At 34.0% G+C, this 144,179-nt stretch overlaps 9 protein-coding genes, 1 long non-coding RNA gene and 4 pseudogenes across 10 annotated transcripts; 6 read left to right on the forward strand and 8 right to left on the reverse strand.

Annotated features, from left to right (window-relative positions):
- Nucleotides 1–7,685: 7,685 nt before the first annotated feature.
- On the reverse strand, nt 7,686–9,581 carry LOC125826312 (uncharacterized). Its single transcript, XM_049505626.1, has 2 exons — nt 8,048–9,581; nt 7,686–7,744 (listed from the first exon to the last, which is right to left on the reverse strand). The coding sequence occupies exons 1-2, from the start codon at nt 9,579–9,581 to the stop codon at nt 7,686–7,688; spliced, it is 1,593 nt and encodes a 530-aa protein (XP_049361583.1).
- A 105-nt stretch (nt 9,582–9,686) lies between these two features.
- On the reverse strand, nt 9,687–10,355 carry LOC125826313 (uncharacterized). Its single transcript, XM_049505627.1, has one exon. It carries the CDS (start codon nt 10,353–10,355, stop codon nt 9,687–9,689), a length of 669 nt encoding a protein of 222 aa, XP_049361584.1.
- A 2,827-nt stretch (nt 10,356–13,182) lies between these two features.
- Nucleotides 13,183–14,070, forward strand: LOC125826314 (uncharacterized). Its single transcript, XM_049505628.1, has 2 exons — nt 13,183–13,381; nt 13,562–14,070. The coding sequence occupies exons 1-2, from the start codon at nt 13,183–13,185 to the stop codon at nt 14,068–14,070; spliced, it is 708 nt and encodes a 235-aa protein (XP_049361585.1).
- A 132-nt stretch (nt 14,071–14,202) lies between these two features.
- Nucleotides 14,203–14,986, forward strand: LOC125826315 (uncharacterized). The gene is made up of 3 exons (XM_049505630.1): nt 14,203–14,263; nt 14,343–14,461; nt 14,558–14,986. The coding sequence occupies exons 1-3, from the start codon at nt 14,203–14,205 to the stop codon at nt 14,984–14,986; spliced, it is 609 nt and encodes a 202-aa protein (XP_049361587.1).
- A 19,756-nt stretch (nt 14,987–34,742) lies between these two features.
- Nucleotides 34,743–35,206, forward strand: LOC125827026 (uncharacterized). Its single transcript, XR_007442960.1, has 2 exons — nt 34,743–34,837; nt 35,000–35,206. It is a non-coding gene; the product is annotated as an uncharacterized LOC125827026 (long non-coding RNA).
- Nucleotides 35,207–37,027: 1,821 nt separating this feature from the next.
- On the forward strand, nt 37,028–40,446 carry LOC125827018 (uncharacterized). The gene is made up of 8 exons (XM_049506376.1): nt 37,028–37,210; nt 38,171–38,263; nt 38,355–38,537; nt 38,701–38,754; nt 39,309–39,464; nt 39,638–39,691; nt 39,803–39,943; nt 40,069–40,446. The coding sequence occupies exons 1-8, from the start codon at nt 37,028–37,030 to the stop codon at nt 40,444–40,446; spliced, it is 1,242 nt and encodes a 413-aa protein (XP_049362333.1).
- A 17,986-nt stretch (nt 40,447–58,432) lies between these two features.
- LOC125827019 (uncharacterized) lies at nt 58,433–61,154 on the reverse strand (annotated as a pseudogene).
- A 9,402-nt stretch (nt 61,155–70,556) lies between these two features.
- On the reverse strand, nt 70,557–71,146 carry LOC125827022 (uncharacterized; annotated as a pseudogene).
- A 5,292-nt stretch (nt 71,147–76,438) lies between these two features.
- On the forward strand, nt 76,439–77,153 carry LOC125827025 (uncharacterized; annotated as a pseudogene).
- On the forward strand, nt 77,144–86,357 carry LOC125826316 (F-box/FBD/LRR-repeat protein At1g13570-like; annotated as a pseudogene).
- Nucleotides 86,358–88,369: 2,012 nt separating this feature from the next.
- LOC125827010 (aspartic proteinase CDR1-like) lies at nt 88,370–89,863 on the reverse strand. The gene is made up of 2 exons (XM_049506368.1): nt 88,735–89,863; nt 88,370–88,656 (listed from the first exon to the last, which is right to left on the reverse strand). Exons 1-2 carry the CDS (start codon nt 89,861–89,863, stop codon nt 88,370–88,372), a joined length of 1,416 nt encoding a protein of 471 aa, XP_049362325.1.
- Nucleotides 89,864–98,977: 9,114 nt separating this feature from the next.
- On the reverse strand, nt 98,978–100,506 carry LOC125827024 (aspartic proteinase CDR1-like). Its single transcript, XM_049506382.1, has 2 exons — nt 99,402–100,506; nt 98,978–99,318 (listed from the first exon to the last, which is right to left on the reverse strand). Exons 1-2 carry the CDS (start codon nt 100,504–100,506, stop codon nt 99,041–99,043), a joined length of 1,383 nt encoding a protein of 460 aa, XP_049362339.1. The 3' UTR covers nt 98,978–99,040.
- A 23,435-nt stretch (nt 100,507–123,941) lies between these two features.
- On the reverse strand, nt 123,942–125,422 carry LOC125826318 (aspartic proteinase CDR1-like). The gene is made up of 2 exons (XM_049505632.1): nt 124,306–125,422; nt 123,942–124,228 (listed from the first exon to the last, which is right to left on the reverse strand). The coding sequence occupies exons 1-2, from the start codon at nt 125,420–125,422 to the stop codon at nt 123,942–123,944; spliced, it is 1,404 nt and encodes a 467-aa protein (XP_049361589.1).
- A 5,688-nt stretch (nt 125,423–131,110) lies between these two features.
- Nucleotides 131,111–132,627, reverse strand: LOC125827009 (aspartic proteinase CDR1-like). Its single transcript, XM_049506366.1, has 2 exons — nt 131,511–132,627; nt 131,111–131,429 (listed from the first exon to the last, which is right to left on the reverse strand). Exons 1-2 carry the CDS (start codon nt 132,625–132,627, stop codon nt 131,146–131,148), a joined length of 1,401 nt encoding a protein of 466 aa, XP_049362323.1. The 3' UTR covers nt 131,111–131,145.
- Nucleotides 132,628–144,179: the final 11,552 nt, after the last annotated feature.

Here is a 144,179-nt window from a genome sequence, read left to right on the forward strand (position 1 = left end):
TTCAGCATTAATCACAATGGGCTCAAATTCAATAGACATTAGGAGTCAATATCGTTGGCTCAAATTCAATAGATATTTCTTTGGCCCAATTATCCCGGTACTGATTTCTTCACCTTTCTATTGATTGTAGTAATGTATTTTATTGAATTTGCTTCGTTCATAATGTTAAGTTATAAAATAGTTGGCATGAGCCTAGAATTTAACTTATTATACACATTAATATTACCATAATTTTATTTTATATAGGTATTGTTGTCAAATACCTTTGTATATCATAGTTGTATATTTTGCATATCTTGTGTATATTTTGTATATCATAGGTGTATATTATGTATATCATAGGTGTATATTTTGTATATCTTGTGTATATTATTTGAAAGGAAGCTCTACCATTACCGTCATAATTTACTAAGAATATATAAAAAGAACACCATATAATTAAGGACACAATATTATTGTATATTAATGATATTAGATCAACTATTACAGTATTTATTACAAAAACTAAATAAATAAAATTACTCAACCGCGATTTCACTATAATCGCGGCGACAAATGGGACATGTCATCTCCCGATCCATCCAAGTTGATATACAACTCTTGTGGTAGATGTGATTGCATGGGAGTACACATGCACCGATGCACGTTTGGTTTTCCTAAACTCCGAGAGGCAAATTTGACAGGTATTGTCGTTGAAACAAATACTGTCTAACTCGGAGTAAGGTATATATGGAAATTGGTCAACTGTTTTTTGACCTGTGGTTTGAATTGGACGAGTTTTAACTCGTCCAATAAAGAATTCGACTAGCTTATAAGTTAAAAAAAGAAGAATAATCCCACCCCAAACTTCTAAAATTAGAGATGCTTGATCTCTTCCATTGAGCTTTGTGATTGGATGTGGCATTTGCCTGGTTGACATGATAAGCAAAGTTTTGAGAAGAAGTTGATTGAAGATTGTAGTTGCTAGGGAGAAATTAAAGATGATTTGAAAGTGTTTTATAACTAAGTTAATAATTAGGTAGTGCCATTTTATAGGCAAAAGAAGATAAAAGAAAGAAGAAGAGTGAACTCTTACTACACATACAAAAATCTAACAAATTAATTAGTGAAACCTTGTCCATTAATTAACAATTATTGTTTGTTCATAAATATAATGATTTTGAAGTTTTCATATTTCAAGGGATAGGTGTTAGTTTGACCTTTGCTTAAGAATAGAACGTAGTATAATTTTTAGTGAAAATATACTAGTCATGATGTTGTGCACACAAATGAAATTTTAAATCCTTGATTTATTGAAACAATTTTATGGAAGACTTTACTCAAAGTTTTTTAACTACTTCTAGGTAGACATTAATTGTTATCTAGCTCTTTTTTCAATTGAGGATTTTTATCATTTTTTAATAATTATTATTTAATTAATAGAAGCAACCGATTTGCTATAATGGCATCGGTCCCTTCAAAATGAAACTCCAAAAGGTCAGTTAAAAAACGAATTTGTTTGGCCCAATTCTTACCTATCTATATTTTAGATCATGATTTATGTTTCTAATACTAGTGGGCAATGATAAAATGTTGTCCAGATTTAGCATACAGGAAAGTTTTATGGTCATGCAATATGATCTCTAGATCCGTACTGCAAATGTATCATTTACAAATCAACATTCACTGAATGATTTGACGGTACTTCTAAAGGTGAACAATACGACTACAATCTGTACAAATATCTTACAACATTATATGAAAATCTATGTATAACAAAGTCTGCGCTTACTGGAGTATCTCATCTTTTAAAACTATTTTATCTCACAATATGCTAATTGTAACATGTCTTCATTGTATAAGCATTCAGTCATTTTTTATTAACTCATTACTATAATGTAATTGACATAGGTGTGTCACTAACAACAAACTACAAGCATGGTACTACATTACTTTCATATGTATTCTCACTATCTTTTCCTATCAGTAAATGTTATCGATAATTAATATATGTATATTATACAGGGTCGACAAATACTTACTTCCTTCACTCTCAGAAGTACATCCACATCAGGATTTCTCATCTCCGTTCCAATGGATGAAGAAGTGGTACCTATTGCAAACATTGGCTCCAGTACAATGTTTCTCCTTCATTTCATATCCAAATCTACTAGAATAATTCTCATCCTTATCTTCCTCCAAACACAGGGCCAAACATTTACAATCGAGGCAACAATAACCCATTTAGATCACTGGTATCTGTCCTAGACTATCATAAAAAAAATTGAATTTCTTTTGGGCTTTAGGCCCAATTTCACCTGTCCTAAAACCAGCAAAACAATACTAAAAATAAATGGGCTTTTGGCCCAATTACAACATAAACAAAAAACTGGAAATTTAGTGGGCTTTTGACCCATTTCCGTGACTGTATACAGTGTATACCGTTGCTGTATATTCTGCATATACAGCCTTTTGTTTCGCTCTGAACACTTGTATTTCAGCTTCCGGGGACCTGTTCTTCGGCTGACTCGAAAGGAGGGATTTGAGCCTTTACGGCTCTCTCGAAATGTCAGGAAAAAGGAGTGTTTATGATGAACTCACATGCAAACAGGCAAAAGCAAAAGAAAAGGAATTAGCATAGTATAGGATTCAACATCTTAGCATAATATTTGAATCCACGTAGTTAATCATCAAATAACCCAATTGATTTTGGAAGGTGGGACCACTCTAATTAAGAGAAGAACAGGAACATTTTATTCATTTATTTTTAGATAAAACAAGGGCTACTGTATGAATATGCAAATGTATGGATTTAGCAAAATAGAAAGGACTACAGGCACATATATGACAAGCATTTAATGAATAGAAGATAGGCATTTTAGAGATGATCAATTAACAACTAAAACATGAATGAATAGATGAGGACAGAACTTAATACTTCTCATAATCTAATAATACAAAACATATATCAATAATAATAAATAAAACAACTAAAACATGAATGAATAGATGCATTTTCGCTTAGTTGGAAATGGTGTCATGGGTTTCAAAATGTGACCCAGGTAGCCAAGAAAATCTGAATCATTAGAAGGATCTTATATCTATAACTCAACTGCGAATTTTGGACCAAAACAGCCAGCAAAACGAAAACATAGAAACGGCTTTAACATGTCACTGAAGCAGTAAGGCAACAAAGAGATCGAGGAAGCCAAGCCATCGGAATGAAAATGCGATTACATTAACAATGACAAACTAGAAGAAGAACATCAGACATATTAGGCATGCTAATTACAACAAGACGATCATATGATTCGAAACAATATGAAAACCAAGCTTAAACAGCTATAAATCAGATTTACATTTAACTAAGACAATGAAATCAATAGCACAATGATCAGTTAGAAATTCCAACCAAACAGACTTTCGAACAAAAGCATGGAACAAGGATGAAGCCAAAGAGATCAACAACAGACTCGAAATCAAACAAGACGTGAATGAATGAGGGGAGAAGTATTACCTTTTTCTGGGCAGCAAACTGGACGAAACGAGCAAATCAGCAGCGAAATGAGACTCCAATAAACAGCAGCAAAGTGTCGAGTTCGAAAAAGAAACGGAAAGTTGAGTACTCTATATCTCACTTCTCAATTTTCGGGTCTATTTTTGCCTCCAAAATCTGTGTATTTCTATCTATCCTTTCCCTTATATCGACTGAAATTCCCCCCAAGTTCTACTTCGTTTTCCTAGCTATATTCTATAATTGCATTTTTCTCTCTAACACTAGTTCTTTTTCCCCAACCTCTCCAACCCTAAACATTGAAGAAGAAATAGAGGAGATTTAGGCTGGAAATGGGGAGGGAAGAATTGGGTGATTCCGAAATTTCTCCCGAGGATAAGGCTGACCAGCTATCAATTGTACCAATTCAAACGGCAAGAAAATCGCAGGACGGAATCGAAAGGTGGAAAATTCGAGAGGGAGAGATGACACGCGCGATGCTTGCTCACTGCGTTGGACTCGGGTTCGCTGGGCTCCTGCTCGCGATTTTCTTGCTGGAGCTACTGGGTTTCGTTTTGGAGTTGCTGGACGCGAGAGAGAAGACGCAGCAGGGGTCGTATTTGGTTGGATTTGCTAATCGTTGCTGTTGTATTGTATTGTATGTTGTAATGAGTCTCTTTGGAATTGAGAGTGAAATTGAAAAGATGGGCTGATGGGTCTGAAAACTTTGAAATAAAAGGCCCAAAAACTGATTTTACAAATAAGTTTAAAGGCAGTCAAAAAGGGTAATTAAAATTAGTAAAAATTAGGCAAATGACATAGTATAAGAAAGAAATTACTTCCTTTTCCTACTCTTTCATTAATTACCAAAAATTCCTTTTATTAGTGTTTTTCGGATACATAATATAGCAGTGTGGATACTTAATATAGCAGCGCGGATACTTTAATTAATAACGGGCGGATACTTAAATTATTAAGTTGTTAGCAACACAGATACTTAATTAACGGGCGGATGCATAATATAGCAGCGCGGATACTTTAATTAATAACGGGCGGATACTTAAATTATTAAGTTGTTAGCAGCACGGATACTTAATTAACGGGCGGATTCATAATATAGCAGCGCGGATACTTTAATTAATAACCGGCGGATACTTAAACTAATAAAGTATTCGGTTAAGTTGAATTGGGGGAAAATAAGGGATTTTTGTATTTTAATAAAAGAGTAGGGAAATATTGAGAATAGGTAAAGAAGTGTTGTGTATTTAATTAATTTTTCCTTAAAATTACAATAAAGGGCTACAGTTGAATTGAGAATTTGGCCTAATTGATTGCAATTATAGTCATTGTATTAAGGACTTAGCCAAATTGAGTTAATTAGTAAATTCGATTAATAATTAAATAGGACAAATTAATATAATTAATGAGCTTCTTAATCTTAACAAAATAAAATAATTAAATTAAATATACACTAATTAATTCAAAATTATTACTCCTATTAATTAACTAAACTAATTTAATAAAATATTTACTAAAAAAACAAAATCTTTTGAGACTAGAATTACTCGAAAATAACTAGAGAAAATATTTGATTTATTTAATAAAACTAATTATTTTAAATCGTTTAAAATTGAAAAAGCTCGACGATTAATCGTGGAGGTCCAAAATTGAGTGTCAACAACTATTTAGTTTTATTTCACCAAATTCACTTAACTATTATATGTTTTATCACAAAAATCACATATGCTGAAAAAATCAATTCTCGATGAGCAATATTTTATTGAAAATTTTCATTTATTTAAAGAGTCATAATTAAGTGTGATTTTTGTATTAGAAAACATAATTAAGTGACTTCCGTGAAAGTAAAAAAAAAATAAAAAAACTTAGTTATGTGACCATCTATGAAATTTGCCCTCAAATATTAATTTTATATTCCTTTCGTTTTAATTTGTTTGACTTGCTTTTCTTTTTTTTCTATTTAAAAAAAGAATGTCTCTTTTCCTTTTAAGTAATTCTTTAAATTCAACTTTCAACGTAACATTTTCTGACCACAACATTAAAGGGCATTTTGATACATTTGATATATCTTTAATTTATTAGGTTCACAAAATTCAAAAGTCTTCTACTTTCTTAATCTACGTGTCAAATTAAAATAGATCAAACAAATTGAAATGGATAGAGTAAAAAGTAGAAATTAAAGATTGTAGTTGCTAGGGAGAAATTAAAGATGATTTGAAAGTGTTTTATAACTAAGTTAATAATTAGGTAGTGCCATTTTATAGGTAAAAGAAGATAAAATAAAGAAGAAGAGTGAACTCTTACTACACATACAAAAAACTAACAAATTAATTAGTGAAAACTTGTCCATTAATTAAAAAATCTTGTTAGTTCATAAATATAATGATTTTGAAGTTTTCATATTTCAAGGGATAGGTGTAGTTTGACCTTTGCTTAAGAATAGAACAAAGTATAATTTTTAGTGAAAAGATACTTTAAGTCATCATGTTGTGCACGTAAATGAAATTTTAAATCCTTGATTTATTGAAACAATTTTATGGAAGACTTTACTCAAAGTTTTTTTTAACTACTTCTAGGTAGACATTAATTGTTATCTAGCTCTTTTTTCAATTGAGGATTTTTATCAATTTTAAATTATTAATATTATTATTATCATTTAATTATAATTAATTAATAATAGCAACCAATTTGCTATAATGGCATCAAGGGATCGGACCCAAATCGTCGTGAGTGACACCCACACTAAACCTCTAGTGGGAGAACCAAAACTACAACCCAAACCAAGCAACTAGAACAAAACAAAAACAATTAACTAAAAGAAAATAAAGTTCCCATAAACTTCAACAAGAGTCTAACAAAAGAACTAACAATGCGGAAGAAAATAACCTATAACCTGAAAGTCAATGTACCAAAACATCTTAACGATAACCAAGTCTAAACAAGAAGGGTCACAGCCCCAACTAACATAAAAACATCTAAAGAACTAGTTTAAGTCCGAAATGTGGACATAGACTCAAAGAGAATCCAAACCAGCCCGGAAGATGCTAGCTCACCCTTGAATTCGAAAGCAACGATTACAGATCTTCTAAGCGAGGTCTGTCAATAGCCGCCGGAAGATGCCCTGTACTCAATAAAAATAAAAGCAAGTGCAGTATCAGTACACAATCACCGTGTACTGATAGGATCACGCGGCTATCCCACTAAGTGTAACACAAACAAGTCATCACAACAATATAACCATGCAATATACAGAACATAACAACATTAGATATCACATGTTCAACAATACACAATTATCACAAGTAGTTGGTCCTCTCATGGAACCCAAACCCAAACTGTTAGTGCACTAGAACGTGGTATCCGATCCAATAATTAAGCCGGAACATGGCAACCGATCTCATAGTTATGCCGAAACGTGGCAACTGATCCCAATTAGTTATGTCGGAACATGGCAGTCGATCCATCAACACACCACAATCACACTCACAAATATATTCTCAATAATCATACAATCAAGAAGTGATTCATGGCACATAGTTATTCATCTATCTCATTTACAACCAGTGTGATCAACAATGCAACATTCGCATACATACATGCATCATAATGAAGCAATAACAAGAATACATTAAACAATAATAGAATCACAACCATCACCTACCTTGAAACAAGCTTGAAACCCTATAAAACTTGATCCTTCGCTTTCCGAATTCGTTTTGCTAGTTTGTGGTCTACAAACAATCAATATAATACGGGAATCAATAAACAATCACTAATTACCCAGATTACTAACAATTCTACAAACCCTGGATCATCCTATAATCCAATAATGGTTGTTTCCACCATGAATTCTAAGATAAAAAAACCCCTCCCCATCGGTAACAACCCAAGAAATAGGTTCTACGGATCGAAAAATGAATTCGGGGAGTTAAAATCTTACCTTTAGCCTCAAGAATGGTGAAAAACTGTCAAGAACTCGTATGGGGTCGTATCTTGGCTCTCAAAGTTGAAAAGTGCAGAATAAAGACGTTTTGAGGTTTTATTAACGACTTAAATCGCGTCAAACCCGCCACAGTCGCCACCACACCGCCACAACGGCCTGCCTTGGCGGCAGAAATCCCACCCCAGCGGCTTGCACGGAGACAAAGAGCTATTTTGAAAATCCCAAGATCCCCATTTCACAACACACCTTCTTTCAAAGACGCTCAGAAACAGTGGCGGATCCAGGATTTAAAGGTTGTGGGTGCTCACTTCCTTTAACATAAACATGTTAGCAATCACATAGTGTAAGCGTATACTAACTCAAACTCTTTAATAAAAAAAGTAAACGTATACTAACTCAAACTCTTTAATAAAAAAAAGTAAAAAAAATAAAACAACGATTAATATTATCATCATAAAAAACAACCACTAGTTATAAGTCACAATGACCTACTAGTAATATTATCATTACAAAAAGAGACTTCTAGTCTTAAAGTTATAATTGTGCTCGACGACTTTTCATATGTTGAAAATGATAAATAATAGCATCATTGCTTACATTTGCGAATAGCTTACGCTCTACATAGCAAACTAAACAACAATTCAAAAATTCATCACCAATACTATTGCGAAGTTCATTTTTAATGTACTTCATGGATGAGAAAACTCGTTCCACAGAAGCAGTAGCAACGGGAAGAATGAGAGTCAACTTGATAAGCAAATAAACAAGTGGCCAAATTTGATGCAAATCTGACTTGACCAATACTTTAGCAAGATCACTAATTCCCTTCAAGTTGAAGAACCTCTTGTCAGAACCACATACATAAACTATAAAACTATCAAGCTGAAAACTGAGATCTCGAAGCTTGTTGCTGTCAAACTCATTCATATAATATTCAGCCAACCTCATTATCTTACCCTTATCAAAACTACCAAATGAATTAACTGGATTCAAACTAGCCATACCGAGAAGTAAGTCAGTACTCACAACATCAAAACGATTATTAAGCTCTTGAAGATGCAAATCAATAACATCATAAAATATTTCAACACACAAATGATAAGAATATGTAAAATCAAGAGCTTTACGCTTTGACTTCCCAGGAAAGTAGCTAGCATCCATCTCCGGAATGACTATATCATGTTTATCACAAAAAGAAGAGACATCATTCATTAATGATTCGAATTCATTATCCCTCATATTTTGTAATCTTTGCTTTGTAAGAGCAAGAAATCCCATAGCATTGACAATATCTTGATCCATCATTTGTAATGAGAAGTTCAATTCATTTGTCATCATAAGAACTTTCCACATCAAGTGCAACATAAAGGCAAAATCAAATTTCTTAATCGTATCCACAAGAGTTTTAGCAAGAAGTCTATCAGTATAGTTTGGACACTCACATCCAGTAAATTCAAGCACATGAATAACTGATGGAAATAGAACAATAAGATTATCTAATGTTCTACAATGAGAACCCCAATGAGTATCACCTGGCCGCTGAAGCCCACGTTCTTGATTTAATCCTCGCCCAATATGCACTTCCCCTGATATGAGCAACTTCTCTAACTGTTCGGCTTGGTGTTTTCGAAGTAAATCTCTACGCTTAAAAGATGCTCCAACAATATTTAACACATTAGTAACTAAGCAAAAAAAGTCATCTACATTTGAATCCTTCTTTGCAAGAGCCATTAGTGTTAACTGCAATTGGTGGGCAAAACAATGAATGCAATATGCCGATGGAGTCTCATTTATAATCAAAGTTTTAAGACTATTTAGATGTCCTTGCATATTGCTAGCTCCATCATAACCTTGCCCACGTATTTGCGATGGACTTAATGAGTGATCTGAAAGAAAAGAGTATATTGCTTCCTTTAATGAACAAGCAGATGTATCACTAACATGAATAATACCAACAGATCGTTCTATCACTTCTCCTTGTTTGTTAACATATCTCAAAACAAGTGTCATTTGCTCCTTGTGTGATACATCCTTTGATTCATTGACTAGTATCCCAAAATAATCCCCATCTAAATCTTCAAGAATAGATTTGATTGTTTCCTTAGCACAAGAATCAACAATATCCTTTTGAATACTTGGAGAACACATCATTTCATTTTTTGGAGCTTTTTCTAAAATAATGCTTCCAACATCTTCATTAATATCTCCATACCATTGCAAAAGTTCAAGAAAAATACCTCTATTTGAAGAAGATCAACTCTCATCATGTCCATGGAATGATATTCCTAATTTCAAGAGAAATCTTGTCACATCAACTGAAGCACTCAAGCGACGCCGAGACTCACTTTTTTCTTTCTTGGACTTTTTATCAAAGGAAGTGCGTATTGACTGTGATTGATTCATCAAATCAAGCATCTTGTTGAAACACTTGTTGTGGATGCTATTTATATCTCCAACATAAGCTCTAAATCTTTCAATAGCTTTGTTCCAAGCTCTATAGCCAGTCTTTGTGAAAGCAGCATCAACCACATATCCACGACTTTCACATTCATTTTTAAACAAATAGCAACACAAACAAAATGCAACATCTTTTGTTATGCTATACTCCAACCACTTACGACCATTAAACCAATCAGGAAAAAAATGCCGCATTTCCTTCCCAAACTTAGTTTTAGGAAATTTATGATCCTTAGGTTGGCAAGGCTTTTTAAGAATATAATATCTCCTAATATCATCACGTATATTAGGATTATATTCTGCAATGGGCTTTCTAATTCCCGGATCAGCTTTAAGAGATTCTAAATCAACATCTGAAATAAATGTTTTCCTTTGAATTTTCGGAGCTATGGTTGAAGCGGTAGATGGATGAGTAGAGCTAGAACTTGGATGCCCAATTTTCGATCTTGTGACATACTTATCCATCTCAATTTACAAAGATAAATTTCTGCAAAAAAATCAATTTTATCATAAAATTAATTCACATAATTCAATTAATTTTTATTGAAATCTATAACTTTCTATCAACAACCCAAACAACAATTAATAGATCTATTTGATCTTTCAACACCACAAGCAATAATTAACAATATATGAGTCAATGAGCACAAAATTTTCAATTGCACAATTTGTTATTTGTATACATCCTAAAATTTAATTTTTGAATCAAGTAAGTTGGTAAGAAAAAAAATTATTTCAAAAGTATTCAAAAAATATATTTTTAATCACAAAACACTAAATATGTGAGACTCTAAAGTCTAAATCTATTTATCAAGTAACAAAAAAAATTATGTGGAATATATTTTAAGAATTAAGACTTAAAGAGTACTAGCCATAAGCAATGAAAATCTCAAAACCTAATTTCTCTAACCCTTTTTTTTTCATTATCTAACTTTAATCAAACATCAAATCTTATTACGTTGCTTTTGTATTTTGATTTTGAAAAGAAACAAGCTTGAAGTTTGTTGTTGGGCTGGCTGCTTTCTCTTTGAAACAAGAAGAAGAAGAAGAAGAAGAATGATTTCCTCTTTTTGTTAAAAGAAAAAATTCCATAAAAGTGGGCAGTGGAAAGGTTTTAAAACATAGAAAAAGGTTAAAAATAAAAAAGAAAGAAAAAGTTAGTCACCCTAAACTAATTAAGAATAGAAAAAGTCAAAACAAGTACAAAATTCGGAGTAAAATAAGCTCTTAATTAAAAAGGTGCAAAATTCGCTGGAAAAAGTAAAAAAAAGAATGGGGCTCACGGGATTCGAACCCTCGCCCTTTTGCTTCGCGTGCCTTATTTTTCCAAGTGTTGACCAGCGCACCCACGACTGCTAGTGTTCTATGGGTGCTTATTTTTCTTTAATAACGTATTTATTATATTTTCTATATATATATATATATATACAAAAAAATTTCCGGAGTCAATGGGTGCTCGAGCACCCAAAACTGACTACGTGGGTCCGCCCCTGCTCAGAAAACACCATCCACGCTAAGATCAATTTCGGGAGTTCTACTCGCCCGAATTCAATTCCGTAAAGTTGTACGGATTCCTTAATGTGTTATCTATCCATTCATGTACTCAAAATCATAAACAACACACCCGATTGTTACCAAATTTTCCCACACTTTAAAGACTCTGATTTCGTCCAAATCTGGACTAGGTTGGGAATTTTCAAGTTACTACCGGAAAAAAATTTTGACCCAAAATTTTCCCCGTTGGATTTTCTATAACGACGGAACCCGGTCGTTACAATAGATACGAATTAACCGTCACTCGTCCCCGAGTGACAAACTAGAAAAAATGGGATAAAGTAAGAATGAAATAGTACATGAATCGACGAACAATTGGGGATACCAGTGTTCTTAATGGCTCTTGCCATTTGCCAAAGGTGCTATGGCGAGGCGAGGCGAGCATGTCACACCATTTCTCAGTGAGGCACGACGAGATCAATTAGGTGACGTGAGGCGACGTAATGACGACCTGAATGGCGGCGCCTTTTAGTTTTAAAATATTAAAAAGGTCTTGACTTAATAATATTAGTCAAAATTAGGGGTTTTTTTTTTTCATATTTCCATACTTGGGTCAGTCCCGACTTGCGTTTCTTCTCCTCAACCTCGCAATCTCTTCTTCTCCTTCAGTCGACTCGCGCGAATTGAAAGGTATTGCCTCTTTTCTTTCTTCTTCTCTTGTTTTCTTCATTTCTTCTCTTCAGTCCTCTTCTTCTCTTACTTTCTTTTTTTCTTCTGTTCAATTTCTTGTGAAGTGAATCTGAAATTCTGATATCTGAAGTTTTGAACTGCCTTCTCAAAAAAAAAGATTTTGAGATACTACTGCTTGCTGCCTTCTCTGCTTTGTTTTTTTTCTCTGTTTTCTTCATTGCTTTGTTTTTTTCCTCTGTTTTCTTTGTTCACTGTAAAATGCTGCTGAATGCTACTGCTTTCACTATGCTGTCTTTATTTTTAAAAAATTTAATTAATTCTTCTATAGTAATTAATAGTAATTAATATAATATCTGTTGTACTGTACAATAGTGAATTCAATGGCGGATGCTAGCAAAAAGAGAGACTTTGGATGGAATTATGGTACTCAAGGATTAATGAAAGATTCGGTTAATTGTAACTTTTGTGGGAGTACTTTTAATGATGGTATTACTCGACACAAATAACATTTAGTAGGTGGTTACAAAAATGTAAAACAATATTCAGCTTGTCCGTCGGTGATTAGAGAAGAAGTAAGGGCTTATATGCAAAATAAAATCGCTAATAATCCAAAATTTCAAGTGAGGTAGCCAGAAGAATATATTGATATTGATGATATGGATGAATATGCTGAAATGATGCCTCCCTCCAAAACTTCAAGGATATCTTCTAGTGGAGGTGCATCATCCACCGCGCAGAATGTGACGAAAGGCCTTATGAATCTCTATTTTCCACAAAATTCAACACAAAAAAGAGGCTTTGAAAAAGGAGGAGGAATTGATGAAACAAAGAAAATTCTAAGAGAGCGTGCAGTAAGTGTTTTTGCAATATGAATGTATGATGCGGGACTCCCTTTTAATTGTGTCAATTACAAATCATTTGATAAGTTTATTGAGACAATAGGACAACATGACCCCGGAATGAAGCCTCCTACATTCCATGAAGTTAGAGTTACTCACCTAAAAAAAGAGGTGGAGAAAGTGGAAAAAATTGTTGATGAGCATAAAGTGCAATGTACAAAGTTTAAATGTTCCATTATGATGGACAAATGGACGACACGAAATGGTAAATGATCATCAAAATTTTGGTGAATTCTCTAATCGGTAATGTATTTCCTGGTTCTATTGATGCTAGCAATGAATCTACCAATTCCACCAAAATGTACAAGTTGTTTGAAAGCACTATTGAAATAATTGGACCGGAAAATGTTGTACAAATTGTCACCAATAATGCTAGTGAGAATGTTAAAGAGGGAAGCATGATGATGGGTGCGTACCCACACATTATTGGACTCCATGTGCCGCTCATTGCATCAACTTGATGTTTGGTGACATATTCAAGGTTAAGCCATATGCTTCCGGTAATATCACTCTCCTATCCTCTAACTTTCTTTATAGTCAATATTTAATACTCATTAGCTACTAATTACTATAATCTTACTTTAACAGTTTTTAAGAAGGCCATCAGAATCCATTTTTACATTAGTCAAAGGCCATTGTTGTTAAACTTGATGAGAAAATTCACCAAGGAAAGAAATTTGGTGAAACCGTCCAAGACAAGATTTGCAACGACCTTCTTGACTTTGAGAGCTATGTACATACAAAGAAAAAACTTGAGAACTTTAGTCCTCTCAACCGAATGGACTTCAAGTAAATTTGCAAAGGAAACTTTGGGGAAAGAAGTTGCCAATCTTATTATTTCTGCCCACTTTTGGGATGATGTTGTTCGAGCACTTACAGTTTGTGGTCCTTTAAAAGTGCTTCGTTTGGTGGATGGGGAGAAAAAACCACCAATGAGCTATATTTATGAAGCAATGGATAGAGCCAAAGAAACTATTGCACGGGGTTTTCGTGGAGTTAAGAAGAAATATGAGAAATTGTTTGAAATTATTGATGCAAGGTGGTCAGACCAACTATATCAGCCTTTGCATGCTGCAGGCCATGTTTTGAACCCATGATTGTATTATAAAGCTCAAGAAGAGGGAACTTTACTACATAGTCTGTGGATTGAGTATTATGCATGTGTTGAGAAGATGATCCCCGATACAACAATACAAGATTTACTAGTCGCTGAGCTTCCTAGGTACAAAATGGCAGATGGACTATTTGGATGTGGTTCGACTAAAAGAGCTAGAGACACAAGGTCGTCGGGTAAGTGAGTTAATTTAGCTCTTACTTAAATTATTTGACTTATTTATACTCATTAACCTTTAAATTTATTCTATTATAGTTGAATGGTGGTCTTTATTTGGTAGTGAAACACCAAACTTGCAAAAGTTTGCCATCAAAGTATTAGGCCTAACTTGTAGCTCCTCTAGATGTAAGCGAAATTGGAGTGTGTTTGAACACGTAAGTAAAAAAATTATATCTTAATGTCCATATTATATTATTATCACTATCTATTAGTTAATATTTATAACTTATACACATATTCATTCCAAAAAGAGGAATAGGCTTGCACTATCGCGTCTCAAAGTGTACATTAAGTACAATAGAACATTGAAATGTCAATATGATGCTCGTGATCTCATTGATCCAATTCGCTTGGATAACATTGATGATTCAAATGAATGGTTAGTTGGATGCCCCGAAGATCAAAAAGATGAACTAGTATATGAGGATGATGATCTTACTTGGGGTAGTGTTGCTACGTCAATTGGAGCTGATAAGAGTATCTATAATCTTAGGGGACTTTCTTCAAGATCAAGAGCACTTGACAAGGGCAAAGGAGTAGAAACTACATCTACAAGTTCAACTTCAAGAAGGACTCGGACACTAATTGATGAAGACTACGAGGAGGAAGAAGATGATGAGCAATATAATGATGTAGAGGATGTTGATCTCCAAAAGTTGGATAGTTTTGAAGAAGAATAGACTTTTAGAGTTCTAGTATTGTGTTTTGAATTATTGGGTCTTTAAAATTTTAGACTTTTAATATCTACTTTTAGTTTTTGAATTGAAATATTTGCTAATATATGTTATTGACTTATTGCTATTGAGATTTTGGATATTTATAAATGCAATTAAATATTTTTAATTTTTGGTATTAATTGGAGCCTCGATTAAAAAAAATGAGCGCCTCACCGCGTGGCAAGATGGCCCTTGTCGCCTTTTGTCACCTCTCGCCGTCCAAAACACTGGGGGATACTTGTCTCACATATCCTTCTCGGTTTCCCTAGTAGCTTCCTCAAATAGACGATGCTTCCATTGAACTTTCACGGACTTAATCTCCTTGGTCCTCAGCTTACGCACATCACGATCAACAATTGCAATCGGTTCCTCCTCATATTGGAGGTCTTTGTCTAATACAATCGAGTCCCACTTAATGATGTAATCTCCATCACCATGATATATCTTCAACATGGACACATGAAATACCAGATGAACCCCTGATAAGTTAGGAGGTAAGGCCAATCGACAAGTCACGAATCCTACACATTCAAGAACCTCCAAGGGACCAATGTATCGCGGACTTAACTTGCTCTTCTTGCCAAATCTCATCACCCCTTCCATGGGTGATACCTTAAGAAGAACATTCTCACTGGTTTGAAACGCCATGTCTCTTACCTTATGATCTGAATACTTCTTTTGCCTACTCTGGGATGCTAGAAGCTTAGCTTGAATACTCATCACCTTGTCTTGAGCATCCTTCACTAAGTCCACCCCTAAAGGTTTCACATCTCCAGCCTCAAACCATCCTATGGGTGATCTACATACTCTCCCATAGAGTGCCTCAAATAGTGTCATATCAATGCTAGAGTGATAACTATTATTATAAGAGAACTCACACAAGGTTAAGAACTTATCCCAATGTCCTCTAAAGTCAATCACATGCTCTCAACATGTCTTCTAACACTTGAATGGTCCTTTTCGATTGTCCGTCTGTCTGTGGATGGAAGGCTGTACTAAAAGTGAGTTGTGCGCCCGATTTCTCATATAACTTCCTCCAAAACTTGGAGGTAAATTGGGTACCGTGATCTGAGATGATAGAAATGGGCACTTCATGCAACCTCACTATCTCTTTCAAATACACCTTCGCCAATTGTTCAGCATTATATTCTATCCTTATAGGAAAAAAATGGGCTGACTTTGTCAATCTATCAACCACTACCCAAATAGAATCAAACTTCCCCAAAGTCTTGGGAAGACCAACCACAAAATCCATGGCTATCCTTTCTCACTTCCATTCCGGAATTGACATTCTTTGAAGCAAACCCACCGGTCTTTGGTGTTCATACTTTACTTGTTGGAAATTTTGACACTTAGCCACAAACTCTGCAATGTCTTTCTTCATGCCTGACCACCAATAAATTTGCTTCAAATCTTGATACATCTTGGTCACACCCGGATGAATGGAATATCGCGAACCATGAGCTTCCGCCAATAATTTCGGAATCAAGTTATCAACTCGAGGAACACAAATCCTTCCTTTAAAATTAAGCACACCATCCACATCAAGAGTGGTATCTTGTGCCTTGCCAATCACAATTTCTTCTTGAGTTCATCCAAATTCTCATCATCAAATTGTTTGGCCTTGATCTCCTCAATAAACGTGGCCCTAACCTCAATGCAAACTAACACCCCTAATTTCTCTGATATGCCCAATCGCATGAAGTTAGACTCCAAACGTTGAATTTCCTTAGCCAAATGTCGCTTGGATGCACTCAAGCAAGCTAGACTGCCCATACTTACCACTTTCCGACTTAATGTATCTGCCACCACATTAGCCTTGCCAGGATGGTATTGGATGGTCACATCATAGTATTTGAGTAACTCCATCCACATTCTTTGTCTCAAAATTAGATCTTTTTAAGTGAACACATGCTGCAAACTACGAGGATCAGTAAATACTTCACACTTGACACCATAAAGATAATGTCGGCAAATTTTAAAAGCAAATACTACCGCTGCCAACTCCAAATCACGTGTTGGATAATTCCTCTCATGCATCTTCAATTGACACGATGCATAGGCAATAACATTATTCTCTTGCATCAACACCATACGCAAACCATAACGCGAAGCATCACAATAAACAACAAAATCCTTTCCTTCAACCGGTAATGTAGAATAAGTGCGGTGGTCAAAAGAGTCTTGAACTTTTCGAAGCTCTCCTCACATTTTTCAGTCCATTCAAATGGTACCTCTTTTTTAGTCAAATGAGTAGAAATAGAAGCAAAATTCTTCACAAATCGACGATAATAGTTAGCAAGCCCTACAAAACTCCTAATTTCGGTCACAGAACTTGGTCGAACCCAATTCCTAACCGCCTCAATCTTTTGGGGATCTACCATTACCCCTTCTTTCGAAACCACATGCCCCAAAAATGCAACCGAGTTCAGCCAAAATTCACACTTAGAAAATTTTGCATACAACTTTTGTTTCCCAAGAACTCCCAGAATAATATGAAGATGATCGACATGCTCTTCCTTACTTCCCGAATAAACTAGAATATCATCAATGAACACTATAACAAAAGAATCAAGAAAGGGTTTGAACACCCCATTCATCAAACTCATGAAAGCTGCGGGGACATTAGTCAATGCAAAAAAAATAACTAGGAACTCATAATGCCCATAACGAGTCCAAAATATTGATTTTGGTATATCCTCAGGCCTAATCTTTAATTGATGATAACCAGACCTTAAATCAATTTTAGAGAAGATGGATGCACCTTGCAATTGGTAAAAAAAATCATCTATCTGAGGCAATGGATACTTATTTCGAATGGTCACCTTATTTAATTGCCGGTAATCTATACACATTCTCATACTACCATAATTTTTCTTAACAAACAACACTGGGCACCCCATGGGGAAGCACTATGACGAATAAATCCTTCATCAAGAAGCTCTTGGATTTGAGCCTTAAGCTCTCTTAATTCTGCCAGAGCCATACGATAAAGAGAAATAGAAATGGGATGAGTACTAGATTCTAAATCAATGCAGAAATCTATATCTCTATCCGGAGGCATACCAGGTAAATCAATAGAGAATACTTCTCTAAATTCTGACACCACAGGAATAGACTCAATAGAAGGAGACTCAACCTCCACATCCCGAATATTGTCCAAATAAGCCAAACAACCCTGCCCAGCTAGTTTGCTCGCCCAAATGAAGGATATGATCTTAGCATGCTTAGGCTTGTACACCCCTTCTCACTCTAACTTTTCCCTTCCCAGAATTTCTAGAGTCACAAACTTAGTATTACAATTCAATACATCATAATAGAGGGGCAACCAAGTCATGCCTAAGATTATATCAAAGTCAGTCATATCCAAATCACTAAATTAGCCCAAGTATGATAACCCATAAACAAAATAGGACAAGCACGATAGACATGGGTAAGTATGATAGACTCTCCGATGGGGTAAAAACATAGATGTGGGAATCAAGTATATCACAAACCATATCAAAATTCGAGGCAAAACGCAAGGCCAAATAAGAATAAGTAGAACCCTGATCAAATAACACATTAGCCATTCGGTCACAGACAAGAATAATACCTGTGATCACCGCATCAGATGCCTTTGCCTCATTCTTACCCGAAAAAGCATAACATTGAGCTCTATCATCTTGATGAGCCACTTCCCTGCCTGGTTGCACGTTACCCCTGCCTGCATTACCATTTCTACGACCCACACGACCTCGCTGATTACCTCTTCGCCCACCTTGTGGGCGCCCTCGACCATTATTACCATTCCCCGCGGGTACCACTACTCTAGACTGTGCGGCGCATCTCATATGCCTAGGTTCTCCACAATTGTGGCAAGTATGATAAAAAAATGGCTTGCTGCCCGCCAAAGACGCGACTCCCTGGCTATTGTGAATTAAATTATGTGGTGGAGTTCCCGAGTAATTACCTGTAGAAGCGGGCATGGTGGACTGAATAGGTCGGGCTGCAAGTGTTGGTCTACCAGATCCTTTCGAATAGGAGCCCTGAAAATTTCCAAAACTCTTTACTTTCTTAGCCAATGCCTTAGCCTGACCGTCTCGCCTCACCTCTTCCACTTTCTTCACAAAGTTTCTTCCAGCCGAGGTCATATGAACAAACAATACTTGTAACTCAGAATTCAACTCTCTAACAAATAGTGAATCCTATCCTCTTCATTAGTCACCAGCTGCATAGCATATCTAGACAAAACATGAAATTTGGCCTCATAAGCAGCCACAGTCATACCACCTTGCTCCAACGCCATAGAATCATCCTTCTTACGATCTCTCAAAGTCCGGGGCACATATTTCTCTAAGAACAGAGCATGAAACTGATTCCAAGTGAGTGGTGGTAAAGTCGAAGACTACATTCCACATAAGCTCTCCACCACTACTTAGCCTCACCTTGAAGTTGAAACAACACGAACTCAACCCCATGCTGATGAACAATCCCCAACTTGTGAAACCTCTCATTGCAATCAAGAATAAATTTATAAGCATCCTCACTCTCAGAACTAAGAAACACATGAGGCTTGAGCTTCAAAAACTTAGTCAACATCTCATGCTCATTACCAGTCAAAACAGAACCCATCAAAGGACGGATAAAAACATCATTACCTCCCGTTCCACTCACCTTAGGAACAGTGCTAGCAATAGGAGGATTGGCGGGAGCCTGAGTTTCTTGAACAGAGGGAAAGACTCCAAGACCAACCAAACCTTTCAAGAATGACATGATCAGCTGCACTAACACTTGATCCAAGGGAGGAACGCTGGTAGTTTCAGCTGGTACCGCTTCTTCTTGTCCAATTTTCTCAACATCATCAACCTCAACATCCTCATCTATCTCTCCGTGGTGCACAAGAAGGTTCTCATTCATAGGAGCATTATCAACCGGAGCTCCATCCTCAATAGGTGCTACTCTTTCACGACCTTTACCACTAGCTCTTCCTCTACCCCTGCCTCGACCGCGACCTCTCACTGCAAGGCCCTCAACTGGAACATTGACAGGAGCGACGGGATGAGCACCGTTGAATTTTGTATTAACCATCTGCGGACAAAAGCGTGAAAGAGGTTAGATACCAATTTGTATCACCCAAATACCAATTGGACTCATGTTATAGCACGAAAGAAGACAAGATAAAGTAGAGAGATTTCCTAAAGTCCTATAGCCCCTCGAAGAAAAGTAAAGGTGTCCCCGTACTGTTCTGCGAGACACTAGTAGACTCGTTTTGGTACATCGAGATCAACAAACATAGGCTCTGATACCAACTTTGTCACGACGCAGACCGCCGTAAGTGACACCCACACTAAATCTCCGATGGGAGAACCAAAACTACAACCCAATCCAAGCAATTAGAACATAACTAAAACAATTAACTAAAAGAAAATGAAGTTCCCCTAAACTTCAATAAGAGTCTAACAAACGAACTAACAATGCGGAAAAAAATAACCTAGAACCTGAAAGTCAATCTACCAAAACATCTAAACGATAACGAAGTCTAAAAAAGAAGGGTCACAACCACAACTAACATAAAAACATCTAAAGGACTAGTCTAAGTCCGAAATGTGGACATAGACTCAAAGAGAATCCAAAACAGCCCGAAAGATGCTAGCTTGGTCTTGAATTCTAAAGCAACGATCACAGATCTTCTAAGCGAGGCTGTCAATTGCCGCCGAAAGATGCTCTGTACTCAACAAAAATATGAGCAAGTACAATATCAGTACACAACTACCGTGTACTGGTAGGATCACACGGCATTCCCACTAAGTGTAACATAAACAAGTCATCACAACAATATAACCATGCAATATACAGAACATAGCAACATTGGATATCACATGTTCAACAAGACACAAATATCACAAGTAGTTGGTCCTCACATGGAATCCAAACCCAAACTGTTAGTGCACCGAAACGTGTTACCCGATCCAATAATTATGCCGAAACGTGGGAACCGATCCTATATTTATGCCGAAACGTGGCAACCGATCCCAATTAGTTATTTTGGAATGTGACAACCGATCCATCAACACACCACAATAACACTCACAAGTATATTCTCAATAATCATACAATCTAGAAGTGATTCATGACACATAGTTATTCATCTATCTCATTTACAACCAGTGTGATCAACAATGTAACATTCACATACATATATGCATCATAATGAAGCAATAACAAGAATAAATCACACAATCATAGAATCACAACCATCACCTACCTTGAAACAAGCTTGAAACCCTATAAAACTTGATCCTTTCCTTTTCGGATTCGTTCCGCTTGTTCATGGTCTATAAACAAATTATATAATATGGGAATCAATAAACAATCACTAGTTACCGAATTACTAACAATTCTACAAACCCTAGATCATCCCATGATCCAACAAGGTTGTTTCCATCATGAATTCTAAGATAAAAACCCTTCCCTATTGATAACAACCCATAGGTTCTACGGACCAAAAAATGGATTTGGGGAGTTAAAATCTTACCTTTAGCCTCAATGATGGTGTAAAATTGTCAAGAACTCGTATGGGGTCGTATCTTGGCTTTCAAAGTCAAAAAGTGCAGAATAAATATGTTTTGCAGTTTTATTAACGACTTAAATAGCGTCGAATCCACCACAACGGCCACCACCCCGCCACAACGTCCCCGCCCTGGCGGCAGAAAATCCTGCCCCAGCGGCTTGCATGGAGACAGGGAGCTATTTCAAAAATCTCAAGATCCTTATTTCACAACACACCTTCGTTAACAATGCTAAAAAAACCATCTATGCTAAGATCAATTCCAGGAGTTCTACTCGTCTGAATTCAATTTCGTAAAGTCATACGGATTCCTTAACGTGTTATCTATCCATTCATGTACTCAAAATCATAAACAACACACTTGATTTCTACCATATTTCTGCACACCTTAAAAACTCCAATTTCGTCCATATCTGGACTAGGGAAGAGCTTCTTGTTTCGCATTCTCCCTCTCATTTCTTATAGTATGAGCTCTTCACAAGTCATATCTTGAAGAACATAGAATAAGGATTAGGAAAGAGACCTTACAGAGTTAAACTCTATCGCATGACTTAAGAACGATGAAAGAAATAGAGTTTCCTTATCATTTTGTAGCCTCTCATTCATAAATGTGGCGCGCTTCACACTCATGAACATGACTCTACTAAACGTGGCTTATGAGATATCCTAGGACCATTCTAAACCTTGTGCTCTAATTACCAAGTTTGTTACGACCCAGGGGTACCTCGTAGATGTAACATGGCGTATAGAACCCCGAAGCACTCCAATAAGAGTAAAACCATAGTTCAAGTCCAAAACATTTTATAAACGAAAGCGAAAGTCTAAAACACTTGTTTCATCATAGCTATTTAATACACTAGAATGACGTTGGACCTAGACCTTACATCATGTTCAAAAGAGAATATACATGAAAGAAAAGTGAAACAGTAAAACCCCGTCCTTAAACATGAGGACTCACTAAATCTCGGAAATACCTCAAAGCAACCTCTAGCCACTAAACTGAGTTAGAAATATCTCAAAGCAACCTCTACCCATGAAACTGAGTACCCTGACGACTGGACCCTACATTTGGGGAAAATATAGGAAAAAGTATACATTAGTACAAAACAATGTACCAAGTATGATAGCCATGTATAAAACATTTAATTTAAATCATGCTAAAAGGGACTTTTCATTTCATGACATGCAATTGACTTGCTAAACATGATACAAAAGAGTTATAAAACATAAGTCATAAAATCATGATCAATGAAATCTAACTTCATTTTTAAAACCTTTGAGCTCATATGCGATACTTCCTAAAGTAAGCATAGTTCATTATTACTTGTGGGGAATTAGCCTTAACCGATACAAAGACCATGTGAGCTATAACATGATCCCCGGTGCCTCCCACACCGAAAAGGGTTGCCCTACTCGCCAAGGTAAGTGCCATGAACTTCTAGCTTAAGTGGATCCACTAGCTAATCAACCTATGGGGACACATAGTTATGGAATAATGAGATTGCTATTAGAAAATTAACATCTACTAGCATGGGAGCTTCTATCTCATGAGATTGCTTCTAGAAACCCGACCTCTACTAATGAGAGATCTTTCATCCCATCATAAATATCCACTCGATGATAAGCATAAATCCCACGAAATAATCATTTCTTACTTGAATTCGTTAATCATGGAAAGGTGTCGTTGGACAACCAAACCAAGCTAGTTCTCACAAGAATAATCACAATAAGGAGCGGAAATCGAAAAGACAAGAAAGTAAAGGATAAATAATTAGACACACAAAGAGGAAATCAAAGGCAACCTAAGGGTATATCAAACCCAAAGACCTCAATTGATAAATCCTACAATAGCACCTAACTCTTACGACGATCTCAAGGGAATCAATATCCCCAACAACCGACGTTTCTGAACAAAAGGCAACAAAATCTCAACCAAGTTCTCAACACTCAAACATGAGTTTTGAGTTTTCAACATTCAAAACAATCTACCCTAAAATGAACATAAACTAGCTATTTATAGTTTTAGGTGAAATGGCCCAAAAGTGACAAAGGGCGAGCCAAGTCGAGCTCGTCTAGTAGCTTGGGCGGTGCGCTGATTGGTCGGCAAGAATTCTTGTGTGGCCTTCAATTCTAGCCACATTGTGAAAAATTAGGCGAGTTGGGGTCATCGCCTAAGCCATTGGGTGATACGCCAAATAGCTCATTCTCGCCAAAAGTATCCCCTCATGCAATCTTCAAGGCATGGAAACCCTTGTTTGTCATCAACACCATCTCGAGGACCTCCATCTTCATAAATAAACCTTCCATCCTTTGAAGGTCTTGTGCTTGGCTTCGTGTGAATGCTCTTGATGTAATTCGGATTGCATCAAATTAGGTAAGAAAGCCTTTCAACCTAATAATACTTTCTATGTGAGAAAACCTTTCACATTATGCTATTATGTGTTTATGAGAATATGCTTTCACAACACAATATCATCATTGGTACTTTACTCTCAAAGCACCCTTAAAACATTTGCATAGATTTCATAAAACAATGCAAAAGTCCATAATTTACCTCTTGAGGCTCAAAACTCACTTTCAATCATCAACTCATAGAAAACATGAGTTAAATATGGATTTCATCATAAATACATATAAAGCTTGCAATACATGCTTAATTTCATAAAACTTTTCCTTGAACTTCAAAATCCCACATCATATGATTCATTACTTGAAACCATCAGAGATTACATGGGTTCATGGGCAAATCATCATAAAATCATCATATTTCATCAATTCATGCATAAGAGATTATAATTCAATCATTTAAATCAATAATAAAGAGAAGCTATGATAATTGAACAAAACCCTAACTCAATTGGAGAATTCTACCATTTGAAATAGGGGAATTTGGGAACTCAATGAATGGAGGAATCCATGGATGAAAACTATCATACCTTGAATCCAAAAGCTAGCCTTAAATGGAGGAGTTGAGACCTTGACTTGAAACCCTAGGGTGAATCTTCTTCTTCAAGTTTCTAGAGAGAGAAATATATTTGGAGAGGAGATTTGGATTTTCTCTTGTGAATTTGGAAGAATGAAGAGAATGGGCTAATTTGGGGGTTGAAAAATCTTATATAGAGGTCATAGTAAAGGTTAAAACGACGTAGTATATGAGCTAATTAATTAGGAAAAGACCCAACTACTCCTGAAACTCAATTGCCAACAGTGACCCACGAGACCCCATGTTGCGCCTCGTTTTTCTCAAAAATGGGTTTCGATGAACGACCTTACAACTCTTTTGGGATTTTAGGTGTTTGAAGAGTCGTCACCTAACGAATTAGGGCGTGTTGGGGCACCTATCTAATCTAACTAATTCTACTAAGGTCAACAAACCAGAGATCAGGATAAGGGTTGAAATTACCTCGAGGGGAAGTGTTAAGCATCCCTCGAGGTCCACAAATGTGTGTCCCAGTCGTATCACATGCAATTTATGTGAGAGTTACAAGTAGCAAGTATGGTCACTTCATTTATTTAATATTTAATTAGACATGCTAGCTAGGTGATAACAGTAAATAAACATTTAAGATAAATTCAGTTAATTGTTATTTAATTAAGCATGCTTACTAGGGGATATAATAAATAACGAAAACAAATACTAAGCAATTAATAAAGGAATAAGAGAGGAGACAAAAATTACACAAATAGATAGGCGAAAATTATTATTATTTTTAATTTTATTTGCTACCCCAAACAAATGTAATTATAAAAACAAATAAAGGGAAAAAGGAAAAGGAGACTCTGACAGACTTTACGGATCAACGCTCAACTTTTATTTATTTATTTCGGTCAGCTTCTATATAGGGACAGACAAAACCAATGTTTGTCGTTTGAAGCTCGAGCCAATGTCATCATCTCTGTAGGTCCTAACTACCCCTACCCCACCTTCCATATGCATTTAGTCCTAAAAGGTGCCTAGCACCCCCACTTAATGTCCAAGAGGCATTGGATTACTATTTAGAGTGTTTTTAGACTGAAAGAAAACATATGCTCCAAATTAGTCCCTCTAGACACATGTGTAATTTCGGATTGAATCTATCATATATTAAGGGTATAAATGATTCTAAGTGTTTGGGGAAAGAACCCTTGAAGTTTAGAAGGTTTAGAAATGAAAAACGAGCAAGAAAAGTCGTCAAACACCTGGGGAAAAGGGTGGGGCATCGGGCCAACCAGCGCACCTCAAAGCAGTCTCTAAATGTGGGGCTCTGGGGTGATGCGCCAGCCAGAGCACCCCAACATGTTCTCTGAATTCTGAGGGCTGGCGCCCCGCGCCTCTCAGAGCACCAGGGATGCTAGTTCTCCCCATTCGTCCACTATCTTCTCATACTAGTTCCTTAACAATGTACCTATGTTTTCTAGTTGATTCCAACACTCTTAGGTCATCTAAACATCATGAAATCATCCATAAACATGAGATCATGAACCTTGAATCCATACTTCAATTCAAGGAAAGTTAAAAGTCAAGCCTAGAAGTTAAGAGACAAGTCAAGAGAAGTATTTAAAGTTTTCAAGAGTCTTTCACTAATGTTTTAACTTTGTTTTAAAGACTTAAAGTTCAAGTTAAGTAAAAAGTAAAGTTGAAGTTCATTTCTTCAAAGAAGTATATGGGGACTATGTATTTCCAAAGAGTAAAATGTTTTCACATATAAACAAGAAAGGAAACCTTGATTTCCAAAGAGCCTTTGAGCTAGTTTTCAGAAAAGAGTAATCGCTTTCTAAATGAAGTAAGAGAGGAAACTGTGATTTTCAAAATAGCCTTTGAGCTAAGTTTTTGAGAAATTATCTCAAATCACAGAAAGAAGTATGTTTTTAAACATAAGACCTAGTATCATATTTTGGGAGTAGTATTGAGCACCGATATGGGGGAGAGTTCAGACAACTGACACCCCCTATAAACCATGTAGCCATTATGGGTAGAAAAGGGTCATACTTTTTAGATGATTCCTTTAGTGTTTTTTAGCATAGACTAGTAGATCTACTTAGTATATCAGGTTCTATACCCTCAGCAAGGTATAGGATGGCCCTGGCAGCGTGAGGCAAAATGATGTATCATTACAATAACTCTTACGTGATGATTGTCGGTTAGAGAAACTCCCACAGAAGTAATTGTATTCTTATATACATAGTTTATTGTATTTTTACATACATTTCAGAGTTATAGTGTATCTTTACATACACATAAAGTTGACATCATGTTTTAACCAGTTTTCTTTATATTGCACTTGTTTTAAACTGCCTTATAATGAAATGAGTTCAGTTATGTTGAGTGAGTTGAGCCAGACAAGTTCTTCAGACTCTTTTCAAGGCTATGTTGTGTTTAGCATTCCAACTCGCATACTCGTACATTCAATGTACTGATGCCAGTATGCCTGCATCGTCCTATGATGCAGACGCAAGTAACCAGGATCAACATGCAATGCCTCGTTGATCTAGTTAAGCACTCAGAGTCAGTTGGTGGGTCTCATTGCATTTCGGAGGACCCCTTTTATTTTGCTTTCAGTATTTCATTATTAGGATGATCGGGGGTCTTGTCCCGACATCCCTCTTTTATTTAGAGGCTTCATAGACAATTAGTAGTTCAGTTGTCTTTACATTATCTTTTCCTATGTTAAGACTTGGGTTGCCATTTTGGCCAAGTTTAATGTTGACTTTGAGTTAAGTGCATTTGATCTTTGTAATAATGCTTAGAGTTTTCCGTTGAGTGAGTAAGCCAGGCCAAGGGTTCGCTTGGGGCCAGCAATGATTCTCGAGTGCCAGCCATGTTCGGGGTGTAGACTCGAGGTGTGACACCCGCGATGGTGTTTCTTCATCAGAGAAGAAAAGAGAGGGAGAAGAGAGAGGAGAAGAAAACTCACCGGAGGAGCTCTCGTTGGCGCTGATCGCTGTTCTTGCTGGTGATTACTGTTGTTGACCGGTGTTGGAGTTTAAGGATGCTTCGTCGGAGCTGTTGGCGTTGCTCGTTGGTCACCTGGCCTTCGCCGGAGTTGCTGATTCTCGCCGATCGCTGTTGGAGTTCGCCGGTGGCTGCTACTTCGCTCGTTGTACTGCCTCGCCGATCGTTGTTGGAAAAGGCGAAAGTCAGAGAAGAGAGAGGGAGCGAGGGGGCGACTGGTGGCTACTCTCGTCGGAGCAAAAAAAATGGAGAGATGAGATGGGTGATGCGGCAGATTTTTGAGAGAGGAAGAGAATTAAAATTTTTAGGGTTTTGGCCTTTTGGTAGTTTAAAAGGAAAGTAATGAGGGATTCGATCTCATCCATTGATTTATGTTGAGATGAGAGGCTGAGATTTAAAGGATGAGATTGACGGTCACAATTTAAAATTAGAGTTCTTATATTTGGAATGGGTCCGAATTGGCTAAGATTGAAACGAAATTGTATTGAAAAGGGCTAGAATTGAAATGCATAGGTGGCTATAATTGAAATAGAATTTGAACTGAAGTGGCTAGAATTGAAAGAAATTAGAATAGAATAGGCTAGAATTTAAATGATTTTGAGAAAATTCAAGAAATGATATTCAATTAAAATACTACAAATATTATAATAATATTATATAACTAAAATCACTTAAATTTTAAAATATTTGAGCAAAATAAATATTTCGAGTTTAAATATCGGTGAAAATAATTTACGAGAATAATTTAATAATATTTATAATAGCATGCATACTAAAATCATAATATTTTATACAAAATCAATTTCAATTCTAAATTCGGAATGAGTTTTAAAAAGACGTATTTAATCGAATAACATTTCTGAAATAGTTAAAGGTCGGTCAAAATTGGGTGTCAACACCCCATTGACGGACCGTGGATTGACCAAGAGTCCGTCTTGCACACTCGTTAGTGGTGGTCAGAGGCTTTTGCTTGGACCTACGGCCCCTGGACCACGAGGCGTGGCCGTGGCTCATGGCCTAGGCAGATTTATTGGTGAACTTTCCACGGGCTTACCTACGGTCCGTGGTTCAACCCACGGGCCATGGCTGGCCTGCGTGGATGACACCTGTAAGTCTTGTAATGTTGCTAGGCTTCCCTCTTTTGAATCTGGGATGTTACATAGGGGTATTGTTGTCTGTATCTTTTTAGTGTTGAAGGGTAAAACGAGTTTTAAGGTCAAAAATTAAATATCATGTCAAAATAGGGATATTCTTGTGAGCGACTCATTTCTGAACTATTATGAAAATCAAACCACTCATTAAAATTCTAATCAATTTGAGATAAATTGGCTATCCAATCTTTTTTTAACAAACTAAATAATTATTTGCAAAAATTGGACTAATTACACCGTCTCTGTCTCAATTTATATGATTTACTTTCTTTTTTAGTCAGTCCCAAAAAAAATGATCCATTTCTATATTAAGTAACAATTTAACTTTAAAATGTCAATTTTACCCTTAATAAAGTGATTTACAGCCAAACAATTGTATATCATTCATTTTAGACCACAAATGTTAAAAGTCTTCTTTTCTTTCTTAAATTTCGTGCCGAATCAAACTACCTCACATAAAATTGGACGTAGGAGTAATATTTAAGTCGTGAATGATTTCAAAATGACAATAAAATGTGTACTTGATTTGAATACTTTTTTTTTTTTTAAAATTAAAAGTTAGATCCCAGGGATCTTTTTATTAAAATGGATAAAAGAGGTGGCTCAAAGCCCAATCCGAAAAATTAAAAAATAAAGGACACTAGGAATTAAAAAATGAAAAAAATAAAAAACAAGAAGACAAAGAAAACATTAGGAAAGTGCATCCACTTAGAACTCGTTCTTCTTCCCTGACTTCCTTCAGTCGCCAGAAAGCCTCCTTACTCGAGCTAATCTTGTAAAGCTACCAGGTGTGGGTTGCAATCATTTGGAGGTCTACAGATCTCACAGACTTCATGATTCAACACCAGTGAAGACTTCTTCAACTTGGAAGTTGCAACAATTAGCTGGATCTAGAGGTAAAGGTGAATTCGTTCATCATTTGTGCAATATTGTCCTTCATCTTATAGTACATCAGTTTATATTTGATTTACTTCCTCCAATTATTCATCTCAACAGGTTGAATTCCTGAGGAATTGATACCACTGTTCAAGACTTATAATTTTCGGAGTACTTCATTTATAGCACTGAGTAAGATCCTTTTCTTTGACTGTATTACTATGTTTCTCCTTTGATATCAATGTTGTGATGTATTGAGATGGCTTGTGATGACTACTCTCTGTTGTTGTGGCCCTTGTAATCCTTGTTTTGAATCTTCTGTACGCGAATATTAGGAGTGTGTGATTATTGCTTTGGCTCGCACTCCTTGTGTCCTTGTGAGCTCCAGTCTCCATTCCCAGATCGATTGGACAAAGGCAACAGCTGCGACCTTGGGTGAATTTCAGTCAGCATTTACCAAGTCTCACCAATGCTATGATGAAGACTTCTTTAGCTCCCAGCTTGTCCTCAATCTCAACAAATCCAGGTATGACCCTTCACGTACCACCTACTTCATGAAAAACTCATTCTGAGGTTTGTGCTGATTTTTCCATGACTTGTGCAGATTGAGCTCCATAGAGCTAATACCACTGCCTCAATTCATGTTAAAGATCAGTACCCACCCCTATGTCAAGGTAACCATCAAACTTTGAGAAATGATATTATCTCTGTACAGCTGAACTGTGATTGAATCTTCTGTCTTGAACTCGCTTTATCATAATGATCTACACAACTTGTTTTTACCCTTCTTGATTCTTATATTTGGGGTTCCCTGCTTATCCAACTGTAGAATCGATTTTGCTTGTGTTGGTAGTTCATTATTGTGGTTAAAATGAATGGAATTTGTACCTGCAAAATTAACAACCATGTTAGTTAAATAATCTGCAAGCTTATTCCCTTCTCTGAATGTATGCAATACAGTCACATCCTTGTTCTCCATTGCCTCTCTAATGTCTACCGAGATAGCCCAGGGCACTTCCCAAATTCCATCCAAAATCTTCTTAATGATTAACGAATCTGTTTCCATTATCAGAGGGATGAGATTATGACTCAAGCAGTACAACAGACCCCTTTTAAAGCCTTTCACTTCAGCCTCCAATGCAGAATAATAATCAATTTTCCATGCTTCAGCATATACCAAATCTCCATGCCCATCTCTAATGCAAAATGCCTTTGACTCAAGTCCACCATCTGAATTGCATTTGTAACTATCCCTTTTAGGACACTTCCACCTTACCACTGTGGTATGAATTAATGGCATGTAACTCTCCAGAAATTGTACAATGGCTGGCCAACTGCTAGGCATTTCTGCTAACCAAGGATATATTGTTTTTGCCATTAGATGAATATTTCTATTAATCTCCAAAACCATGGCATGTATAGTCATATTTCCCCTATGTAAAATCATATTTCTTCTTTTCCACACTTGCCAAATGATGAAGCTTGGTATTGCCCTGCACAAAGGTCTCAACTTAGGTGCACAATCTTCATCCCACCACTTATATATGGTTTGTTTCATCTGATTAAATGGACCCTGCATACCAATAGCTCCAGCAAATAACTTCCATAGATAATTGACATCAGGACATAGGACAAATAAATGGTTAAAAGATTCTGAAATGTTATTTTCACAACAACAACATTCCATTTGATCAGTTATCCTGTTTTTAACTAGGACCTCTCCGATCGGAATCCTCTTAAACCATATTCTCCACATCAGAAATGAGATTTTGAAGGGTAATCCCTTTTCCCAAATAAACATAATATCCTTTTGAAGGTCTTTTCTGCTTCTGATAATCTCCCACGCACTCCCTACAGTGAACAATCCTTTACTACTAGGCATCCACCACTGCTTGTCCCTATCTTCTGTCTGTTGAATGTGACCCATGACATGTATTACATGATCACAAATATTTTTACCTATTAGCTCTGTCATCAGGTCATTATTCCACTTTCCATCCATTCTAAGTTGATTAACTTCTTCAAAATTCCCATCCAGAACATGACCAACAGGCATGATATACTGTAAGGCTCCAAGTTGTGTCCAATTGTCATGCCATAGGCTGGCATGTCCACATCTAGGTTCCCACCATATTTCTTGATCAAAACTATCTCTAGCCATTAACATCATCTTCCAAACTTGAGATCCCCCATTCCATTCCACCACTTGAGGTCTAAACCTCTTGCAGTACTTGTTCCACATATAAAAAGTCCATAGAGAAGCTTTAGTTCTAAAGTTCCACCAAAGCTTTGCAAATACAGCCTTGGACACATCAAACAGGGATCTAAAGCCAATCCCCCCTTCTTCTTTAGGCAGGCAAGTGTCATCCCAAGCTATCCAGTGCTTTGCCCTACCATTTTCTTTGAAATTCCATAGGAATCTAGCAAAAATCCTCTGAAGGTCCTTAATAACACATATTGGTGGCACAAGAACTGACAACAAGTATATAGGCATACTTTGTAACACATGTTTGATCAATACCACCTTACCACCAAAAGACAAAAGCTTACCTTTCCAGACTTGCAACTTGTTCTGAACTTTCTTAATCAGATCATTAAAGTGCACTTTCTTCATCCTGGCATGACTGATAGGGCACCCTAAGTAGGTTATTGGAAAATGGCCTCTCACAAAACCTGTAGCTTCCTCCACTTCCCTTATAAGAGCATTGCTAGCTTTACTGAACATGTAGAAGTAACTTTTATCCTTATTAATCTTCTGTCCAGACTGATTTTCATACTCCTTCAAGACATTCATTATCAGTGCAATAGTTTTCTTTTCTGCAGAAGCAAATATGATAGTATCATCTGCATAAGCAAGATGATTTAGTTTCTCACTCCACTTTGGCATCCCATAGCCTATAAACTCAGTGTTCTGGAATAGTTGATTTAGTGCTCTTGACAGTATCTCTGCTGTAATGATAAATAAAACAGGGGATAGAGGATCCCCTTGCTTCACCCCTCTAGTTGAGTGAAAGAACCCATGTGTTTGCCCATTAATTAGTACAGAGTACCAGTTGTTAGCAATCAATCTCCAAATTTTATCAACCACCCCTGAGTTAAATCCCATATGTCCCAAAATTTTCACTAAGAAGCTCCAATTCACTCTATCATACGCCTTAGCCATGTCCAGCTTTATCACAACATTGGCTGGTTTTCCCCTTTTCCTTATATCTGTGATAATTTCCTGAGCCAATAAAATATTTTCAGAGATACTTCTACCCTTCACAAAACCAGATTGATTCACAGAAATTAATCTTGGTAGCAAGCCCTCCAGTCTATCATGCATGAGCCTAGAAATCACTTTGTTTATGAAATTACTGAGACTAATAGGTCTTAAGTCTGAGAAAGTCTGAATATTCTCCTTCTTAGGCAATAGAACCAAATTAGTATGCATAATTGACTTGGGAAGAGTATTCCCCAAAAAGAAAGCTTGAACAATACTCAGAATATCAGCCCCAACAATCTCCCAACATACTTGAAAGAAATGACCTGTAAAACCATCCGGGCCACAAGCACTTTCCTCATTTAGCTCAAAGACCACCTTTTTTACCTCAGTTTCATTAGGAGTCATATTCAGCAATTCATTATCCTCTGTAGTCACCAGCGGCTGAATATTTTGTAGTAGAGAATAATCTATGTTCAAGTCATTTCCAGAGAACTGATTCTGGAAAAATCTTATAGCTTCAGCAGCAACTGCATCTTTCCCTTCTGCCCATTGTCCATCTGCCTTTAAAATTTTCTGTAAATTCAATCTCCTCCTCCTACCTCTTACCAAGCCATGAAAAAATTTGGTATTCTTATCCCCCTCTGAATACCACTGAATGCTTGCCTTTTGCCTCCAAAACTCTTCCTCATAATGTAGGTAAAGTTTATATTCAGCATGAGCTTGGTTTAACACAACTCTATTATCTATAGTAGGACTATGCTCAAATAGTTCTTCCTTCAACCTAACAATTTCTTCTCTTATTAGTAGCTGCTTGAAAATGTCCCCAAACTGCTCTCTACTCCATTTAGTCAGAGCTAGTTTTGTCTTCTTTAGTTTCAACTTCCATTGTAAAAACACATCATCAGAATAGTCTCCACACCAACTAGCCTTTACCGCATCCTTAAAATCTTCCCTGTCAGTCCAAAATTTTAAAAACCTAAATGGTTTTTTAAAACTTTGAGACAAACCTCCACATGTTAGTAACAAAGGTGTATGGTCAGACCCAGTCCTTGCTAAATACTGAAGTTCCACTGTGCCAAAGAGTTCTTGTAGCTCAGAATTAATCATCACCCTGTCTAGCCTTTTAAAAATACAAGTTTCATCAACTCTCCCATTCCACCAAGTAAAAGGACTACCCGAGAAATTTATATCAAACAGCTCACAAGAATTAACACAGAAAGCAAAATCTTCATATTCTTGAATGTATACAGGAAGACCCCCAATTTTTTCATCTTCTCCCAATATTACATTGAAATCTCCCCCAATTAACCATGGTCCTGCATAATTATCACTGATGAAATATAAATCATTCCAAAGTTCTATCCTCTCCTCTGCAGAGCATTTGGCATAAACCATAGAGGTAATAATTTGTTTTCCATTCTCCAAGGTGAGTTGGAGAGTGATCTGTTGAGCAGTATCTGAAATCACCCCAACATGAATATGGTCCTTCACAAATATCCATATCTACCCATTTAAATTATAATTCACATACTGCATCCCCAATCTCCTTTTGAACTTTTGTATATGCCTAGTGTCTTGAAATGGTTCCAGTAGAGCAATTAAGGAAAATTTGTGATGTCTGTGTAACATCTGAACTCTGTGGAATGCATTTTGAGATCTCACCGACCTTATGTTCCAAAAAAGTGCTTTCATTATTATTTGCTTGACGACTTCACCACCCTCTTGGCTTGTATTCTTATTGGTTGAACATTAACCTCCTTTTTAGCTTTACCTTTTTTGCTTTTAGATATGGCTAAAGGAGATAGTCCAGCCTCTTTGTATACCTCAATTGCATTTTGGACACTGTTTCCCTCATCTTTATCTTCTATGAATTCAACACTGGTATCATTACTCTCCACCACCTTATCTCCTTGACTTTGGTGTGATATTAATGAATGTAATGTCTCCATAGGGGCAGATTTGGCACTGCATATAGCTATTGCTGACTTCTTATTTATTGTTGTATCAGGGAACACATATTCAGCTGAATATCTTTCTTCACATGTGGAATCTGCAATTTGAAGAGGTGTTTGAAACTCAGCCTCTGTTAACTCCTTCATGAGTAATCTTTCTTTCTCATCTGCCTGTGTTATCCCCACCAGTGCCAACTTAGTTGGCTCATTTTCTTCCTCATCTGCCTGTGTTATCTCCACCAGAGCCAAATTACTTGGCTCATTGTGATTATGTTGATTGAGGTTGCTAACTTGTGGGCTCTTTTGTGCAGGTGTCTCACCCCCTCTTTTCTCTCCATCATCTATCCACTGTTGATGATCTCCCTGATGATCTTCATCCCTTATTTCTCCATTGTGAAGTGTTATTATTTTATTACCATTGTCAGTTTCCGAAGTGCTATTGATACTATTTGCTTTCTCACCCCTTTTTTCTTGATAATTAGCAAATGCATTAGTAATCCATTCCTTTGTAGAAGAAAGATGGAGTCCCTTATCAACCTGGCCCTTGACTTCACTGGCTTGATCATTTAAATTGTCATTCCTTCCAGTAGATTCCTCAGGCTGCTCTTTTTCATTACCTTCAGTTAGTGCGTCAAAAGCATTTTTGATATTAATACCAGCTATTACTATGCCTTTATCCCCTTTTACTTGATTAGAACTATGCTTGTGAGGTTCTTTAATATTGACTGGCTTCCAGTATCTTCGAATTATTCTTCTTCTTTTTGATGCAACTTCATTGCCCTGCTCTTCATTGCTACTGCCTTTTTGCTCCTGATCAGTCTCTTTTTCATTAGTCACATTGATATTCCTTAGTTCTGGATGTAGGTTTCTGCATGCTTCATCCTCATGTCCTTGCACTTTGCATTGTTTACAATATTTTGGCAGCATATCATATTGTATTTTGACATTTTCGAGCCTAGACTCCTTTGTTGCCTCATTAATAATCTCCATTTCAACAAACTTTGGAAATTCACCCAGAATGTCTACTTGCACCTTAACCCTTGCACAACTAGGTCTAGTCTTGTTGATTGTAGCCATGTCTAACTGTAAAGGTTTTCCAACAGCAGTTGCTAGTGAGAACAACGCTTCCTTCACAAAATACGTAGGTTTCAGATCCGGGAAGGATATCCAAGCCATAGCTTGTGTTGTCTCTTCATCAACTTTGAACTTAGCATCATATATCAGTGGCCTCATAGAATATGAATATCCGTCCTTAGCCAGAATATAATAAATACTTTTTGACATTAGATTGATGAAATCTGCCTTCTGATCCAATCTAATGAGTATATGTCGATTTCTCAAAAGACCAATTTTACACTCCCCCTTGATATTACACTGATGTGTAAGATGGTGCGGAGTTCTTCCAACTCTGGCCAGCCATAGGAAAATTTTTCAATCACAGCGTATTGAAGATCTTCCAATATATTCATTCTATCCACTTCCTCTTCTGTCCACACTAATCTTGGGATTCCATTATTATATGATAATTGCTTCATTGGAATAGGTTCAATTCCAGCCTTTCGACCCTGAGTTGTGTTATGATTTGTGAGAGCGTTTGCATAATTAGCAATTATGGAACGACTAACATTAGGCAGTGGAGCAGGCTCGATAGGAAAATTTTGTTTGTCACCTAAGTTATACTGAATCAATGGTGGAAAGCTACTGTCTTGTAACAGATTCGACTGGCCAGCCCCAAGAGTAGGCTGACCAGTGGCCGGAGCGACCATGAACGGTGAGGGATTAGGTTAACTACGAGGTGGCGGCAACTAGGTTCAACTACTACATACGGTAGTTCACAATTTGAGTCAATTTACAACCAATTAGTAAATTTATTAGATAAAAAAAAAAAACTGAATACTTAATAAATTGACAATTTTTATTTTTTGAAAAATGAAATGATAAAATGGTACTAAAATGATTTTAGAAAATAATTGTGATTTTGTAAAACTATTTTTTATAATTAAAATTATTTGGTCAACTAATTCAACATGTTAGGTGTCAAAAATATATGTCAACCAGTCACATGGTCAACAATCATTAACTTTTATTGACTGAAAATCAATGTTAATTCAATTGAAATCTATGTTTTGACTGTTATTTTGGAGTTAAGCTTGAATCGTTTGAAATTTTGTTAATTATATTAAATTCAATATCTTGTCTAATAGTCAACTTAGTCTCTTCTACATCTTTATATAAGTCTTCCTCATAGTAGCAAAGGTATCATCATAGCATATCAGGTTCAGTATCTAAAGATATATTGGATCCAATAGTTTGATCTTTTTCAAAAACACTTTATATTCATGCTTATAAAAAGAAATAAATTTAGGATGCATCAAAAAGCTGTTCAACAAATTTTGTTGGTATTATATTTCCTTTTGAGTTATAACCGAGTACAAGGAGAGAAAATTATGTCCAAATCAGAAGATGTGGAGTTAGAAAAACAACTAAAATTCTTGAACAAACCAGCAGTCAAAACTGTTAAGGTATTTTTTTTTTTAGTTAATTGTACTCATAAATCTCTTATGGCATTATTATTTTTATTTGATAATATCGATTTTGCCAGAGAAAAAATTCCTCTATCACATAGTAGTTTTTACCCCCACATATATACATTTATTTCGACTTTTCAAGATAAAATATCATAAGTGAATTTCATATATGATCACAGAACTATTGAGTTTTATTTCACCAAATTCACCTCACTATTATATGTTTTATATCACAAAAATCGCATATACTGGAAAACTCAATTCAATGTGCAATATTATTTTGAATTTTTTTATTTATTTAATGAATACAAGTTCAATTAAAAAATGACCCGACCAAAAAAAAATCTTTTAGTGAAATAAATACAAATTCTATCAAAAAGTTCCAATCCAATCCGACACGAAAAATTCATAAGCACAAATTAAAATAATACAAGCAAGAATGAATTTGAAAAACATTATGATAAAACTACTACTTTTGATGCAAGAAGTTGTAACTTTAGTTCGTAAAATTTAATTTGTTATTATCCAACAAGATGTAACACTTTTCTGTATAGAAAAAGTGGAAACATCTTGATTTAAAAGTTAATTTATCAGTTTTACTCACTAAAATTATTTTTTGTACCTCATTAATCTTAAATGTTGACTTTGGTCAAATCTTAATATCAAACAATCCTCATTCATTCACCTCGAAAAATGTTCCATTCATTCGCAAATCATGACCAACATAATGAAGCTAGAAAAGGTTCAAACTGGGAAAATGGTCCAAAAGAACAAAGCAACCATATGGATTAATGTTACATTAGACGTGTGATTTTCTGACATTTTGTGATTTTTTGTGTTTGTAAGATCAAACTAAAGTTTTGTAATTTTTGTGTTTAAAAGTTACATATTCAATAACGAGATGTCTAATAACTATAATTTAATTACCTGATTCATGAATATATTTTTTTGCAGACCAAGTATGGGGATGTATATGATTGTATTGATTTCTACAAACAACCTGCATTTGATCATCCATTGTTGAAGGATCATAATTTTCATCCAAAGGCATATATCTTTAATCTCTTTCCATTTTACCTTTCATTTTTTTACAAGAACATAATATTGTTAGCATGCAACTAAACATTTGGTGGAACAGATGAAACCTACTTTATCTAGGATAAAGAAAAATTCAAGTGACTCAACAACAACCTGGTCATCGATGATATGGTCGAAAGATGAACGTTGTCCTTTTGGAACTGTTCCTATAAAGAGAATTACGAAAGATGACCTTTTAAGACAAAAATATATGCCGCCGCCTGAAGATGCCATATTTGATGTGGTAAGATAATTTATGAACAATTTACTACTTTTGCTTGAATAGTTCATTACTTAAGACTCCATTTATATTTATAGATAAGATAAACAGTTGATGCACAAACATAAAAAGGTTAATTTACAGTCACCGTGGCAAAAACGCTTATATTGCAATACATCTAATGCAGAGCAACAATAGTAGTGAGCCAAAAGGAGGATACATATCTTCACAAGGATATCAGGTACAATACATGATTATGAATATTTAATCATACTTTTATTTTTCAGTTTCAAATTGTGTTTGAAAACTTTACATTATAATTTTTTAAAGGAATTTATTAGATTGATGCAGTTTATATAAATATCTCCTCCTTCTTCTATGTTTTCATTCCACATATCCAAATCAACCCTTAATCAAATGGTGCGAAAGATATTACCAAATACATATAGTCAGCCAAAGTATGTTAGATTTTTGATGGTGTGAATTCAAATTGAATTTTTTTTTTTGTCGAGGTGGTTGTCGTCATATAGTCATTATTATATAAATATAGATTTAAATAGAGAGGCGGGAGAGAGGGAAAGAGGAACGAGAAAGGAGAGAAGGAAGCAATAGACAAGAGAGGCGAACGAGAGAGAGGGAAGTTTAGTTTTTCACTTGTCTCTAGTTTCCGCACTCTACCTTAGTTACCATATTTTGCACTCAGGAAGAAAAAATATAAGGTTGTTTGGTGTATATATAGAGGTTAATCTTGATTCTTTATTTGTGTTAACAAAATTATGTATTTATTATATTCAGGTCGCAATAGCACGAACTTTGACTAATCCAAATAACAAATTTACGGGAGCTGGAATGATAACTAATTTTTACAATCCTCGTGTTGAAGATGGTCAACATAGTGCATGTCGATTAAAAATTCAGAAAGACTCAGATATCATACAAGTTGGTTGGAGAGTAAGTGTAACATGAGCATTTATAAATGTAATTTAATTGTTTCATGAGAATGAAATGTGATAAGGATTGAATAGTGTATCTCTGAGATTAAAATTAGAAGCTTTATTTAACAAAAAAAAAAAAAAACACTTTATCAGTAAACTCACACTTAATTGTATAATTTTGTGTTTTAGGTGGACCCAACATTATATGGGGACAGTAAAACTAGACTTTTTATACATTCTCAGGTAACTTATATAATGTACCTTAATGATTTATATTGTGAGTTCATGAAGGTAGTACATCTATTAGCGCTAATGTGGAATTATTCATGTGTAAGTTATATATTTCTTTTTTAGTTTGGTAAAACAGATTGTTTCAATACTCTATGCCCTGGATTTGTGCACGTAGACACTGGGACACCTCTTGATATGTCATATATGGATAGTCTTACACACCGTGGAGTCGATGGATATGAGGAAACCATGTACATTGAACGGGTATATTTAACGTATTTCATTTCCCTCTCTTATTTAAAATTTGAATCAATGTTCTTACTAGTACCAATATTATAATTTGAAAAGCACATAAATATTGACATTGGGATTTATTTTTTGAAAATAAGGATTCAGTCAATGGAAATTGGTGGCTTTTATTGTCAAGCAACTATGCACAAATTGGCTTTTGGCCGCAAAGAATCTTTACTGGCTTGACAAGCTTTGCTACGAATGTTGAATGGGGAGGAGTCGTGTATAGTCCACCAGGTGTACCTAAACCTCCCATGGGATCAAGTTTTTTTCCCATCAGAAATAATCTTTGTGACGCATTTTGTAGAAGTATTACAGTTCTAAACAAGAATGGAAAGACAATTCAAGTAGACAAAGTGACCACACAAGTTGATAATCCTAATGTGTACAAGGTTTTATTCGAACGACTTGGAAATGATAAAGAGTCTTACCTTTTTTTTCTTTACGGGGGACCTGGTGAGAGTGCACAAGTCTAGGTCTTGTTAATTTTTCTTTCCAATATCTAAAGAAAATTGAAAAATTCTTAATGAATTTATATTCAATATTTTCAAGCATGCCTAACTAGCAATTTCTGAGTACTTTGCAATTTGCGCCATAATGTATGAATATGTTTTCGTAATTTGCATCTTATTTATCTTTTCTTTTTAAAAAATAAAACACTGTAATCTCCCTTTTATTTCAAAAAAAAAAATCTGTTATTTTTAAATATTTATAAGGTCAAAACATATATACATAGGAATTCTAAAATTACACCTTAATAAATTTGTTTCTAAAGACTAAAGCACACAATTCTCCACTTATATTGCAACGAATATAACTACCGAATTTTGGATTAATCAGTACCGGATATTGGATTAATATTGCAACCAAAATAACTTAAATCGATGAAAATTTGTAAAATTGGTATGAGATAAATTGTTTAAAATATTAATTTATAACTTTATCAATATGAAATAACGTTCGATTTTGCTATTTTGTTCACATAAAGTCATTTAATTTTGCCCAAGTTAACTAAACAATAAAATTTCACCTAAATATTACCTAAACAATAAACATACATCACTACCATATATACTAATTTTATCTCTTCTTTCTAACAATTACATATATTACCACTTTTAATAATTTATATAATATATTATTGAAGATACAATCAACACTCATATCCCTTAAAACTAGGATAGATTAATTATTTTTACATTTAAACTCCAAAATTAGTATTTTAATTAAAAATAAATATCTTTCTCTAAGAGTATGAGTTAGGGTAAAACTCTAACTCTAACTCTTTCTCTTTCCTTGATCAATCGAAATTTACTAAGAAGAAACACTCCATTAAAATGAATGTTCTATAGCTTATCAACACACACATCAAATTCTTAGCCTTCGATTTTCTCACACTCAAATCAATCCCCCACGAATCCACCATTTTTTTCTCGCAAGGGGAGACACCTCTCGCGCAAAGACAATGGGTATGGTTGTAAGCAGAGATTTCAAGCCTCATAGATTTATCAAATTCGATATTGGCGATGGTACCGATTGCATACCTTGTATACTATATGGATCTACCAAGAAACTTCGCGTTACTTCTCCTGTCAGATTTAGGCACATTGAGCAACACCTGTAACCAGGGGTGTTCATGGTTTGGATAAAAACCGATCCAAACCGAAAAATCAAACCAAACCGATTTAATTTGGATTTTGGTTTGGTTTGGTTTTAGATTGTTAAGAACCGATAGTATTTGGTTTGGTTTTGGTTTTGTTCGGAAAAAATCGAAGAAATAACCGAACCGAACCAACAAGTTATATACATAAATTTTATTATTATACATACATAATATATTATATTCATAAACAATTTTAAAATTTTTATATATGTTTTATCAAATTTATTTATAATTTACTTATGAAAGAAAAAATGTCCAAGGTGAAAACATCTTTCTTATTGGTTTCATGTATATGAGTGTCTATGGAAATTCTTTGTGGGACTGAAAATGTCATTGTCTCTTTCTTCTATGCCAAAATAGTGAATTTTGAAGTTTTATTCAGTAAATTCAATAATCAAAAGTTCTGTAATGCCAGTTATTCTAACTATTTTCTTGTTTGAATGGATTGTTGTCACTTTTTTCACGTTTTGGATGAATTGTTTCTTTTATTTTTATGTATGGTTAAAACCGAATAACCGAACCAAACCAAACCAAAACCGAAAACAACCAAACCGATAAATGTATATTATATTTGGTTTGGTTTTGATAATTTTAAAACCGATTAAGTTGGTTTGGTTTTGATTTTGACCAATAACCGACCCAAACCAAACCGTGAACACCCCTACCTGTAACACCTTGGACTTCAAAATGGGCTAAAGAGGAGTTCGTAAAAGTGGGTCAACTTCAAACGATCATATCTCTCAGAACATTGGGAATTATGTGCCCCATGACCTATCAAATTAAAGGTCTTTGAGTCCACTTTTCAACGCCACCAACTATGCTTCATTTCAAGCTTGTAGTAAAAAACTATGCACGTTTTAGTGAAGCCTCTCTTTTAAGGCACCTCAATCATTTTTAGATGGGGTAGTTTGGTCTTTTTCCATCCTTCTAAGCCTACCCACGTTTTTTCTTCACCCAATTAAGGTCTAAACATCATTAAAACAATGTTTCACGTTCTTTAACACTTAGAAGAATTAGAGCAAGGTTTCAAGAGGAGAAAAAACTAGGATTCAAGCGTTCTTCAAGTTTTCATTGATTTCGCCAAGGACCTTTGTTCTTTCCAGGTATGTAAGGCTACTCACAATGTTCGACTTGTTCGTCCTTATGCCCTACATATCAATTTCATCAAGAAATCGTTACATCTAAATGATCCATTTGTAGTTCTTGATAAATATTGAATTTAGTTCTTTAACAATTGAGGTTTGATTATTTTGTTTTGTGAATCTTATAGTGTTGTTCATGCTTAGTGTCACATGAACCCTATTGATTTAGTAAATTTATGTTTTCTAAAGGAATTTTATGAAAGCTTTCATATTGGTTTTGGGTTTGAGAAACAAGAAGATTTTAGGAACAATTTCCCAATTCTAAACTAATTTGAAGTCCTAATTTTAGCTTGAAAATTCGTCGGGGTACTGGGGAGGCCCTACGGTGGCGCGCCAGGCCTGGTCCCCAGTAGTTTAGGCCCTGGGGAGCCGCACCAACAGTGCGCCTATACCTGGCTCCAGTTGTCACGACCCAAGCCTAGGGCCTAGACGTGACATGGCGAATGAGGAACCCGAAGGAACCCCAAGCAAGCCTCTCAAACTTGTCATCACACTTCATCGGTCGCGGAAGTACATTCAACAATAATTAACGGGAAATAGGGACTAAGGGCAAACCATTTCAAAATGACATCATAGAACAAGAGTCAAGCTCATTTACAAAATACTCGTCCAACGCACACCTCTACATACATAGATAGGACGGGGCCATGACATTCTACCGGCTCCCCTCATAGTCAAAATACAATTGCAAGCTAAAGTCTCAAAACATAGGAGTAGAAAACATAACATAGCCCTCGAATCATTGAGGACTCACCAACAACTCGGATAAGCACCGTACTAGCCACGTGAATGAAGAGAAGGATCAAGAGTAACTCCGGTCCCTACATGGTGACATCATGTAGGCAAAATATGCGTTAGTACTTGGAATGTACTAAGTATGCGGGGTGCAACACAACAATAGACAAGGACACAATCGAAATACAAGAAATAGTTTCATAGGCATTATGAATAACAATATGAGGATGCATGATCAAAGTGAAGTCAAAACATGTTTAAGTAAATCTATACTAATAGTAGATATCATATGTGTATGCATGATCCAACCAATCTATAACCCCAACTTAGGATGGGGGATGCCGTTCACACCCGGACACCCTGGTGGCAAGGTATAAACCCCTCACATGGTTGATGTTGGTCACACCCCAAGCATCCTAGGTGGTGAGATATAAACCTCTCACATGGTTGATGTTGGTCACACCCCAAACATCCTAGGTGGTGAGATATAAACCTCTCACATGGTTGATGTTGGTCACACCCCAAACATCCTAGGTGGTGAGATATAAACCTCTCACATGGTTGTCCGGTTCTTTTCCCCCGGACCGGGCATGGTCATGCAACACTTTATATAGGAAATTCTCATTAGGCTCTAATGCAATCTCACGTATGGAATGAACATATACACAAGCTTAGTTTGTCATCAACACATCTTTGAAGTTCCATACATCTCATAACTCAAGCTTTAAAACATCAATTTATCAATTCTCCATAGTTGGACATTTTGTCAAACACCTTGAAGGCATGTAATGAAATCAAAGAGCATGGAAATTAGGGTAGTAATTATGCAACCAAAACAGTGAACAACCTACAACAACACCTTTACATTCATAACATGATCACATTATCTTCATTGGATTCTCATTCATATAATGTCATGATAACACTCCAATTTCTCATACTATGCCTTTTAAGGCCATAAGCCTCACATACCAATACACCAACAATACACCATAAAATAAGCATGGGTAATGACATACTTCAACAATCTAAAGACCTTTAAACAAGTTTGATTCATATACATTCATTATCTAGCAACCACTTCATAAAGGCATAAACTAGGAATAGAGAGAAATCATGGGTTCATGGAGTATTTTCATCTTAAATCGTCAATACAACAACAATATAACCATAAAGTGCCATTAGAAACCTTTTAAAACCATTTGATGGAAGAACCCATGAGATTGAGTGAAAACCTAGATTTTTCATATTTTGAAGTAACTTTGGATTTGGCTCCTTGTATGGAAAATTAGACAAGGATCAAGACCCCCATACCTTTGCTATGATCTCCCACGAAAATTGATGAAGAAAGCCTTGAATCCAAAGCCCTAGCTCCCACTTCTTCTTCTTCTTAAATGGAGGATTGTAGAGAGGGAAATGTTTTTTTTTGGGATGGGAATTGGATTATGGTATCTAGGAATTAATATAAGTCCTTTGAAAAAAAGGGTCCAACACTTAGAAAAAAAAACAGGCGGGTGAACAGTAGATGAACAGTAAAATCATCTACTGGAATTTGGATTTTCTGCCGGACAGACTTTACGAAAATGGGCATAACTTCTTCGTCCGAACTCCGAATAAGGTGAAACGAAGTGCGTTAGATAGCTAACTCAAAGGGCTTTCCATGGATATATTATTGGCCACCAAATAATTTGTGTGCTAGGAGATATGACCCTCCAAAGTAGACCCTCGAAAAAGGCTTCACTTGGAAATTTTGGATTTTGATACGGTTGCTCTAAAATTTGGGTTAGACCCATTCCCCACTCAATTTGACCCCCTAAACAAGAATATGAAGTCGGATTTTCGAAACCATGCACGGATTTTGAGATATATGGAAATTACAATTATAGGTGTTTCCGAAGCACATTTTCGGGCATTTTTGGGGTCGTTTCAATATCTCCCCCTTGGGAACATTCGTCCCCGAATGTTAAAGAAACACACATGAGAGACACAAACATGGCAATTTCAGCCCACATAAGGATGCAACAATGCACTTACACCTTATTTCAAAAACCTCAACATAATTGTAAAACCACAATGAACCAATTGTCAACTTAAACATGAATGTATGCAATGACATTATCATGTTTAGTGATGTTCAAGGAGAAACTACCTTCTCCTAGTCATAACACACCAACATCAACATTTCTCATGTTCATAGGAGGAACTACCTTCTCCTAGTCATTACATAGTCCATACATCATTAAGCACATATGCAAGTTTCCATGTTCAATAGCACTCTTTCAAGGAGGAACTTCTCAACTCCTTACTAAGACATGCTCATACCTTATTTTCATGAAGTACAATAGATCACTTATAACCAATGCACTACAACATGAGGGAAACAACTCATACAACTCATCTTTCTTCAAAAACACAAGTTTTTATGGAAATGCGCAAACCTCATTAATTCACATAAACATGGGAGGAACTACCTCCTCTACTCTTTAGGAAAGTTTCCACCACATAAGGAGCTAACATTCCATTTCATAAGAACACATTCAAGCATGTTCATTTAATTCACATCATCAAGTCAAGTATGCCATATTACACACAATGCACAACTTAGGAAAAAAAAATCTCCATTTAAAACACACATCATACAACATGAGAGAATAGGACTACTTCTACGAACTCAATATGCATGCAACTTAGACATATTCCGTTTCATTGGAGGAATTTCCTCCTCCAACTCAAATCATGCTTATCATATGATCTTCGGCCAATTATGCAATTACTTCTTAAAAGCACATTTAAACCATTCACCTCATGAATCACATAGGTTACTTACTCTAATTGCCTATCAACATGAGGGGCATGAAACATGAAAACTCATTTTTATCTCAAAACATGAATTCTCAAAAACATACCTTTCATAAGGAAATCATCAGAATATAAAAATCACACATGACTTCTAAAACATAACATAGGCCCATCTAGGAACTCTTGGTCTCAAGCTAGAATAGGAATGGAAGAAAGAGATGAGGATGTCGGGATTTCAACAAATCATGATTTTTAAGCACACCATCCCCTCCTTAGGAGGAAGCCCTCACTACAACCCTCAAGAAAACTTTTTCCAAGCACTCCTAAAGACATAACCAAACTCACATTTTGCCATTTTTGCAAAAGTCTATGGTCCTCAACATCTAGCCATACCACCCTTATATGACACAATCAAACACCAAATCCATAATAGGAAGAAATTGTACCCAAATGTCATCCTACTCAACAAGGTGATAACTAGTACACACTCAAGGGCCCCATATTCTTCTAACCATCCGAGCCCTATCATCAATAAAACACACCAAGTATGCAACCCATCCATACTAAGAGTCACATCAAGGCTTAACATGCCAAGTTTCACTAAGTCAACAAGAGTATTCCTAGGGGAACAAGGTAAGAGATATTCTTCACAAACCCCTTTTTTTTCTAACTTTAAACCATTAACCGGGGTAAAATCCGAAAAAGGTTCTATTAACTCATCCGGAGAACTCTAAGCCTCATAGCCTCATAAGGCATCATACAAGATAAGGTAGTACCGGAAATCAACATAACACTTACTCTCATATGAAATTACCACATACCGGTACCTTCATCCCAAAAATTCTTCCAAGTCAACCCTAGTAGCATCCTTTTCTAAGGCCGTCACTAGGATATCACTCAAGATCTCATATGAATCTACCAATCCGGGTCTAGATTGCTCCAATTCACTAAACCACATAAGGTGAGAATTCAAGCAAACCTATCTCATAAACATCAAGGACACTCAATAACCTTACCATCTAAGCATATTATCCCGCATTGGGGTAAGCCTAAACTATCTCATTACACAACATGATTCTCAAACCAATGAGGATCTCACTCCTACCCTCTTTTAAAGGAGCTTAATCACTCAACATCTCTAGGTACCACTTAAGAATCACTATTCGTCAAAATCCAACACATCATAAAACTCATAAGGACTAAGTTGAGTTATACTAATCACTCACATATGGCCATAACTAAACCCATGAATATTAAGGACGACACAAAAAAAAAAAATTCGCGATATTCTCTTTATCAAGTCACGAAAGACAAGTATTACTAAGATTACTCCTACAAGGTTCATCACCTTAGATAACTCCTTTATAAACTCTAGAGGATCTTCCTCTATCTTTGGCCCATGGAATTTCCGCAATTCAATAAAACATAAAACACATACCGGAACCCTTAAGATCCACTACCACTCACTCTTTGAGACTTACGGGTAGACATCCTTTCTTGGTTAAACCTTAGAGGAACTTAGAGGAGTTTTGACCAAGAAACCTTTCTCTTTTTCACTAAAGTTGGATTAAGACAACTCTAGACCATGTCAACCCTTATCACCACTTTTGGTGGGGTCTACCAACCAACTATGCCTAGGTATTATCTAAGCACCCTACTTAAGTGACCATACTTAAGATCAATCTTAAAATACAACAACTAACCCTTTGAAGTTGGTCAACACTTATACTTCTTATTCTTCACCTTAACTAGATGGTACATGCAACCCTCAAAGTCAACTTCAAAACACAACATAATCCCGACCTAGGGCATATAATTTCTTTTCCCATCTCCACTCTCGGATAGGCTCCTTTGGGAATCAACAATTTGACCATACGGGTTCTACCATCAACTAAACATAACCTAATTACCTTGCTAGGTAGGCACACTATCTCCCCCTTTGGAGTAAGCCTACACAAGTTCTTCTAACCAACACAAAGACAATTATGAAGCATTAATCACACAAAATACAACTTCATAATCTATTCCATCAAAGCTCACAAGTCACATAGCCATAATAGGCATTACAACCACTCGCTCCTTCTAGCAAGAACCCTTCAAGTGGTCCAACTTTAAACACCATAAGACAAGGAATAAGAGAGAGAGCTTATAGATCTATGGCACGACTTAGAGAATGAAGAAGTGAAACATTTCCTAAAACGTCTCATAGCCTCCTACTCATAGTTGTGGTGCACAACACAACCATGAATCGGACTCTAATCAACGCGGTGTGTTGGACTCCGAGGATCTATCAACCTAGTGCTCTGATACCAAGCTTGTCACGACCCAAGCCTAGGGCCTAGACGTGACATGGCGAATGAGGAACCCGAAGGAACCCCAAGCAAGCCTCTCAAACTTGTCATCACACTTCATCGGTCGCGGAAGTACATTCAACAATAATTAACGGGAAATAGGGACTAAGGGCAAACCATTTCAAAATGACATCATAGAACAAGAGTCAAGCTCATTTACAAAATACTCGTCCAACGCACACCTCTACATACATAGATAGGACGGGGCCATGACATTCTACCGGCTCCCCTCATAGTCAAAATACAATTGCAAGCTAAAGTCTCAAAACATAGGAGTAGAAAACATAACATAGCCCTCGAATCATTGAGGACTCACCAACAACTCGGATAAGCACCGTACTAGCCACGTGAATGAAGAGAAGGATCAAGAGTAACTCCGGTCCCTACATGGTGACATCATGTAGGCAAAATATGCGTTAGTACTTGGAATGTACTAAGTATGCGGGGTGCAACACAACAATAGACAAGGACACAATCGAAATACAAGAAATAGTTTCATAGGCATTATGAATAACAATATGAGGATGCATGATCAAAGTGAAGTCAAAACATGTTTAAGTAAATCTATACTAATAGTAGATATCATATGTGTATGCATGATCCAACCAATCTATAACCCCAACTTAGGATGGGGGATGCCGTTCACACCCGGACACCCTGGTGGCAAGGTATAAACCCCTCACATGGTTGATGTTGGTCACACCCCAAGCATCCTAGGTGGTGAGATATAAACCTCTCACATGGTTGATGTTGGTCACACCCCAAACATCCTAGGTGGTGAGATATAAACCTCTCACATGGTTGATGTTGGTCACACCCCAAACATCCTAGGTGGTGAGATATAAACCTCTCACATGGTTGTCCGGTTCTTTTCCCCCGGACCGGGCATGGTCATGCAACACTTTATATAGGAAATTCTCATTAGGCTCTAATGCAATCTCACGTATGGAATGAACATATACACAAGCTTAGTTTGTCATCAACACATCTTTGAAGTTCCATACATCTCATAACTCAAGCTTTAAAACATCAATTTATCAATTCTCCATAGTTGGACATTTTGTCAAACACCTTGAAGGCATGTAATGAAATCAAAGAGCATGGAAATTAGGGTAGTAATTATGCAACCAAAACAGTGAACAACCTACAACAACACCTTTACATTCATAACATGATCACATTATCTTCATTGGATTCTCATTCATATAATGTCATGATAACACTCCAATTTCTCATACTATGCCTTTTAAGGCCATAAGCCTCACATACCAATACACCAACAATACACCATAAAATAAGCATGGGTAATGACATACTTCAACAATCTAAAGACCTTTAAACAAGTTTGATTCATATACATTCATTATCTAGCAACCACTTCATAAAGGCATAAACTAGGAATAGAGAGAAATCATGGGTTCATGGAGTATTTTCATCTTAAATCGTCAATACAACAACAATATAACCATAAAGTGCCATTAGAAACCTTTTAAAACCATTTGATGGAAGAACCCATGAGATTGAGTGAAAACCTAGATTTTTCATATTTTGAAGTAACTTTGGATTTGGCTCCTTGTATGGAAAATTAGACAAGGATCAAGACCCCCATACCTTTGCTATGATCTCCCACGAAAATTGATGAAGAAAGCCTTGAATCCAAAGCCCTAGCTCCCACTTCTTCTTCTTCTTAAATGGAGGATTGTAGAGAGGGAAATGTTTTTTTTTGGGATGGGAATTGGATTATGGTATCTAGGAATTAATATAAGTCCTTTGAAAAAAAGGGTCCAACACTTAGAAAAAAAAACAGGCGGGTGAACAGTAGATGAACAGTAAAATCATCTACTGGAATTTGGATTTTCTGCCGGACAGACTTTACGAAAATGGGCATAACTTCTTCGTCCGAACTCCGAATAAGGTGAAACGAAGTGCGTTAGATAGCTAACTCAAAGGGCTTTCCATGGATATATTATTGGCCACCAAATAATTTGTGTGCTAGGAGATATGACCCTCCAAAGTAGACCCTCGAAAAAGGCTTCACTTGGAAATTTTGGATTTTGATACGGTTGCTCTAAAATTTGGGTTAGACCCATTCCCCACTCAATTTGACCCCCTAAACAAGAATATGAAGTCGGATTTTCGAAACCATGCACGGATTTTGAGATATATGGAAATTACAATTATAGGTGTTTCCGAAGCACATTTTCGGGCATTTTTGGGGTCGTTTCACCAGTAGTACAAGGCCTGGCGCATGCGCCAGCAGTGCGCCCCAGGCCAGTGCTTGAAGTTTGGTGCCTGGCTCCCCGCGCCAGCAGTGCGCCAGGGGTCGCTCGGCCAATCTCTCATTGTTTCATCCAATGTGTGTTCCTTTAAGTTGTGGCCACACTTCCCTTCCTTTTATAGGTTCCATTTACCTTTGAAAATTCCTGCATATCCTAATAACATGTTTTAGGGTACATTCAAAACTAAAGTGAGTTTAAGAGAAAAGTTTAAGAGCTCTATTTTCATAAAAATATAAGAGTTTTCAGTTGTATATATATATATTGATCTTGGGCTTGAAAAATAAGTCCATAAGTATACGTTTTAAATGTAAGTATGTCTGATGTTTTTGAAAAGTACTTCAGTAAAGTAATAGCCCCTTTCTTTGTAAAGGGTTAATTGAACATAATTGATATTGAATATTTTTGGAAGTAGTATCGAGCATCGAATTGGGTTAGAGTCTTTTATAACTCAAAAGTCCCATAAAACTACGTAGCCATCATATGATATGATAATATTGATTTTTCATGCGACTCCTCACTTTCTCTGAGAAGGCATATGTGAGACCATGTGGTTCTTTTGCATAGTATGCATATCATCTCATGAGTATATGAGGTTTATATGACTTGGGTGTATCATGTTATAAGAATAAGTTTGCATAGGGGTGGTTAAAAATGAAAGAATTAAACTAACGTTATGGGTCAAGGATGCCTTAAAAAAGTTCGAGTTAAAGAATGTCTCTTCTAACACTCTGCCCGTTCAGAAGGTTTAAGTTAACCGGTACCTTTAGGGTAAGACAAAGAGTGCCTTATATGCTAATAAGGATGTTTTATAAGGTGATATAGTCGCCCAATGATCGTAAGTTAAGTTTTGAAGTCAAGCAAGTTGGGAAATAAAAGTTGACAAAGGTTAGAGTAAGTTTCTTTGATAAACCTTCTGAAATTTGGGTTAAATGTCTCAGAACTTTTCTCCCAATATGTAAGATTTTAGAAGAATCCCAATATATGAAATCGACGGTCTACGAGTCTACTTTTCAACACATTAAATCATTTATCCATACGACTTCAGAATTGAGAGATATTCAGATTTTAGTGAGACTGCACAAGCAGGCACGTAAAGGTGGGTCCCTGGCCCCTATGTCGGTTTAGCTCTATAAGATTTGGGTTCCCTTCGTTCTAACTCATTTTTTTCGACCAAAATAAGAAGAAAACAATCATAAATCCTCTCTAAGGGTTCCCCTATAATCCAAGCAAAGATTTACAAGATTTCAACGTGGTTTCACCATCGGAACGTTCATAGAGATTGTGTTACTTCTTTCCTCCTCATTGGTTGTGATTTGAAGGATTCTTTGTGGTAAATGAGTCTCGTTTTTAGGTGGTGTTCTTGTTGTTTGGAGGTAATAATTCGCACCCTTCATTTTATTGAGTGATTCTAAGTTATAGCTATGCTATATAAGAAAGAACACGAATAGACGGCTGGAAAATTGAATTTGGATAGTTATGTGATGTTGGGCTGTTTTTGAAGTATTTTCTGATGTTGTTGTTGATGGAGTTTTTGGAAATGATTTGGTTGTGTGTGGTTGTTGTTGATATGAGTTTGGAAGAGAAGAAGAAGTATAGATGGGTAATTAGTTATAAGATAAATAAGTGTAACGTTGGCTCTATTATTGCATTGTAATTTTCAAATGACTTCTTCTTGGTTCAATGTCTTGTGTTTGAGGAGACTCTTTGTAATTGAGGAGACATGCTAAAATACTATAAGCTCTATCCATTTTAAGTTAAGGTTCTTCCCTTTTATTCTCTTATTGCTTATGAAGATAAAGACGTGATTCCAAACGTAATTATTGGACGAACTCACAGGATGGTGATTGGAAGTCGTAAGTTCGAGTTATTATGGTTATATTGAATAATTATAGGACTATATTACATATATTTTTCTGGGTTTAATGGTTTGAAGACTCATGATTTGGATTTGGTTGTAGTTATTTTGTGGTTGGAGAGGAGGGGTGTGGCAATACGCCGAGTTTTTATTATTGTGCAGGCATACTCTATTTGGTTGTTGTTGACTATTGTGTAGGCCTCCACTTGTTAATAGCTGCTGCAAAAATGTATGTTACGTCATTAATTTGGGGTTGTAATTTGAAGAAGAAAAGGTAATGAAGCATACATTTAAAAAGTGTCTGGCGAGCTAATTACTTTGCTAGTAAGATCTAAATTGCTATTTTGACCCTACCTTGTTAATATTCTGCCTATAATGGCTGTGTGGCATAATTTTCTGTAAATTTCATACTATGACATAATTTTATGTAGATTACATACTGTAAGGAAGGGGTACAATCCATATTGATACAACAAGACTCAGAATTGAGGTATGTTAAGGCTAAGCACTGTACTTCTTTTGAGCACGAATTTTGAAATCCTAAATCGTCAAATATTGTTTTACTAGTCTATTACTATAAAGACCTTTTGTGAAAGGCATTGATATTGCAGCTGGTGTATTTTTGTGACTCCATTATGTTGCTATTCCACTCGTTCGGTTAGATAGGGTATTTGGCGTCTTTATGTCATTTTGTTGATTCTCTTGACTATAGGTCCATGTGTACGAATTCTTATTCTTCTTTAGGTGTAGTAACCTAAAAAGATTAGGGATGAACAATGTGAATTTGAAATCAGTCCTCCTTCCTCGCTAATTTATACTTGTGAAAAACTTTAAAATAAAACGTCGATCTTCAAAATTCTTAAATGTAAATCATAGGTTTAAACTAATAAAGTACTGGTTTTTCTGAAATACTTTCTTTTACAAACTACTAAGGAAACATATATAGATACTAAGTGAGGAACTTTAAGCTCTTTATGAACATCTTCAAGTTTAAGTTGCCTTTCTAAATCCAAGTTAAGTGTTCCCGTTTAATCTACAAGTATATAAGTTTCACGAGATATTTACATGTGATACGAAAGTGATTACGAGATTATGAGGACAAGAGTACCAATGAGCCAAGATTGGCAACATGATTCAGGTAACAAATGCATTACGAATCCATGACATTACATGTTATGCATTCTACTTTCGAGCTATAATAGAAAGGTATGGGGCCTATTGCCTATATTTATACGTATAAGACACAGATGGCCAAAAGTTGGCGAATATGATCCCGGATCGCTACCGAAAGGCACCACCATTGCTAGCACATGGTTGGGTATGACATGCATCTATTGCCTATATTTATACGTATGAGATAGAGATGGCCACAAGTTGGCGAATATGATCCCGGAAGGCACCACCATTTCTAGCACATGGTTGGGTATGACATGCATCTATTGCCTATATTTATACGTATGAGACAGAGATGGCCACAAGTTGGCAAATATGATCCCGGATCGCTACCGAAAGGCACCACAATTGCTAGCACATGGTTGGGTATGACATGCATTTGCATATATATATATATATATATATATATATATATATATATTCACGACATATGATTATGCGAGCATACCATGCATATTTAATTTATTTAAGGTTTGATGTCAGCCATGGTGGCTACCAGAGTTTCTGTTTCAGGTGGTATCTTTATTCCCCTTTTTACAGTAACTATTTATTATTCTATTTTTTGCCTTACATACCAGTAGATTTTTATTCGTACTGACGTCCCGTTGCCTGGGGACGCATTTTTGTTTCCTGCGTGCAGGTCCAGGTAGGGATTTTGATTGACCCCTCTGCTAGGATTCAGGGTTCAGCTGTGAGTTGATAAGCTCCACTTCTTCCTGGAGCTCTCATAGGATGTTACTTTTATTGTACAGTTTGAATATAATCGAGGCCTTGTCCCGACTAGTGCTTTTGTCACTCATAGAGGCTATTGTGGACACAATATTCTGGGTTTCTTTCTGCAACTTCTAGTTTCCAGCCACATAGGCTTGGCATGTATAGACATGTATGTATGTGTGTATATCTTCATTGTTGCCTTGTCGGCTAGCTAGTACCTTATTATCTTTGGCTTATCTACCTTCGTCTATATGACTTACCGATATTCAGGTTATGACCTTAAGGGTCCAGTCATAGTATTTTAGATGTTATGGTGCCCGACCTTCTAGGCCCTCAGTTGAGTTAGTTGGTATGTTTATATGCCTAACTCGATTGCATAAGGTGTCGAGTGGCAGCAACACCTTCTCTAGTTGGGGGCGTGACAACATGTTAGATGGATCCATAGTTATAGTATCATCCTATACCCGGCAAAGTATAGGATGACCCTTGCAACGTGGGCGAAACATTGTATCATTGCTAGACTTATGGTAATAGTTTTCGGTTAGAGAAATTCCCCACAAGTAACATATATTATTTTCATATTGCTTCTATCGCATATCTTATTGTAACGCTTAAAGGGTTTTCATTTCATATTCATGCATTGATATAGCATCGAGTTGCTTACAGTCCATCAATGCAATTATTATTTTATTCAGCCTTATTACATACTCGTGTATTCAATGTACTGATGTCATTCAACCTGTATCTTTTATGATACATATGTTCATGATCATGAACATGCGTTTCGTAGAGATCACCCTACACTCGTAAACAATATTTGGTGAGGTCTTCTTGCTTCCGGGAGACTCCATTTTCATTTTCGTTATAATAGCATTTGAGGTGTCGTGGGTCTTGTCCCGACATCTATCCTGAACCGTTAGAGGCTTCATAGATGGACATAATTAGATGTTTTTCAATTTTTTTCTCAAGATGTTTATTTAACTTATGAATTATGTTAAGTATTTAAAGACAGTGTTTTAAACTTCTCTTTGAATGTTTAAATGCTCATCTATTTAAGTTTCCACGTATCTTTTAGAGTCATGTGATTCATAGTTAGCCAGACCTAGGGTTCACTTGAGGATGAGAAATGGTTCTCGAGTGCCGGTCACTGTCACGCCCCGTGCCTACACCTTGAACGTGATTGGCAATCGAGAACCATTTCTGATCCCCATGCGAACCCTTGGCCTGGCTACATGACTTACATGATATTATAAAATATGCGGAAGCTTAAATAGGTGAACAATTGAACATTTAATAAAGTCTTATAATATTGTCTTTGTAAAATAGTTAACATGAACCATGAGTTAAACAGAACATCCTGAGAAAACAATGGAAAACATCTATTCAATCTATCTACGAAGCCTCTAACAGTGTGAGATGGATGTTGGGACAAGACCCACGACACCTCCTAAAGGTACTAACTAAAATGAAACAGATTCCCCCGAAAGCAAGGAGGCCTCATCAAATGTTATATGCCAATGGATATTGATCTCAACAATTCACCTGTTGATGATCCTAAATACTTGTATCTGCATCATGAAACAATGCAGGCCATGCAAGTTATCATAGACTGATTGGAAAATTATTATACCTAACTGTAACAAGACCTGATATAGCATATAGTGTACAAACACTTAGTTTCTACAGCAACAAAAAACACGCACATGGAAGCAACTCTAAGAATAGTCAAGTATATCAAACAACATCCTGCTTAGGAATTCTCATGTGCAACAAGAAATACATAATTTCAACATTTTGTGATGTTGAATGAGCATCATGCTCTTTCACAAGAACATCAATTACAGGTTTTATTGTAAAACTAGGTGATTCACTCATCTCATGAAAGTCAAAGAAGCAAAATACAATTTCAAGAAGTTCAACAGAAGTTGAATATAGAAGCATGGCGACCACAGTGTTTGAACTGTTTGGTTAATTGGATGAATGAAGGATCTTGGAGTACAACTATAACTCCCAATATACATTTACAGTGATAGCAAGTCAGCAATTCAAATTGCTGCCAATCCAGTATTTCATGAGAAGACCTAACACATTGAAATAATTGATTGTCATTTTATAATGGAAAAAATTCAGAAAGGATTGGTTAGAATAGAATACATATCAACCTAAGACCAGCCAACTGATATTCTTACAAAAGGCCTAAGCAAACTACAATATGAAAGTTCTCACGTCCAAGCTCGAAATGTATAATCCGTTTACCACTCCTAACTTGAGGGGAGCTGTTGGACAAAATGATGGTGTAAGGCCTAACGTAAACTGTGGTCCAATAACTTGATAAGCCTATATAATTGGATAGTGAGAACTAGTTAGTTAAAAAGATCCCAATTGTACTCTGAATATATTTACGACTTCTTCTCTATACGATCGATTGAATCAATAAAAAAAAACTTCTCTCTTCTTGCCTTTTCTTCATTATTGGATATCTTCTGTACAATAGTGACTGAGTTCAAAAATATTAAAATAAATTAAAACGTTGAAATTAAATGATACTTTTTAATTTATTATTTTAAAAACAATACACATATTTTTTTTTGAAAATAATTAAAAGTGAAAAGAAAATAAATTAATGAAAAAAAGAGAAAAAATAAAATATTTAAAGTAATAAAGAAAATAAAATAAAATACATATTTTATAAAGAAAGAAATGAAAATAGTTAAATATATAAGTTTCAAGGTAAATAACTATATGTACTAGTAGTTAATTGTAAATAAAATAATTAAAAAAATACATGTCCAGTTTATTAGTTCTTTACTTGCCTTCAAGAGAGTGTGCACACTCTCTCTGTCATGTCAGTTTTTGGGGTGTGTTTATTCCATTTTAAAATATTTTAGGGGATAACATATTTTATAAAAAAAGAAATGAAAATACTTAAATATATTACTTTCAATGTAAATAACTGTGTGTACTAGTTAATTGTAAATAAACAAATTAAAAAAATATATGTCCAGTTTATTAGGTCTTCACTTGTTTTCAAGAGAGTGTGCACACTCTCTTTGTCATGTCAATATTTGGGGTGTGTTTATTTCATTTTAAAGTATTTTAGGGGATAATAGGATCCTAGTTAAGTTTAAATGTGTCCTTAAGATTTCGGTCATAATTTAGAGGGTATTTATGCTTTATTTTAAAAATAGAAAATGACTTTTGTGGAATAAATTTAAAGTTCGTTAGTTTTTATGTGGTATGATATTTTTGTGTGATAACTCTTAAGATTGAATAATTTTTATGTAATAAACACAAAACTAATGACAACCAAGATTAGTCTTTTCTTCCTTACTCTGCAATCCCTCAAGTATAAATTTTTAATGAGATAAAATTGCAAATTACAAAGCACCACAGATTAAATTAAACTGGAGAATATAATGATGCATATAGCTTAATTAATTAACCTTGCAAAAAATTGTGTGCTTCAGTCTTTAGAAGCAAATTTAATAAGGTGTAATTTTAGATTACCTACATATATGTTTTTCCCTCATAAATAATAATAAATATAATAGATAAATAAAGAGATTAGGGTGCAAATCATTTAAAAAAAAATAATTAGATAGATAGAACAATGTGCAGATTACAAAAAAAATGCATACATAAGGGTGCAAATTGTAAAGTACTCAGAAATTGATAGTTAGGTTTACTAGAAATTTCCAATTTTCTTTAGACATTGGAAATAAATATCATCAATAATAGTAATTAACAAAACTTAGATTTGTGATTTCTCACCAGGTCCCCCATAAAGAACATAAAGGTAAGACTCTTTATCACTCTCAAGTCGTTCAAAAATAGCCTGGTACATATTAGGATTATCGATATGTATGGTCACTTTATCCACTTGATTCACCGTTTCTGTCTCGTTTAGAACTGTAATACTTCTACAAAATGCGTCATAAAGATTGTCTCCGATTGGAGAATAACTTGATCCCATAGGAGGTTTAGGTACACCTGGTGGACTATACACGACTCCTCCCCATTCAACATTGGTAGCAAAGCTTGCCAAGCCAGTAAAGATTTGTTGCGGCCAAAATCCAACTTGGTCGTAGTTGTCTGACAATAAAAGCCACCAATTTCCACTGTCCAAATCCTTATTTTCAAAATATAAATGTTAATGTCAAATAATGTTTATGTGCTTTTCCAAATAAACAACCTTTTACTTATAAAAACTTTGATATAAATTCTAAATATATAAGACAGAGAAACGAAACACATAAAATATACCTGTTCAATGTATATTCTTCCCTCAAATGTAGTGCCTCCACGGTGTGCAACACTATTCATGAGTGACATATCAAGAGGTATCTCAGTGTTTACGTGTACAAATCCAGAGCAGAGGGTATTGAAACAATGTGTTTTATCAACCTAAAATAGAAATAAATAACTAACACATAAATCTTTTTAATTCGAAGTTAATAGTTAAATGAAAAGATGTACCACTTTCATGCGCACTCACGATATAAATCATAAAGGTACATAAGATAAGTTACCTGAGTATGTATAAAAAGCCTAGTTTTGCTATCTCCATATAATGTTGGGTCCACCTAAAGTACAAAATATATACAATCAAGTGTGAGTTTACTGATAAAATGGTTATTTTTTTCTTAAATAAAACTTATAAGTTCCATCTTAGAGATACAATATTTAATCCTTGTCACATTTCATTCTCATGAAACAATTAAATTACATATGTAAACGGACATGTTAAACTTACTCTCCAACCAACTTGTAAGATTTCTGAGCCTTTTTGAATTTTTAGTCGACATGCACTATGTTGGCGACCATCAACTTCAGGATTGTAAAAATTAGTTACCATGCCAGCGCCACTAAACTTGTTATTTGCATCATATGGAGTTCGCGCAATTGCAACCTAAATATAATAAATACATAATTATATTAACTCATACTTATAAGATATCCAAACCTAAGAAGCCCCTTGTTGTAAATTAGACTAACAAGATTAAAAAAAGGTTGTTTTCTTAGAGTACATTATATCAACATATTAGAAACTTTCAAAATGAAAATTGAAACTGAAAGACAAAAGTATAATAAAATCTTCATAGTCATGTAATGTACCTTATATCCAGATGTGTATCTTTTTTTGGCTCACTATTGTTGTTGCTCTGCATTAGATAATATAATTGCAATATGTGAGTTTTCCATGACGATTATTGTAAACTTTTTATGTTTGTGCATCAACTTTTTATCTCTATATAATACATGGACTCTTAAGTAAAGAATTATTCAAGCAAAAACAGTAAGTTGTTCATAAATTATCTTACTACATCAAATTGAGCATCAAATGTGACATCTTCTGGTGGTGGCAAATGTCTTTGTCTTAAAATGTCATCTTTCGTAATTCTCTTAATAGGAACAGTTCCAAAAGGACAACCTCCATCTTTTGACCATATTGTCGATGACCAGCTACTTGTTGAGTCACTTGAATTTTTCTTTATACTTGATAAAGTAGGTTTCATCTGTCCCACCGAATGTTTAGTTATATGTCAACAATATCATATTCTTGTTTAATAAAACGAAGAGAAAACGAAAAGAGTGTAAATATATACCTTAGGATGAAAAATATATACCTTAGGATGAAAATTATGGTCCTTCAACAACGGGTGGTCAAATGCATGTTGTTTGTAGAAATCTACACAATCATATGTATCCCCATACTTAGTCTGCAAACAAAAACTTCATGAACCAAGTAATTTGAATAACAGTAATAACACGTCTTTCACCCAATCGAGTCATTTCGGTTCAAATCCTTTGTTTAAACTATTATCTACATCAATGTAAGTAACTAGTGGGGAATAAGAATAAAATTAGTTCAAATTTATCTTCTCTTTAAACAATGAATTTTTTTTCCAAGCATCCAAAAGCAAGAACATTTTTTTCTTTTTTTACTAAAGGCAAATAAGAATTTTAACAAAATATATTTAGGAGTGATATCATGTACAACTAAAATTGTGGGATTAAAATATTTTTAAAACAAATATGTGAAAGTAATTAATTATCTTAATCATAGTTAAGACTTATCTGCAATTTATTAAATCTCAACCATTAATTTAAATATATGATAATGTAGAGGGTTCACAATTTTCAAGTACAACAAAAAATTTGAAAAGGGGAAAAGAATGTAAGATCTATTTTCCAGAAACTATGTGAGGAAAAAAAGTTCCACTTCAAAATCAATATTATCAAATAAAAATAATAATGCTTCAAGAGATTTATGAGCACAATAAACTCAAAAAGAATACTACCTGAACAATTTTGATTGCTGGCTTGTTTAAGAGTTTTAGTTGTTTTTCCAACTCCACGTCTTCTGATTTGGACAAAATCCTCTCTCCTTGTACTCCATCATAACTCAAAAGAATATATAGCATCAACAAATTTTTTTGATGCATTCTGAATTTATTTATTTTTATAGGCATGAATGTAAGGTGTTTTTGAAAAATCAAACTACAACGAGGTAGACACTGTATAGAGACTAAAAAAGAATCTAAAAAAGATTTTTATTTAGTAAATGTTTGTTGCTCATTTGTAAGTTTTAACTAATATCCAAAATAGCAGTCTACCACAGATTTGAATAGAGTCAATTGCATTAACAATGATTTTATGTTGAAGCTTTATGGTTTCACATTTATGTAATATCCAAAAAAGAACTTTTGACCATATGACTATTCAGATTCACTTACTATCAAATTATTATTTGTTTGACCATATGACAGGTCACATTTAGAAGTAAAAAAAGAAAAAAAAAACACATTTAGAAGTGTTCATGATTTTTAAAAAACTGATATAAATAAATAAAAAATCGAACTAAATAGACTTTTATTAATACTTGCTTGATTTTCTTTTGCATTTCTTATTTACTTCATTGGGCCTGATTTTCTTTACTCTTGCTTCAATTTTTCTTTTGTTCTGTAATCCTTTGATTTCCCTTTTGTTGCCAATTGATTTTTGTGCGCTTTTAAGCAGTCATCATTACAATCAACGCTAACAATATTGGCTTAAAAAAGTCATTGAGATTGATCAATCTTCGTAGCAATAACAATGTTGTTTATCTGGAAAAAAGTTTGACATACCTCTCAATTTGCGATTTAGAGTTGATATATATATTCATCACAAAAGTAATTTACATATACTTCTATAATTATGATATATACTTTTTGTCTAACAAAAGTGAAAAAATTAAATTCATATAAGTATATTTGATCCTTTTGCAAAATTAAGGGGTATATTTGATAACATGCAAAAGCAATTGGTGCACAATTATGAGAGAAATGTAACCTAAGACAGTAAATATTGCACATAAAATACACTCTAAATGAGAGTTAATAAAGCATGCAATGGCACCAACGGATTGAAGTCGCGCAACAGCCACAGTAAATCAATGTGCAAACAATTTAATATAACTAAATATTTGTAGAATTTAGTGTCATTTAATTTATTGATATTTTATAAATCTATAAATTTATAAATAAAGAATAATTATAAAAAAGAATTGATTATTTATGATAAAAAGTATAATATTTTTGAAAAATATATTATTTCACCCACTTTAACATCTTTTGTACTTTATTAAAAATAAGAATTAATAGTGAAAAGTGTTGAACAAAGTGAATTATAAATTATTTTTATTTATTTTTAAATTTTAGTTTCAAGCATTACAACATAGCATATTAAAATTGGGTATATCAAGTCATCAAGTCTTGAGTTCTATGATTCTACTCTTATCTTTATTTAATATTTGTCAACTTATTACTTATAGAATTATGTTAACAATTCATATAATAATTGCCTCATTGAAAGGATGTTTTTCAATGTTGAGCTAATAAAATCTTACCTAAAACTAATAACTGAAAAAACAATATTAAATACTAATAATTTTTATCTAAATAGTGTAAGAAAAAAAATTAAATAAATACGTATATGAAGTTTGTTTATATTTTAGGCCTCGAATTGAAATTTCGCTTTAGGCCCCCAATTACGTTGAGCCGCCCCTGTTTGTAACTATGAAAGTTTAAAATGGAGAGGTAGCGGTGTACTGACAGGTTTGCTCATATGCATATTACATCTCTCAAGAACCCTTTCAATGTACCTCTTCTAAGAAAGATGTACACCACCGACTTGTATTGAAATCTCCATACCAAGGATTTTCTTTGCAGCTCCCAAATCCTTATGTCAAATTCCTTGCTGAGCAGTTTCTTCAATGTATTTATTTCTGTGATGTTGTTAGCAACAATAATCATATAATCAACATACAACAATAAGTAAATCATTGTGTTAACATATATCTTCTTGTGATACACAACTATCAAATGAACTCCTTGAAAATCCATATGTATTCATGAATGCATCAAACCTCTTATACCACTGTCTAGGAGTTGGATGTTAACAGACACGAGGGCTTGTGTAATAGTCCTCATGACTACATCTTGGAAGCAAACCCGAACATAATCAGTGCCAACTATTTTACAAGCTACATCATTGCCCATTACTACAGTTCCTCCACTTTTCTCATAGCTGCTAAACCTATCTCTTTGAAACTCCATATGCACAGTACAACCAACTCTTTCGTTACTATCATTGAGAAATCTATTAGATGTATTACCGATCTTGCCATGTAAACTAAACTAATTTTCTTCGCATTCTGTTTTTGACCATGACATCTGGTCTACCAAAGCCTCAGGTACTCTGTACAACATCAAAGTTTTGAATTTCAATACATCTGCTTTTTCTTCTGACAATTAATCATAACTTTTTTTTTTTTTTAACTTTCTCAAATTAAGCGTCAATCCTGACTTGGGATCCAGTCCAATCTTTATTCGAAACTAGATATTCAAGACTCGAGATACAAGCCCGGACACATAATATGGGCTAGAAAATAGAATAAAAAAGGATGTGTAGTTAGGTAATTTTTCCCTTTAAAATTGGGTTATGTTAGATTGGACTAAAATCAGCCCAATATGAAATTATCTCATGCCCAAGTCCCAACCTCATAAAATTTTGGACGGGTTATCAATTTTTGAGTCAGATTCTGCAAAGCATTAAGCGAGGAGTTAAAACACCAAACATCACTCTGGCGAAAACTGAGACTAAAAAGTAGAGGGCAGCTTTCTATCTCTCTCTCAGCGGACTCTGCTATCGGTAAGCCTCTGAACTCAACTCTGTAAATGGGAAATCCCAACAGTGACACAAAGTTCGAAACTCAATAGATAACCGGTCTGGCCGTTTTTCTGGTATGAATGCCAATTGATTTCTTCAACAGAATCTAGGTTGAATTTTCTAGCTTATTTGATTCTGATATGCTTTTGTATTTGAAAAAAAAGTACCAAACAGTCTCGATTATTTTTGCCCTTGTCTCAATTCTGATTGATTATCTTCTTCCTTCACGCAAGCTATGGTCTAACGACACCTTTGTTGTGTTGCATTTTGTGAGTAACAAACACTTTTACATTAGGGACAGAGTGAAAAAGTCATGTATTACGAAGTGGTGAATTTTCCCTGGTTATCTACCTTCGTGAAAAAAAGTTAATCTTATGTCTGTATGTTTACAACTCTCTATTGAATTGATATCCACCTCCTTTCTCTAACTCTAAACCATATATGCTTTACAATGTTATATTAATTTTCTCTTTTTTGGAAGTTCACATATATAGAAAAGAATTAAAAGCTGCCAATGATAATGCATTTACCACCCGATTCTCAATTTACAGGGTTCCATCATGCCCACTAATAAGAGGAGTGGAGAGAGCTCTGTTGTAGATAGGATTAGCAGTTTGCCTTGTGATCTTCTTGAGAAGATATTAGGATGCTTGCTTTTGAATAATACCGTATGGACAAGTGTTTTGTCAAGAAAATGGAGGTATAAAGTTCTTTCCGAACTAGTGTTTGATGATAACGTTGGCAAAGGACTCCTCCTGAAAACTTGAATGGAATTTTTGAAGCATGTATTGTCATTGCAACTGCATTTGAGAAAATAGGTGTTGTGACGAGTGCAGATTTCAGTCATAGGGGAATGAAAATGATTGACGAGATGAAGCAATTCCCTCGAGCATCACCCAATGTAAGAATTTATATACCAAGAAGTTGATATTCATATTTGAAATTTCTTGGTAAACGGCTCACCATTGAGATTCTTCGATCTTTTTAGTTTCTTTGTGTGCTTTGTTTGATCTCTTCAGAAAGGAAAATAATTTATTTTTCTTATGGATGTTTTCAGAATTGAGTTTCTCAATAAAAAAACAAAGTGTTTTGAAATTTGTAGTCTTAATTCTTAAACTTGTCGTAAATAATGTCCTTTCTTTAGTTAATTGGCTCAGATTTTAATTCGGTAATTGAGATTGATCAATCTTTGCAGCACTTACAATCTTTATAATTAAGCCCATAGCCCCATACAATAATGTTTTCCAATTTCTTCATTACTTCTAGTAAGGATATATCTGCATTCTGGTAATGTAAGCAAGGAGTCAAAACAACAAACGTCACCAACTTTCATGAAGCCTTATAATTCCCCGATACAATTATTTCCTTTTCTAGGAGATTCAATGATGTATATATATACACAGAAAAGGATATTTCACCTATATACATAGTACATTTTTTTGGCGAGGGGTACAAGGAAGCTACTTCCATTTCTAGAAAAAGATATTGCAGAAATCTATTCTTGCAATTGGCAAAACCTACATAGAGCAATTAGCTCATTCTCTATCTTTGAACGTCAAATAACTATCCACCCCTATTACTAAATGAATTATGAACCAATCGGAAGTAAGTAGAAATAGGCTCCAAAAATCCTTCGTATGTCTGCCCCTAGGCATTTGTCTAGTGGTAAGTGTGCTGCTCGTGTTGCGTGGATTAGACATACATCTTCAGTTTGCAACAGGTGAAAAGCTTTTATTTAAGTCAAGAATGATATACAACCGGATAAGTTATGTACCAAGTTGAGAGATTTGTTCCACTGTTGGGATTTTTCTGTTATAGATAAGAAAAGAGAGTTATAAAAACAGAGTTGAGTCCAGAGCCTTACTTGGAGTAGAGCTGCCTCTACTTTTCCATTTCTTAGTTTCATTGCTCTTTGTGGATGCTTGGTGTTTCAGTATCCTCGCTTAAGTTAAAAAAATATAAATAGAGAGATTTTGCGTAATGTGTTGCTATTATAAAATAAAAGGAAATCGCAAAACCAAGGGAAATCCCTTTTTTTGTCCCCCAGTTTGTGGCCTGTATTTAGTTGTGTAAGTCAAAATTTAGTAAAAACAAGATAAGTTATGATTAATTGTCAGAAAAAAAAAACCAGTTGTATTGAAGTTCAGAACTTTAATGTAGTGCAACATGTCCCCCAACATCGTTTAGCGTTTCCAAAAAGATTTTCACTATGGTAATACTGCATTACATCAAAGTTTTGAACTTCAATACGATTGCTTTTTCTTCTTAAAATTAATCATAGTTTATTTTGTTTATATTATATTTTGATTTACACTACTAAAAACAGGTCACAAACGGGGGGTCAAAACAACGAATGCTCTCGGTTTTGTAGTTTCCTTTTATTTTATAACAACAATGCATTATGCAAAATCTCTCTATTTCTATTCTTTACTTAAGCGAGAAGATTGAAACACTGATCATTCAGAGAAAAATGAAACGGAGAGATGGACAAGTAGAGGCAGCTCTGGTACAATTAAGCCTCTGCACTCAATTATGTTATTATAACTCTCTTTTCTTATCTGTAAAAGAAAAATCCTAACAGTGGAACAAATTTTGCAACTCGCCAGATAACTAATCTGGCTGTATATTCTTCTTGGCTTAAATAGTAGATTTCATCGGTTGCAAACCCAAACCCAAGATGTATGCCTAATCCTTGCAACATGGGCAGCACACTTACTACTAGTCAAATCCCGTAGGGGTGGAACTCCCAATGATTTTTGGAGCCTATTTATGCTTTCTTCCGATCTGTTCATAATTCATATAGTAATAAAGGTGAATTTTGGTGAGAAAAAATTGCAAGAGTAGATATCTCATATGTTAAGTATAAATTTCTATAAAATCATTTTCAAGAAATGGAAATAGCTGCAGTCTGACATCATAAAGATAGAGCATGAGCTAATTGCTCTACTGAAGGTTTTGCCAATTGCAAAGAATAGATTTCTACCAGATCTTTTTTTAGAAATGGAAGTAGCTTCCTAGTCCCCCTTGCCAAAAAAAAATGTACTATGTATTGAGGTGAAATATCCTTTTATGTGTATATATACACATATTATTGAATCTCCTAGATTAAATTCATGCTTTCACCATTGTTGTCTCCGATCAAGATTTTCCAGGACTCTCTCACTTCACAAAACACATCATGTGCAAGGGATAGTTAGATGCCGATGTACCATCATGATACTTTCCGTCAATAGCATGGTTTGAACCTTCCCTCCTCAATAACGCCATCTTCTGGATCTTCCAGATATTGAAGTTGTTGAGTTCACTGAATCTATCGATTTCAAAGTTCATGAAACTCGTTGATTATTCTTCTTTTTCTGCTACACATACTATTTATTAGCTGATAATACAGAAGAACAAATTACTTTTTTTCTGATGCGGAAGTTTAAAATGTATGACAACCACAGAGTATACTCAAATATATATAACCTTGGCTCCGATACCAATTATTAGTGGGAATGAAAAGAAAAGCTCAAGATTTAACGTGGTCAGGATTGAAATGATCCTACGTCCACTAGAGAACAACTTCCCTCATATTATTAAAGAAGAGAGGAGAGATATCCCAATCACATCTAAGAAAATTGGTCTCTCAGTTTCTACTTTTATAAGAATTTGCTATGATTTTTGGGATGGTTGACATTTGACATTGAAGAATTGCCTCTACTTTTATAGGCAAAAAAATGATTATCAAAGATAGGGGAGATGTCCCAAGTGTGCTACATGATTATTTCAATTCTCCTCAACATCTTAGCATCCTTTGGCTCCGAGGAACAGAAAATCAGCCAAGTAAATTGGCACATGCACATGAGTTGGAAAAACCAATTCTCATTACTGTCATTGATAAATTTATTAGATGTATTACTGGACTTGCCATGTAAACTAATCTAATTTTGTTCGCATTCTGTTTTTGACCATGACATCTGGTCTACACCAAAGCCTCAGGTACTACTGCACAGCATTAAAGTTTTTAATTTCAATACATCTGTTTTTCTTCTGACAATTAATCATAACTACTCTTTTTTTTACTTTCTCATATGTAATGCCTCAGAGGATCCTTCTGAACATGCTGCATATTTCATGCACTCCCAATGTAGTGAATTGAAGCAGCTCAAAAGGTTGCTAATAGAACTAATGCAGATGCAATTTCTAGGTAGGTAGCTCTAACGTTTTGCTTGCGAATATACCATTCTGTTATTTTGTATTACGATTTAGTACCTTGCTTTAACCAGCTCTTTGGTCTTGCTGATGTTCTCCCCATAATGTGGGGACGAGTTGGAGTGTTTAGTTTCTAGTTGAGACCGGCTTGAGGTGTCTATATGTGCACTCTCAAAGTCGAAGCGCTTACTTTCCAGTTGAGGCTTAAGTTTGAGTGTCTGTATTATATTTTCTTCGCAAACAATATTGCTTCCTAATAAGTTGAATTGTCTTAGATAACAGGCGAATTACCAAAGATCTATTTCTCAAATATTTAACTTTTGTAAATAGATTATTTTCTTCCTAGGTACAATAGTTTTAGCCATCAAAGACTTCCTGATTTGTTAGATGTGAATATCATAATTGTCTAAAAAAAGGGAAAAGGCTCAAATATATCATCGTACTTTGCAAAATCAATCTTTCTTTGTGGCCTCTTATTAGATGTCCACGTCATCGAAATTAAACGGGTCAGAAAAAGTTCAAGTATGATATCAAACTTTGAGAAAAGGTTCACCTATGTCATCCGTTGAAGCCAACTATGCCATTGTATTTATAGAAAGGACCCATTCGTGCTACTTTTCAACGGTCAGATTTGATGGTTTTGCAAAATCATTTTTTCCATCATATAAAATTAATACCTGATACTTCTAATATGAATGTACTTGTATGATACTCATGTATCTAAGTATTGAGTTGGTTGAATACATTATATATTGATAATAGATAGATTAAATTAATGAATTTATTATTTTAAGAGTAATAAAATGAAACTTATCGAACTACATGACCAAAATATACATGTTTTTGACTTTTATTAATAATATAATAAAATGAAATTAATTAAACATAGTATAATCCTTGATTTTCTCCTTATATTAAGGGATTTAATTAATTTAAATTTTCAGAATTAATTGTCCATGTATTTTGAAAATCCTCAATAACTCCTCTAATAAAGGAAATTAGTTACAACCAATTAATTTAAATAAATAAAATATATATGTCAATTTTAAAATTTGGCAGATACATGTATCTCGCAGATTCAGACTCATGTATCCTAAGCATGAAATATGGTAGATGAAGTAATATTTGAAACTATCGCGAATCTTAGTAATTAGGACCTAAACTAGTGGATTCATAAAGTTTTCCCTTTTAAGTTATCTTCAATTTAGCCCAGTAATAATCTAATTCTAGCCCATATTATGCGTCAGGGCTTGGATCTCGAGTCTTGAATATCTGGTTTTGAATAAAGATTGGATCTGAGTCTCGAGTCAGGATTGATGCTTAGGTGTCACTCTTGAGTCTCGATTGCTAGAGCTAGACTTGGTTCCTGAGTCTCGAGTTCATTTATCTAGTCTCACCTCGGGTAAGGGATTGGATCTCGAGGCTCAAGTCTTAGGTTCCAAGTCAAATTTCTAGAAATGGGTGGACCAAGCAATTTTGAACTTACCAATGCCTTAGTGGCTGGACTGTAAAAAGGTAATAAGGTAAATAATATTTGTTGCCTAAGCTTACAGGGAGGGTGAATTCCTCAACATTTCTCTTTGACAAGAAAAGTATCCAACAATCAGTATTTGGAAATCTTATCAAGTTAGAGCCTCTAAGTTTAAACCTCAGTATAGATCCTTTATGGAGTAATAAGACTTGGTAAATGATTGTCTTAGCTTCTTGAGCATGTGCAAACGACTTGAAAAGAGTGATAATCAAACGCTAGCTCTTGACGTGTGACCCCTTTATACGTCCAATCTTTTGATAAGATACTAGTCTTCACTGCATCTTTCAAAGGCAATCACCTTAGAATTTCGTCCAAAATATTGCAGGGAAAGTTGCTAATTGTATCTATACCAGATCTCCTAGTACTCCTCGTGGTCAAGTACTAACGAGAGTTTGTAGGCACTTCTGAAAGTTGAGATTAGGAAAGTTAACCAATAGTACTAAGCCAATGTAGTTATCAACTTTCAAAGTATTCAATATTCTTGGGAGAATTTCGATATAAAGACAATATTCAAATCTACATGAATACATGTTTTATGTTTAAGCAAGTATGTATGCATAGCCTTACATGACTAATAATTCAATAATTTCAACTACATACAAAAACCTTTAGGTTCCTTTTTATTACATTGAGAAACTCAATTTTGAGGAACATCTATCCGAAAAATAAATTATTTTCATTTATGAAGAGATAAAACAAACAATGAAATAAAAAAGGAAAATAAGAATCTCGGATAAACAATATTGTTATTGCTACATAGACAGATCAATCTCATGAATGATATATAAATTCTACATTAGGTGATGCTCGAGGGAATCGCTTCATCTCCTCCATCATTTTCATTCCCCTGTGACGGATTTCTGCCGAAGTTGCAATGTATATTTTCTCAAGTGCAGTTGCATATGCCAATACATGCTTCAAGAATTCCATTTCAGTTTTATTAACCCACATGAGGGTCATATCCACGCTTTTGAGCTGCTTCATTGCACTATGTGTCATTGTCATTTCTTGGGATTGCATGGGACGTGTACACGCACACGCACACGATGTGAAGGCATACGACTTGAGAAGGGAAAAAGAAGATTAATTATAAGAAGAAGCTAAAAATCAACATATTTACAATCAAAAGATGAAAAGTGAGATATACCGTAATTAGGAGCCTTTCTATGTTAGGGCAGCGATTGATCAAGTCAAGCACCTATGCAATCCACTCAACCTGGGAAAAGATCAAATTCTTGAAATTCAAAATTTTGATGTTGTCTAGTGTTAACTGAGGCTCTGGTACAGTAAAGGACTAAAATAAAGTGCGACAAAATTAGCTACAATTACGAGGAAAATCCAGTAGTGCATCAAACAAACATCTCAATGATAGTGATTTACCTCCGACTTGTTAAAAGGCATGCCCAATACAATTTCCTCAAGCAGAGGGATTCTTCTAAAGCAAAGGGAATTTGCTGTGCTGCTAAATTTGAAGATTCTTAGATTGGGGGCCTCAATAATGAAGCTATCAAACTCACTGCAGCAAATCATCGATACACGCTCAAGTAATGGGCTACTTGAAAGGAGGACTTGAAATGACATGGGCTCGAAGGTTACAAATTGAAAGTTAAGGGTAACAAGACTGCGAAACCCTTGAAAGTTGGGAGGAGGGTTGAATTCACAACTATTAAGTTTCAGGTGCTTTAGATCCTGAAATTTGAATAGGTGAGAAGGGAGGCGACAGCATGTAAGAAATGCAAGTGATAATTCCTGGACATTTTTGTTCGACAAAAACAAAATCCAGGTATCAATATCAGAAAAAAGGTTGGAGCTAGGGACCAAGAGGCTAAATTTGTGTACTTCTCCTTGATGCATCAATAGGACTTTATAAATACTTGTTTTCAGGAGGAGTTGAGTTCTTTGTTGATGTTATAATCAAACACTAGTTCGGAACGTACTACCCACTTGTACCTCCATTTTGTTGACAAAACACTTGTCCTTACGGCATCATGCAAAGGCAAGCATCCTAATATCTTCTGAAGAATATCACGAGGCAAACTGCTAATCCTATCTGCACCAGAGCTTTCTCCACTCTTCTTATTCATGGATCTCTGTGAATTGAGAATTGGGCGGTCAATACATTATCATAAGCATCTTATATAAGTGAATTTTTTAAGTAAATTTCCGGAAAAAAAAAGAGAAAAATAATATGTGAACTTCCAAAATAGTAAAACATGACCACATACGACTTTTCATTCGATCCCTAATCGCAATCGGAAAGTGTTATCTAGTTTATTGTCAATACAAAAGCACATCATAATCAGATAAGCTAGAAATTTGACCTAGATTTTGCTGAAGAAAACCAATAGTCAATATACCAGAAAAATGGTCAGATCCGTTATCTACCAAGTTTCAAACTTTGTGCCACTGTTGGGATTTCCCTGGCTATACAGAGTTGTAAGAATCCTGACTCCGCCACTGTCTGTACAGAGTTGCATCCAGAGGCTTATCAACAATAGAGTCTACTGAGAGAGATCAAAAGTTGCCGCTTAATGTTTAGCAGAATACACCACAGATAGATTGAAATGTACCATCTATATTTTCTTACTTCTAACCAAAATGTAGGAGAGATTTTGGGAAATGAGTGTTGTAAAATGAAAGAAATCACAAAAGAACAAGAGAATAATATTGAAAAATGTATCAAACATGATTTTCAATGTCTCTATTTTTTGGATTACAATAAAATATTAAATGATGTCATAGATATAAGTATTAATATATAAGGGTTATAGAAATAAATCTTTGAGATGTACTTGGCCTTTAGGAACGTCGGGCAGCACGATGTTGTTTCAGGTTGATCTCCGGGAAGAACTTCCACTTACGGATGCCTTCACAGATTGCAAAATGTTTTTTCCAATGCTTTATATGTCTTTAGGAAGTTATGAACCCCTCTCCCCTATTAATAGTTGTAGGAAATAGGCAGCTCAAGTGTAAATGAATTTTGTTGCCTCATTTTGATAGTCATTGAGTTAATCACAAATGCTATTTTATAAGGTTTTTTGTGATTGGTCACGACATGTCAATTTGGACAATAAAAGACTTTTGATTGGTTCTTGCTCTGATTGGGAGTTTCCACGTCATTTAAACATGACATCATTTTGTTGGTCTTGAATTTGAATAGGATGTCATATCCTTGAATACGTTACATGAGTTTGCGCCTTCAATGAAATTGACCATTGGTTTGAAACTTCATCCAAATTTAGTATAAATCAGACCCAACAATTTAATGTGTTTGCAACGTTCCCTTGAGATCTTGACCAAAAAAATATTACATAAATCTTTGAGAGTTGTCTAAATCTATTCCGTTACATAGGAAATAGTAATAAATGTCATTGTTTCATAATTTTACGGGAAAATTTCAAATATGATATCACACATTGAGAAAGACTTATTTATGTCATCCGTTAATAGTTCTAATACACAATTCACAAGGCTCAATAATCACAGTCCAATAGTCACAATTCATAACGCGTACCAAGTATGTCAATCACAAGAGTCAAACGGATCAATCAGAAGTACCAAGTGCATCAATCACATTTAACAAGTAGATCAATCATAAGCATCCACAGCGAAGAGAGGGATCTTGACCTACCAATTTCGGGGTTTTAGCCCCATTTTTCGTTTTAACCTTAGTAAAACCGTTAGAGGCAATTTTGAAAGGACTTCTTGTGCTAAATCAGTTGGGTAAGCTTTTGTGACCCTAAAAATTCTTCTCCCTTTGATTATTTATGGATTTTAACATCAAAACTTGGGATTTTGATTGGCAAATGGCTAGGTTATTCAAGAACTTGAGTTCTTAACTAAAATGGTGATTGTGAACTGATTTTAATTCTTTTTTTGAAATGGTTTTCACCAATGAGTTCTAAATGCCTTGGATAATGTTATTTTCGAGTAAAGATTTTCGGATTCAAAACTTATTTTCATAATTGAGTTTTTGAGTTGACTGACCCATTTTTCAAAGAGTATGAATTGGGTATTGTTATTTCAGAATCTTATCGTGATTACTTGATTGAAATAGATTGTGTGGCTTTGGACGTTGTTCGGAAGGGGAAGACTAAAGTCTTGGATTGACTGTTTGATTGAATTGAGGCAAGTGATCTCCTAAACTTTGTAATATAGTAGAATGGTGTATTTCCCTTCGTTGTGTGTTGGGGAGTAATGGGAATGAGGTGATGGATTCATTGTTCCACTTGATAATATTATTGGATACAAAGGGGTTTAATGAAAAGGCTACATGTTGATCATAATGCTTTGTGAATTTCCTTGTTGTGGCCCCTATTTGATTGATTGATGAAATGCTTTGATGGCATGAATGTGGACTTGAATTGCTTGAATGGTTGTCTCTTCCTTATGGTGTAAATTTTCTTATGTGCATTGATTGTTGTACACCGTGATGAGGCATGTGATATAAAGCCGATGAAAAATAGTTTCGGCTAGTGATATTATATCGAAGGGAAATGGTTCCGACAAGTGATATGATATAAAGCCGAAGGGAAATGGTTTCTGGCTAGTAATATGATATAAAGCCGATGGGAAATGGTTCCGGCTAGTGATATGATATAAGCCTATGAGAAATGGTTCCGGCTAGTGATATGATATAAGTCAATGTGAAATGGTTCCGACTGGTGTTGTGATATAAAGCCGATGAAAAATGGTTCCGACTAGTGATATTGTGCCGAAGGGAAATGGTTCCAGCAAGAGTTTGATTATTGTGATTTAATGCATTTTGATGCTTATGATTGATCTACTTGTTAAATGTGATTGATGCACTTGATACTTGTGATTGATCCGTTTAACTATTGTGATTTACATACTTGATACGTGTTGATTGTTGAATTGTGACTATTGGACTATGATTATTGAGCCTTGTAAACTGTGTATTAGAACTATTAACAAATGACATAAATAACTTTTTTTCTCAATGTCTGATAGCATATTTGAGATTTTTCCATAAAATAATGAATCGATGACATTTATTACCATTTACTATGTAACAGAACAAATTTAGACAACTCTCAAAGATTTATGTAATATTATTTTGGTCAAGATCTTAAGGGAACGTTGCAAACACATTAAATTGTTGGTCTAATTCATACTAAATTTGGATTAAGTTTCAAACCGATGGTCCATTTCACTGAGGCGCAAACTCATGTAACGTATTTAAGGATATGACATCCTATTCAAATTCAAGACCAACTAGATGATTCCATGTGTTTAAATGACGTGGAAAATCCAATCAAAACAAGAACCAATCAAAAGTCATTTAGTGTCCAAAATAACATGTCTTGACCAATCACAAGCAACCTTATAAAATAACATTTGTCATAAACTTAATGACTATCAAATGAGGCAACAAAATTCATTTACACTTGGACTACCTACTTCCTACAACTATAAATAGGGGGCAGGGGCTCATAACTTTCTAAAGACATATAAAGCATTGGAGAAAGCATTTTGCAGTGGGTGAAGGCATCCGCAAGCGGAAGTTCTTCCCGGAGGTCAACCTAAAACAACATAGTGCTTCCCAACGTTCCTAACGGTCAAGTACATCTCAAAGAGTTATTTCTATAACCCTTACATATAATTAATACTTATATCTATGATATCATTTAATACTTTTTATTGTAATCCAAAAAATAGATACATTTTTCAGTATTATTCTCTTGTTCTTTTGTGATTTCTTTTCATTTTACAACAACACTCATTTCCCAAATCTCTCCTATTTTTTTGTTAGAAGTAAGAAAATATAGACGGTACATTTCAATCTATCTGTGGTGCATTCTGCTAAACATTAAGCCTCTTTTACTGATAAGCCTCTGGATGCAACTCTGTAAAGGGGAAATCCCAACTTGGTAGATAATCGATCTGATCGTTTTTCTGGTATATTTACTATTGGTTTTCTTCAAGAGAATCTAGGTTGAATTTTCTAGCTTATTTGATTCTAATGTGCTTTTGTATTGAAAATAAACTAGCTAACACTATCCGATTAGGGACTGAGTGAAAAGACGGATGTGGCCATGTTTTACTATCAGGTGAAAAGTCATATGTAATCATGTTTTACTGGAATGTAAGATCAATATGACCTTTTCCCCGATCCCTGATGCTTTCCTTTTGATCACTTCGACATAAACTAAATTCAGCTATTGATATATTGTTAAGGGACATGAAGTATATTTGACCAGATAGGAAGAATTTAATAAAAGATGCTTATGATAATGTGTTGACCACCCGATTCTCAATTCGCAGAGTTCCATGAATATGAGGAGTGGAGGAAGTTCTGATGCAGATAGGATTAGCAGTTTGCCTGGTGATCTTCTTCAGAAGATATTAGTATGTTTGCCTTTGCATGATGCCGTAAGGACAAGTGTTTTGTCAACAAAATGGAGGTATAAGTGGGTAGTATGTTCCGAACTAGTGTTTGAATATAACATCAACAAAGAAATCCTCCTAAAAACAAGTATTTATAAAGTCCTATTGATGCATCAAGGAGAAGTACTCAAATTTAGCCTCTTGGTCCCTAGCTCCAACCTTTTTTCTGATATTGATACCTGGATTCTATTTTTGTCAAACAAAAATGTCGAGGAATTATCACTTGCATTTCTTACATGCTTTCGCCTCCCTTCTCACCTATTCAAATTTCAGTATCTAAAGCACCTGGAACATACTAGTTTTAAAGTCCACCCTCCTCCCAACTTTAAAGGTTTTCGAAGTCTTGTTACCCTTAACTTTCAAGTTGTAAACTTCGAGCCCGTGTCATTTCAAATCCTCCTTTCAAGTAGCCCATTACTTGAGCATGTATCGATGGTTTGCCGCAGTGAGTTTGATAGCTTCATTATTGAGGCCCCCAATCTAAAAATCTTTGAATTCAGCGGCAGAGCAAATTCCTTTTGCTTTAGAAGAACCCCTCTGCTTGAGGAAATTGTATTGGGCATGCCTTTTAACATGTTGGAGGTAATCATCATCATTGAGATATCTGTCTGATGCACTACTAGATTTTCCTCGTAATTTTAGCTAATTTTGTCGCACTTTGTTTTAGTCCTTTACAGTACCAGAGCCTCAGTTAACACTAGACAACATCAAAATTTTGAATTTCAAGAATTTGATCTTTACTAAGGTTGACTGGGTTACATATGTGCTTGACTTGATCAACCGCTGCCCCAACATAGAAAGGCCTCTAATTACGGTATGTCTCATTTTTCATGATTGTAAATATGTTGATTTTTAGCTTCTTCTTATAATTAATCTTCTTTTTCCCTTCTCAAGTCTGAAGCTTTCAAAGCGTGTGCATGTGCACATCCCTTGCGATCAAAAGAAATGACAATGACACATAGTGCAATGAAGCGGCTCAAAAGCGTGGATATGACCCTCATGTACTGGGTTAATAAAACTGAAACAAAATTCTTGAAGCATGTATTGGCATATGCAACTGCACTTGAGAAAATATACATTGCGACTTCTGCAGATATCCGTCATAGGGGAATGAAAATGATGGAGGAGATGAAGCAATTTCCTCGAGCATCACCTAATGTAGAATTTATATATCATTCATGAGATTGATCTATCTTTGTAGCAATAACAATATTGTTTATCCGAGATTCTTATTTTCCTTTTTAATTTCATTGTTTGTTTGATCTCTTCATAAAGGAAAATATTTTAATTTTTAGATGGATGTTCCTCAGAATTGAGTTTGTCAGTATAATAAAAAGGAACCTAAAGGTTTTTGTATGTAGTTGAAATTATTGAATTATTAGTCATGTAAGGCTATGCATACATACTTGTTTAAATATGTATTCATGTAGATTTGAATATTGTCTTTATTCAAAATTCTCCAAAGAATATTGAATACTTTGAAAGTTGATAACTACATTTGCTTAGTACTATTGGTTAGCTTTCCTAATCTCAGTTTTCAGAGGTGCCTACAAACTCTCATTAGTACTTGACCACGAAGAGTACTAAGAGATCCAGTATCGATTCAATTAGCAGCTTTCCCCGCAATATTTTGGACGGAATTCTAGGGTGATTGCCTTTGAAAGATGCAGCGAAGACTAGTGTCTTATCAAAAGATTGGAGGAATAAAAGGGTCACACGTCAAGAGCTTGCGTTTGATTATCACTTTTTTCAAGTCGTTTGCACATGGTCAAGAAGCTAAGACAATCATTTACCAAATCTTATTACTCCATAAAGGATCTATACTGAGGTTTAAACTTAGAGGCTCTAACTTGATAAGATCTCCTAATATTGATTGTTGGATACTTTTCTTGTCAAAAAGAAATGTCGCGGAATTCACCCTCCGTGTAAGCTTAGGCAACAAATTTCATTTACATTATTACTTTTTACATTCCAGCCACTAAGGCATTTGGAAGTTCAAAATTGCTTGGTCCACCCATTTCTAAAAATTTGACTCGGAACCTAAGACTCGAGCCTCGAGATCCAATCCCTTACCCGAGGTGAGACTAGATACATGAACTCGAGACTCGGGAACCAAGTCTAGCTCTAGCAATCGAGACCCGGGAGCGACACCTGAGCGTCAATCCTGACTCAGGACCCGATCCAATCTTTAATCGAAACCAGATATTCAAGACTCGAGATTTGAGCCCTAACGCACAATATGGGCTAGAATTAGATTAATATTGGGCTAAATTGAATACAACTTTAAAATTGGGTTATATTTGATTGGACTAAAATCAGAATATTCAAAACAACAATATTTTAGCTTTTAGTGGGGACGCCTTAGCAACAATTTCATTATTTATTAAAAATGTCATTATTTTAGTTTGTTAAGGGATTAGTTATGTATTTATTTTATTTTGATTAATTTGAAAGAATACAAATAATTAATAACAGAACAGAGAAAATTATGGAACAAAAAAATTCAAAAAAGGTAAAAAAGACTTTAAATACAAATCAGTTACGTTTTGAAAAGAGCATAAATAGTCATCTTTCTGTCAAGCGTTTTTTTGCTTTCTTTTTAAGAACATAAAAAAAATAATTTAAAATAATTTAGTTTGTCTTCCGAATCATTCATCTGATAACTTTCAAAGCTTCTTCAAGTTGAATACGACATATTTTTGAAACGAAATTTTTCAAAATTGAAGACTACAAATTTGTCGCATCCAATGAACAATCGAAAAAAAAATCAGGTATTTTTTTCGATCTTTTTATTTGTTTGGATGAGATATTCGTATATGTCGAGTACAAGAGTGTTTTTTTTTATTGAATCAGTGAAATCTTTGTCTGTATTGAGATTTATAGTTTTTTTCGGTTATTTTGTATCCAAATTATGATGTATAACGAATGAATTTTTATTTTTTTTTAGTTTAGTAGCTGTTTTTTCTGTTTGAATGCATACAATCATTTGTATCCCATTAAGTTAATGTAACTAATCGATCATGAACCATATGTTGAATACAGCAATATATGAATACAAAAGTGAGATGAAAATACAATGTTATAAATACAAAGTGAGATTGAATATAAAGTTGTGTATACAAAAGAAATACTTTCTTCATTTGAAATACAAAGTGACTTTGAAAGGTAAAATACAAACTAATCGATCATGAACGATATGTTGAATACAACAATATATGAATACAAAAATGAGATGAAAATACAAAGTTATAAATACAAAGTGACTTTGAAAAGTAAAGTAGGCACATAAAATACAAAACTTGTCGGTATACAATTAGGTTGAATACAAAATAAAAGAGAAATACAAACTTGTTCACATATAAATTGAAATTGAAATATAGAATGAATACCCAATAAAATACAAAATTGTTAGCATACAGTTAGGATGAATACGAATTAAGAAGGAAATACAAACATGTTGGTATACTAATTGAGATTGAAATACAATGTAAAAACAAAAAATGTAAAACTTTTTGATATATAGATAGAATGAATACACAAATAAACTGTTGATTCAGATATTGTAGATAGACAGATGCTTTCCCCGAATCTAAAACCCTAAAAGCAAATATAAATGTATTAAAAATCAAACAAAATAAACATATGAATGGATTTGTAGATTTTAATAAATCTGAAATATTAAAATGAAATTAAAAAAATTGTTTAATCAACTAAAAATCTGAAATACATAAATATTAGATGAATATGTAAACAAACTTGCATAAAAATAAAAAAAATTGACGAATAAAAAACTTAAAACAATAACAAAAAGTATGAATTTTATTTTTAAAAAAGTACTCATGGCAATTCCCAGATAGGAATAGCAGAGATTCTGCTCTACAAGGCTATAGGATATGAGAATACCATTTTCGGATAATAATTTATGATGATTTTTTCACATATTGGGTTATGCGGCTATCAAATCAAATCCGCCCCAAATTCTAAAGTGAATCATTAGGTAATAGTCCGCAGACCTTACTCCAATGGACTATTTTCGATAAAAACTCGACTCCAAGAACAAAATATACATAACTAAGCAAACACAACTCAACAAATTAACTTAGAAAAATCGGAAAAAATGGAAGAGTAAGGTACCAGCAAAGCCGGCGATGGAAGAAGGTAAGGGACGATGTAAGGCTTTTATAGATCCGGATGGCGGCGTAAACTTGGGCTTTTTTCAAAGGGTTTCAAAACATCAATATTTTAGCTTTTAGAGAAAAAATTTAAAATTAAAATATATATTTTGATGAACAATTTGTGAGCACCTTGAAGAAAAAATCAGGAAACGTGAAAAAGGGATAGAAACGTGAAAGGTGGGGTAGAAAAGTGAAAGGTGAAGAAGGAAGGTTAATGGGTATTGGTAACTAATTGGTTTAGAATTTGGCCTCATATAGGACTGTTTTCATAAATAAAATTAATTTTAAATACTAAAATCTGAATACATATTATTTTCTAAAATATTCTCATTCTGACATTTTAAATAAATATTTTAAAGTATTGTTATTTTAACTAAATATGTTAGGTATTATGACTTAATTGCTAATTTTCCCATATAATTATCTCATGCCCAAGTCCCAACCTCATAAAATTTTGGACGGATTGGACGGGTTATCAATTTTTGAGCCAGATTCTGCTAAGCATTCAGCGAGGAGTTAAAACACCAAACATCACTCTGGCGAAAACTGAGACTAAAAAGTAGAGGGCAGCTTTCTATCTCTCTCTCAGCGGACTCTGCTATCGTTAAGCATCTAAATTCAACTCTCTAAAGGTGAAATCCCAACATTGACACAAAGTTCGAAACTCGGTAGATAACGGATCTGGCCGTTTTTCTGGTACGAATGCCAATTGATTTCTTCAACAAAATCTAGGTTGAAATTTCTAGCTTATTTGATTTTGATATTCTGTTGTATTTGAAAAGAAAGTAGCAAACAGTCTCGATTAGGGATCAGGTGAAAAGTCATATGTAGTCATGTTTACAGAAATTGTGAATTTTCATTAGTTGGGTAGAGAATAGTACTCTGGCCCTAAGTTGAGATTTCTAGCTTATATCATTCTACTATGCTATTGTATAGGAAATAATTATACCCCTAAACAACAAACCAGCGTGCAACGACTGAAAAGTCGTTGTTGCTTTTGCTTGCAGACTCGAAAATCTCTCTTTCGCCTCTCCTCCCTGTCTCAATTCTGATAGATTAGCTTCTTCCTTCGTACAAGCTACTATTTGTGAGTAACAAACACTTTTCTATCGCAGACCGGGTGAAAAGTCAAATGTAGTACTATCAAGCGGTTTGAAACAGGGGAAATATATTATCAAATGGTGAATTTTCCCTGGTTATCTACCTCTTAACCTTTAGAATGTTATATTCCTTTGTGAAAAAAAGTTGATCTCATGTTTCTATGTTTACCACTATATTTTGTCTAGTGGTAAGTGTGCCGCCCCAGTTGCGTGGATTAGACATACATCTTGAAGATTACGACTAATGGTCTTCGCAAACCCTTTGAAGTCAGGTGGAGGGTGGAAGAAGCACATATCAAGTTCCACATGTCTTAGTTGCTGGAATGTAAAAAGATAGGTAAATGATATTTGTTGCCTGAGAATATTTGAAGGGTGAATTCCTAGACATTTTTTTTTGACAAGAAGAGCATCTAGTAATAAATATCAGGATGACATGTCAAATTAGGACATTGAACTGTAAATTTTAGTATTGGTACTTGATGTTGTCGTAGGACTTGGTAAATGATTGTCTTGGCTTCTTGGTTGTCGTTGAAACATGTGAAAAACTAACTACAAAAATCAAGTTCTGCACGTGTTACCCATTTGTACCGCAAGTCTTTTGACAAGATATTAGTCTTCATTGTATCTTTCAAAAGACAAGCTCCCTAGAATTTTATCCAGGACATTACACGGCAAATTGCTAATTGTAGCACTCTTCATGGTTTAAAACACACGCTTGTACACAACTCTAATAATTCAAATCTGAAATAAAGAAAATATCCAAATTCTCATAATTACACATTTCAACAATGTATGCATAGTCTTTTATAACTACTAGTTCACATTTTTGATTGCATAGAAGTTTATCATTTTGCCAATATAGAAGGGAGAAAATAATTAATGATGAATGAGAGAGTACCTGAAAAATGTTGGTTGGAGACAATAATGGTGAAAGCATGAATTTAATCTAGCAGATTCAATAATGTGTGTGTATATATATATACATAAAAGGATATTTCACCTCAATACACAGTACATTTTTTTGGCGAGGGGGACTAGGAAGCTGTAACAAACCCAAAAACAAGACCACTCAATTCAAATTCAAACAACCAACAAGTCTATTTCACTAAATCGTAATTGAAATTACAAAGGAATTTAAGAACTAAATAGAAATGGAAGAACACAAGTACAAGAAAGGGATGGGAAGAAGAACTCATAGAAAGGACTTGGATATTTTCTCAACAATTTGCATAATCCTATTTTGCTCTCTCCAGTCTCTATTTATCAACCCGGATCCCACACATAGCCACTTAATCCTGTTTTGGGCTGCTTTGTGAATATTTGTCTAGGCCCATTCATAACAATACCTTCGACCCCAATAAGAACCTTGTCCTCAAGGTTCAAGTAGTACAAAATTGATATCATTGTGAGGATTCTCATTGGAGCTATTAAGGAAGCTATACACACTAACATTAGCAACTTAAAAGCAGGTGTAGGCAGTTCTCTACAACTTTACAAAATGAGAAGTACAGTGCTCCAAATTATCACAGGGAAACTCCAACCTTCAGTTTTTAGGAGATAAAGTGACTCAAAGAACATAATCTCAACATTGTAGATATATGATATAACACTCACTAGCAACTTTGTATGCCCTTTTGGTGCAATATAGCCCTTTGTGACACCAATGGTGTATCCACATTCTTAGTGTCATTAATTGAAACCACCAATTTGGACAGATTCCAAATGCAGTTCAGGATGTTCATCCCCTGAAGGATTTGTGCACTTCTGTCTCTGTGAATTTGGCCAGCAACATTTAGAATATTGTGATATAAAGCAACGACTAGTGCATCATCAAAGACGTCACTGGTCATCAACGATTAGTGCATCATCAAAGAAGGTTGATATGACGTGAATATCCTAATGATCTCCTTGAAAACATCCACAACCATGCGTAAATAATAGTTTGCAGCGCCAAAAATACGGGGAGTAAACTAGAACCAGGATCAAACGGAAAGCTGAACTCGAATTGATCGGGTGGAAATCGATACAACGATAATGGGAGGTTAGCATGATCGAATTCCCTGAAGTAATCAAATATAGATCTACCCCTAAGTTGGGTGCGACTAAAAACCGACGGCCAACAAGGTAGTGCAAGAAAATTATCATCAAACATGAGGAGGTCGCCGTACTCTCCCTTAAATGTAGAAACCGTTTGAAAAATTTCGTCAAACATATGGGATGCCAGATTTGCTGAATCATTTATCACTGGATGTTCGATTTTCATGTCAATTTTCTTCTTGGGCATTTTATCAAACATGTGGTCTACCTCAGAATTTCCAGCAAGGACATCGTATTGAATTTCAAGTGAAGTGGAGGTGTTGTCCTGTTCGGCAAGAGGACATACCTGGATCGCTGGCACCATAGTTTCAACATTAGTTTCCTTATCCGACATCTCCTTGAACACTGTGTGTGCTAGGCTTTGGTTGTTGCGGTTTGAGTGTTCATTCAAGTCCGCCTGAGAGTAGTCCACTGCCCTATGATTCATGTTTCTGGGAATGGGTAAGAACTCGCGTTGTTTGTCTCTAGGACGGGAGCGAAAATGAATCAGCAATTTGTCCACAAAATGGTCCCAGCCAGCCAGTTGTTTGTTGCGAAACAACCATCGATACCATTCCAAAGCCTCACCGTCAAAATAGAATGAAGCCAATGACAATTTATGCTCAGATAAAATGTTATGGAAGACGAAATACTTCTCCGCCTGAAGAACCCAGACTGTAGGGTTATCACCACTAAATCGTGGAAGAGAGACTGAATTCGGTACACAGGAGAAAGATGGAGTTAAATGGGGCAGAACAGGAGACGACTGGATTAAATCGAACTGTTGGCGGAATGTACGGATAGATTCTTTGAGGGAGGTGAGTGAATTGTCCACCATGTTAGACAAATCAATGAAAGCACCAATGTAACAAACCCAAAAACAAGACCACTCAATTCAAATTCAAACAACCAACAAGTCTATTTCACTAAATCGTAATTGAAATTACAAAGGAATTTAAGAACTAAATAGAAATGGAAGAACACAAGTACAAGAAAGGGATGGGAAGAAGAACTCATAGAAAGGGGATGAGAGGACTTGGATATTTTCTCAACAATTTGCATAATCCTATTTTGCTCTCTCCAGTCTCTATTTATCAACCCGGATCCCACACATAGCCACTTAATCCTGTTTTGGGCTGCTTTGTGAATATTTGTCTAGGCCCATTCATAACAGAAGCTATTTCCATTTCTAGAAAAAGATCTTGTAGATATCTATTCTTTGCAATTGGAAAACCTTCATTAGATCAATTAGCTCATGCTCATCTTTGGAACGTCAGCCATTTCCATTTCTTGAAAAAGATTTTATAGAAATTTATACTTAACATATGAGATATCTACTCTTGCAAATTTTTTTCACCCAAATTCACCCTGATTACTATCTGAATTATGAATAGATCAGAAGAAAGCATAAATAGGCCCCAAAAATCATTAGGAGTTCCGCCCCTACGACTTTTGTCTAGTGGTAAGTGTGCTGCCCATGTTGCATGGATTAGACATATATCTCGGGTTTGGGTTTGCAACCGATGAAACCTACTATTTAAGCCGAGAAGAATACACATCCAGATTATATTCTTCTCAGCTTAAATAGTGGGTTTCATCAGTTGCAAACCACAATTTATGCCTATCCACGCAACACGGGCAACACACTTACCACTAGACAAAAACCCTAGGGGCGGAACTCCTAAGGATTTTGGAGCTTATGTCTGCTTACTTCCAATTTGTTTATAATTCTATAGTAATCTGGGTGGATTTTGGTAAAAAATTTTTTTGTTAAAGTAGATATCTCATATGTTAAGTATAGATTTCTGTAAAATCTTTTTATAGAAATGAAAATAGTTGTCTGACGTTCCAAAGATAGAGAATGAGCTAATTGCTCTAATGTAGGTTTTGCCAATTGCAAGAATAGATTTCTACAAGATCTTTTTCTTGAAATGGAAATAACTTCCTTGGCTCCCCTCGCCAAAAAAAAATGTGATGTGCATTTAGGTGAAATATCCTTATAGTTGTATATACATTTACATTATTAAATCTTCTAGATTAAATTCATGAAAGCATCATTGTTGTCTCCAATCAACATTTTCCTCATACCCAGAGCTCTCATTCATCATTATTTTTCCCTCCGATAATGGCGAAATGATAAACCTCGATGCAATTGAAAAAGTAACTAGCTAGTAGTTATATAAGACTATGCATACATTGTTAAAATGTGTATTTATGAGAATTTGGATATTTTCTTTATTCCAGATCTGAATTATTAGAGTTGTCTACAAACTTGTGTATTAAACCACGAAGAGTGCTACAATTTGCCCTGTAATGTCCAGGATAAAATTCTAAGGAGCTTGCCTTTGAAAGATGCAGTGAAGACTAGTATCTTGTCAAAAGACGGGAGGAACAAATGGGTAACATGTGCACAACTTGATTTTCTTAGTGATTTTTCACTTCTTTCAACAACAATAAAGTAGCCAAGACAGTCATTTACCAAGTCCTACGAATCCATCAAGGACCAATAATAAAGTGTACCACTCCAAGATTATCCTGATATCCCCCTATTTGACGTGTTATCTTGATATTTATTACTGGATGCTCTTCTTGTCAAAGAAAACTGTCTAGGACTTCGCTCTTCAAATATTCTCTAGCAACAAATATCATTTACCTTCTTATCTTTTTACATTCCAGCAACTAAGACATCTGGAACTTGATATGTGATTCTTCCACCCTCCACCTGATTTCAAAGGGTTAGCAAAGCCTATTAGTCTTAATCTTCAAAGTGTCATTTTTTATCTAACAATATTTAGGTCTCTCATATCCAAATGCCAATTGCTTGAAAGTTTGAGGTTGACTAGGTGCACCGAATTTGATATTCTTGAAATTGATGCCGCCAATCTCAAATGCTTCGCCTTTCTTGGAACATCTAAGTCCATTTGTTTCAAGAATGCCCCGATGCTTAGAAGCGTCACTGTGTGGCTCAACTCAAGTTACTAATTTTGATGGATCGTCACCTTTTTGTTCTAATCTTACAAAGTTATTCCATTTACATGCCTTCCCTGGACATTAGAGGTAGTGTACATTTGTGATGATATTAAGTATAGTCGACTAATGAAAGTTGGTACATATCATAACCTGATAGCCAAATGATGTATCTTTTAACCAATTTTTGACTTGCTTCTAGTACTTGACTATGGGAGGTATACCAGAGAGTCCGCCGACTGCTCTAAACAATGTCAAATCTCTCTGTATTTTGGACATGTCTTTCAGAATTGTTTAGGAGGTTTCAAGTGCAGTTTACTTGATTACAAGCTGCCCAAAATTACAAGAACTTACAATTGAATGTGTAAGCACTCTCCTACTTTCTCATTGAACTTATTAATATGGTTTCTTCCCGCCTAACTCTTATCAAAAATATTTTAGGAAGTAGTAGGCATTGTTGTGGAACCTGTTATACAATTCTTATGAGCCAAATCAATCTCGTGTGGTGCTGTGGAGATGCGTTATTTTATTGGGTTTGAGATGGAAATGGAATTCGTGAAGTTTATGTTGGCATGTGCACCTCTACTTATGGAGATCGATCTTCATTTGGAATATTGGGCACTTTCATCGGGGTACACAGATGACGGATGTGATGAAACAATTCCATCAAGAACCACCCAATGTTAGATTCAAAATTGAAGAAATATGTACAGGTATGGAACTTGATTTGTACTTATTCATAGATGATCTTGATTTATTCGATTCAATTTCCTTTTGAGATCCCGATATGACCTTGCTTAATTCCAACACATTTCTACCAATAGCAATTGAGGTAAATTTGTCTTAAATATCCACTTTCCCTTCAACATCAATCGATGAAGTTAATTCTTATACGATCATCAAATAATCTGTCAATACCACTTTTTCAAATAAGAAAGTCATTCAACTATTTCCTTAGCTTTTGTAAACTATTGTAGGAAATGAATTTCTGTTATGCTTTTGGAATAGGAAATGTGTGATACTTTAGTACTCATGAAAAACATGGTGAATTGTATCAATAATGTTTACAATTTGTACATAAAGAATGAAAACAGTGTAATTTCTTCAAGCCTACTAAATATTGCATAAATAGAAATTGTAACTTTGAGTTGAATAGAACTTTTATAGAAGGCTACTGTATCCACATCAAGGTGACATGATTCGAACCTATGACCTCTGTACCTAGTTCCAAGAATTAACAATTCAATCAAATATTTTGATCCTATGGCATATCATATGGAGAAAAAAAAGGATCTTCAATATTTTTTTTAGATTTATTGCTAGTATTGAATGAGTCAATCAACTATGTTAGTTAGTATTCATGAACTTAATTTTCGTGAGCCACTTTCAAGAAAAGAATTATACTAAGATTATTTAGTTATTGAATTCCTACGAAAAAAAATATAAAGATATACCTTGTTTTTATTATTTATTTTTTAATTCAAACATTAGAAATTGTATACCAACATTTGTGTGAAACTACGTACTACTAAAAAAAACTGGATTTAGCGACGGACAACATTTGTATTTAAACAACAAAACCCATTGCTAATTCAACTTAGTGATGAATTATTGAGTAGAGAGTGACGAAGTTCGTAGTAGTTAGGCTATAAAATTATCTATATCATTGATCTGCATTATTGAGAATCAAATACATTTTAGGAAAAAAAAAGTTAATTAGAGTCCAAATTCAGAAAATCAAAATATGGACATAAAATATAATATTGCCTATTTGGGACATTCTAACATGGTATCACTTTTAGTGCTTTACCTCCTTTTTTCCAAAATTATCATGATTTTTTATTGCCCTTCCAAATATGAAAACGTCAAAGATTATAATGATAAGAGAATCATTATGAACTTATAGAAATGGACATTCCAAATACGTACCAACACATACATACTCCCATTAAACAAAATTTAAGGCCAAATTTCATTACATAGAAAGTGCTTAATTAATTAAAAATATGAAATTAAAACTAAATTTATCAGTGTTTGGTACAATCAGTAGGCAAGAAAGAGAGTTTATGATTCACAAGATCATATCCAACAAGGAAATTCATCTGTGCCAAATTTCCATAAATAGCAAGACCATCAACACCCCCATTAACAATTAACAAACAAGTTAAATTTTCATCAACTTCTGCAAATGTACTCATAGGTAACAACTCGACATCAGCATCCGTGAAATGGAACACAATCTTAGGAAAATTGACAACGCTTTTCGTCTCGTAACATAGGGGAAAGTAATCTGAGGGATCTTTTTTCCTCTTTCCTGTTGAGACATAATATAATAATTAGATATAACTAAAAATGTATACTTTAAAAAATAGTCAACAAAATTTAATCTTACCTTTAATCTTTTCCACCAAAGTTGATTCCAATTTCTTGTAAAATTCCTCAGGGACAATTGTCAATGTCGTACCAGAATCGATTATAATATTTCCCAAATCTTTATCAGCAGCAGCAGTAGAAGAACTCATGAGTTGTGAAGACTTGAAGTACTTCAACTTCTTACCTCCAACGCTAACACTCTTGAGATTTAGATAGTAGAATGTATCGGGGTACTTTCGAATAATGGGAGTTGTAAGAACGTTAGGCCCCGATACAACTGCCTTAGGACCAAAATTAATTTTACTTGTAATATTGGGGTCAAAAGAAAATGGTAATGATAAATCCATTGGGATTAAACAATAAGAGAATTTCCCTTTAATTTGTTTATCAAGTTGTTTAATAAAGGAGACTTTTGAACCTCCTAATCCAACAATCCCAGCAGTAAAATTGTTGAAAGTGCCACCATTATCATGTCCACAACCAAAAATAACTTGTGGAATTGAAATATTATCAACCTTTTTATTGGTTTTAGATGTTGTTGATGCAAATGTGAATGTCTCAGAAGCAATATCACCAACACTATAAGAATTATCACCATAATGCATCTCATATTGACAAACATTTTTTCTAACACAAACTGTTTCTCCCACTGCCTCACATTGTTTACTATGACATCCAATGATTTTATAAGTTGAGCTTTTTCTAGGATTGAAAAGGGGAAAGATTTGGTCAAAACATTCAGTACAAGGCTTGCATTGTATCCATGTCAAGTCACTACCAGTGTCAGCAATCGCAAAGGTTTCCCTTGGGGGTGTACCAATGGAAATTTTCATTAAATATTCTGCGGGTATTGGAACAATGTCTGATTGAATATCGTGTTTGAAAGGTGTGGTGGGATGGATGGAGGCTTTTGTGAAGAAAGATGCTCGGGAAAAAGATCGGTGGCATGCATCTTGGAGGCGTTGAGAAGGGGTGATTGAAGGGTTGTAGTAGGGAGAAAGAGGAGAATCGCGATGGATAAGATCAAGAGTGAATCCATCTAAATCATGGTTGGTTTTGGCCTTTCTACAAGAAACTAAAGCAAGTTGAGAGATAGACAAAAAAGCTAAAATGGATAAAAGAAAAAAAACTTTATAATTCATTTTCATGGCTAAGGTTTAAGGAGAATAATAGATTTTAGAAGAGTGATTTATGAATAATAGAAGTTGATAATTAGTGTCATTTTATAGGGAAAAAATAAAAGAAGAATGAATGCATTAAGGAAGATTAATGTTAGTATGGAAAAAAATGCACGTAAGGGTATTAATTAATTTTGATGATCAGAAAAAGATATGTAATGTAGAAATTAATATTATATAGAAAATAGGAAATGGAAATATATAAATTGATTGTTGTTACAGAATGTATATAGACTTAGATCTTAATTAGTGATGTACATTGTTATGTTTAGGTAGCAAATGTATAGTAAAGGTAGCAAATAATAGGAATCCCTCTTAATTTCATTCCTTAATTAGCACCTAATGTATTGTATTTATTCATTGCCCATCTACTGAAATAAGATAAGATCTTCCATTTGATCACATGGTATCAACGCCTATAAGCTCGTGTCAATATGTTTTGACTCTGTTTCAGAAATAGGCTCTATCTTATTTTAGTAGATCCTTTTGTGTGTTTCAACGTTGGCTCTTCATTTACTGCGAACCTCAGGTCTATTTTGTTGTTAAAACATGATTTGGAAACTTTGTTCATCACTTCCGGGTTCGTTTCTCTTCTCTGACATTGAATCTGGTTTGTGATTTGTGGTTCTGCGACGGTTAATTCTACTTTGTTTCGGATAATTGGTGTTGTGTGGACATAGTTGTTGGTTCAGGATTTCTTTCTCTTATCAACAACTGATTCCTTGGTTGCTAAAATCATTTTAGACTATGTTTTATTTGTGGAATCATATTGTATACATGCTTCTAGGTATATTTATTGTTGATGAGTTCGTATGTTGTTTAAATATTTGAAAAAAAGGATTAAAATTGTGGCTCTTATTTCTTCGAATAAAATAATTTTTCTTTCGGTAGAAGAGCGAGCAAAATTCTCACAATATCAAAAATTACTTTAAGGAATCTATTTTGGCTACTAACCTTGTTGAGTTGGAAAAAAACATGTCTTATCTCTTCTTGATTTAATGGGAGATTGATCCAAGTGTCATATATCACATGACGGATAATTCTATTATATTTTTTAGCTTTCGATCACATAGAATATTCTCTCCTGTGACAATAGTTGATGGTTCCACGTGTAAAATTATAGGATTTAGGACTATCAAACCAACCTCCTCCATTATCTTGTCACTTGTATTAAGTCTACCAAAGTTAGGCTTTAATTTGATGCATGTGAGTAAGCTTATCAGAAATTTGATATACTATATCTCGTTCTTTACTGATTATTATATGTATCATGATCTAAAGGGAATAAGATTATAGGTAAATGACATGTATTTGGTAGTCTCTGTATTCTTGATGAATATTGGGGGCCTCAATTTGTTCCTACTCCAATGTCGTGTCTCCATTTGAGAGATCTTTAATTCTTTGCATATGTTAAAGAAGCTTTGTCCCTTCATTGAATTGTTAGTCATGCCAATTTGTCAAAATTTATCGTAGTTCAATAAGTCTAAGGGGCTGATAAACAAGTGGAGTCAGTTTTTGAGTTAGTTCATTTTGATGTTTGGGGATCATCAAATGTAATTTTTAAAATGGGATATAAGTATTTTGTCATACTTGTGGATAATTTCTCTCAAATGACTTGAATTTATCGTCGCTCTGAATTTCTACAAAGAAAAATACAAAGGTATGCCTTGTATTAGATGTGAACATGTATTTAAATATTTTTGAATAGTGAACCATTGTCTTCAAAGAAGTTCTAAATTTCCAGATTTCATATCTTATCTATGTGAATTTCAATACATGGAGAGAAATCGGATGAATCAATTGACTTCACAATTATTAAAATATCAATCATCTGTCTTATTGAGCATAAAATATTTTTTTTGGGAAAAAAGGTTAAAACAATCCAAATTCAAAAAATTAACACATGGACATATAATTATAGTCTTGAGTGTGTATATATAATACTGTATTACCTATTTGATACATTCAAGGGATAATTTCGGAGACCTCCCTCCAGGTTTTGCTTTATAACACTCACCTCTCCTGTGGTTTACGATATTACGTCTACCTCCCTTATTTTCATTTTCTTGTAGTTGTAACCATTCTTTAAACCTATTTAAATTAAATATAAATTAATTTAAATTTGACAATTTTACCCTTCTATATATTAATTTCTTCATATTAATAAATATTATATAAAAAATAACTCATTTAACAAATACTTTAAAAATAAATCAGCACAAATACATTAATTCTATATATATATATATATATATATATATATATCAGTGGCGTATCCAGGATTTTAAGATCATGGGTGCTCACTTCTTAATATAAATGTATAATTATTTTAATTAAAGTGAAAATAAAAGTCTTATTATTAAAAATAAGACTTCTAGTCATAAGTTATCGAGTGAACTACGATTAATATTAATATTAATATATATATATATATATATATATATATATATATATATATATATAGTTATGCAAAATCCAAATGTTAATTGGTCTATCGGACATAAAATACAACATGTAATGGAAATATTACAAGAAAAGTGTACAAATATACAAATACAAAAACAATTAAAGCAAAATGAGACTGGTTTTTGTAAAAATATATATACAACACAAAGCTATGATCAAGGTACACCAAATAAGAAATATAGAAGAAAATATCAAAATAACCAAGACTACAGACCAAGGAAAAAATATTATCTACGAAAATCTACGGCAAAAAAGCCTTATCTAAATAAAGATAGACATGTAAGAAAACATAATAATAATAGAATCTATAAAAATAGACTATCTTGTTTTACATGCGGAAGTGAAGAACATCTTGCTAATACTTGTCCGGGAAGAAATAATAGTAGAACGAGAAACTCCCAACTCATAGAAGATTTCCAAGAAATCCTGATAAATGTAGATGAATACATGTCAGACAACGAAAGTATATATTCAGTAATAAGTATAGATGCTTTAGAAGGAAGACAACACGACTCGTCTGATTCAGAAGAAGAAACTTTAATAAATGAGATAGGATTAGAAAAATTAGACATCAAGGATTTTACATTTGTCAATATACATTGCGATCACCAATTTTCAAAAGGAAAAGGTTTAGATAGCCAAAAATGTTTTAATTGTACAGGATATTCCAGTAAAGATAGAAGAGCTAAATGTACAAATTGCTATATAGAAGGATGCCTCATGTGCATCAATAAAATATTTAACATTAAGGTTATAGACCAGACCATAAACATAAAAGAAAAAACATTAATGTCCCTAGAAAAAAGGATTGATAGTTTAGAAGACAGAATAAACAAATTAGAAAAAGGAAAAGAAAAAGTAGAAGAAAAGGAAGAAATTGAGCTCTTAAATGAAAAAAAGGAATACAAATCGTTTGAAGGATTAATTTGTAATGAAGACAAAAAGATCAATACTATCAAAATATTAACAAGAATAAGAATTCAAAACTATGAAATAGAAACTTTAGCTCTAGTAGACTCGGGATGTACAAAGAGTATAATAAATAGAAATATCCTGCCTATAGAAATAATAAAGGAATTTTCCGAACCACAAAGCGCCATGCAAATGGACGGATCTTCAAATATATACAAACATTATGTTAGTAATGCTCAGATAAGTTTTTTAAACACATGTGCAGACTTCTATAAACCTACTTATAAATTAGAAAAAATATGGGTTAGAGATTTAAATATTAGGATAGACTTTGTTTTAGGTTTAGATTTCTTATTACATAATAACGGAAGTTGTCTTCTCACTAGAGATGGAGTAATATTTTCTAAAAATATGACTCAAACCTCCATAACAACAGAACCAGTTCCTACAAAATCAAGGTATGTTAAGAATACTGATAATACGAATACATTAAAATGTAATAAAGGGAATACGAATACATTAAAATGTAATAAAGGGAAAGAATGCAATTGTACTAAATTACATGTTAGCACAGAAGGGGAAGACATTAAAGAAATTGAATTATTAGAATTAAGTTTATCTGATATACAAATAGAGAAAAACTATAATTTAATAGAAATAAATACTGAACTTTATAATTTTAAGAAAGGATTACAACATATAGGAGTTATAAAAAACCAGAAGGACCTAGACGAAGTAATTTCTATCTTAGATAAACTAGAAATAATTGGAGAAAGACCCCTGAAGCACTGGGAAGCCAATCATATAACCTGTAGACTTGATATTATTAACCCAGAATATACGGTTAAAACTGCTTCAATAGAATCCACGAATGAAGACCTGAGGGAATTTGAAGATCAAATAAAAGAATTATTAAATCTAGGGGTAATAAGAAGGTCAACTTCAAAGCATAGGTCAGCCGCATTTATGGTACGAAATCACAATGAAATACTAAGAGGAAAAGCTAGGATGGTAATAAACTATAAAAGACTTAATGACAACACTAGAATGGATGGATATAAATTGCCAGACAAATCAGAACTAATAAATCGAATACAAGGAAGAAATTTTTTTAGTAAGTTTGACTGTAAGTTCGGATATTGGCAAGTCAAAATGCATGAAGATAGCATAGAGTGGACAGCTTTTACCTGCCCAGAAGGACATTTTGAATGGTTGGTAATGCCTTTCGGTTTAAAAACAGCCCCTCCAATCTTTTAAAGAAAGATGGATAATATATTTAGAGACTATAAAAACTTTATTTTAGTTTACGTAGACGATATTTTAGTTTTTAGTAATAATACCAATGAACATCTAGGACATTTACAAACGGTATTCAAACTATTCGTAGACAATGGAATTATAATTAGTAAGAAGAAAATGGAATTATGTAAGACTCTTATAAAATTCTTAGGAGTAGAAATTGGAAATGGAAAGATAAAATTACAACCCCATATTGCAAAAAAGGTTCTAGATATGCCTGATAAATTAGACAATACTAAAGACTTACAAAAATTTCTAGGAATACTAAATTATGCACGAAGTTTCATCAAAGATCTAGGAAAGGTAGCAGGACCCCTATACTCTAAAACAGGAAGTCGTGGACAAAAGACCTTTAATATAGAAGACATAAAACTAGTGCAAAAACTCAAACAAATGGTTAAAGATATACCAGATTTAGCCCTCCCACTAGAAACAGATTACCCAATAGTAGAAACAGATGGAAGCCTCGAAGGGTGGGGGGCAGTTTTGAAAACAAAAAACAATAAATATGGCGATAAAAAAGACGAAAAAATTTGCGCTTATCACAGTGGAAAATACAAAGAAAAAGGAAATATGAGTAGCATAGATGCAGAAATTTTAGCAGTTATATATGGATTAAATAGTTTTAAACTATACATTATTAATAAACAAGAAATTTTGGTAAGAACAGATTGTGAGGCTATTGTAAAGTTCCACCAAAAAATAGAGGGAAAAAATAGTAGTAAAAGAAGATGGTTAAATTTTTTAGACGCTACGTCAATATACAATATATCTTTAGAACATATAAAGGGAAAAGATAATTTTTTAGCAGATCAACTAAGCAGACTTATGAAAACTAACTATTTGTTTTCAACATGAGTACAGATAAAGACAGAGCATCCAGTTCAAGCTCAAGTGGACAGAAAGACAAAGACTTGTTGCAGACTCTCTTAGGAAATACTTTATTTCAGCCACAAACAAGACAAAATACGAGCATGGAAAGAATATATTTTGGAAAACAAAATTTAATTTTCTATCCTCCATCTAATCTAAGTTTAGGGTGAAACCAGAAACGAAGATAGATAGACCTCAAAGATGCTTAATAGACAACCTATGGATAGCATATAACAAGATTCCTCGAGACAACAGTTATTTCGTGTCAGTAGTAAACTCATTAAGCCATTACTTTACGGACAAAAATGAAGACAAAAAATTTAGATTTTATGTAGTAGTCCAAGGAAAATTACAAGGAGTATTTCAGACATGGATAGAAGTAGTAGATTCAATTAAAGACTTTCCGACCCCACTTTTTAAGGGATTCACTAATTTGAATGAAGCACTAGACTATGCCAGAGGAGCACTTGGGCCTAACTATTTCATAAGCCCAGCTTTGAGACAAATTTCAAGACCATCTTTGCAATACAATATTCAGAAAGACACGGACAGAATTATTTTCTGCGATCATTGTTCCTCAATGACGGAAGGATTCAAAAGACTAAATCAGACGATCGAAAGACTAGAAACAGAAAAAGGAAAAATGACACAACATATCCACTCATTACAAGAGAGGATAAGATTTTTACTTGGAAATACCGATCAAGATAAGAGTTCTCCATCTCACTACAAAATGGATAAGACGGGTGTACATTCCCCAACGAATGTAGAAAAAGCTATTGTACCAGCTAAGGGTACAGCTAGTCCCGTTCAAACGGTAGCGGGTAAAGACTCATCAAATCCGTTAATGGTTGACACTTTACCAAAAAGTGTAAGAATTCTGCCGGCAAGTTTCAATACAATGGCAAAAACAAGTAAAAGGACAAAAGGATTCCCCCTCCAAAAAAGAAAAAAAAAATAATAAAAAGTTCCCTTTACAAATTACTCACGGAAAAGACTAAAGAGGTACAAGAAAAAATTATACGAGAAAATCCAAAACCAGATCCAGCAATTTCAAACCATGAAGACATAAAGAGTAGCAGTGACGAAAATAATCTATCAGACCAATTTAATCAGCATTACGACCCAAATGAAGACAATGATTCGGGGATGAGTTTTGATTCCGTAACACTACACAACCTGGATACATAGAAAATACATAAGCAATGACATCATCACAAGAAGACAAACAAAATAAGTAAGCAGTGACATCACGAGCCATTATAATAAAGAAGACTCCACCCACTGCTCCACTACATATCCACTACTAATAAAGACAACTCCACTATCGCAAGAAGACAAAAGAAGGACACTCAATTTCAAAAAGGGTTTCACAAAGCCATGTGACGATGGGGCCCAAAGAGCACCCGACAGGTGAAGAAAGCTTTAAAGAATTGAAATCCGAATTTCAAATCCGGAGGGACTTCTATAAATAAGAGTCATGTTGTAAGAAGAAAGATAGAGCGAAGTGTAAGAAGAGCAAAGTAAAGAAGTTTGAAGTTTGTAATAGTTTACATATTCCCCTTCCCTTTCAAGTTTATATATTCCCCTTCCCTTACAAAAAAAAAAAAAAAAAAAAAAAGAGTGAGTAGTGTTCGTGTACAAAGTGTGTGTTTTAATTTTCAAGTAGCTGCAAGGTCACTCGGGGACTCCCGAAAGGGAAACCTCATTCCGACCATTATCATGTAAGTAGTTATCTGTTTTCTAGATCCTAGTAATTTTCTCCCTAAATATATATACTATGTTATTATGTGTATGTTATTATGTGTGTATATATGATATGATGTTCATATTATTATGATATGCTATTATGATGTTCGTTCATATACTCTTTAATTTATTCTTAGTAAATGGTTAGTTCTCTACCCTCTTAGTAACCCCGATGGATTAACCTGTAAATACCTAGGGATGTTGAAAGTCCGCCATGGTCAGAAAACCAAAAGGACTGTGAATCTCAGGGTGTGGTTAAAGAAGCAGGTGCTAAGAAAATGGGTAAAGAAAAGAGATGAAAGGAGTAAGGTAAAGAGATGAACAGTAAAAAAAAAAAAAAAAGAAGTAATTTTGGGAGAAATTACATGGATTCAGCAACAAAAAACTACTAATACTAGATAACGGAACAGGAAGAGGGAGTAATGAGTAGGATTTTACAACAAATTTTACAACCGCAGTTTACATCATCTTGACAGAAACTATCTTATTTGTTTAAATCTAAATTCTTACTCTTATTTACTTACACCTTACATTAATTTAAACGTATATTATATTGGTATCAGAGCGAGAAGATTTTTGGGAACACTATTTAGGATAATATATGAAAAGACACCCTTTTGCTAACCAACTAAGGTTATATTATTGGTACTTATATAGAGAATTACAAACTAAAACAGATTGGTTAAAAATTAAGGAGGTATTAAGTTTATATCTAGAAATATTAGAAACTAAAGACCTAGCAGATAGACTTTGTAACCACGGAGGTTTATACTCTTCGAACCGACCAACCTTAGTCAACCCAGAGTTATTAAGTGCTTTAAAGTGGGAACTACATAGTATAGATAGTAATATCCAACACGCAAATAGACGTATAGTGGCGTATCCAGGATTTTAAGATCATGGGTGCTCACTTCTTAATATAAATGTATAATTATTTTAATTAAAGTGAAAATAAAAGTCTTATTATTAAAAATAAGACTTCTAGTCATAAGTTATCGAGTGAACTACGATTAATATTAATATTAATATATATATATATATATATATATATATATATATATAAAAGCACCCACGATCTCAACGCGTAATGCGTAAAGTTATACAAATTTTTTTAACAAATACTTTATATATATATATGTGTGTGTGTGTGTGTGTGTGTGTGTGTTTTTTTATCAAATAAATATCAAAGTCTTTATTCAAGCTGACCCACAATTTTCACCAAATATTAACTCTTCATCTCCATTTTACCTTTTACCAATTCACTGATGATTTTTTTACCCACATAACCCATCATTTTTCGACAACAATTTCTTCAAATCGAAGATAAAAATGAACTCCCTAAGACAGAAATACGATAAGAACGATCATATTTTGTTCTAGTTAAACATTTCCACGAGCGAAGAAAAAAATGATCCAAGAAATAGAGATAAATCATTGAAAATTAGATCTAAGCTTGCATATAGAAGGGTAAAATTGTCAAATCTATATTTATTTTAAATAGATTTGAAGAATGGTTACAAGAAAATGAAAATAAGGGAGGTAGACGTAATATCGTAAACCACAGGATAGGCGAGTTTTATAGAGCGAAACCTAGAGGGAGGTCTCTGAAATTATCCCTAGATTCTAATTAACATGGTATTACATTTAGTACATTGCCTTCTTTTTCTTCTACTTTTCAATCGGAAAATCCTGATCAAATTAGATTACAATAATTTAGAATTATTATGAACTTAAAGAAAAGGACATTTAAAATACTAACACATTCATACTCCCATTAAACAAAGGACAAATTTCATTACATACAAAGTGGTTAATTAATTAAAAATATGAAATTGTAATCCAAATTTATCAGTGTTTGGTACAATTAGTAGGTAAGAAAGAGAGCTTGTGATTTACAATATCATATCCAATAAGGAAATTCATCTGTTGCAAGTTTCCATAAATAGCAAAATCGGAATACCCCTTAACAATTGAAAAACAACTCAAATGATCAACTTTTGCAAATGTATTCATAGGTAGCAACTCGATATCAGCATCCTTGAAATGGAACACAATCTTAGGAATTTTATTGACAATGCTTTTCGTCTCGTAACATATGGGAAGCGGGCCATGTTCTATCCTCTTACCTGTTGAGACATAATATAATAATTAAATAACTAAAAGTATGATTTATTATACGTTTAAAAATGGTCTCATAATTTAACTTTACCTTTAATCATTTCCACCAAAGTTGATTCCAATTTGTCATAAAATTTACCAGGGATCATTGTCAACGTTGAGCCAGAATCGATTATAATATTTCCCAAGTCTTCATTAGCGGTACTAGAAGAATTCATGGGTTGTGGAGACTTAAACTCTAACTTCTTACCTCCAACACTAACACTTTCGAGATATAGATAGTAGAATATATCGGTGTCCCTTCGAATTATGGGAGTTGTAAGAACGTTAGGCCCGGATACAACTGCCTTAGAACCAAAATTAATTTTACTTGTAGTATTGGGAGGATGAGAAGATGGCGATAAATCATTATTTGGGACTAAACAATAAGAGAATTTCCCTTTAATTTGTTTATCAAGTTGATTAATAAAAGAGATTTTTGAATCTGCTAATCCCACAATCCCAGCAGTACGATTGCTAAAAGTGCCATCATTACTATGTCCACAACCAAAAATAACATGTGGAATTGAAATATTATCAACCTTTTTAGAAGTTGAATCAAATGTGAATGTCTCAGAAGCAACATCTCCAGTACTATAAGAACCATCACCATATTGCACTTCATATTCACAAACATTCTTTTTGTCACAAGTTTTATCTCTTACTAGCTCACATTCCTTACTATTACAACCAATTATTTTATACGTTGAGCTTTTTCGAGGATCGAAAAGGGGTAATACTTGTTTATAACAATGAGTACACGGTTTGCATTGTACCCATGTCAAGTCACTCCCAGTGTCAAGACTTGCATAGGTTTTCATTGGGGGCATACCGATGAAAATTTTCATTAAATAATCTCCGGGCTCAGGAATGATGTCTGATTGAATAGTATGATTGACAAGTGTGGTGGGATGGATGGAAGCTTTCGTGAAGAAAGATACTCGGGAGAAAGATCTTTGGAATGCATCTCGGAGGCGTTGAGAAGAGGTGATGGAAGGGTTATAATATGGAGAAAGAGGAGAATCCCGATGGATAAGATCAAGAGTGAATCCATCTAAACCATGGTTGGTTCTGGCCTTTCTACATGAAACTAAAGCAAGTTGAGAGAAAGCCAAAAAGGATAAAATAGATAAAAGGAAAAAAACTTTAGAATTCATTTTAGAAGAGAAAATTATGGATAAGAGAAGTTTATAATTAGAGCCATTTTATAGCTAGGCAAAAAAAAAAAAAGGAGTGAATGAATTAAGAAATATTAATTTGGTAAAGGGAAAAAAATGCACGTAAGGATATATATTACGTAATTAAATTTGATAAGCAAAAAAAGACATGTAATATAGAAACTATCATTAAATATAGAATATGAAATGGAATTCTATAAATTGTTGCTTAAAAGATTTTCCATAAAAAAAGATAATGTTACCAATGGTTAACTGATTTTGTTAAGAGACATGTAATCAAGTGAAAATCTTATCAATTAAGAAAGCCTTTTATTTAATAAATCGAAGGATTTTAGAGTTTACAAGGCATTTACGTTAGTTTGGCCTTTGTTTAAGAGTAGATCATGAATAACTAACTTTACTGTTAATATAATTTATTTCAGCAAAAAGTTGCTCTCATTATGGAGTACACACTATCTAGTTTTTTGTTGTTAATACATGAGCACGACTATATTTTCAGTGAGAAACAAAATATTAGAGAGAATATTTATTGCGTGCTCTACTATTACTAAATAAGACGAGTAATAATTTAAAATAACATGAAAGAAAATTGTTAATCTCTTAAAATTCATGTAAACGAATTCAGAACATACCGGAAGAAAAAGACCTTTATAGGCGACATTCTAATTGAAAATATGCTTTAGTCCTTTTTCGTATTTACTTCAGGTCCTATGCTTTTTTAGTAGTCTTTTTGCTGAGGTAGATATTTTTAATTTCATGAAAAATATAAAGAACTTATTTCTACATACTTTTGTATTTTCATTTGAGTAATATTGACCTGAGATACATTTAATTGCAGAAGCATGATATGTGAGGTCATATAGCTAGTGAAACCTGTGACATCTTGCAAGTTGGGGACTAGGAAGAAGCTTAAAACTTGGAAATAGTCTTTTGGAAAGAATTAAAAATCTGGAAAATTTGATTAAGTATGGAAAAATAATGAATTTTTGGCCAACTTTGAACAGTTATAACTCCTAGCTCAGGATGATCTAGGTATGGTGCCAGTTATGGTTGCAAAGTTCGTGGATTGGTTTTTCCAACGCCATCGAGTTTGCTCGTTTCTGAGTTTGTATGAGCGAGTTATGCCCTTTGAAAGTTGGGCAGTTGGCAGGGAATCCGTCCGGAAATTGTAAGGGTATTTTGGTCTTTTCCCTAGCCTTGTCTTTGGATATATATCAAGGTGTAAGACTGATTTTTGATCAGTTTTTCCCTTTTTAAAAAGAGTAAGAGTTAGGGTTCTTGAGAGAAAAGGAGAGAAAGGAGAGAAAGGAGAAGAAGAAGCAAACTTCGTAAAGATCGTCGTGGTTTTCTTAGGGGGTGATCCCTATTAAGGTATGTGAGTTCATAGTGTTGGGTTGGTTTTTTTCCCCCACACGCCAAGCTCATTTAATTTCGAGAAAAGATTGATTATGTTTGATTGAAGTTGTTGGTTGGAATTGTTGAAGTTGTAGTTGTGTTGTGTTGTAGTTCTTGTTGGTTTGGTGTATGTTTCCGGTGGTGTTTTTGAGTTGAATCTAGTGTATGTTAAGGGTTTTGATGATCCTAAGTGTTTGGGGGATAAAGCTTTGAAGTTTAGAAGGTTTAGAGTTGGAGAAAAGGAGGAGAAAAGTTGAGTTTTCGGGAAAAAGGGCTGGGGCGTCGTGCCAGCCAGCGCGCCCCAAAAGGGACTCTGAGGTCCAGCCCTTGGGGCGCCGCCCCTACCAGAGCCCCAACCAGACCCCTCTGAAGTTTGAGGTCTGGCGCTCCGCGCCTCTCAGAGCGCCAAGTCTTCCCATTCATTCCCCACTTTCTCATGCATGTTCCTAGGTATTGTACCTATGTTCCCTAGTTGTTTCCAACACCCCAAGGTACGTTTAAACGTCAGAACTCGTCCATAACACGTGATCAAACACCTTGAATTCATGATTCCAATTCAAGGAGAGTTAGTTTCCAAGTCAAGTGAATTTAAGGGTTGAGTTAGAAGTTAAAGAAGTGAGTCAAGGTAAGTCTTTAAAGTTGTTCAAGAGTCTTTATTGAATGTTTTAACCTCATTTTAAGGCTCAAGTTTCAAGTCAAGTAAAGAGTAAAGAGTCAGGAGTTTCAAGTTAAGTCAAGAGTTTAAGGTTGAGTTCATTTCTCAAAAGTTATTAGGGAACTATGTATTCCCAAAGAAGTTTCCAAATGTTTTAACATTTGAGTAAGAAAGGAACTATGATTCCAAAAGAGCCTTTGGGCTAGTTTTCAAGCAAAAGGAACATTGTTTCCAAGTGAGCCTTCGGGCAAAGTTTTGAGTAATTATCTCAAATAAAGAAAGATGTGTTTAAAACACTTATGAGCTAAGTATTTTTGGGAGTAGTCTTGAGCACCGAATTGGAGACACGAGTTCATATTAACTCAACTCTCCATAAGAACCATGCGCCAACATGGGAGTTAACGGGTCATACTTTTTAGATGAATACATAAGATTAAGCTAGTGGATCCACTTAGTAAAGTTAGCTTCCTATATCACGGCAAGGTATAGGATGGTCCTTGGGCAATGTGAGGTAAAACATTGTATCACCACTAGGGCTCATAGTGGTGATTGTCGGTTAAAGAATCTCCCACTAAAGTTATATTATTTTTATATAAGTAAAGTTGAGTTTGTTATCGATTTATCCTTAACGAACTAAGTTGTTTACACTATTTTACAAGCTTTATATATTGCATGTGTCTTATTGCTTTATATATTGAGTTCAGTTATTCATGAGTTGAACAGAGCCAAGGTAAGAGTTCCTTTGTACTCCTTCCAAGCTTAAGTTGTGGTTTAGCTTTCCAGCTCGCATACTTGTACATTCAATGTACTGATGTCAGTTGGCATGCATCTTATGACGATGCAGACACAGGTACCCAGGGTCAGCATTCAGTACGCCGTTGATCCAGTTGAGCACTCCAGAGTCAGTGGTGAGCCTCTTTGTGTTCCGGAGGACTCGATTATGTTGTTCTTTTAGTTTTGTTTTATTAGGATGTTGTGGGGTCTGTCCCAACATCCATCTCAGTATTATAGAGGCTTCATAGATAGTCAGTCAGTTGGTTTTGAATATCTCATCTATGTATATATGTAAATATTCTATTTTGGGACTCGAGTTGCCTTTTTGGCCAGATTTTTGTCAGTTAGGTTGTTTTATAACCTTGCATTGCATTGAGTTATGTTGTTGAGTTAAGTTTCCGCTGAGTTAAGAAAGCCAGACCAAGGGTTCGCTTGGGGGCCAGCAATGGTCTTCGAGTGCCGGCCACGTCCAGGGTGTAGGCTCGGGGCGTGACAAAACCAATTGCTTGGGAGTTGGGATTAAATGAAGCGTGAATTCTAACTTACATTCTAAAAAAATAAAGCGGTATGAAAGGAGATGTGGAGAACAATAGTAATATGTACAGTATAATTCTACTAGTAAGGCCTGAAGATGATGGTGTATGTGTACATGAGTAGAAGACTTTTTACTCGTAACGCATGAATGGTGAGAAATAGGTGTACATTCTTGAGTTCATTCAACATTTCATTCAAGTGTAGAGTTTTTATTATATATAATCAATAAATGATATCAATTGAAGAAATATAGATAATGGCTAAAAATGGAAGAAAGCCCACAAAAGAGAGTCTACACACGCAGAGGTATATGCTACAATCACTATTCTTATTTGGTTGAAACGGATCCGGCTCCTCTCAATTTCTCTTCTGTTCGTTTTTTCAAGTTCTAGCTTGGATTGGAGACACATGTCATAGTTTAAAATTAATGGTTGAGATCTAATTAATTAAAGCAAAGTCCTAACCATAGTTATTTACTTTCATATATTTGTTTCTTAAATATTTTTGCAATCCAGTACATTTTCCCTAAATATATTTTTAAAAATGTCTTTACTGCCCTACATACATATTTAATTTTTACTTTTTTTGAAAATTTTTTTATAATAAATTTAAATATTTTTATTATTCTAATAGAGTATTAAGAGCTACATTGTCTATAGAGCAATATGGTCAAAGTGTTGTACAGCTGGAAAGTTGTCTGCGTCAGAAAGTTGGTGAAGCTGCAGAGTACTCCACCAATCAGAAGCGATGAGGTTGCTTGTTCATTGGATAATAACTTTTCATGTCTAAATATATCCAAGGAAAAATAACAAGTTATTCATTCATTCAAAGAGAGAGATATTTCAAGCTTCAAAACAACAGGGACCTGATCGATTGCTTCAAGTGCTTCTTGTACCAGTTGTTACTTTGTTTGCTTGTAATAGTGCTTATATTGTAGGATTCATTTCACTTGTGAAAGAAACGTTTCAAACTTGTGTGAATCATTGTAAGGACTAGGTTCAGGGGTAACTTAGCTTCTTACTCTAAAGTCTATATTAATCGGTTAAGATTAGTATAGTGGACAGTGCTGTATCTGCTTAGTGAAAGTCTACATCATCTAGGAGCTAGTTGATTTAGTGGGTGGTGTGGTATCTGCTTAGCAAAGTCTAAGTTATCTAGGGGTGATAGCTTAGTGGGCATTGTATCTGCTCTGGCTCATCTAAGTAATAGGAGGTATTGCTTAGTGTGGAGATTAGTAGGTTAATCTCATTTTGTAAACTGACTTTTACTTTTGCTTGGAGAAGATTAGTGGAAGCAGTTTGAAAAGTCCTGGCAGGCCAGGTCGTGATTTTACTCCCTTGAGCAAGGAGGTTTTCACGTAAAGTTGTTGTGCAATCTTTACTTTTAGCACTTTATTTATTTTCTGTTATTGTAACTGTGCAGAGGACCTGGTCCCATCTAGACTAATGGACGCATACATTCCAACAAGTGGTATCAGAGCTTGTCTTTTCAAATTGGTTAACACCAAGAAAAGAAAAGATCTAGAAGGAATGACTGCTCCACCCAATATGGAAGAAGGTCAGTCTTCCACCAGGCCACCGCGTTTTAATGGACAATACTATGGCTGGTGGAAGAATCGAATGCACGACTACATCAACGCTGAGGACTCTGAGTTGTGGGACATTATTCTTGATGAACCATATATTCCTACAAAGGAGGTGAAGGATGGGGAGCTTACCACTAATGTTGTCAAAACCAAAAAAGACTACAATGAGGCAGATAGGAATTAGATTGAAAATTACTACAAGGCAAATAAGATTCTGGTGTGTGAAATTGGAGCAGACGAATACAACAGAATTTTCGCCTGTGAATTAGCCAAAGAGATATGGGACTGTCTCCAAACAGCCCATGAGGGAACACAACGAGTAAAAGAGTCTAAGGTCGATATGCTTACGACTCAATATGAGAATTTTTGTATGAAGGAAGATGAAACTATCTTTGAAATGAACTCAAGATTCACATCCATTACCAACGAGCTTAGATGTCTGGGTGAGCCTATTCCTGTCAGCAAGCAAATTCGCAAGATCCTCAAAGTGCTTCCTAAATCTTGGGAAAGCAAAATGGATGTCATAACAGAAGCCAAAGATCTAATGACTCTTCCCATGGATGAACTGATTGGAAATCTTTAGACCTACGAGATGAACAAGAAACAAGGGACGACTGTGAAGGAAGGAAAGAAGGAAAAGTCCATTGCTTTGAAAATATCTCAAGGTGAGGTGACTGAGGAGGAGGAGGAAATTGTGTATGTCAGTAGAATATTTCATAAGATCATCAATAAGCATGAAGGCTTCCAAAAGAAAACCTCTGCTAGCAGAACTGCTACTGCAAATGATCTCTGCCATAAATGTGGCAAGCCTGGTCACTTCATGAGGGACTGCCCCAGTCAAAAGCTGGAAACTCATGACACCAGACTGCGTAAGAGGGACCTGGTCCCAGACCATGCTCGGATAAAGGCCCGTGTTGATCAGTTGGTGAGAAAAACCTTTGTTGTATGGGGAGCTGATTCAAGTGAGTCAGAAGAAGACGCATAAAGTTATGAAGATGTTTCAATGATAGCTATTGAAGATGATGGAAATGTCTTCAACTTCATTTTCTCTTTAATGGCTAAATTCGATGATAAAGAGGATCAAAATGAGGTAACTCTTCTCAATCTTAAAGATGATTTAGACTCCCTTCCCATTAAAAAATTGAGAAAACTTGATGCTCTATTAATTGACTCAGTTGATGAACTGACCTCTAAAAATTTGATGATAAGTGAAAAGTTGAGTCTGTGCGAAGATGAAAGCTCAATTCTTAATGCTCAAATGTCTGAACTGAGTATCAGGATAGGTATCCTCGAGACTGATAGTCTGGAACCCAGTGAGGGACCTGGTACCCCAGTAGGTGGAAAGAGAAAGCTTAGCATCCTTGAGGAAGAACTAGAAGAAAAGCTTAAAATCCTTGAGTCCAAGTTAGTTGCTTCTCTTGAAACAAATTCTCAGTTGAGAAAGGATCTGAGTAAGGTCAAGGAGGAGTTAAGCCACTCTCTAAAATGCACTGACTCCTCTAAGATACTCTATAATCTGTCAAATCAGAGTTTCAATGGAAAGAAAGGGTTGAGACGCAGACCAATAGAATCCCCATATAATCCTCATAGCAAATATGTGTATGTATCTGACAACCTTTTGTGCACTCACTATGGTCGAAGTGGTCATTTGAAAGAGAAATGTAAGAGTCTGAGAAAAGCTAAAGAAAGGGATGTGAAATTTGTTAGATCTGAAAATGATGTTAAAAAGGGACACAAGGGACCTGGTCCTGGTTACCATTTTAGCAATAACACTTTACCTCCATGGACAAGAAGGTTTCTCATTAAACCTTTTGACAGTTTTTGGGAACTATGTTTGAAGTGGGTTCCTAAGTCTAATAAGTGATTGTTGTGCAGAAGAGAAGGAGCAGTCAATGTTGGTACATGGATAGTGGATGCTCAAGGCATATGACTGGTAATACTCTAAACTTCCTCTCTTTGGAAGCACACCAAGGTAGTGGTGTGTCATTTGGCGGTGGAAAGAAAGGTTTTATTCTTGGTATTGGCAAGATAGAAAGAACTACAGATCATTCCATAGACAGTGTACACTATGTGGATGGTCTGAAGTTTAATCTCTTAAGTGTGTCTCAAATCTGTGACAAGGGAAATGAAGTCAAGTTCATGTCTGAAGGGTGTGTGGTTACAAACTGTACAACTAAGAAAATTGTAAAGTCCGCAAAAAGAGTCAAGAACATGTATATTGTTGATCTTGATTCTATTGAAGGAGACAACTTGTCATGTCTGAGTGCTCAAACTGTTGATGCAAATCCTTGGCATAGACGACTGGGTCATGTAAGTACCTCTTTACTTAACAAGCTTGTTGCAGGGGACCTGGTCCGTGGACTACCAAAGCTGAAGTTCTCAAATGACAAAGTATGTGACGTCTGTGCAAAAGGCAAATAAACAAGATCTTCTTTCAAGGCAAAGAAGGGTGTGAGCACTACCGGACCTTTAGAACTTCTCCACATGGATCTGTGTGGACCTGTCAGAATTCAAAGCAGATGAGGTAAACAAAAAAGAAAAAAAATATATACATATTCTTATTATCGTTGATGACTTCTCCAGGTTTACATGGAATATGTTCCTACAAACGAAGGATGAGACGGCTCGACAATTGATCACTTTGCCAAAGCTATCCAACTAAAAGTGAATTGCAAAATAGTTAGAACTATGCTGATTGATTCAGGGCTTGCAATGAATTCCTGGGCTGAAGCAATCAATACAACATGTTATGTGACCAACAGGTGTCTTGTCAGATCGTTGATCAAGAAAACTCCCTATGAATTGTTGAATGGCAGAAAACCCTCAATTGCCCATTTTAAGCCATTTGGGTGCAAATGCTTTGTACTAAATAATGGAAATGATGACTTGGGTAAGCTTGATGTCAGGAGTGATGAAGGTGTGTTCGTAGGATACTCTTCCACCAGCAAGGCCTACATAGTGTCTAACAAAAGAACTTTATGTGTTGAAAAGAGCATTTATGTGACATTCGATGAATCTGAGAAAATTGATGATCAAAAGGGAGACCATGAGATGGAGGAGCTAATCAAGGAAAGGGAAGACAAAGATATCTTAAACCCTGGAAACAAACAGGTTGCAAAGGAAATTGTTGCAGATCTCACAGGAGCACCTGGTCCCTCTGATACTACCCATGAGGTTCCATCTCAAAATCATGAAGATGATGATGCTGAATCTGATGCTGAAATCGAAGAGAAGTCGATCAGAAAGTTCGGATGAAAACATCAATCCTCACATCCATTGGATAATCTCATATCTCCACTTAACTCTGGAATTCAAACTAGATCTTGGACAAGAAATCTAGTTGCATATTCAGCCTTTATGTCATCCATTGAACCAAAGAACATCAAGAAAGCTATACAGGATGCAAATTGGGTAACATCAATACAAGAAGAACTCCATCAGTTTGAGAGGAGAAAAGTGTGGCACCTGGTCCCCCGACCCATCAATAGAACAATTGTTGGAACAAGATGGGTCTTCAGAAACAAATTTAATGAGCATGGGATCATTACTAGAAATAAGTCAAGACTTGTGGCACAGGGTTACAACCAAGAAAAGGGAATTAATTATGATGAGACATTTGCTTCTATATCCAGAATGGAAGCCATCCGAATCTTGATAGCATTTGTCGCTCATATGAAATTCAAATTGTTTCAAATGGATGTCAAGAGTGCTTTCTTGAATGGGAACCTGAAGGAAGAAGTATATGTCAAGCAGCCTCCAGGATTTGAAGATGTAAATCTTCCCAATCATGTGTTGAAATTAGACAAGGGTTTGTATAGGTTAAAACAGGCTCCCAGAGCTTGGTATGAACACCTGTCAAAGTTTCTTCTCACCAATGGGTTCAAGAGAGGTAAAATTGATAATACCTTGTTCTTAAAATCCAGAGGTAATGAATTGTTAATTTTGCAGGTATATGTGGATGATATCATATTTGGAGCCACTTCAGACTCACTTTGCAAAGAGTTTGTTGATTTGATGAGTAGTGAGTTTGAAATGAGCATGATGGGGGAACTCACATTCTTTCTAGGCTTGCAGATCAAACAGTCCTCTTAAGGCACTTTAATATGCCAAGAGAAGTACATCAAAAAGATGTTCAAGAAATTCAATGTGCTCAAAGCAAAGGTGTTGGATACTCCCAAGAGAACAAGTGTAAAGCTTGACTTGGATGAAGATGGAGCTGAGGTAAATCAGACTATGTATAGGGGAATCATTGGGTCACTTTTGTATCTTACTGCAAGCAGGCTAGACATAGTCTTCAGTGTAGGGAAGTGCGCAAGGTTTCAAGTTGCACCAAAGGAGTCACATCTAAAGGCGGCTAAATGAATTCTGAGATACCTGAAGGGAACTCAGGACCAGGTCCTCTTCTACCCAACATGTGACTCACTTGATCTAATTGGATTTGCAGATACTGACTATGCAAGCTTTCTTGTAGATCGAAAGAGTACATCAGGCATGACACATCTTCTTGGATTCTCACTGATATCTTGGGGGACAAAGAAACAAAATTCAGTTGCTTTGTCCACTGCTAAGGCAGAATATGTAGATGTTACTTCATGTTGTGGTCAACTGTTGTGGATCAAGAACCAATTAGAGCATAAGAGAACAAAGCACATAGATGTGAGGCATCATTTTCTGAGGGACAATGTTGAGAAGCAAAATGTGGTGATGAAATTCTGCAAGACTGGAGATCAATTGACTGACATCTTTACAAAGCCCCTGAGTAAAGAATGTTTCATTAAAAACAGGATGAGGCTAGGGATGCACAAGACTACCTGATTCCTTAACAAGTTTGCACAAAAATCTTCTATTTTGACTATGTTAAGGAGGGCATATATCTATACTTGTTTAATTTTTATTACTTAAGAATTCACTTCTGGTACCTTAGTGCAGGTATACACTCATGGTGTGTTTTGCTGAAGGGGAGATCTAACCATACAGGCAGGGTCGCAAACTGAAAAGGGGACTAGGTCCTCATGAGGTTAGTATCACTTATGCTACACTGTCTGTCTGTCAACATCACTGCCACGTGTCCCTCGCCCAATCATCGCGTCAGTTTCAAGTGTCTTTTTACTTTAAAACCAAATGTCGCTACTGTTGGGGACCCAATACACTTTTAACTCTATCTAAAACTAAGTATTTAAATAAACAAATTCTTCAAATCTCTTCAGTTATTTCCTTCTGATTCTCTAATTGTTTTTCAAGTATCTTTTTTCCTCTCCCAAAATATCTAACTTTGTCTCTTCTTCCCAGACTTTTATCTCCCAAGAAGTTGAAAACCCTAGTTCCTTCAACATCTCCATACCCCCTCCAGATGAAACTCATTCGACTTCAGTTTGTGGAGTTGGTGAAACGAGTGCCATAGCAGCAAGCCGAGTTCAAACGAAAAAGGCCCGAAGGAGGGAAGGTATTGAACCTGAAAAGCCTACCTCTACACCTCTCCCTATCAAATCTAGTGATACTGAGTCAGAGGATGTGGCTGCTTATGTGACTACGGAAAGAGAAAGTTAGAAAATAGGTGGCTGAAAAATCAAAACCGTAAAGGGACCAGGTCCTAGGGTGCAAAAACAAAGTGAAGAAAAGGAAATGACAAGGGAGGAGCGGATAACGGCAATGGAGAATCAAAAGGTTTTAAATGGCAGAGTCTTTGACCCTGACATTCTAACCAAATTTGGCATGGGAAATCTGTTTGATGTTGTCTCCATTCAAGGTTGGAACCATCTCTTTGAATCACCAGTTTCGTACTTGCACGAACCTGAGGTGCGTGAATTTTTCTACAAAATGGAACTTCTAGAAGGTGGTGGAATCGCGACTACTGTCAAGAATATTGAAACATGTCTGGATGAAGAATTACTGGGGATCATTTTAGGGGTTCCTGTGGAAGGAATTCGAACGATTGAAGGTTGTAAACCATCCAGTGACTTCACAAAATTTGCCACAAAACGTGGAAATGTCAAGAATGCAGGGTTACCGATAAAGTTTCTCAAATGGGAATATCAGTTGCTTTTTGAGTTCATCAACAAAGTGTTAGTGTCCTGAACTGAAAAGAAAACAGTGGCATCTACTGCTGATCTTTTCCTCATGGAGAAGCTTGATGAACTTGAAGAGATCAGCCTCCCTGCCATTATGGGATTCCGTATGGTTACTTGCTGAATTTTGTATTCAACCATTTCGAAGTGCCTTTGGGAAGAGGAGTACCTGGTACCACTAAGCAGATGTTCACTACCGTTACCATGCTGGAATGTGAGTGTGTTGAAGGAAAAGCTAGGGGCAGATCTCAAGTGGCAGATGTTCTGGAGCAGCAGACTGCTCTTAAACAGGAAGTGACTGATCTTACTGAGATTCTGACTAACAAGGAGATTGAAATCTCTACACTGAAGTCTGAATTACAGAATGTGGTTTCGAGGGGACCTAGTACCAGTGATGGAAATGAGCAAGTGTTGCAAAAGTTGAAGGATGAAAATGAGACTGTTGAAGGCTCATGAGGATGCAAATGAGCGTTTGTCTATGTTTATGCGCACCCTCGATCCCTTTCCCTCTCCGTCCTAAAAGTGTCTTGTTCTTTGTTCTTCAATCCTAGTTTCCCTCTTTGTTCTTCAATCCTAATTAAAACTCTTATGGCTTTATGTTGTTTTGACTGACTATAGTGATCAGTATTTGTGATCTAATGTTATTTATGTTTCTGTCATGTTCATGTGTGGTTTAATATTCTCTTTATGCTTACATACGTATGTTCTGTGTGGCCTAAGGCCCTGAATTCTTTATTGCATTGCATTTAACTTGAATATGTTTACTGCTTCACCCTTTCAATAATGTCAAAAGGGGGAAGTTTTGTTGTAAAGGTTGGCTGTGGAATTAGGGGCATTGAACTAAGGGGGAACTGATTAAGAGGGAATACCAGTTTTATTGAATGAATGTTTGTTCACTCACGTGAGGAGTTATGCAGGTTGTTTGTCATCATCAAAAAGGGGAAAATTGATAAGTGCTTATGTTCCTAGATGTTTTGATGATCTCCTCACAAGTGCAGGGACCTGGTCCTTTGCAGAGTATGAATACTCATCCAATGGTCAAAGTGTTGTACAACTGGAAAGTTGTCTGCGTCAGAAAGTTGGTGAAGCTGCAGAGTACTCCACCAATCCGAAGCGACGAGGTTGCTTGTTCATTGGATAATAACTTTTCATGTCTAAATATATCCATGGAAAAATAACAAGTTATTCATTCATTCAAAGAGAGAGATATTTCAAGCTTCAAAACAACAGGGACTTGATCGATTGCTTCAAGTGCTTCATGTACCAGTTGTTACTTTGTTTGCTTGTAATAGTGCTTATAATGTAGGATTCATTTCACTTGTGAAAGAAACGTTTCAAACTTGTGTGAATCATTGTAAGAACTAGGTTCAGGGGTAACTTAGCTTCTTACTCTAAAGTCTATATTAATCGGTTAAGATTAGTATAGTGGGCAGTGTTGTATCTTCTTAGTGAAAGTCTAAATCAATTAGGAGCTAGTTGATTTAGTGGGCGGTGTGGTATCCGCTTAGCAAAGTCTAAGTTATCTAGGGGTGATAGCTTAGTGGGCAGTGTTGTATCTGCTCTGGCTCATCTAAGTAATATGAGGTATTGCTTAGTGTGGAGATTAGTAGGTTAATCTCATTTTGTAAACTGACTTTTACTTTTGCTCGGAGAAGATTAGTGGAAGCAGTTTGAAAAGTCCTGGCAGGCCAGGTCGTGGTTTTACTCCCTTGAGCAAAGAGGTTTTCACGTAAAGTTGTTATGCAATCTTTACTTGCAGCACTTTGTTTATTTTATGTTATTGTAACTGTGTTGAGGATCTGGTCCCATCTAGACTAGTGGACGCATACATTCCACAGCATGATATGTGAAGATTAATCATATAGCTGGTGAAACTTGCCCACACTACTAAAAAATTGTCAAAAAACGACGGCCGAAAGCGATATACTGCGTCGCTTTTGACCAAAAAAGCGACGCAGTCACCTTCGTCGCTTTTCAAAAAGCGACTGACAGCGTCTCATTTTTACTATTTTTTTTTTAATTTTTTTTAAAAAAGTGACGAAGTCCGTCGCTTTATTTAAATTTTCATTTTTTTATTTCTAAATGGTGACGTAGTCTGTCACTTTTATGGAAATTTTATTTTTTAAAACCCAGAAAAGCGACGGACTAAACCATGCTATCCGTCACTTTTTCTAGAAAATTTTTGACAGCAGCAACTGGCAGTTTCTGTTGCCCACCTGCAAATGCAATTCAATTCAATTTTACACTATTCAGCCCAATCAAACATATCTAAGCTTAAATCCATTACGTTATAAATGAACCATAACTCTATCTGGTTTTAAAAATTTAAGCACTTACTACAAGGACACCTAACCAATCCATTATTCTTGAAAATGTCAAGTGTCATTGTATGTTCAATAAAATTTCTAACACCGTTAATAAACTCAGGTTTCAAACAAACACCAGTTTCATAATGCATATCATAAATCCACAAACAATGATCCATCTACAAAAATATAGATATTCAATTATATTATAAATAAAATTTAATAATAATTTTTCTAGTAGTAGTCCTAAAACTAGTTTAGTATTGACAAAACCACATTATTTATTTTAACTTATTTAAACAATTTAACAACTTTTTAACTTGAACTAGTTTAGTTTTGACTTAATTCCAACAACTAAATCCATCAACAAAATCACATTATTTAATTTAACTTATTTAAACAACTTATCAACTTTATAACTTGAACTAGTTTGGTTTTGACTTAATTCCAACAACTAAATCCATCAACAAAACCACATTATTTAATTTAACTTATTTAAACAACTTAACAACTTTATAACTTTAACTAGTTTAGTGTTGACTTAATTCAAACTACTAAATTCACCAATTAACTAAATCACATTATTTATTTTAACTTATTTAAACAACATAACAACTTTAACTAAATCCACTAATTTTGTCATCAATAGGATCAACTATTGTTGGTACTTATGCTTAACAAATATATTATTTCTAAATTTAAAGCTAAGTGTCAACACTAGATGGACACAAATCGATCTTGCAAGAAAATCAATTTTGTCATCAATAGGATCAACTAGTGTTGGTACTTATGCTTAACAAATATATTATTTCTAAATTTAAAGTTAAGTGTCAACACTAGATGGACACAAATTGATCTTGCAAGAAAATCAATTTTGTCATCAATAGGATCAACTAGTGTTGGTACTTATGCTTAACAAATATATTATTTCTAATTTTAAAGTTAAGTGTCAACACTAGATGGACATAAATCGATCTTGTAAGAAAATCAATTTTGTCATCAATAGAATCAACTAGTGTTGGTACTTATTCTTAACAAATATATTATTTCTAAATTTAAAGCTAAGTGTCAACACTAGATGGACACAATCGATCTTGTAAGAAAATCAATTTTGTCATCAATAGGATCAACTAGTGTTGGTACTCATGCTTAACAAATATATTATTTCTAAATTTAAAGCTAAGTGTCAACACTAGATGGACACAAATCGATCTTGCGAAAAATCAATTTTGTCATCAATAGGATCAACTAGTGTTGGTACTTATGCTTAACAAACAATCAATGGACACAAAAATATTATCATAAAATTAAAGCTAAGTATCAATACTAGATGGACACAAACACATTATTGAAAACAATTGTACTTGAACATTAGAAATTTAGAAGCACCAACCTTATCTCCAAGTTTGATGAAAGAAGCAATATAGTCTTGTATCAACTTTTTTAGATGTTGAGCTTCCTCAGTTGCCTAGCACGAAAAGTTCTAAAATTAGTTAAATATAAACTTCAAATCCAAGAATATTAGTTTTATATATATATATATATATATTCAAGCTAATTAGTTCCAAGTTCAAGTCTAAGTTCAACTTCAAATTCTAAGTTCATGTTCTAAGTTCTAAGTTCATGTTCTGAGTTCTAAGTTCAAGTTCAAGTTCTAATTTCAAGTTCAAGTTCATGTTCTAAGTTCAAGTTCAAGTTCATGTTCTAAGTTCAAGTTCAAGTTCTAATTTCAAGTTCAAGTTCTAATTCTAAGTTCAAGTTCAAGTTCTAAGTTCAAGTTCAAATTATAATTTCAAGTTCAAGTTCAAGTTCAAATTTCAAGTTCAAGTTCAAATTCTAATTTCAAAGTTCAAGTTCAAATTCTACGTTCAAGTTCAAGTTCTAAGTTTAAGTTCAAATTCTAAGTTCAAGTTCATGTTCTAAGTTCAAGTTGAAGTTCTAATTTCAAGTTCAAGTTCTAAGTTCAAGTTCAAATTCTAATTTCAAGTTCAAGTTCTAAATTCAAGTTCAAGTTCTAATTTCAAGTTCAAGTTCAAGTTCAAGTTCTAAGTTCAATTTCAAGTTCAAGTTCAAGTTCAAGTTCAAGTTCAAGTTCAAGTTCAAGTTCTAATTTCAAGTTCAAGTTCTAAGTACAAGTTCAAATTCTAAGTTCAAGTTCAAGTTCTAAGTTCAAGTTCTAAGTTTAACTTCAAATTCTAAGTTCAAGTTCTAATTTCAAGTTCAAGTTCAAATTCTAAGTTCAAGTTCAAGTTCTAAATTCAAGTTCAAGTTCTAATTTCAAGTTCAAGTTCTAAGTTCAAGTTCAAGTTCTAAGTTCAAGTTCAAGTTCTAAGTTCAAGTTCAAGTTCTAAGTTCAAGTTCTAATTTCAAGTTCAAGTTCTAAGTTCAAGTTCAAATTCTACGTTTAAGTTCAAATTCTAAGTTCAAGTTCTAAGTTCAAGTTCAAGTTCTAATTTCAAGTTCAAGTTCTAAATTCAAGTTCAAGTTCTAATTTCAAGCTCAAGTTCTAAGTTCAAGCTCAAGTTCTAAGTTCAAGCTCAAGTTCTAAGTTCAAGTTCTAATTTCAAGTTCAAGTTCTAAGTACAAGTTCAAATTCTAAGTTCAAGTTCAAGTTCTAATTTTAAGTTCAAGTTCTAAGTTTAACTTCAAATTCTAAATTCAAGTTCAAGTTCTAAATTCAAGTTCAAGTTCAAGTTCTAAGTTTAACTTCAAATTCTAAGTTCAAGTTCAAGTTCTAATTTCAAGTTCAAGTTCTAAATTCAAGTTCAAGTTCTAAGTTCAAGTTCAAGTTCTAAGTTCAAGTTCAAGTTCAAGTTCAAGTTCTAAGTTCAAGTTCAAGTTCAAGTTCAAGTTCTAAGTTCAAGTTCAAGTTCAAGTTCAAGTTCAAGTTCAAGTTCAAGTTCAAGTTCAAGTTCAAGTTCTAAGTTCAAGTTCTAAGTTCAAGTTCAAATTTTAAGTTCAAGTTCAAGTTCTAATTTCAAGTTCAAGTTCAAGTTCTAAGTGTTGACACCCAATTTTGACCCTCCACAATATAAATTAATCATTTCGAGCTTCTCCAATTTCAAACGATCTAAAATAATTAGTTTTATAAAATTTCCAAAATATAATAATATAGTTATCAAGATTTTTAAATAGTTTTGTCACTTTTCATAATTTTTAGATAATATATATGTTTTAAATAATTACGTATATAATTAGTATATTTTATGATTATTCGAAAATCGTCTCAAAAAAAAATATTTTATATTTTAAATATTAGGGATGGTTATAATTTTGAATTCATGAGTTTTATGAAATTCAAAATACTTTCAAGTTATTTTTTAAAGTAATTTTACCATTTTTTAATAATAAACATGTATATATTTTTTTTGCAATCACGTTATTTTATAAATATTTGAAAATATCATCACAAAAGATTTTACATTTTTAGTTAAATATTTTATTAATTTACTTTAAGTTATAGTTATAATTTCGAGTTAATTAGTTTTGTAATTGAATTAGTTAGTTTATAATTAAGTTAATTATTTTTTATTTCGTTAAGATTAAGAAGCTCATTAATTAATTTATATTAACTCATCTTGTTTAAATTTCAGCCGAATTCACCAATTAAATTCTATTAGGCTATAATTGAAATCCATTATTTAATAACAATTTATCCCATCTTTGAAGAATAATTTTGGGCCACTTCCTAAAGGCCTAATTCGAATTCCCTATACAACAAATAATTCCAACCCATTCCAAACAACAACTCAACAATAATTCCAATTCAATACCCCTTTTCCAGCAGTCCACCAAATAACCTGCGCCCAGCCCAATTTTCAACACCAAACCGACCCCATCCCCTTTCCCTTCCAAGTTCCAAAGCATACAGCAGTACGCATACAATTCCAGACGACCCCTGCGTCTCTTTTCTTCTTCTTCACGTGAAAATCCCAGCAAATCCGGCGAGAAATTCGCGAAATCGCCCATACCTTGCAACAGTCGTCCCATCCCCTTTATTGTGGTTTCGAAAATAGCAGAAGAGATTGAAATTTTTGTTTGAATTCTCAATGGATTCCCCCCCCCCCCCCCCCCAAAACGATTCTTTCTTCTTCTATATATTCCCTCTTTCAATCCCTGTTGAAAGGAGGAGATTTTTTTTTGGCAAGAACATAGAGAAATACACCTTAAATATATATATATATATATATATATATATATATATATATATATATATATATATATATATATACGTTCTTCCCTTGTTCGTGAGCTGCTAGTATTCATAGGAGTTTTCGGAAGTTCGAAGTCGGTGGTCAAGTTGTTACTCCTTGTTCATCCTTTCTCGGTTTGCTGCCCAGAAAAAGGTAATTTTTTTTATTTTTTTATTTTGTTTTGTTGTTCTGTTATGTTTGCTCCAATCATTCTCTGCCTTCCTGCTCATGTGTTCCTAGTAGTATTTCGTTTTTCTTTTCATATTAGATTTTTAAAAAATGGATGATTACCTAACTAAACTCTTTAAGTTATTGAAATCTCGCCTACTGTTTGATTGAGGCGTAATTGCGAATCTTTAGTTGATTTGTTTGTCTTATTGCTAGCATCTTTATTATCTTCATAAATTTAAGTATTGAGTCTGCCTATACATACCTAATTTGTCTCCCTCTAGTTCATCTGATGGTATTCATAAAATTTATTGCTTGTTTAGATGTTTATTAGCATCTTATGCTTATTATTGCAAATAAGTAATCTCATAGCTTCATGTTTGTGCTTTTAACATCCCTCAAACATGCTATTAGCTCGGATTCTCTGCTTGAACTTGGTCGAAATTCATACTTGTTCTCTTATGATTTAGACATGATGTTTCTCTATTCATGCCCTGCCCATGGTATTATACTCCTGCTACGCCTGCTACTTGAATGAATGGGATTAAGCGAGTCCAACATTTGAGTGTAATTTAGATGTTGTCATCGATTCCAGTCGCCTATTTGGATTAACTGAGTTTCTTTCTTGATTGCATACCTTATTCCATTAACCTAGGTTCTTTTCAACTTTGTTTTGAGATCAGTGTTGCTTCTCTTTTAACTGTGATTCCACAATTTTTGGAGTGTCAAAAATGTTTTTTTTTTTTTGCGTAGAATGTTGGTCCTGTCCTTAGTTGATAGTCCTTTTTGTATATTTTGAACTAATAGTAAAGTATTGTTAAATGTTTTAGTTGTTGTGATAGTGTAGGTATTAAGATATAAAGCCATTTCACTTGTGCGATTTAGGCATTGTCCATGAAAAATCTTAATGAAAGAGTGTGAAAATTATTGTTTTGTTATTTGTATTCCTTGTTGTTTAGAAATGAAGGATTTGACTAGAAAATATGTTGAGTTTATGTGTTCAACTTCTAGTTATTTAAGAAAGTTGTTATTTGCTTTCAAATCAGCATAAACCGATTTGCTGCCTTTTGGTGGAATTATACCATTAAAGTTTGTTTTGTAGTAATTATTTAAGATTTAGACAGTATTTTAATCTTCTTTTTCTCCAATCTTGTTTCATTATTTTGTTTTCCCTTTCAATTACTTCCTTGTTAATGTTCACTTGTGTATATTTAAGTGTTGTTCATGTATAGGAGATTTATCTCTTGTTCACAATTAAGTCTCATGCTAGTGATAATTACGGGAATATCTCTTTTTTTCTTTCTCCTCTTTAACCCTTCTTGTAAGTGATTTATGTCCCTTGATATATTTAATTCATAATTATTTAAGTTACTTTGTGCTTAATTTAATAGAGCATTTGTGAGTTTATAATCTTTATCCTTTTTGTTTGCATGTGATGTGTATTTGAGTCCAATGTGGACCCCTTTACGTGCATTTTTTGAGTAGGACCAACACCAAACATCTCCATTTTCTCGAGTCAGCCTTTATACAAAGTTTGGAAGCTGAGATAGGGCTCTTGGAAGCCAAAAATGCAGGTGGAAAAAGGCAAATATACAACGATATACAGCTGATATACACCAGTATATATGCTGAATAGAGGGTGAAGAAATGGGCCAACAGCCCAATTTTTCAGGCAACAATGAATTAAGGCCCAAAGGGCCCAAATTCAATCTTTCCCTTACCTACATATTATTTAATTGCGATTATATATGTTTGATGTTTATTAACTCTAACTTTAGAATCGTTAATTAACTTAATGAATTCCCCAAAAGATGAGTTTTTTTTTTTTGTGTTGGTTTAAATTTTAATATATTTCCATGTTTTTGTGTTCATTTATTTTATTAATCAAATATATTGGTCAAAATTTTATTAAGTTAAACCTTTGGTCCTTAAAAGAGATGTTCTTAATGCTTTTCACTTAATCACATTTTATTCATTTTTAAATTTTTTTTTAAGTTAAAGTATTTTTCTCAAATAAACTTTAAAAATGTTAATCAAAGCCTTTTCAATCAATTAAAATAAATAAATAAATATATATATATATATATATATATATATATATATATATATATATACTTAGTCATTTTCTCAAAAATGGTTAGTCAATTAATTTAAAAATGATTTTCATGCTTTAAATTATCAAATTGGTTTAAATCATTATTTCAAAATGAATCAAATAAATTCTAATTAATCTAGTTTTATTAATATTCTAATCACTTGCAATTTAATTCAAATGTTTCATTTTAGGTCCCTTTCTCTAAAAAAATAAATAAAAATAAAAAAATAAAAAATGCGTCATTTATTTAATTATTTTAAGTTAATCAAATATATTGTAAGTTATTATTTATTTTTTTTATCATTATTTTCCTAAAAATAGTCAAATATATTTTAGTCAAGGTGCAGGTCAATCGCATGTTAGCGGACACTTCGAATGCTTAAACCCTTCTCGAAGTGTAAATTGAACCCCGAACCCTCTTTGGTATTTTCAAATGATTTTTTCTATTTAAATCTTTGAAAATTATAAGTTTTCTTAATTTCTTTTAAAAATTAAGTGGCGACTCTTTTCTAAGTATTTTGTTTCTCAAATTATTTTATACTTAGAACATTTCAAAAGAGTGATTTTTCTAAAGATAGGAAAATTACGGCACAACACTAAGTTCAAGTTCAAGTTCTAAGTTCAAGTTCAAGTTCTAAGTTCAAGTTCAAGTTCAAGTTCTAAATTCAAGTTCAAGTTCTAATTTCAAGTTCAAGTTCTAAGTTCAAGTTCAAGTTTAAGTTCAAGTTCTAATTTCAAGTTCAAGTTCTAATTCTATGTTCAAGTTCAAGTTCAAGTTCTAATTTCAAGTTCAAGTTCTAAGTTCAAGTTCAAATTCTAAGTTCAAGTTCAAGTTCTAAATTCAAGTTCAAGTTCTAATTTCAAGTTCAAGTTCTAGTTCTAAGTTCTAAGTTCAAGTTCAAGTTCAAGTTCTAAATTCAAGTTCAAGTTCTAATTCATGTTCAAGATCTAAGTTCAAGTTCAAGTTCTAAGTTCAAGTTCAAGTTCTAAGTTCAAGTTCAAGTTCTAATTTCAAGTTCAAGTTCTAAGTTCAAGTTCAAGTTCTAAGTTCAACTTCAAATTCAAATTCTAAGTTCATGTTCTAAGTTCAAGTTCAAGTTCTAATTTCAAGTTCACGTTCAAATTCTAAGTTCATGACATTCAAACATTCATCATCTACTCATAACAGTTCAATTACTAATTTCTAACTTCAAATTAACAATTTACTAACTAGTCCTAAAATCAAATCCAAAAAAATCCCAATTTAACCTCAAATTACATATTCTCAAGTTTAAACTAGTCCTAAAGTACAAAATGCTAATTCTTCACTAGCTAACAATGCCCAATTTTTTTTAAAAAAAACCCTAAAATAAAAATCTTGAATTATCTATACCTAACTAACAATAATCAAATCAAATTAACAATTGAATAACACAACCCAACAAACAAAAACAATGATGTACTAACAAACAATCAATTATAATCACTACAATTGAAAAAAAAAAAACACTAAAATTTAACCCTAACCTTAACAAGGAGAGGCCAGCGACGGCAACCGACGAAGGCAGACGGCGACAGGCGACGGGGAAGGGTGGTGACGGCTACAGTGACGGGATCGATATAGAGAGAAGGGAGAGAATAAGAGTGAAGAGAGAGAGATGAAAATAAGAAAATAGCTAGTGTTCTATCTTTCAAATATTTAATAAAAAGCGACGGACAACGTCTCTAAGTCCGTCGCTTTTTTTAAATATAGTTGACCATCATTTTGACCAAAAAAGCGACGGACTAAGAGACATTGTCCGTCGCTTTTTAAAAATAGTTGACCATATATTTTGACCAATAAGCGACGGACATAAAGATGCCGTCCGTCGCTATAAAAAAATATTAATAAAATAAAATAAATAAAAAGCGACGGACAGCGTCGTTAATTTTTTATTTATATATAATTATTTTTAATAAAAGCGACGGACTAAGAGATGCCGTCCGTCGCTTTTTGTAAAATAATTTTAAAAATAATTATTTTTATTAAAAAGCGACGGACAATGTGGCAAAATGTATCGCTTTTTGGAGCGACGCCGTACGTCGCTTTTCAGTCCGTCGTTTTTAAGCAGTTTTTTAGTCGTGCTAGGACTAAATGAAGCGTGAGTCCCTAACTTACATCCTGAAGATTAATCACAGTTGAATTTTGACTGTGCTACGGTGAAATTATTTGTCAACAAAAAAACATCATAATCCTCTTCCATAATTTCTCAAAGATCTAAAGACGAAAGATAGTCTTCATTCTTACTTACCCGAATTGGTTATTCTCACCAACAAAGACAGGAAAAATTATTTGTAAAAAGCTAATTTCAATCTCCCCGCGATCTCTTCTTAATATATATGGCTTTGATATTAACTGTTGTTTGTTAACAAAGAAATTTGAGGAAATAACAACGAAATGTTGACGGAAAAAAAATATTCACAATGCAGTCCTAACTAAGAAATAGAAAAATCCTAACTAAGAAATAGAAAAATATGCTAATGACTTATCTGAAAAATCAAATCACAGAAATTAACTTCTAAAAATTCAAGTCACATAGAACTCTAAATTCATTTACTCTACTTTTATTCTTGGCAGAATAGAATGTTCAATGTTTCTCTTTCAAGATTTGGTCATTATCAAGATTGTTTATTACTTGCTCACATAATGTATGTGCATTTTGAAGCATTGATGATTATGCACGTTGTATAACGATGAACATAATAAGGTAAATCAATCTATCATATCGATGAGATGCAACAAGAAAAATTAACAAACTATGAAAGAGATTTTCTCCTCATTTACATTTTTCTTAATCATGGGTGATTGCAAAGAGAGCTAGTGCTATGAAAAAAATTCAAAAGTTCTTCAAGGCTTTTAGAGATTACATAAACAAAATCTAACTTCGAGTTTGAATATATAGAACTTTTATGATGGAATTGATAAATTGGATCATAATTGAAGATGGTGATTCTACCTATCTTGTATGTTTCAAAAATTGAAAATTCATCCACATACTGATCGTGTGAAATATCATATGAAAAGAAATACAAAATATCCAATAATTTCTTAGGTTTATTGTTAGTATTGATAGAGTCAATCAACTATCGAATGAACCTTAATTTCCTCGAGCCACTTTCAAGCAAAGAATATTACTAAGATTATTTAGTTGTTGAATTCCTACGAAGAAACATATAAATACATGTCTTGTTCTTTATTTTATTTTATCAATGATATTAGAAATGGTACCTATACGTGTGTGAAATTACTAGGCTATAAAAAAAATTAAAATTATATCACTCACTATGAAATAGTTGCATAATTTCATATCAATGATTTGCATTATTGAGTATCAAATTGAATTTTAGGGGGGGGGGGGGGGGGGGGGGGGATGAAGAGTCCAAATTCAGAAAATTAAAATATGAACATAAAATCTGGTTGACTGTATATAATACACTCTAATTGACATGATATATATCACTTTTAGGATCTACCAAATCAAATTAATTAGATTATAATTATAATGAACTTAAAGAAAAGGACGTTCCAAATACATACATACATACTCCCACTAAACAAATTAAAGGCCAAATTTCATCACGTAGCAGTGCCTAATTAATTAAAAATATGAAATTATAATCCAAAGTTATTCGTGTTTGGTACAATCAGTAGGCAAAAACGAGAGTTTGTGATTTACAAGATCATATCCAATAAGGAAATTCATTTGTGCCAAGTTTCCATAAATACTATATCGACCCCCCTTAACAATTGTCAAACAAGTCACATCTTCATCAACTTTTGAAAATGTATTCATAGGTAACATCTCGATATCAGCATCCGTGAAATGGAACACAATCTTAGGAAATTCGACAACACTTTTTGTCTCGTAACATATGGGAAGGTCGTTATACGGAGGACTTTTTCTCCTCTTTCCTGTCGTGACATAATATAATGATTAGATAACTAAAAGTGTATATATACTTTAAAATAGTCACACAATTTAATTTTACCTTTAATAGTTTCCACCAAAGATGATTCGAATTTATCGTAAAAATACTCAGGGAGAAATGTCAATGTCGTCCCGGAATCAATTATAATATTTCCCAAAACTTCATCAGCATCAGAAGAATTCATGAGTTGTGAAGATTTAAACTCTAACTTCTTACCTCCAACGCTAACACTTTCGAGATTTAAAAAGTAGAACATATCGTTTCCGAATATATCAGGCTTCTTTCGAATTATGGGAGTTGTAAGAACGTTAGGCCCCGATACAACTGCCTTAGGACCAAAATTAATTTTACTTGTAGTATTGGGAGGATGATAAGATAGTGATAAATCACCATTTGGGACTAAACAATAAGTGAATTTCCCTTTAATTTGTTTATCAAGTTGATTAATAAAAGAGATTTTTGTATCTGCTAGTCCCACAATCCCAGCAGTACGATTGCTAAAAGTGCCATCATTATTATGTCCACAACCAAAAATAACATGTGGAATTGAAATATTATCAACCTTTTTAGAAGTTGAATCAAATGTGAATGTCTCAGAAGCAACATCTCCAGTACTATAAGAACCATCACCATATTGCACTTCATATTCACAAACATTCTTTTTGTCACAAGTTGGCTTGTTTACTAGCTTACATTCCTTACTTTGACAACCAATTATTTTATACGTTGAGCTTTTTTGAGGATCAAAAAGGGGTAATATTTGTTTATAACAATGTGTACATGGCTTGCATTGTACCCATGTCAATCCACTCCCAGTGTCAAGACTTGCATAGGTTTTCATTGGGGGCATACCGATGAAAATTTTCATTAAATAATCTCCGGACTCAGGAATGATGTCTGATTGAATAGTATGATTGACAAGTGTGGTGGGATGGATGGAAGCTTTCGTGAAGAAAGATGCTCGGGAGAAAGATCTTTGGAATGCATCTCGGAGGCGTTGAGAAGAGGTGATGGAAGGGTTATAGTAGGGAGAAAGAGGAGAATCGCGGTGGATAAGATCAATGGTGAATCCATCTAAACCATGGTTGGTTTTGGCTTTTCTACATGAAACTAAAGCAAGTTGAGAGAAAGCCAAAAAGGCTAAAATAGATAAAAGAAAAAAGACTTTAGAATTCATTTTAGAAGAGTGAATTATGAATAAGAGAAGTTGATAATTAGAGCCATTTTATAGCTAGGCAAAAACGAAGAATAAGAAGAAGAGTGAATGCATTAAGAAATATTAATTTGGTAAAGGGGAAAAAATGCACGGAAGGATATATATTACGTAAATAAATTTGATAAGCAAAAAAGGACATGTAATGTAGAAATTAGCACTAAATACAGAATATGAAATGGAATTATTTAAATTGATTGCATAAAGATTTTCCATAAAAAAGATAAAGTTACCAATGGTTAACTGATTTTGTTAAGAGACATTTAATCAAGTGAAAATATTTTCAATTAAGAAAGCCTTTTATTTCATAAATCGAAGGATTTTAGAGTTTACAAGGCATTTACGTTAGTTTGGCCTTTGTTTAAGAGTAGATCATAAATAACTAACTAAATACTGTTAATATAAAAAAAATTAGCAAAAAGATATTCTCATTACACACTATCTAGTTTTTTGTTGTTAATACATGAGCATGACTATTTTTAGGAGTTCGGAGTCAAATGTGTAACTTTTTTTCTTTAAAAAACATAAACATCATATAAAAAAAAAATAATTAACCAAAAGGGCAAAATTGCTCCTGAGGCAGCGATATCCTTCGGAGAAAACTAACTCCGTCTACTCTGTCAAAATAAATAAAAATCGCTGCCCCAGCGGCGATTTTATCAAAAAAAAAATTCTTAAAATCGCTGCCTCAGCAATGAATTTGTCAAAAAAAAAATCCAAAACTTTTTTTAAAAAAAAAATGAAAGACATCGCTTTAGAAAAACTTTGGAAAAAAGTTTTGGAAGAAAACGATGCTCAGCAGCGATTTAAAAAAAATTAAAGAAAATCACGATTTTAATTTTAATATCGACAAAATCGCTGCCGGTGCAGCGATTTTTTTAAAAAAAAATTGACAAATTCGCTGCTGAGGCAGCGATTTTAAGAAAACAAAAACTTTTTTTTGACAAATTCGCTGATGGGGCAGTGATTTTTATTTATTTTAACGGAGTAGACAGAGTTAATTTTCTCTGAAGGATATCGCTTCTCAGAGAGATTTTGCCCTTTTGGTTAAAAAAAAAATTGATATGATATTTATTTTTTTTAAAGAAAAAAATTGTTCTTTTGACTCTGAACTCATATTTTAGTGGGAAACCAATTTTAGAGAGAATATTTATTGTGTGCTCTACTATTACTAAATAGGACGTAAATTTAAAATTACATGGAAGAAAATTATTTATCTCTTCATGTAAATGAATTCAGAACAGACAGGAAGAAAAAGACCTTTATTGGCGACATTCTAATTGAAAATATGCTTTAGTCCTTTTTCGTATTTTGCTTCAGGTCCTATGTTTTTTAGTAGTCTTTTTGTCGAGGTAGATATTTTTAATTTCATGAAAAATATAAAGATTTTTTTTCTACGTAGTTTTGTATTTTCATTTGAGTAATATTGACCTGAGATACATTTAATTGCAGAAGCATCAGAGGCGTATCTAGAAGGGGTTCTGTGGGTTCACGTGAATCCATGCTACCTTCTTTAGATCATATATAGTAGTGTTATATTTTTCAAAAAATATTTAAATATAGAGGCGTGAATCCACGTTAAAAATAGCATATAATAATACAATGAAGATTGTGCACCTCTCTAAGCAAAGATAGAAATTTAAATCTTATATCTAATTTATTTTTTTAGTAACACTCCTCCAAGTGGTTATCAGTAATATTTTTGGCGTTTCAATCATTATTTTCTTCTTTTTTTTTTTGCTTTAGTCTTTCAAAAATTTCAAGTGTGTTATGTAGGAAATTCCTAAAAAAAAAATAGCACTATAAAATTTTTATATAATTAAATTAAATGTGTATGTTAAAATTTAAAAGTAGTAGTATTATACATATTGGGCCTATAACTTTTAAAATATAACGGTTCAGTGTTAAGAACATAAGGTAAAATCGATCAAATTTATATTTTAGATGCAGTTTTTCGTAATAATACACCCATCCTTCCGAAATCCCTAATACACCTATGAGAAGCATGATATGTGACGTCATATATCTGCTGAAACTTGCTTGGGAGTTGGGATTAAATGAAGCGTGAATCCTAACTTATATCCTAAAAAATAAAGTGATATGTATGGAAATGTGGAGAACAACAATAATATGTCTAATATAATTCTACAAGGTCTGAAGATGATGGTGTGTACGTGAGTAGAAGACTTTTTACTCGTAATTAACGCACAAATGCTGAGAAAATAGGTGTACATTCTTGAGTTCATTCAACATTTCATTCAATTGAAGAAATAAAGATAATGGCTAAAAAATGGGGAAAAAACAACCCACAAAAGAGAGTCTACACACGCAGAGGTATATGCTACAATCACTATTCTTATTTGGTTGACACTAGTCATCAAAACCAATAGTTAAAGTAAAGAAGGGGCAGAATGGTCATTTCAGTATTAAAGCTGCTAATTAATTAACAACTTATTGGATTAATTAGTTAAGTTAGTTATAGTTAGTACTCCCTCCATTCCATATTAATTGAATTTTTGAGGTGTTTCACACCCTCTAAGAAAAGTAGATTAAGACATAAATTGAACATAGTTTTCCATTTTCCCTTATTAATTATTGTCAAATTTATTGAAGTCATCACATTGAAAATCCAAATGAAGGGTAAAATTGGAAGAACACTCTAAAAGTAGTCTTGAAAACCAAACAATTAAGTTAATTTGAAAAATGTAAAATGCCTCAAAAATTCAATTAATATGGAATTGAGGGAGTAACTTATTAATCATCCTGATTATCTAAATAGATAAACTCAACTTGATCTTGTGAAGGTTGATAAGTTGTTTCTCATAGTCTCGATTTAAATAAAGCATATCAAAAATCATATAAAATAAATATAATAGCGAAGAAACCATGCTGAAAACAATCAAGAATGCAGATCTTATATGTGTATAGTTAAGCAATCCTCAAAAAAAAAGGACACTGGTTTTCTCCTTTAAGAGTTAATTGGCCAGTATTATTACTATTTAAAATCACATTGAAGAAAATTGTTTATCTCTTAAAATTCTAAACTTAGAGAATTCAGAGCACATCGAAAGAAAATATCTTTATAGGTAATACCTTAATTGAAAATATGTTTTAGCAGGGCCGTCTTAACCCCTAGGCCACTAAAGCAATCGCTTGGGGCCTCATATTTTTGGGGGCCCCCATTTTAAATTTTTTTTTTTTTTGCTTATGAATGTTTTTTTTTTTTTGAAAAAAAATTATATGTACTATGAGTGCTATGATTTCTACTTAGGATATTGCATATGAAGTGAATATAGAATCTGAATTTCGTAAAAAATAATTTGATGAAAATATTGATAACGAAATCACAAAGTCCCTTGAAACTAGAGTTGATTACTTAAGATATATATATATAGTAGATCAATCTATTTTTTTCACTTCAAAATAGATTTGAACCAATTGAAGCATATGAAAATATTTTATGTTTCATATTTAGTGGTAAATTGAGATCACTAGATGATGAGAATTTTAAAAACATTGTCTTAACCTTGAACTTTAACACATAATAATTATTCTGCTATTGATGGTTTAGATTTACTTTTTGAATTGAAAGTGTTAAGAGAAATAATACATGTAGAAGATAATGATCTAATGAAAATGCGCAATCAAATCAAAGACTTGATTCTTTTCCAAATACACATATTGCTTATAGAATTATGTTAACAGTTTCTCTAACCGTTGCCTCAGCCAAAAGAAGGTTTTCGAAACTAAAATTGATTAAATTTTATTTAAGATCAACAATGTCTCAAGAGAGATTGAATGGATTAAGCTATATTATCAAATGAAAAGGAAATATTAAAACAAACCGATTATAAAACAATAACTAATGATTTTGCATCTAAAAAGGCTAGAAAAGTAGATTTTAAATAAAAGTATATATGATAAAAAAATAAAATATTAGGGCACCTCCCTTAAATTTCGCTTTACGCCCTCAATCTTGTTGAGTCGGCCTGTGTTTTAGCCATTTTTTGCATTTACCGTATGTCTTATATTTTTAGTAATCTTTTTGCCCATGTAGATATTTTTAATTTCGTGAAAAAATATAAAGAACTTCTGCAACTTTTTCATTTTTTTTATTTAAACTTTTCATTTTTGTTTGTGTAATATTGACTAACATGCTTTAATTATAGAAGCATGATATGTGAATATTAATCATAAAGCTGGTGAAACTTGCCTGGGACTAAATGAAGCGCGAGTCCCTAACTTACATCCTGAAGATTAATCACAGTTGAATTTTGACTTGTGCTACGGTGAAGTTATTTGTCAACAAAAAAACATCATAATCCTCTTTCATAATTTTCCAAAGATCTAAAGACGAAAGATAGTTTTAATTCTTACTTACCCAAATTGGTTAATCATTCTCACCAACAAAGACAGGAAAAACTATTTGTAAAAAGCTAATTTCAACCTCCCTGCGATCTCTTCTTAATATGGCTTTGATACTAACCGTTGTTTGTTAACAAAGAAACTTGAGGAAATAACAGCGAAACGTTTACGGAAAAAATATATTGATAATGCAGTCCTAACAAAGAAATTGAAAAATATGCTAATGACTTATCTGAAAAATCAAATCACAGAAAATAACTTCTAAATTCAAGTCACATAAAACTCTAAATTCACTTACTCTGCTTTTATTCTTGGCAGAAGAGAATGTTCAATGCTTCTCTTTCAAGATTTTGTCATTATCAAGATTGTTTATTACTTGCTCACAGAATGTGTGTGCATTTTGAAGCATTTATGATTATGTACGTTGTATAACGATGATCATAATAAGGTAAATCAATCTATCATATTGACGAGATATAACAAGAAAAAATTAATAAATTATGAAAGAGATTTTCTCCTCATTTACATTTATCTTAATCATGAGTGATTGCAAAGATAGCTAGTGCTAAGAAAAAAATTCAAAAGTTCTTCAAGGCTTTTAGAGATTACATAAACAAAATCTAACTTCGAGTTTGAATATGTAAAACTTTTATGATGGAATTGATAAATTGGATCATAATTGAAGTGCGAAATATCATATGAAAAGAAATACAAAATATCCAATAATTTCATGGGTTTATATACTGTTAGTATCGACAGAGTCAATCAACTATCGAATGAACCTTAATTTTCGTGAGCCACTTTCAAGCAAAGAATTATACTAAAGATTATTTAGTTGTTGAATTCCTACGAAGAAACATATAAATACATGCCTTGTTCTTTATTTTATTTTTATCATTCAAAGATATTAGAAATGGTACCTACACTTGTGTGTATGTGAAACTACTAGGCTATAAAACAACTTTAAAAAATATCACTCAATATGAAATAATTGTATAATTCCATATCAATGTTTTGCATTATTGAGCATCAAATTGAATTTCAGGAAAAAAATAATTAAAGAGTCCAAATTCAGAAAATTAAAATATGGACATAAAATCAGGTTGAGTGTATATAATATACACTCTAATTAACATGGTATATATCACTTTTAGGAGATCCCAGATCAAGTTAATTAGATTATAATTATTATGAACTTAAAAGAAAAGGACGTTCCAAATACATACATACATACGATCCCATTACACAAATTAAAGGTCAAATTTCATTACATAGAAGTGTTTAATTAATTAAAAATATAAAATTATATCAAAACAAATTTATCAGTGTTTGGTACAATCAGAAGGCAAGAAAGAGAGTTTTCGATTTACAAGATCATATCCAATAAGGAAATTCATTTGTGCCAAGTTTCCATAAACACCATACTGACCCCCCTCAACAATTGTCAAACAAGTCACATCTTCAGCAACTTTTGAAAATGCATTCATAGGCAACACCTCGATATCAGCATCCGTGAAATGGAACACAATCTTAGGAAATTCGACAATGCTTTTCGTCTCATAACATATGGGAAGGTCGACATACGGGGGAGCTATTTTCCTCTTTCCTGTTGAGACATAATATAATGATTAGATAACTAAAAGTGTATATATATATACTCTAATATGATCACACAATTTAACTTTACCTTTAATCGTTTCCACCAAAATTGATTCGAATTTGTCGTAAAAATTCTCAGGGAGAAATGTCAATGTCGTCCCAGAATCAATTATAATATTTCCCAAATCTTCATCAACATTAGAAGAATTCATGAGTTGTGAAGACTTGAACGCTAACTTCTTACCTCCAACGCTAACACTTTCGAGATTTAAAAAGTAGAATATATCATATCCGAATACATCAGACTTCTTTCGAATTATAGGAGTTGTAAGAACGTTAGGCCCCGATACAACTGCCTTAGGACCAAAATTAATTTTACTTGTAGTATTGGGAGGATGATAAGATGGTGATAAATCACCATTTGGGACTAAACAATAGGAGAATTTCCCTTTAATTTGTTTATCAAGTTGATTAATAATAGAAATTTTTGAATCTCCTAATCCCACAATCCCAGCAGTATGATTGCCAAAATTGCCACCATTATTATGTCCACAACCAAAAATAACATGTTGAATTGAAATATCATCGACCTTTTTAGATGTTGATGCAAATGTGAATGTATCAGAAGCAACATCTCCAGTACTATAAGAACCATCACCGTACTGCACTTGATATTCACAAGCATTTGTTTTTACACAAGTTGGCTCTCTTACTAGCTTACATTCCTTACTTTGACAACCAATTATTTTATACGTTGAGCTTTTTCGAGGATCGAAAATGGGTAATATTTGCTTATAACATTGAGTACACGGCTTGCATTGTATCCATGTCAATTCACTCCCAGTGTCAAGAATGGCATAGGTTTTCCTTGGGGGAGTACCAATGGCAATTTTCATTAAATAATCTGCGAAATCAGGAATGATGTCAGATTGAATAGCATGATTGACAAGTGTGGTGGGATGGATGGAGGCTTTCGTGAAGAAAGATGCTCGGAAGAAAGATCTTTGGAATGCATCTCGGAGGCGTTGAGAAGAGGTGATGGAAGGGTTATAGTAGGGAGAAAGAGGAGAATCGCGGTGGATAAGATCAAGAGTGAATCCATCTAAACCATGGTTGGTTTTGGCCTTTCTACAAGAAACTAAAGTAGGTTGAGAGAAAGCCAAAAAGGCTAAAATAGATAAAAGGAAAAATACTTTAGAATTCATTTATCCTTGGCAAGGATTTAAGGAGAACAATACGTTTTAGAAGAGTGAATTATGAATAAGATAAGTTGATAATTAGTGCCATTTTATAGCTAGGCTAAAGAAGAAGAAGAAGAGTGATTGCACTAAGAAATATTAATTTTGGTAAAGGGAAAATAATGCACGTAAGGATATATATTACGTTATTAAATTTGCTAAGCAAAAAAAGACATGTAATGAAGAAATTAGCACTAAATACAGAATATGAAATGGAATTATATAAATTGATAATATAAAGATTTTCCATAAAAAAAGATAATGTTACCAATGGTTAACTGATTTTGTTAAGAGACATTTAATCAAGTGAAAATCTTATCAATTAGGAAAGCCTTTTATTTCATAAATCGAAGGATTTTAGAGTTTTCAAGGCATTTATGTTAGTTTGGCTTTTGTTTAAGAATGGATCATAAATAACTAATTTAAATACTGTTGATATAATCTTTTTAGTAAAAAGATACTCACTTCTCATAAGTTTTTTGTTGTTAATACATGAGCACTACTATATTTTCAGTGTGAAACCATTATTAGAGAGAATATTTATTGCGTAATCTACAATATATTGTATGTCATTCACATCAATTTATCCAATGCTATAACTACATAAGATAAGATGAGTAAATTTAAAATGGGTAACAACATATATTTCACTAGTTTAGATTTTAATTACTAAGACTTATAGTTTCAACGCAATAAACTTGACAACAATATGATCTAATATTAATGTTAATTTGATGTCCGCACAAGTTATGAAATGGACATTTGAAATATTTAAAGTGTGGGAGTGATTGGATTATGATTAATAGTCAATAATATTTGAAGAAGTTTAAGATATAATTTATTTCTTCAACACCTCCAAGATATGTCTTTGATGTATTTGACATGATAATTATATTTACAACTAGATAATTTTAACGATAACAGTGAGAATCGAACCTGTAACATCCGACAATTTGAAATAACTATGAAAAGGCTTAGAATTGGGATTAGTCATTTTTGGGAGGAATTTAAAAATCTGGAAATTTGGTTAAGTGTGGGAAAAAGTGAGTTTTTGGGCCAACTTTGAGCAGTCATAACTCCTACCTCAGGATGAGTTAGGAGTAATTTCAGTTATGTTTGGAAATCCCTTGGAATGATCTTTCCAACGCCGTTGAGTTTGCTCGATTCCGAGTTCTTAAGAGTGAGTTTTGCCCTTTGAAAGTTGGGCAGTTGGCAGGGAAATCCGTCCGGAAATTTTAAGGGTATTTTGGTCTTTTCCCTAACCAATTCTTTTGATTATATTGTTGTGTTAGACTGATTTTTAGATCAGTTTTGTTCCATTTTAAAAGAGTGAGAGTGAGAGTTAGGGCTTTTGAGAGAAGAGGAGAAGAAGAGGAGGAAGAGAAGATCTAGCAAGGTTTCGTCAAGGATCGTCGTGGATATCGTTGATCCCTACTAGGTATGTGAGTCATCGTGTTGGGGTTGGTCCTTTCCCCCACACTCCAAACTCGTTTTATTCTCAAGAAAAGATTGGTTGTGTTGTTGAAGTTGTTGGTTGTGTTGTTGATTGTGTTGTTGAAGTTCTTGTTGATTTGGGACATGATTTGGTTGTGTTTTTGAGTTGAATATCTTGTATGTTGAGGGATTTTATGATCCTTAGTGTTTGGGGTTGAAACCTTTGAAGTTAGGATGGTTTGGAGTTGGGAAAAAAGAGGAAGAAAAGTCGAGTTTTCGGGGGAGAGGGGTGGCGCGTCGCGCCTGCCAGCGCGCCCCAAAGGAGCTTCTGAGTTTTCTCCCTTGGGGCGCCGCGCCTAGCAGTGCACCCCACCAGTCCTTCTGAGCTCCAAGGGCTGGCGCTCTGCGCCTTGCAGAGCGCCAAGGACGCCAAGTTTCCCCATTCTTTTCACACTTTCTCATGCATGTTCCTTGGTATTGTACCTATGTTTCCTAGTTTTTTCCAACACTCCAAAGTACTTCTAAATGTCAAGAACTCATCCATAAACGTGTGATCGTATACCTTGAATCCATAATCCAATTCAAGGTGAGTTAGTGTCAAGTCAAAGCGAAGTTAGAGTCAAGTCAAGCAAGGTTAAGAAGTAAGTTCAAGCAAGTCTTTAAAGCTTTTCAAGAGTCGTTATTGAACGTTTTGACGTCGTTTTAAGGTTCAAGTTTCAAGTCAATCAAAGAGTGTAAAGTTTCAAGCTAAGTAAAGAGTCTCAAGTTTCAAGTCGAGTAAAGAGTATCGAGTTTCAAGTTAAGTCAAGAGTTAAAGTTGAGTTCATTTCTCAAAAGTTATTAGGGAACTAAGTATTCACAAAGAGGTTTATAAATGTTTCTTTTTTACATTTGAGCAAGAGGGGAACCATGTTTTCCAAAAGAGCCTTTGGGCTAAGTTTTGAGTATTTATCTCAACTAAAGAAAGATGTGTTTTAAAGACACTTATGAGCCAAAGTATTTTTGGGAGTAGTATTGAGCACCGAATTGGGGACACGAGTTCATATTAACTCAACTCTCCATAAGAATCATGCGCCAACATGGGACTAGATGGGTCATTCTTTTTAGATGACTACGTAGATTAAGTTAGTGGATCCACTAAGTTAAAGTAAGGTCCTATATCACGGCAAGGTATAGGATGGTCCTTGGGCAACGTGAGGTAAAATGTTGTATCACCACTAGGGCTCATAGTGGTGGTTGTTGGTTAAAGAATCTCCCACTAAAGTTATATTACTTTTATATAAGTAAAGTTGAGTTTGTTATTGTTTTATCATTAATGAACTAAGTTGTTTTAATAGTTTTACAAGTTTTATATATTGCATGTGTCATATTGCTTTATATAGTGAGTTCAGTTATTCATGAGTCAAACAGAGCCAAGGTAAGTGTTCTTTTGTACTCTTTTCAAGCTTAAGTTGTGGTTTAGCTTTCCATCTCGCATACTCGTACATTCAATGTACTGGTACCAGTTGGCCTGCATCTTATGACGATGCAGATACAGGTACCCCGGATCAGCATCCAGCACGTCGTTGATCCAGTTGAGCACTCCAGAGTCAGTGGTGAGCCTCCTTGCTTTTCGGAGGACTCGGTTGTTTTGTGTTCTTAGTTTTGTTTGTTAGGATGTTGCGGGGTCTGTCCCAACATCCATCTCAGTATTATAGAGGCTTCATAGACAGTCAGTCAGTTAGTTTTGAGTCTCTCATCTATGTATATATATTATATTCTATTTTGGGACTAGAGTTGCCTTTTGGCCAGATTTTTATCAGTTGGTTATTTTATAACCTTCCATTGTATTGAGTTATGCTGTTGAGTTAAGTTTCAGCTAAGTTAAGAAAGCCAGATCAAGGGTTCGCTTGGGGCCAGCAATGGTCTCCGAGTGCCGGTCCCGCCCAGGGTGTAGGCTCGGGGCGTGACAAAACCCCGGTTCAACAACACTAAAATAGTCTTAAGTACCCACCCAAGAGCCAATAGACCAATCAAATCATTTGTTCATTGGGTGCTCTATGTTAATTTTATACAAATATCTCTTAATTTATGTATAGTTATATATATTCCGAGACGAGGTTAATGGGTGTTGGAGCACCCGGCAGACTCCATGTGGGTCTGCCCCTGCTTCTTATGATAATTATAAAATTCATATAAGTTGGATTTGTAACATGTATAAAGGTGTCATAAGTTTTGTATCAAAATAGGCTTGAATTACATATTGGAATAAGAATATATTTATAGTATAAATGCTTGAAAAGAAATGGAATGGTGTAGAAATATGATTTTGAAATGTTGTGGCCACAACTGATTCAATCATTTTAAGCTATTGAAATAATGATGTTATCTGTGATATGCCTATGTGAAAGATGTGTTTATGATTTATATTAATCTTGTAAAACTTAGTTTCAAAAGATGCAGTATAATAAATGTGTGGATGAATAAGGCTAAAATCTTTAAACTAAACACAAGTAATGGGAACCCAACTTTGAGTTAGTATACACTCTAACAATACAAGTTCAACGGGTAATAACAAGTTACTTTGTGTTGCTAAAACATGAGTCTTCCTTTTAGAGTCTTGATTCAACTGTATTGCATGTTGTTATGTGAGAAGTTGAGGATTTGTTAAATGCTTGATATTACAGAGGCATAGTGACAAACTCCATAGTGCAGACTGTTACACGAAGGTTGAATTAATTCTTAATAAATTAGTAAATGTCTACAGTAACAGGGACATAGTAGCTAATTTCACTTATTTGTATATTGAAGTGGTGCCGCATCAAACAAGATCTAAAGGATTGGTCTTGTAAATATTGATGAAATCAGGATGAGCACATGGCCATAAACGTGCTAAAGCAAATACTAGGTTTCTAAGCTACAAATAATATTATATGTGTGATATTTTCAGTTTTGACACATGGAGTTGTGGTTCAAATCTTTAAGATACCAATTACATCGTCTGAACTTTAAAGTACTTGCCCTAATGGAAAGTTCAGATCTATTATAAGATACTCTCTGGTATGCATGATATTATGAGAAATATTACAAACTAGTGGGGGATTGTTGGATATTTTGTAATATATATAAAGGTCTTAAATTGAACAAAAACATTTATTTGTGAAAGAACATGACTCTTATAAAAAGTCATATGTTTGTGAAAGAACAGGCCCTTATGAAAAGTCATAAGTTCGTGAAAAAACACGACTCTAATGAAGACTCATATGTTCATGAAAGAACATGACTCTTATGAAGAGTCATCTCTTAAGTTTATAAATATAACGACTCTTTAGAAGTAGCCTAAGAAAAATCTGCATGTATAAACATAGGGCTTTGTTGTATTCTTGAAGAGAATTGTTTGTATTTTATCCCAATATGTATATGGACAATATCTCTTTAAGGAAAGTAATTACACGCATCAAAGTCATCTTCTTCTTCAATTATATTTCCTACTAGTATTTTTCTAACAAGAGGTAAACAAATTCCAGAGTTGAATCGCCAACCTGTTTTGGAGGCAGAGCATCTGTTTAACGATTGATAATTGTGGTGGAATGAATATAATTTCTCTATTTTTATTTAAGGGTCTCGATTTCGAATGTAGAGGCAAACCTGACAAACCAAGATTAGGTGAATAGAAAGCATACCGTAAATTTGAATGAACAGAGAGTGTATTTTCAACTTTAATCAATATTTTATCCAATCATGATTCAAATTCAAAGATTTAACTTTAAAATATCAACTGAAGTGTGGCTTTTTATATAAGGGAATACGCTGTTTAAATAGTTCTAGACTCTCTTTTCATTCTCTCGCAGCTGCTCTCACTCTAAAATTTCTCTCAAATTCTGATTACTTCAACATGGATTAGTTCTAAGCAGAAACTCGTTGCTTGATTGTTGAGTTTTTCAAGTTTGATTCAGTAAATAAGAACAATCATCGAGAATTATTTTTCAAATTGAAATTTACTTTTGCTTTCATCTTGCATGCGGATTTTAAATTTGTTTTCTCTGATTATTTATGGTTTCCTTTACTGATTCTTTGCCCTATACCTTCTATACCGAAATTAACAAAAAAAATGTGTGTTTATTCTTTTCGTTTTCGAATAATGGAGGAAAAAGGGAGAAACATGAGTATTTTAGTCATATCTTGTTCGAGATTATATGATTGGCGAGTCCGTAAACTTGGAGTTAATCATATAAGGGAGGAACGGGAAGCATCAGTGAATTGCAACAACAACAACAATGTGAAAGGTACTAAGCTTTAGCAACTGAGTTTGGAGTGAAATGGTGATATTTTTACTGCTGCAAGGTTTTTTTTTTTTTTTTTACTGTTGAGGACTAACTGCTGCAAATATGATGTTTTGGTGCTTTAATATAGCTAATGTGGCCTGATTACTTTGGTTTTGATATTTATCTTTTCAGATTCACAAGGAGCTATCAAGAAACTTAAAGTGATCGAAGAAAAGATACTTATTGGAGAACGTATTGTGGTTGTTTTTGTCGATGTAGATTATCCTATTGGTGAAGGACAAGGCATTCTTGCAGGCTTTTGTGGAATTTTAGCAAAAGATAGCTCCATATTTACAATTCACTTTGAGAAATGACCAGATTTACCTGCATGCGGCATACTTCAACCGTTGCTTTGATCAATTTATAAAGGTATAGGATATTATGTGCACTGAATGTTCTATCTCATAACCAAGACTATTCCAATTAATTTCACACATCAGTGGTTCCAAACCCAACTCCAGGAGAAGAGCTGAAATGGTGAAAAATCTTACTTCATTATGGATTGCTTTAATTAAACTAAAAATTGTTCCTAGCTAATTAAGTTAGTACAACTTCAATTTTTTTTCATTTATAGATGACTGAGACTGGACAAAATCCTGGAAGAGGTCAACTTTATCTCGCTACTCACAGAAATGAAGATGAATCATATTTTAATGAGGCTGCAAAAGAGATATATATGCGTAAGTTTTGTACTGTTATTAGTCTTAAATTTCTGCATCTATTATGTATCAACAAGAATTTGGTCTATCAGTGTATTTGAAAATGCGACTTTGAGTCCTGCCCATTTTTCTATATGAATTATTCTGCTTAATGAGTTATCATGTTCTGTTTTGTATTCAGGAAAAAAAAATGAGCTAGCCATGACTCAAAGCACCATAAACGAGTCTGAAATTTCGCCAAAAGGTGTCGTTGGTAAGGTACTTGGAAAAGAACATTCTGGAATTAGGAGTTGTCCCAAGTAGAGGTTTTAAGCAAAACAGGCCCTAGTATAGAATAATGGTTCATGTTTTTCCACTGCCAAGAGAAGGACAATCAAAAGTTGAAAGGTCACAATCAAAATTCAAAGTCAAGACAACTATAATGTCATGATGAATTCTCACACTCAATTGATGAATGCTTTCAAGGCATATATGATAATGAAGGCAGGGGCAATACCTGAATAATTTGTTGAAATCTTCATTTCTACGACTCCTTCAATGGTAAATAAACCTCCATTAATTGTTTGTGTCCATCAGTAATCTTCTTGGTAATATATTTTTTTTGAGACAATATTATTGAGTTGCCTGGTAATTCTGATTTGTGTTTTCTTTTCTGGGCTTGTTAAGCTTGCCCTGAAACTTTCTGGCTGGAAGTGGATCTTTAGGATTGAAAGTAGTATCAACAATAATGTTCTTTTTGTTAGGATTTTTTTGTTGTCCTTTTGATTAATTTTATTTTAAATTCTTTTTGTAGCTGGTGGATCCGTTCCATCTGTGGATGTAAGAAGATCATATGGTGCCATAAGGATTAATTACTTCCACCATATGATCTTCTTACGTCCAAATATGAAATTGCAGGGGTTTTTAACCCACACAACTTGCATTTTAAAAAAAAAAAATAGGTGAAATGGTGTAATGGATCCTTCTACTTGTATGCGTTTGTATTCTAAACTCTTCTACTTGACTATTTGTTAACTGAACCCTTAAACTCAATGAAATTATATGTTTTAAACCCTTTTGACCATTAACCAAGCTTATATGTCAACTTAATTATTGAGTTGGCACAAATGTGTGATGTCACGTATAGAAGGAGCGTGAAAGATCAAATTTTAGACTAAAAATAATTTTTTTCTTTTTAAATAATAGAATAAAAAATACAAGGGTCTATCAGACTATTCCGCCAAAAAATATTAAACAAGTGAATTTACGGGTTGTGGGGATTTAAACTGCCGTTATACAATAACGACAGTCAGCAAAAAGACCTTCGCAAAGAGTTTGCGTCGAACACTATTGCGAGAGTTTTGAAGACCACCGGTGACAATTTGTGGGGGTTATTAACCGCCGCAATATGTACATTTAAACCCCGCAAATTGAGCATTTATTTGTAGTGTTTATAGGATGTGAAAAGAAAATATAAATAAGAAATACTTCAATATTTTGAAATAAAAGCAGACTTGATAGTAATTAATAAGAGAGTTATATATTACAAAAAAAATTAATTTTTTTGTACTAAAAAATATCCTGCATATACAATTATATAAGATTTAGTTTAGTCTTTGTTGTTGTTGTTATTTTCCTCTTAAAATGGATTCACCACCAAGACCAACATGCTGTTTCTGGCAACCATTGAAGAAAAAAAAGAGTGATGAACCAAGAAATTCCAACAAGACTAATTCAGCCAGCTACTATGGAGATTGGGGAATCGATGAAAATATTAATGCTGTAAATTCCATTTTTCCAAAGAAAAAACAAGAAACCTTGAGGAAGGATAAAAAGAAAGAAAATAAAGAAAGCACAACGTAGTGATGCTTGTTATACAAATTTATGAAATTGTAGGGGAAATCGTTAGTCTTAAATTATTTTCTAGTAAGTTTAAAGATGTCTTTGTTTTTCTTATCTATGGGTAGATAGATCACTAGCTTGTTTTGTCTTTAATTTTGAAATTATATATGGTCATAGGTAATTATTGATATATATTTAATATGTTTTTGAGAATAAGTTGATTATTTATTCAGTATTATTATCATTGTTGATGTTGTGATAAAGAATCATTTGATAGTTTTTTATGTTACCTTTGTGATTTGTGAACATTAGTCCCAATTTAAATCATGCAACTAAACAAGTAGTCAAGTAACTTCGAAGGAAGAATATTAAAAACTAATGAATCTTTTAGATCAAAATTCGAAAACGATGGAGAGAAGAAAAAAAAAAGGGAGAAAGCCAATTTCTTACTCAAGGAAGCCAAACCCAAATAATATTTGGGGGAAAATTTGGCATATAGTGTTTGTCCATACAATTTGTCATTATTTGGCAAATATTTTTGACAAATATCCCAAATTCCCAAATACTAGTTTTTTCTAGTATTTGGGCCAAATCTCATTATTTGGAATCTTTTGAAAATTGAAATTTTACACCAAATTTTTATTTTTTACAAAAACACCCTCTATAGTAATTGTTTGTGTTGTATTACATAATTTTTTACGTGAACACTAAAGTAGTGATGAAATATTCAGTGATGATATGGTTGTTGATGAAAATGATGAACAATCGGCTCAAGGTAACAAAGTCATGTGTTTTGTCTACTTCACGATGTATGGAATGATGCTTGTTGCACTCACTCCAAACTACCACATTGCTCTAGTGGCATGGATACTATTTGTTATTTATTGCAACGAAGATCCAATTGACTTGTAATACAAACTTATGGTTAGTTTTGATAGTTTTAAAAACTTATGGGTATAAATCATATTTTTCTAAAAAGTAAAATATATTTCACAAATACTATGGCCAAACACATGGTGGAATTTCACCCAAATAATATTTGCCAAGAATATTTGGAAATCTATTGCCAATCGCTAGCGAATTAGGAGTCAGCTCAAATTCATGTTTCTATAAATAAAAACGTTTGAAATTTTTTTCTTCAATTATAATCTTTACAAATTTTTTAATGTTTTAATATAATTTGATTAGTGAAATAAGACAAGATGGATCTTAATAAACATTCTATGAATTTGAATTAAAACCATAATGCTGCATTTTTTTTTCTTCACTTCCTTTGAAGTGCAACTTTTAAGCAACAAAAGAATATAGAGACGACAAAATTAAATTATTTTTAAAACGGATTGATTTATGACATGTTGGTTGATTTTGATGTATTTATATAATGGGTCAAAATGGGTACATAGTGTAATTTAATGAGGCAAATGCAAAACAATACAAAAATAAATTTAGAAATTAAGAAGATCTAAATGTGGATTACTTTAAGCTAAGTACTAATTTAAGAAAGATACCTTAAGAGTGACTTTTATGACCCACATTAACTCAATCAATTTTGACTGAGTAAATTTTGAGCAATTTAAATTATGACATATTTATTGGCTTCAATGATTTTGATTCAAACAAAGTAAATCGTTATATTCAAACTTAATTATCAAATATCCACCTCCTTATCCCATGAACCAAACAACCCCTAAGATTTTATCAAAATAGAGATTCTCTTCTTATAGGAAAAATAGCGTCATATTTTATAGAGTAAATTTTAGGTTTAGCAAACATAAAAATCATATTAGCGCTTTATAGCTACAGTTTTGCTATTTGCGCCTATGGAGCATCAAATCTGTATAAAAATCAGATTTGTATAAAATCGCAGGCATCTGATTTGTATAAACCGGGCATCTGTGTCTATGAAAATTGCGTTTGTATATGTATATATTCTCTGTATTTGTATATCTGCATAAAATTTGAATTCGTATACAATTGAATCGAGTTAAAAAAATTGTATTTGTATATCAAAGTTCTCTTTCGCTTTATACATTGTATTTTGTATAATTGTGTTTGTATAAAGCGAGAAAGGCAAAAGAGAACTGGGCAGGGGAAGATTTGTATTGTATAATTATAAGTGTGACGAAGAGATATGTATTTGTATTTGTATATACAGTTTTCTTTCTTATACAAACACAAACACAATTTATACATTTGTGTTTGTATAAAGTGAGTGAGGCGAGGGAGAGTAGCAAGCGAGATTTCTGGGGAGAGAGACGAATGACAAAGTATTTACTACGGATTAGAATTAAATGAAACTGTGATTATAACATTTAATTTGAATTAATAGTTTGCTATTTTATACATCTTTCTCTATTTTATATATATTTATATATAATAAGTCACAATGCAACTATCATTGTAACTATCTTGTTAGCTTTCAACCAAAAGCTAACAAAATTTTTAGTTAATTGTAACTATCTTGTTAGCTTTCAACCAAAAGCTAACAAGATTTTTAGTTACATATTTATTGTTTAGTTAAATAATAAATGTCATTGTATGAGCTATTTATTATTCATTCCTTTTGAATTTGTCAATATGATTTTGAGACACATAGTTTACGAAAGTAAATTAGATTTTGAGAAAAAATATTAAGTGATACTTGAAGTTGTCCCAGATTTTCAAAAAAGACACATTAACTTTGCGTGCGTCCTATTACCCCACAAAATATTCAAAATCACAATAAATACACATTTTTTACACAATATTTCCACTTTGGACAAAAATATCCTTCGAATGTGTAATTTCTTAAAAACAAAAAGTCAGACCCATTATTGATGTATTGAAGGATGCTTTGGTAATTTCCTATGATGAATTCGTTTTGTTTGTTTCTTTTAAATTTATTTTACTATACTAAATAATTGTATAAAATATTATGAATCACGATAATTAATTACTTAAATAATTAAAAGATATAAAAATATATAAAAGATCTGATTGACTCTTCAAATTTTACCGGTGACACATAAATTGAGACAAATGAAATAATATATATTATTTGAAAATTTCTTAGAAAGTACAATAAATTACAGTAATTAACAGCTAGAAATATTTCAAAGACAAAAAAAATTGATTGAATCTCAAAAATTTTTTAGTACTACATAAATTGAGAAAGAAGAAATGACCTCTATTATTTGAAAATGGTGTAAAAGTATTACAAATCATACAATAAGAATTAACAATTTAAAATTTTAAAAGATTTTAATGCTTATACTTATTCTATTTCCACTTTGGACAAAAATATCCTCCCAATATGCATATT

This window comes from Solanum verrucosum, unplaced genomic scaffold (assembly GCF_900185275.1).
Source record: "Solanum verrucosum unplaced genomic scaffold, falcon-dt-bn FXZP01000060.1, whole genome shotgun sequence".
Lineage (NCBI taxonomy): Eukaryota > Viridiplantae > Streptophyta > Magnoliopsida > Solanales > Solanaceae > Solanum > Solanum verrucosum.

Bases quoted from the DNA above. Each gene is read 5' to 3' on its own strand.
- LOC125826312 (XM_049505626.1), bottom strand. From the start codon at position 9,581: ATGTGTTCTCCAAGTATTCAAAAGGATATTGTTGATTCTTGTGCTAAG. The intron at 7,745-8,047 runs GTAAGCTATTCG...TTTATGTTAAAG, and splicing joins TTTAGTTTGCTATGTAGAGC to GAAGTGAGCACCCACAACCT.
- LOC125826313 (XM_049505627.1), bottom strand. From the start codon at position 10,355: ATGGATAAGTATGTCACAAGATCGAAAATTGGGCATCCAAGTTCTAGC.
- LOC125826314 (XM_049505628.1), top strand. From the start codon at position 13,183: ATGATCATCAAAATTTTGGTGAATTCTCTAATCGGTAATGTATTTCCT. The intron at 13,382-13,561 runs GTGCGTACCCAC...TTACTTTAACAG, and splicing joins AGAGGGAAGCATGATGATGG to TTTTTAAGAAGGCCATCAGA.
- LOC125826315 (XM_049505630.1), top strand. From the start codon at position 14,203: ATGGCAGATGGACTATTTGGATGTGGTTCGACTAAAAGAGCTAGAGAC. The intron at 14,264-14,342 runs GTAAGTGAGTTA...ATTCTATTATAG, and splicing joins TAGAGACACAAGGTCGTCGG to TTGAATGGTGGTCTTTATTT. The intron at 14,462-14,557 runs GTAAGTAAAAAA...CATTCCAAAAAG, and splicing joins ATTGGAGTGTGTTTGAACAC to AGGAATAGGCTTGCACTATC.
- LOC125827018 (XM_049506376.1), top strand. From the start codon at position 37,028: ATGCTTATAAAAAGAAATAAATTTAGGATGCATCAAAAAGCTGTTCAA. The intron at 38,264-38,354 runs GCATATATCTTT...TTGGTGGAACAG, and splicing joins ATCATAATTTTCATCCAAAG to ATGAAACCTACTTTATCTAG. The intron at 39,692-39,802 runs GTAACTTATATA...TTTCTTTTTTAG, and splicing joins GACTTTTTATACATTCTCAG to TTTGGTAAAACAGATTGTTT.
- LOC125827010 (XM_049506368.1), bottom strand. From the start codon at position 89,863: ATGAAAATGAATTATAAAGTTTTTTTTCTTTTATCCATTTTAGCTTTT. The intron at 88,657-88,734 runs GTAAGATTAAAT...ATGTCTCAACAG, and splicing joins TTTGGTGGAAAAGATTAAAG to GAAAGAGGAAAAAAGATCCC.
- LOC125827024 (XM_049506382.1), bottom strand. From the start codon at position 100,506: ATGAATTCTAAAGTTTTTTTCCTTTTATCTATTTTATCCTTTTTGGCT. The intron at 99,319-99,401 runs GTAAAGTTAAAT...ATGTCTCAACAG, and splicing joins TTTGGTGGAAATGATTAAAG to GTAAGAGGATAGAACATGGC.
- LOC125826318 (XM_049505632.1), bottom strand. From the start codon at position 125,422: ATGAATTCTAAAGTCTTTTTTCTTTTATCTATTTTAGCCTTTTTGGCT. The intron at 124,229-124,305 runs GTAAAATTAAAT...ATGTCACGACAG, and splicing joins TTTGGTGGAAACTATTAAAG to GAAAGAGGAGAAAAAGTCCT.
- LOC125827009 (XM_049506366.1), bottom strand. From the start codon at position 132,627: ATGAATTCTAAAGTATTTTTCCTTTTATCTATTTTAGCCTTTTTGGCT. The intron at 131,430-131,510 runs GTAAAGTTAAAT...ATGTCTCAACAG, and splicing joins TTTGGTGGAAACGATTAAAG to GAAAGAGGAAAATAGCTCCC.